Below are 135,411 nucleotides of genomic sequence, written 5' to 3'. Positions count from 1 at the left end.
ACTGGTAAATAGGCCTTTACTTAAAAGCTTTTTCCCCCGAAACGCAGTATGAATGAAAAAATAAACCTACATCGTCGATAAGTCTGTCGTGCTCCATTTAATTAAACTCATTAGGCGCAGGACACAAAAAGAAGCCATGCATTCTGCGCTACGTGCCTCTTAGAAATAGTGCAAACACTCGGTGAGAGCTCCTGCTTGTGGTGGGTACTTAGATACAGAGCTTTTCTTACCAAGACAAATTGATTCAGGAACTCCAGGTTGTAGGAGATGTGTGCCAGGGAGGCTGGCCACTTAAAACAAGGCTTCAGTCACAATAGCTGTCCGTGTTCATGTGAACAAGTGCAGAGAGCAAGGTGCAGAGCTGTTAAGGCTGATGAGCAGCTGCTTACAGAGTGGTCTCACTTACTTCCAAAGGAGCAAGGAAAATGCCAGCCATTTGGGATAGATGACCAAAGAAAACAAGGTGCAAGTGATCTGTTGACCTTGAGCTGCTCCAAGCACACCCTGCTTATCACCCCACTCACAGATGTCCTTCTTGATCTTGAACAAACAGCCTTGCAGCACCTCCTTGTCCAGGATCCTGATGGCCCTTTGTAGGTGTTCAGATGGCAGAGGATTCAGGGTATCTCTTCCAGCTCACACACCATGCCAGGACAAAGGCTCTCTTCTTCCATCACTTAACCATGCTGTCTCCCAGTACAGCCAGCCTCCACCAAAGGTCTCTAATGAGAGCGTTTCTCTTCTTCCAGTCGAGGAAGACATAGCTCAGAAGAGGCAAAAGGAAAAACCCCAGTGGGTTTTCAACCACTCTTATTCTCACATCATTCCCATTTGTCCACAGCCACTTCTTTTCTGCCAAGACAGCTTCTCAGTATCAGCTACAATCAATGCTGAATGCAGAAGGATGGAGAGGACACTGGCAAGCAAGCTTTACCATAGTTTCCATCAGACACCATAAGAAGTGCATAATAAATACAATGTAATGTAGAGGCTCATAACTGCCTTCAAGAAAAGGCCCAGCACTCAGAAGAAACAAATGCCCTGGGGGGCTGCTCCATATATTTCCCCCCAACTCTCTCAGTCACAGCTTTGGCAAGGATAAATTCAGCTGAATAATTCACCTCAGCAGAGCAGGGACAACAGCTGGTAAGGGAGGTACAGCTGTAAGCAAAAGTCACCTGGATTAACTGCAAAGAGGCACTGAAACTGGGAAGACCTGCAGGAATGGATGCAGTGTGTGTACCTCCAAGCTACCAAGAGGAAGGTGCACACATGGATTCACACTGCAGAGCACTGTACAGATTCATGGATCCCATGCTCTGTTTAAATATCCATTGAAGAAGTGTGCTGGTTCAAGATATAATGGTGCCAGAATCTTCTGGCTGAAAAGCAGAGGGATCTCATGAACAAAGCCCAGCATGGGAGCACACTCACCACTGAGATGTCAGCAGGTTCCCAAGGACCAGCAGCCAATGTCAGTGAAGAACACAGAAACCTTTCTGGTCTGACAGTTGAAAGGCAGCTGTGCTCAGCCCTTCCTAAAACAGGCAGCAACACTGCTAAGCTTACTTACTCATGGACAGCTTCTGCCATATTGCACTTCATAGGAAAAGCACACTAAGAGAGGGAGCTGTTATGCACAACGAGATGCCAGGGATGATTGCAGAGAACATGAGCTCACACCACCCACCTCCAACAAAAAGCACATGTGGGAAAGGAAACTAATAGCACCGTCTGGCCAACATCTCATGGCACTGCAAAGGAAATATTACAACCCAGTGCTCTGAGCTGGTTCTTCAACCCACACCTCCAGCCTGCACTTCCTACAGCGTGTCACTGAAAGAGCAGCTCGTTCTGAATTACACCTCATTTAGCCTCACGCTCCAGTTAAAGCAATAAAACATTCTTCTTCCCTCTATCTCCCTCACTACAACCCTCCCACCCACCCTATGCCTTAGCCACAACCTGGGCACTTACAGCTCCACTTGCGCTGCAAATAGCTTATTCTTTTAGAGAAAGGAAGATCAACTGTAACGTGGTTAGTCATCGTGAGCACTACTTCAGCTAAAAAGAATAAAGAACTTGGCAAATGCATGTTGTAAACAACGTGGTTACACTGAATGGCCACAGATAAGGAGATCATTTACCCTGCGCCTTATCCCGCAGATTGAGTTTCTTTATCACAACCTGCAACAGGGCCTATTCTCATTTAACAACAGAAGATCAGTAGGATTTTGGTAAGGATATTCAACCCATTGCAGGCACCCTACACACTCCTGAAACATGTTTGGTCAACACAAGTTGCTTTTCAGTGCAGCCGTACCTGAACAACTCAGTAAAACTGCTTTTAGATACAAGTATGTGTTTGGGGGGTGAGGGGGAATTCACAGTATTCAGAAGTGCTGCAGAGTGCCACAATGCACACTGCCAAAGCCCAAGCTCCTTAAAAAGGAGAAACTATCTGGAAATGGAAGCAACTACCAGGCAGGAACTCCTGTGGTTCGAGGGGGTAACACGCTGCTGAGCTTAGCATGACTAAAGTGCATCACCTGCATTGAAAAGCCCTTCGGTTAGGGGAGCAAGAAGTACATTTTTCTCCATGTGGGCTGACTCCCATATACTCACAGATAGTGCAGCAAATGTCAGACAGTTATCCTCTCATACAACACAGCTGTAAATAACAGCCAACAATAATAGGCTAAGTAAGAACCAACATAGAAATAATCACGATACTCTGTAAAATATAATATGATCCGTCTTTTGGCAGTGACTGCATATAGCACCTACTCCAATATTGTTACAAACAAACAGCTTTGACATAAGAGACTGCTGGGAGCTTCAGCCAGGCAGGTGTTGGGACCTTCCATTGCACACCTGACCTGCTAGCTAGGACTGGACCAGCACAAGGAGCATGGAAAACAACTGGGAAACAGCCTAGAGAAGCTCTGAGGTCCAAACACTACCTTCTTTTTCTTCTATCTGCAGAATACCTTCTAGATTGGAGAGGGAATCATGCAGAAGATGACAAAACAGGGTATATCCTACACACTGGACTGAATTCAAATGCCTGTATACTGAAAGCTAGAGGGAAAGGCACTACTGCTACAGGATGCAGGCCTTCAAAGCACTGAAGAACAGGCTGAGAGCTGCCTTCCTCACCTCTTGGATCACAATAGAGAACCCAGAAGAGACAGATGGCAAGACTACTTGCTAACATTACATCTGAAATGGATTTGAAGCATTAAAATCACTGGATAAGAAAAAAAATCAGCACAGAAAACTAGAAAGAACAAACACTAAACACAGCCCGTAGACTAACTAGCTGCAATCAGGGCTTTGCAGGACTGTTTTTATCCCCCAAAAGATCTGTATCTTGATTGCAAAGCCACATAACACAAAGCGATGCATCTTCTAGACTGACCTGATGGAACGAAGCAATGGTGAAAGTTGCACTGGTGCTACGAGCAGAGTTGCTATGATTTAATCCAGTTGGCACACCAGATTCTGACCTAACACTGGACAGGCTTCAACAAAGCTATAACAGCTGACATAGAAGTGTACTTAAATGAAAAAAAAGGATTGATACAAGTGAGATCTAATAATAAAGCACAGTTTAAGACCCTATTCTTCTGCCAACTGGTGTATGACCTGAGATAGCTACAAATTAGAAGTCTGAAAGGACTTATTTCAAGTCGGGGTGCAAAAGGACTTTCATTTTATCTAACGCGCATTAGAAAGGAAAAAAGGGATTATTGGAAACCTGCATATTTACTTCTCACTGCCTTTATGAGAACTGATCCTTGGAGAAATGGCTTATGTAAATCACAACCCTCTTCACCTACCCCTCCCTCCCATCCTTCCCACCCACCCACCACACTCTTCCCTTAGAAGGCATTGCACAGTGTCTGACTTATTGGAGAACACTCCAACAGTCCATAACTCCCTCCAAAACTTGCTTTCTGCAAGGACCAGTTATCAGAACAGAGAATCATTCTGAAACTACTGAACTCTAATGTAGATAATTTCAAAGCTAGGGCATCAATACCAACACACTGGTGCCTCCGCAGTCCCAACAGGCTTTCATTTAAGTAGACAGCAGAAATGGATGCTGCTTCATATACAGGGTTGATTTCTGTGCTCTTGGTCAGTTTGGAATCTTAATTGTCTTTGGTATTCATGCTCTGAGCTCTGAAGTTAGGGTCTGTGTAGAGTGCAAGAAAATGTGTGCTATCCTTCAGCAGAGAAGGAGGCACAGCTACCCCATAAAGATTCTAATCACCATCTCAATGTCTTTCCTGCACACCGGGCAGGGTGATCTCTTTTTCTTCAGCATCTTTGCACACTTGAAACAGGCCACAAGGTGAGCAGTCCTCCCATGGACAATATTCCCATCTCGTGGTCTGTGATGGCAGAGGAAGCAAGGATTCAGTAACTTCTTTATGCTCTCTAAAGACTGTATTTCTTCCTCCTTTTTATGCTCAGTGAAACGCAACAGAGAGTCCCTGCTTTCACATTCTCGTGCCAAATCCAAGGACTCAATAGAGCCGCAGGGATCTACGTGTGATTTCTTTTCCACCACATACATGTCTTTAGGTGGGCCTACTGGAGCAGAAATTGTCCTTCGGCAGTCCGGGACATCTATCCCTTCATCACTGTTTTCATTTTGCATAGCATCAATGTTGGACAGAGAAAGAGAATGAGTGAGTTTGGGACAATCTGAGTACCAGTCCTTCCGTAAGGCCCAGCAGCGGTAACAGTACCGTTTGCCTGGAGAGTTAAACTTCTTGCATTTGGTGCATTGCCAGCAGTCCTGAAGAACGATTAGGGCAGACAAAAACAGCAGCAAGTTAGTGCACTCTTGCTAACAATTTCTTTTCCTCAGCAAAGGAAAAGCAGCAAAGAAACTTCATCAAGAGAGGACACTGTTACTGAGGCTTGCAGATGCGTGACTGCAACTTCAATTATCAGCACCTCAGAAAGCCTAAGGAGTTTAGTACTCTGTGCATTCTAAAAATGCAGGTTTCTCCTTAAGCATTAAACTTTGTCCTTCCTTCCTCCCAGCCTGTGAAAGAATACAGTGTTCTCACGCTGTGCAGTTTATTGATTTCAAGGGTAGAGCTCCTGGAAACAGTTAAGAATACGTTTTCCAGCCTCCATAATCATTTGGCATCTGCTGAATGTGCACAACTGACGGTGGCTTACTTGGGTACCCCAGAAAGCAAGGGCAAGAGCTATGATTCAGCTGCCCTATGCCAGGGACATCCTAATGCTTCTCTTACTGCAAGAATGAGTTGTAGGAGAAGCTGGGAGAGCAGTTTTCCTAAATACAGCTAGGGTTGCAGCATACTACCAAGCAAGGAACGCTGACCCAAGGGATGCCTACCTCAGAAGCAGCTTCTGTATCTGTGTCGTCGCTTAAACACTGAGAATCCTCAAAGTCATGCAAGCATGCATCCTCAGTCACCTGGGAAAAGTAGATATGCTGTCAGAAGAGCTGCAACAATCCGTACTTACGACGTGCCTAGCTCTGTACAGCAAAACCGAAATGATGATATAATCACCATGAGAATTAATTCACAGAAGTGAATGAAAAGTCATTTTGTGTACTTAATCTATTCCAAGCTGTTGTTGATAACTTGCGCTGAGCTGGTTTACAGTCAGATTTTCTTGTGATGAATTCATATCTCTCTCTAATGCATGCAAAAAAAATATCACACCAAGGAAAACACAAATACCTGAGTGTTCCTATTAAATTTCATGAATCATGAACTGAATTACTTTAACACAAATCTGATTAATTCCTCTTGTGATTAACCTAATTAAAACCTCAGACTGGCCAGTAATTTTAAATTGATTTGGTGCCTTGAAAATACACACATTTAAACCAAAACCCAGACTGACTAGAAGGAAAGCTATCACTCTGTGTATGGAATGGTGACAGCCTTTTCTAACACAAACTCTGGGTGGTTACAGATTTAGCTCCTCGCCTGTTAACAAAGCACTGAAAGACTGGGGGAAAACAAAGGATTCTGCACTTCACTGGGATCACTTAGACAAGGCCAACTGGTGGCACACACGTGTGGTGTCTGTTTGAAAAGGTACCTTTTTGTCACCTTCTTTCACTTCCTCACAGTCAGCTGTTTCCATTTTGACTGCTGTGTTGGTCTGATCCAAGGGACTTTCGTTGAGGAACCACAAATCATCAGTAGTATCTGAAACAATGGCAGTGTCTATGTCCTAATGGAGAAGAAAGAGAAGATACCACTTAGAGCTCAGGGTATCAACAGCAGGAGGGCCAGCACTGCAGCCATGGCTGCAGGAAATACCTCTCCCTTTTTCCTTCCAGGCCCTGGGCTGCTTCTCCATTCACGCCTAGAAGAAAAAGGGGCAGTGCACTACTCTTATAAAGACACCCCTGGTGGCAAACAGCATGATGCTCATTCCCCTTGCAAGCTGGCCACACAGCAGCTGGCCACTACAGTACCACCGTTTGCACTGAGCAACAACTTTCAACACAGGGAAGGGGCACCTACTGCAATAACATTAAAGCTCTGGAGTGCAGAAGGGCCTCCAACAGATGACAGAGTGCCTAGTTTATTTAAGAACACTATAAAGGTAACCAACCACCTGACGTGAAAGGCTGGGACTGGAACACAGAAGGGAGAGAGGCTGAAAATCCTGAAGTGGGAAGGGAAGAGAAAGGACAATAACATATTATTTACTTGGAAAACAAAAGAGGAGAGGAAGAGAATACAGCGCACCTCTTTAAAATGTCTACACACCTGGTTAGTCTGAATATCTGTTGATCCATTACTTCTGGACTTGTAATTGCTTCTGAGGTTGCCTAAAAACCACCATGGAAGACCAGCTACATCCCATTCCTCAAACACTAGGTCCAGTTTAGGCTTCTTGCTTTTAGAGAGGTTTTCTATTAAGTCTTTGTCTGTAAGAGCCAAGTAGAATCTAAGTCATGCCACACCTACATCATTAAAGAGACTAGCAGAGACAAATTTGGCCCCATCTGATTAGAGATGATACCTTTCTTCCACTGTCTTACAGCCAGAGTTACTGCTAGGAGCTTTGAAGTTCGTGTGAGTGTACTGAGATGTCAGATCTGACACACAGCTGCACTGATGTATCTACCCAAGTGAATCTGGCAAAACAGCCAGAGGTCAAAGAAGCATTCCAGTGCTCCCAGCATCTCTATAACTGCACGTGTTCCATTTCGCATTACCACCTTTTTAAGAAGGAATACACAAACATGAGTTCTCCCTTCAGAACTCCATCCAAATCAACACTGAGTAGATTTCTTGGGAATGCTTAAAATGTAGAAAGAACTGGTTTGAATTTTGTTCAAATTTCAAATGATGGGAGCTCCTGAATTCCCAAAGGTCAAATCAGGACATGGAAAGGTAAAAATCTACCCTCTCTAACTCCCTGCTGCAGCCTCCTTTTTAACACATGCAGTTTAGCCTCCAATCCTCAACTCAGAGGTCTAAATTGCAAGATAACCTTGAAACAAACCCTCCTCGCTGCTGAGAGCTTCAAAGGCACCAACAAGGATTGTTTCTATCTCCTCTGCAGCCAAGAAAATATTTACTGCTCTCATTTTATCCAGAAATACCCACACATTGCTAAGATGATCTGGTTTTATAAATTAAGTTCCTTGATGTCAGAACAATCTGTGAGCAGAAGGTGGAAAAAAAACAGGAAAATTGTTTCCATAACATCAGAAATCCGTGACTGAAGCAGCAAGAAAATTCCAGCCACTAAAACAAAGGAAACGTCTAAATATGAAGGAGCTGTGTGATACTTAAGCTGGATAGAAAAAATATATATATCCATTGTAACTCCTATTCCTGATTGGTTTGCAGGTAACGACTGCAGACAGCTCAGGCTGTGTTCTGTGTAATCAGAGGAGAGGGTCCCATGGGAAGATAAACAGATACGAGTCTAATTTCAGCATTTACAACACCCTTCAGCAAGGTCTGTAAGATTTTTGATGGCACTGGTTAGTGATAGATGTGCTTTTGGGGCTTAACCTGCCAATTTACTCAGTGTTTATTTATGAGACGAAGTATCTAAGCTAGAAAACATGCCTATCATAAAGTACGTTTGGCAGACATTTGCACTTCTCTCAATCTTTGCCATAAAATGATGAGTTTTAAAGATTATATTCCACAACAGGTTTTTATTAGTCTCCCAGCACCCTCCTCCAGCTGTTTCCTGATACAAAGCTCAACGTGTCATACTGGAGAAGGAGCAGAGGTACTCATACAGCCCGTTACCATGGAAAAGCTGGCACTCACCTTCATAATTCTCGCATTTGTGCTCTGAGGTAGACACGGCAGATGCATTGCTTTCATCCTCCATGATGACAGTGTCAGAACCTTCCTTTGGGCTAAACTGCATGAAGGAAAAAGCAGATGTTAGCCCACCAGAGCTTATAGAGACAAGGGGATGTAGCACTTCCATTCTGAGTCACCAGCTGCATTACAACGCCAAAAAGATAAGAAGATAAAAAGAAGTTTCTGAACAAAAGCTACACGCTGTTAACCCTCTAGGAACACTAATGCATCTGTAATCAGCACAAACAACATACTTGCAACCCAGGAAAAATCTTAAGACTGGCAAGAAGTCCAAAAGTTGCCATTTAGAATGCAGTAAAACTGCTCTCTTCGTGGCTCCCTGGTCCCCCAGTGTGAACAGACACCTCCCAGATCAGTTTACCTTAATCCCAAAACACACCTAAGATAAGTTAGAACGTGCAAAGATTTTTCCTAGGTTTCAGATTCCGCCTGAAAGCTTCTGAAAACAATCCTACTCAACACAAAACTCGTTCACGCTTTTTAGAAACTTTAATGATTTGGCAGTTCCTACTTAGAGAGGAAATGTGGGGGAAAAAGGGGAAAGACGTGAAAAGACAGAGCAGGCTGGAGGAACTGAGGACTAGAAGTGCTACACCCCAGAGAAACGCGCTCAGAGACTGGTACTCTGTTATGATGAGAACAGAGAAGGGTCACTCTGTCCCTGTTGTGTGGACTCCAAGAACTTTTCAGGAAGGTGAGAACCCGGCAGCCAAGCAGCACAAAGTTCTGGTAGTCCACCATGCACAGGTACAGAGAAGGGGCACTCTGTACAACAAAAGAAACCACCACGCAGTGGGTTTACCTTCAGCTGGTCTTGGCTTGGCTTATCGACGCTCTGTTCCTTTGGGAGATTCTGTGCAGCATCTAGATAGCAGGTAAAACAAAAGAAAAAACCTTCCCTGGTAATAACCATTCTCACAACACAGAGGGTCTTCAGCAAGCAACCAGCGACCCAGGCTTGGCAGAGCACTAAGCAATCCTTTAGGAAAGCAGAGCTCTTTAGACCTTAGCAAGCTGGCCAATTCCTAGAGAAGCATCACTCTAGTAATGCTCCCCAGGCTTTCCTAGGCACATATGGAGGCAATTTAAAAGGCCAGCCTAATTAAATAGCAATAACAGCCTACAGAGTCTTTCTACATAACTGAAGAGCTGTATTTAGGAAGTCTGCTCCCTGAAAAGGTGAGAGGATGGCTCCTGCTTTCTCCCATTTCAGTTTAGCAGAGAGACTCCCTGCAGAATACCAGGGAGGCATGAGCAATCTGATTTGCATTGAGTCACGGCACTGAAAACTGCATCTTGTAGGCAGAAAAGTGGACCGTGAAGTGATAACACACAGGACCACAAAATGATACGGCTCTATGTATTAATTTGTTGGGGGTCTTTTGTTCGCTTTCATCACCATACAACTTCCTAGTGGCCACTAAGGATTTCATACCTGTAGGAAAACAGAAGCCAGTTGGCTCATCCATCATTGCTTTGTCTTCGCTGTGTCATTAGAAGAGAAGAACTGCCCTTCTAACACTGTGTGACACACACTAGTCCTAAACACTGTGTGAAAATGCACTCCACGTACTGGAAGGCTTCCTTATTCAAAGCTAACAACTATTAGGAACTGAACACAAAACACCCTTAAAGTGAGGTAGGAGTTCCTAAGTACTCCTCATGTGATTCATCTTAAAAGCGACAGCTAGCCAAGTAAGGATAGCATCTGATAAAGAGCATTATGTCAGAGCTTAATCTTTATTAACAAGATGTACTGCAGTCACTGCTTTTCCTACAAGTGTGCTTGGAAGAAGTGGGCAGGATAATCTGCAAAAGTGATGTTCTGATGAGTACTGGTTTGGCAAACGAATACAAGCTGCTAATATAAAATACGATGGCCTTCTTAAGCCCTACAGCACTTTTAGCTACTTCTGTGTTGCAAGGAAGGGAAAAACAATACCAAGAGTCATCCTTCCCACATAGTTGGCCTGGTCTGCCAAGCTTGTTTCGCATCATAGTCACACAGATACACACGCACTCGTGGTGGTTAAACCCAGTGATCATCACACCAAAGGAACAGTACTTCCTTTGGCAGGTTTGGCAATATTTACAGCATGACTGGACAACACATGCACACCCAGCCACACGCACACAACCACATGCACACACCAAGTGGAAGGGAACAGGGCAGCAGAGGAGAGTGTTTCGTTGGGATCCTTTGCTCTTCACACACTGTCTACAGGTAAAAGGGCAGGGCACTAACAGCAAGGGAAACTGCATTCACACAGTTATTCTGAAGCTAAGTGTTTACATGAGTCTACTTAGGAAGGTTCTAAATCGAAAGAAAAGGAGGTGGACCACACAGGCACCAATATGTGTCTCAAAACAGGCATAAATAATTGAGAGGACGTGGCCGTGAACTTCTACATTTGCTTGAACATGTGTACAAAACCAGAATGAGCACTTATGAAGAACTAAGCCCATCTAATCTGCTTAGAGGTCCCAGGAAGCGAGATCCACGACTTCACAACCTTCCTGGTACAGTTAACTCCTGATTTGCATATTTGTGGCTTCAATAAGTTCATTATCACATGAAGATGATGAGCTGGGTCATGGCAGCCATCACCCGAGATTAACTTAAGAATAAACTGATGTAAATAGATTGCATCTCTCACAAGCCAATCAATTGTAGCCTTTAAACATTCAAGGGTTTGAATACAGCCCAGACCTCTTCGGATTGCAGAACTAGGTTAGGTTTCCAGCATTCCTTACACTTGTTCTCCAGACAATTAAAGTACAAAATGAGGCCAGACAGAGAAGTCACAGACTGTTACAAAAGTGACAAAAGACCGAGCAATCAATAAGAATTTGGATGAGATGCTTCAGCTATGTTGATTTGGGCGCCCACAATGTTTTATCTGCTGCTTTGAGGTTTGGCCATTGGTTAAAGGCAGCTGTATTACTCAACCAGCTAATTGATTTCATACCAAAGCTACTGATGGTGGACACACACAAACGGAACATACTCAAAGAGACTCTTGTCAAAGCCTTCACAAGCAGTTTGTTCCAACTTCAGAAACATTTCTCATCTCTGAATAATCATTACTTACCCAAGTTACATCAATACTTTATTGAATATACTTGCCCGTACTGTAAAAAACCTACCTGTCATGGCAGCAGAAGTAAGGTTCCGTTTCAACATGTCATAGACTGGGCTGTGGAAAAGAAGGAGATGGTAAATATAATCACAGTAGCAAACAGCATTATCCTGTCAAATCAGAGACAGAAATTCTCATTTATTAACCCCATAGAGATGCTGGAGTCTGCAGTGCATTTTTGCCACTCCTAAATCTAGCTCAGAACCTACCTGAAGGATGCAGATTTTAGCATGAGTCTGAGACCAGAAGTTGGAGAAGATGCAGCAATACAAGGGAGGCAAAGATGTCACCTCAAGCAGCTTGCTGTCTGGACCATTTAGAACCAGCTCTTCAAAGCAAGAGCTAAGCTCAAACTTGTCAAAATGCATTAACAAAAAGCCACAGAGCTGGACATTTCGTACTCATGGAGATTTTTGTTACTGCAAATAGGAACAGTGTCAACCAAGGGTCTCTCACTCAGCAATCTCCATAATACAGCATATGTTAAAGGTTACTTTTTCTTACCTTGGATCTTTTACAGAGAAGCTCTCCAGCCCCAGCAATTCTCCCAGCTGATCTCCTCCACAATACACCATGTGTTGCTGCCTTTTGTCATACAGCTGCCTCACCATTATATACTGTCCTAGGTAATGCATAACCTGTGGAATCATAACATATCATCAGCCACATCTGCAGCTGAAACCAAAGACTCTATTTGTGTTAATTTATGGTATTTGCCTCCTGATACCTTCAGCAGTGTCAGCTGAATCGTTCTACATTTCTGCCATCCATAAGTGTCTCAAACAAGGAAGCTTTACCACATTGCCATAAGATTTGCAACTAAGAGTACAGAAAACTAAGACAAGTTCCCTCTGCTATTCCACTTTGAAAAGAAATACCAGCTAAAGTGAGAAGTACAAGAGGAGAAAGAAAAGCGTGTTAAGCCCAACACAGGCCAAGTTCCCCCAGTACCAACCAAAGCGACCCTCCTGAATGATAGCAAATGCCACCAAAATGATGCTGAAACCAATAGCTGCAGAAGAACTGACTGAGCCAAGTTAAAACCATACAAGCAAGCTGCATTTAATACTGAACTGCCCCCCATTTAAAGCATTCAATTTGTTTTTGACAAAACTTTGTAGAAGCTAAACAAGTTATTTAAATGCATAAGTGTTTAAAATAAGTCACAGAGCTCTGCGGGAATATCTGACACATTCATAATGAAAAACCACTGCATTTAATTCTTTCCAGACAGGCTACCCTTGTAAATCACAGTCAGTGTCATTTTTTTAATCTCGTACACATATTGCATTTTAAACTGAAAAGAAATGAATTTGCAGGGTCTCTCAGGTTTAGCTGACAAGCAAGTTCAAAAAGAACTTAAAAGTATCAACTAACATCCAATTTTTAAGGTTCTCATGCACTAAGGAAGACAATGGAACAGCATCTTCGACACTCTCTCAGGCATTAGAGATATTTATTATATCTTTTCTTTCTCTAAAGCAGTTTCTGATTATATTTCTTTCTCCTTTCTCAATTCCTTCAAAGGCTCCTGACAATTAACCACCAATTAAATCCCAACAGCCCTATGGGTACAGAATCCCTGTTCTGCAGGTAGGGCTTCCAAATACAGAAGAATCAAGAGCCAGTCCCAAATTGTTCCCAAAAAGGACCATCCATTAAGCAACCCAGGACAGGCACGCTTTCAGTGCATAGAAACTGAACCCACCTCCTTCAGGGTGAAGGTTTCGCCTTGGGCACCTGCAGCCTGCAGAATCCTCAGAAGAGGGAGTTTGGGTCGCACCTGAAACATAAAGCACAGATGTTTTGTTTGAATGATAAGAAGCAATGAGAGAAAGAATGTGAGCCCAGCACGTATGCCTGCAGATCTCAGCTAACGAGCCCAAGTTGCTCAAGCTGCCTGAGATTGCCACACTGAGCAGAGATAACTGTGCTATGAGATGGAGGCCATGGAAAGATGCTTGCCTTAGGCTAACCTGCTGAGGGCTGGTACCCTATAACAATTATCTGCGTGGTCAAATGCTTGAAGAGAAGTTAAAAGGATCAAAAATCAGCACCGTCACTCTGACTCAGGCGATGACAAAAGAAAAGGAACTTGGGCAGACAGATCCAAAGGCTTCAATCAGTCACACTGCTTCATTTACTTTGATGTCACCCATCATGTGAGGAAGTATAAGAAACTCAGGCCCTTGGTATGGAGGCCTGGGCAGTGACTAACCAAATGTTCTGAATCACGTACACAGGAGCAACCATGGGGCACTCACAGTGGGACTTCAAGCAAGGCTGATTTTCCTCAGGTAGTGCAGAGAACAGATTGAACCTGCTCTGTACAGACCTCGGGAAGGATGTATTTATTAGGATCCATGAAGAAGCACTTAATAATAAGACTACACCAAAGACAACGTGTGGTTAATTAACACCAAGGATCAGAATCTGTATTTTCTGTAGATCTCAGCCAATAAACAAAATCCTTACTAAGAAATACGTAAAGCACCCTGGGAACAATTGAACTGCACCGCAACCCCTTTAGGTTTCACCCACACTCCCAAGCAGCTTTGAGTAGTACACAAGACAGATGCTATATAAAACTACAGCGAGTTTTAAATAGCTGCTTCCCCCACCACTCTGTGTGTTCCACAGGAATCTTAATAATTCTTAGGAGAGCCTCGTGCTCCTAAAAGATGTCACAAAGCCCACGCTGCTCTGCCAGGAAGCTGAATGCAACATCATTGTGCATAATATTGTATGCTAATGTATACATTTCCCACTCTGAATCGCTTCCACTGCTCTCCTTTGTCTCTCAGGTGCTAATGCAAGATATTTCAATCTGTCACTGGAAAAAACCACACAATGTTTATTGGTGGCTCCCTTATACTTTGACAAGGCTCTCAAGGCATGTAATTTGTGCAGGCGAAGGCCTTCACCTATTAGTCAAGTGGGTTCACCTGGGTCTCATACAAACCTTTCTGCCTACATAAATGCAACTGCAATACTTATTTCCTTCCCTTGCAGCCCTTAAAAGCCAGATTTAGTTGCAGCACTGTTTTCACAAGTTTTAGTTGCTTGTCACAAGTCTAATCTGTCACTTGGCTATTGGGCAGCATATTGGCAAGGCTTTAGTACCATAAAAAATTACTTCCTACTGCAAGCGTATCTGGTCTGCCTATTTTGCCATTATTATGACTGTTAGATATATTTTCAGGCTCAGATAGAGGCTTGTGGCTGGACATGAGTTGTTCTTCCTCAAAAACAGCATCTTTACTTGGAAAAAGCTGAGCACAACACAAGTAATTGCTTGTATCAGCATATGATTTTCAATAAGATAAATTACGTATTTGCACTCATTCATTTCTCTAATGACCACTCTCAAATAGATTTGGAAATGACTGTTCATGCATCTCCTTTTGATTAAAGAATCACAGAATCACAGAATCACAGAATTATAGGGGTTGGAAGGGACCTCTAGAGATCATTGAGTCCAACCCCCCTGCCAAAGCAGGCTCCCTACACCACGTCGCACAGGTAGGCGTCCAGGCGGGTCTTGAATATCTCCAGAGAAGGAGACTCCACCACCTCCCTGGGCAGCCTGTTCCAGTGCTCCGTCACCCTCACTGTAAAGAAGTTCTTGCGCACATTCGTGCGGAACTTCCTATGCTGGAGTTTCAGCCCGTTGCCCCTAGTCCTGTCCCCACGCACTACTGAAAAGAGACCAGCCTCGCCACTATGGCTCCCACACTTCAGGTATTTATAAACCTGGATCAAGTCCCCTCTCAGCCTTCTTTTCTCAAGGCTAAACAGACCCAGTTCCCTAAGTCTCTCCTCGTAGGGGAGATGGTCCAGGCCCTTCACCATCTTTGTGGCCCTCCGCTGGACTCTTTCCAAGAGATCCCTGTCTTTTTTGTACTGGGGAGCCCAGAACTGGACACAGTATTCCAGATGAGGCCTCACCAGGGCAGAGAAGAGGGGGAGGATCACCTCCCTCGACCTGCTGGCCATGCTCTTTTTAATGCACCCCAGTATGCCATTGGCCTTTTTGGCTACAAGGGCACACTGCTGGCTCATGGCCAACCTGTCGTCCACCAGGACGCCCAGGTCCCTCTCAGCAGAGCTCCTCTCCAGCAGGTCTTCCCCCAACCTGTACTGGTGTATGCAATTATTTCTACCGAGATGCAAGACTCTACACTTGCTTATGTTAAACCTCATCCGGTTTCTTACTGCCCAGCTCTCCAGCCTGTCCAGGTCTCTCTGAATGGCCGCACAGCCTTCAGGCGTGTCAGCCAATCCTCCCAGCTTCGTGTCATCAGCAAACTTGCTGAGGGTGGCCACTATCCCCTCATCAAGGTCGTTGATGAAGATGTTGAACAAGACTGGACCCAGCACAGACCCCTGGGGGACACCACTAGTCACAGGCCTCCAGCCAGACACCGCACCGCCAACGACAACCCTCTGCACTCTGCCAGTCAGCCAATTCTCGATCCACTTCACCGTCCACTCATCTATCCCATACTTCCTCAGCTTTGTTATAAGGATGTCATGGGGGACCGTATCAAAAGCCTTACTGAAATCAAGGTAGACTACATCTACCGCTCTCCCCCTGTCCACCCAGCTAGTGACATCTTCATAAAAGGCCACCAGGTTGGTCGAGCACGACCTCCCCTTGGTGAACCCATGCTGAGTACTCCTGATAACCTCCTTTTCTCCCAGTTGTCTGGAGATGGCATCCAGCACAAGCTGTTCCATCACCTTCCCTGGGGAAGAAGCAACCTAGTTAGCTTGATTCCATGCAAAATGAGCCCTCAGCTATTACAGTACAGCCCAAACAGAACTGTTAGTTTGGAAACTGCTGGCCATCAATATTTTCATAACAATACCAGAGCCTATTGATGTGCTTTTTTCAAGCAAAGCGATTTGAATAAATAAGCATATACATCAACTGCACAGGACTTGGCTATATTTCAAAGCTTCTGAAATTGCCTCAAATGGGGGGGGATCTTCTAACACACCACCAGTTTACTTTCACTCCTGCCTATTCCGTTCATATTTTGGAGATGCCCTGCACAAGTGAAGTGGATCTGGAAGAGAAATAGTTGATTTTAGATCAGATTTCTCTAGCCACTCTTTGCAGCGTGTTTCCTCTTTGGCTGTCAGCATGCTGTGTCACAGCCAAACCACACGCCTGCCACGTTGCCCTTGGCTTGCAGCTGCTTCTTCCAGAGACACCCTAAGAAGAGGCAATAACACGAGTGCTGCATGTTCAATACTGACCTCAAAATGAGCTGTGGGGATGCATCATTGACTGAACTAAGTTCAACATTCAAAGCTATAATGCTTCAATACAACTGTCACAAGTAGTCTATAGCATTAGGAGCAACGCTGCATATGGAATTCTTCAAGTATAACTCCAACACAAAAACATGCATTATGCATTTTCTTCTATGACCCAATTTATCTGCTTTCTCCCCCTCTATTCCTTTTAAAATACCCATAAATCTCTGATCTGCTGAAAGCTAACAGAAATCTTCAGGATAAAAGACCTATTCCATCATGCTAAATTCTTCTTACCTAAATGTCATTAGAAAGTTTTGATTTAATGGAAGAAGTGCAAGCTTTAGTGAGGAGAAAGCAATGAAGATAAGTGGGGGAGATAATTACCTGGTTAGCTTGTCCAAGAGTGATTCTGCAGGCATTCTCAGCTGCTGGACGTTGGGCAGAGCTTGAAGATGTCATTGTGGCAGTGATGAGCTGTTTATGGAACAAACCTGTACATGAGAAGTTTAATGTACTGGTTATAAGCCAAGAAACCTGCTCTTGAGTTTAACCACTTCCACTTCTTAGAAGTTTCAGGAAGTCAGTGTTTAAAAATAGCCCTGCATACATATCCAAAATGATGATCATGTTGCTGTACCCCCACAGCTGCTCTTTTAAAACAGATCTGCCTCAGTGCCCAACAAACAGCTGGGACACTGGGACTGCTGTGGCACATGCTGAGGATGCAGCATGGCTGGGTGAGGAACCTGGACCTGTCAGCTGGGGGCAAACTGCAGCTCCCCACCACCCCATCAGCACATTCTTTACATGCTGAGGCCCTGGAGTCACAGGGGGAGAAAGCAGAAGCTGAGTCACAATAACCCCAAGGGAAATCGTTACAGGAGAGCAACCCCCGCCCCGAGCAGCCAGCACTGATGGCAATGATTACATGTTCCCCACCTGCTTTTTCAAGAGAAGAAAATCTGCTAAAGCTGCTGCAGCCTTCACCCCAAATGACCAGATGTAGGCTATAAATGAACGAATTTAACAGCATTACTGGCAGAGCAGGTGAAGTGATCCCTTCTTGGAAAGGAACGAAAGGGGAAGTCCTGCAGCTATTTGAATGTGTCAGGCCCTATCAGTTTCAGTATCCACCCAGAGAGCCCAGCTTCATAAGCACAATGATTGGTAATGACTCACGCTCTCAGCACAGCCCAGCACAATCAGCCCCATGCAAAGCAGGTTCAAAACCTTCTCTATATTTAAAGAGAAAGGACAGTGTAAATTAACCACCCACTGAAAAAGAAAAGGTAATTAAACCTGCCAGAGAAAGAGCTTGAATCCTGCCCTCTTATTCTCACACAGCATCACCTCAGCTCTAGAGCATGCACCAATCCAGCACTAATGCTGTTCTTACAATGAAGTCTCCATTTCAACGTTAATCTGGTTGCTTTCTTCTTAAGGCATTAATAAAACAAATCCTATAACTGACTCTTACTGACATTCTGGCAGAGCACGAGATGACCTAAATAGTAAAGCCTGGCTCCTGAACTTGCCTACACAGATTGAAATGTTGGCTTTTAGGATGGTGGATGACACACTCTAGACAAAACAGAGTGAACGTTTATCTAGCAGGCAGAGCTAACACTTCAATAAGCAAAACGTTTGAAAGCACGCTCAGCATCCAGAGTCACACACTCAGCCCCCATCCCTCCCATGGCCCATCTACTAAGAGATGCTGTGACTTTGCAAGAGGCTGCTCGTATTCCTCATACCATTGCATTGCTCAGAAATAAAGCACTGCCAGGAACAAAATCATCCCAAAAGATCAAGCATCTCTAAATAAAGCGTGATTAATGCATCTCCAATTCAAACTGGGTACATAACACTGGGAGACACCACATGTAGGTAGAACTTAAGTGACTTCATAGCCACAACCACTGCCAGCCTTACAGCTCTCCCCACGTTTGTACTTTGCAGTGCCACTCATGCTTCAACACAAGCCACCCACAGAACCCATTACACTGCACGATCCGTGCTGTACTTTGAACCGCAGCTTAACTTACCAGCCTTGAACTTCCCTGCTCCAAGTCCTCCCTGTGCCTCTGCTCCTGGTTAAGAGCTCTGCAAGAGCCTGGCTGAGCTCCCTGCCAGCTGCAGCTAAATGCATCAGCTTTGGGTGGCAGCTGCAGGAGGTGTGAAAAGCAGGCAAAAGAGGAGAGAACAGCGGGTTTCCCCTCCGCCCTGCATTCCTGGAAAGAGATTCTGCTCCTCCAGGTTACATCTCAGTCACTGTCTCCAAGTTTTAACTGTTTCAGTACTGCCTTTATGAGGAGGGCAGACAAGTCACCATCTTGCCTCCAGACTTCAAAAGCAAAACACACTTTTTTAGTAAGCTTGATTCTCAGCACTGACTTGCATTAGCAGCTTTCTTTTAATTAGGCTAAATGAACATGCGAGCTCTAAGACGTGCCCAGGCTGCAGATACCCACAAGAATGATGGAAGCAGCCATCAGTTGTTCTGCCCAGCACTGTCGGGACAGAAAACCTCACTGCCCGCCCTGCTGGGGCTGGCCAAAAAGAAACAGTGCCAATTCCTCCCATTCCAACTGTATCCTTCCACTTATTACATGCCACATATTTACCCTGCAATGCTGAAGGCATCCAGACTAGTTTGCAGACAACAAAGTAGCAGTGAAGTTAATACTGTGCTCCTCTACAGCTTCAGAGCCACATGTGTAACAGAGGCCGGTCCCCACAGACCAATGCCTTGGAACAAACCATGAATCACAAAGTAGTCATTGAGTAAAGGGTTTTTTCTTTTCCCATTTGAATGCTTTATATGGTCATGCACACTAAAGGAACAAGCAGCCTGCCCATTTTGTGAGTAAAAGTTCCTGAAAGAGATCAGGACCAGAGCAGTAAGGAGAACAAAGTAGACATGATGCTGTCTGGTGAATCTATATTGTCAGTAATAGCTCATTTCAACAGTGGGCCAATGCCTGACTTTGAATTCTTGTTCCCAGTTACCATCCTTCTTCACATATAGAGAATGCTACATAGAGAAACACATAGATAAACCCCAGGGAGGAGGGTCCAAGCTAACACTTATCTGACAACGGAGTCACAGTTAATTAGGTTTGGCCCATCAATGGGAGGTTCCCGTGCAAGTTTGCCTGCCCACCTATCAGCCAGCTTGCTAGAAAGGGCTTTACTGCTCCTTGTAAAGCACACCCTGACTGCATCTTTAGCCCATCACTGCATCTTTAGCCCATCACTGCTCTGCTGCTGCCTTTCTTTGCACCACCCATTCACCTGATTGCATCCCATCAAGTCCCATCAACTCTCCTCTGGGAGAGGTGCAAGATATCAGCCAAGGAAACATCAAAAGGCACCTTTGTACCCCCCCAGCAAGTGCCTTTTTGCAGGTATTTGTCTTCCCGAGTGCAACACCGACTGCTGCTGGGGGGCTCTGACTCAATGCTTTACTTGCATTCAATTAAGAAAAGCATTTCTGAGGAAGAAAAACAAAACTTGACTGTTTCAATTCAAAATGAATGCTGGCAAATGGCTCTGCAAATCTCCCTAAACCAGCTGCTGTTGACAGCTTTGTCTCTGGGTGATGCATGGAACCCAGCAGCAACTCCACCCCACTGCACTGTTGTTTCCATTTACCTTTATTTTAACAGATTACGTTGTGTTGGTTCTCCTTCCTAAGCTCCTTTTCTCAGACATTGCTTTAAGGGGCCGTCAAATCAATATCACTATTTTAACACAAAGATGAAGCAAGTCAGATAATGAAAAAAGCTTCTCCTGCAGCAGATAATGGCTATATAATACCCTGACATGACTGTGCTAAGCGTCCCTGTCACAGCACAGATACAGTGTTAAGCACTTTAGAATATAAGCAAAACCGAAGCTAATCATCTAAACCTATTTTTTCTTGCAGCAGTGAAAAGCCCTTAATTTAATCCTATCTTCTAGCTGCATATGTTTGCTTGAGGAGCCTGCACGGAGCTGAACATCTAGGGGCATTTGCAACACTCCTATTAAAGAGTTACTAAACACAAAAGCATTCACTCAAGGTCCCATTGCGAGCCTGGTAGCCACACACAGCCCACAACACATTCCTGAACATATGAGCCTTCAGTACATAAACTGCAACCCCTTTCCATCAGCGTTTACCACACAGTCTCCCAGTGCTATGTGCAATACATTGACCCTCCAGACCCAGCTGGAAGCAGCAGCAGCCCCAGCAGCCTGCTTGGAGCATTGCTGTAACACAGAGCTGTCAGGGAGCATGGCATGAATACCAAAGCAGATGTAAGTGCAACCTGTAACAGCACTGTTTCAGTGTCCATTTCAATCTTGTCACCTGTATCTATTAAACTCTGCTGCCATCAAACCCGAGACTCAGTTTTTCACCTGTACTTTTAACCCTGCAGCTGATGTGAAGGCCAGTACAAGCAATCCCAGCCTCCTCCCCTTATAACCTATCTCCCCTCCGGGCACCACATGGGGAGGCAGCACTGCCCCTAGCGGCCACGGCCCGCCGTGCGGCTCCCCCCCCCACACAGAGGCCTACTCCACCCCCCCCCCATCCCCCACAAGGCCGCCCACCCACCCCAGGCCCCGCTCTCCGTTTCCCAGCACCCTGTTGGTCTCCTCCGGTGCTGGAAGCGGCGAAACTCACCCTACAGCTGCTCCATGGGCCCCAGTTGGCCCGGGCTGGGGGGGTGAAACCCCCCTATACCCCCCGCGGGCTGCGCTCCTCCATCTTCGCGGGGCCTCGGCCGCTACTTCCCTTCGGAGCCAACATGGCTGCGGAGCCGCTTCCGTTCGGCGCCCGGCACGGCGCGACCGTATCATAGAGCACACCGGAAGTGTTCTCCTAGAAAGAACAGAATCCGGGTCTGCTCCCTGCAGTGGAGGACCCGCCCTGGAGGACCACGTTGTTGGTCGGACCTCGCGTCCCGCTGCGCCCCGTGTAACCCCGCAGTGTTTCTTCCTACCCCGCTCCCTGCACTGATGCGCAGCCCGGAGCCTCTCCGAGCTCTGCATGGTCTCCTCTGCGAGCCCCCCGCCCCTTGTATAGCCCAGCACAGCGCTGTGTTGACTCACTACCGCGGTGATATAAGTGGCGTCAATAGGCGGCGAACAGAGCCCGGATAGCTCAGTCGGTAGAGCATCAGACTTTTAATCTGAGGGTCCAGGGTTCAAGTCCCTGTTCGGGCGCTGCGACTTTTGTGTTTTCTCTGTGGGATTTGGCTGCTTTTTCTTTCTGTTTTTCTTCTTTGCTTTTTTTTTCCTTCTCTAAGGGCTGCGGCTGAGACTCCAGGAGAGGAAGTTGCTTCTCCTACCCTATATTAAATGTTTTCGAAGGGCAGAAATGGCCAGGAGAGCTTCTGCTGGGGTTGTGGAATAAAAAAGAAACGAATTGAAAAAGGAAACGAAAATAAAAAGGAACTCACCCGCCCGAACAGGGACTTGAACCCTGGACCCTCAGATTAAAAGTCTGATGCTCTACCGACTGAGCTATCCGGGCTCTTAGCAAAGCTCCCTCCGTGCATCCATAAGGCTCCGCTGTGTCCGTGCTTTAAACCCGCTGTGTTCCAACCCCCCCCCGCAGCCCCTTCGCCTCTATGCAGCGTAACCCAAAGGCGGCGGCGGCACAGAGCAGCGCTGCACAACCTCCCTTATCCTTGGGATTTCCTACTCTAAGGAACCTGAGCTGGAAGAGGGGAATTGATCTGGCTGATCTTCAACCCCTTATGACTCTTTGACTGCGATTGACCAGGAAACAAGAGCCTGGAATCAACCTCAATCCACACTCGGTGGCAGCCGGCTGCACAGTGAGTGTCAATTACCGGCAAACCCAAACCGCAGCTCCAGCCGCGATGTTTCTCACACCAACCCACAGCGTGCAGATGGTTCTGAGCTCTCCTCTCCCCCCCCCCACCTCCAGCCCCATCCACCGTGGGTTATGGGGTGCTCTCACCCTCTTTACAGCTCCCTGCTGACGTGCACTCAACGTGCTTTTGGATTGGGAAGGGGGCGAGGAAAAAGGGGGTGGGGGGGAGGAGGTAGGGGGAAGGGGGGCAGAGCATCCCCTCCATCCCTCGGGCTGAACGCAGCACGGGGGCCGGCCCCGCTCCGTGCAATGCCGCGGACCGCCGCGAGATGGCGCCACTCAGCGCCGCGCTGCGCCCCCCCCATTGTCCACCACCGCCGCCGCCGCCGCCGCGTTCCGTCCGCCCGCAGCCGCCGCCGCCGCGGCGCGGCTCCGCGCTGCCCGCCGGGCCCGCTCGGATGCAGGTAGGGTTACGATGCAGCTTTGGAAGCGGAGGAGCATAACAGAGAGCGGGAGGGTTTGGGGGGCGGTGGGAGGAGGCCGGTCCCGCGATGTTTAGCAGCTCGCTCCGGGGTTTATTCGCTTCGCGGCGTTGATCCGCGCTGGTCGGTGTGCAGCGCTGCGGGGAGGTGCTTCGGGTCCTGGAGGTGTTTCGGGTCCTGGCTGCCCTGCGGGGTGTAGAGCACGAAGGACCGCCGAGGTAAGGGAGGGTGAGGGGGGGGGTGTAACGGAGATGGGGTCCCGTCCTTAAAGTGTGTAATTGGGTGGGGGGGGAGTTGTGTGTGTGGGGTGCGTTGCGGAACAATGGAGCGGTGCCCATCGGATCGCGAAGTCGCCAGGTGTGAGTGGTGGCGAGAGGCAGCGCTGGGCTCCGTGTGCTCGGCCGTGATGTCAAAGTGCAACACCCCCCCCCTACTCCAGGATGGGGATGGGGGCAGCCAGGGCTCAGCCCTTCCCACGGTGCAGCCATAGGCAGCGCGCTGTGCTGGAGGTACTTCTCACGATGCTGGGCTGGATGCTCTTTGCTCCTGGATATTGAACTTGCAAAGACGTTCATGCGTGTATTTAACAGTAAACTCCAGAGAAATGTGAGCTATTGCCCCTAAGCAAAGGAGACGTATTGACTTAACCGCAGCTATTCATGTGTATATGCCAAGCACGGATGCGATTGTTCGCAGGATCTGGGGCTGGGGTGAACTAGCAGAAAAAAAATCAATCTTTTCCTCCTAAATCGAGAAAGCAAACATCGCATGGATCGCAATGGGGTGAGGGAGATGGGATGCTCCGGTCTCAGAGCCCTCAGGCAGGTGCAGCCCCACCTCATTTCAGCAGCACCACCCGAAATACGGAGCTTGAAATAGGAAAGCTGGGGCCGAGGGAGCGAGGAGCCGCCTCTCCATCCTCGGCACGCTGCAGTTTGAGTGCACGCTGTGCGTTGCCTGGATGCACACAGCGATGTACGACCGCTGCCAGCACCCTGGGGGTGAGGCTGCAACCACCGCCCCATCCCGAGCCAGGCGTTTCCGTGTGCTTTGGTGCTGGGGAGGAGCGGGGCACGCCTGGCCGGCATTGCAAGGCTGTGTTTTAATCCCATGAGATGTAAATCCGAGCGGTGAACGGAAACCGGTTCCCATCGCAGGGCTGGATCTGGTTGACACCCCGATGGGAGAGAGCTGGGAGGTGGCACAACCCGAGTGCTGTGTGTCCTCTGGATGCTGGGGAACCCAGTGGCTGCAGGAGCTGAACATGCAGCTCGTGATCCTACAGTGATCCCTCTGCAGAGCTGGGGCAGCTGCAGCTTCCAGCACCTCCCAGTGAGATGCTGGGCTGGCAGTGTGAGAGCAGTGGGGGTCACTGAGACTGGGACTGCTGTGCTTTACACTGTGGGCTGCACAGGGTGTATATATGTATAAACATGTGTCTAACAGCCCCTGCTGGAGGGAACTGAGGAAGCTGAGATTTGCATAGGAAACGTGAACCTGCACTGCAGGCATCCCCTGGGGATGCTGAGCACAGACAGAACCCGGCCCTGGGTTTGGGTGCTGAGCATTGGAGGAGGCAAGGCTGAGTAATTCAGAAACCCCAACCCTGGGTGTGAGACAGGTACACCTGGGGATGGAGAGCAGAGGGCAGAAGTGGTGGGTGGCTGTGCAGAAACGTCCCTCCCATGTCCCTTCCCGTGTCCCCATCGCTTTTACTACCAGATGCTGGGCAAAGTTCGACGTCCCTGTGTGGGTGTGTGGCTGTCACACCTCACTGCAAGGCTGTGTGACATCCCATTGATGTCTCTGGGCATGGGCTGGATCCTGGACAGAGCTCCCTTCTTTAGCTGCTTCAGGTCAGGGGTTTTCCCATCCTGAGCCTGACCCATCATCCCCAGGCAGGATTTCCTCCCGAGGGTGGAAATGCGTAGCAAAAATGCTTGAAGAGCATTTGGCATCAGACCATTTCACATCCTGCCTCCACCAGAGAGCTTGCACTGCACCGGGCTCTGCTCTGCTATTAATAGGAGGACACGCATAGGCCTAAAGAGGAAGAAACTCCTCGTGCTGTAAGGCAACAGGTTGGGAGGCAAACGGCATTGTTTGTTTTCAGGGCGTTTGCTGGGCTTGGCGTGTGCAGGACAGTGTGCAGAGCTGCATGGGGAGCCCCATTTAGGAGCTGTGAGGGGCTGGTTCTGGACATGGGAGCATCCCAGACATCCTAGAAGCTTTGTCAGCTTGTAACACGCTGGGAACGTGGCCCTGTTCAGTGGGAGCAGCAGCAGGATGGATGGACCTGCAGCCCCAGAGGTGAAGCTCGATGCTTTATCCTCCTCACTGCTGCTCCTCCCTCTGCCGGATTATAAATGGGCAGGGATTGTCTCCCCTTGATAGGCATAACCTCCATCCCTCGGCTCCCACACCCAATGAGGTGCCCCTCCAGGGCTCACTTTGCCTCCTGGTTCTCAGCTGTTTGATGTCTTCCCAAATGCTTCAGCTGTTTCAATCTGCTTCCCATGCAGCTGCCTGCGAGGGGGAAGGGAGGGAGGGATGGAAGAGCATGGGTCCCCCCCCCCCCCCCTGCACCTCCATCTCCTTCCCCTCCTCCCACCCTGATGCTTTGTATGAGGGCTTGGATTGTCCCTGGGGTAAAAGGGGAGCATTGCAGAGAGCTCCAGAGATGTACCAAAAGCATCACACGGTGCTTGGGATGGGGGATGCAGGTATAGGAGGTGGGATGAAGGCAGATAGATGGAGGCAGCGCTTGTGTTTGTCAGATCCGGAGGGAAGGTGGGTTCGGGGTGTTTGGATGGGGAAACATCCTTCTGCTTTGCTGCTTCTATTTGCTGCTCTGATAGAGCAAAGAGCCACAGCTCCTGGCAGGAGCACGAGGGATGTGGTGTCTGCGTGTGGTTCCCCACAAGGCTGCAATCTCCCAGATTGCTGTAAAAATATGTAGAAAATCCAGTTAAACCAGCAGACACTGCTCTGGGGCTGCGGGTATCCCCAGGACAAGTGCTTTCCCCTCCATGGTTGCTCCACGTGCTGGAAGAACTCAGCACAGCAAAGCTGAAAGGTGGGAAGCAACCGAATGCTCTCCTGAGGCTGATGGTGACTAAGGCAAAGGAAAATGATCCCTATATGACGAGTAATGGTATTTTAAAGAGGGAGGGGGGGGGGAAAAAACAAACCCAACTGCTCGTTTGCATCTCTGGAATTCAGTTCTGCCTCTGGAGTCCCCTGGCTGAGTCCTCATCCGCAGCTCTCAGCCCTGTCTAGTTTCTTTCTCTAATAACTATAGGGTGGAGGAGGCGTCCAGTGGGAACGGCCCCATAGCAAACCCCAGTGTAGAGCCTGGGGCTCCTTCATGTGGGTTTGCATTGCTTGCTGCCCTAGGATGGGGATCGCTGTCTCCCCACAGTGTGGACACCTCCATAAAGCTGCTTGCAGCGAGGTGTGCAGCCAGCTCCATGCTGAGGGTTGAGTCCCTGCTGTCTTAGGGAACAAATGTGTTTGCAGCAGGCAAAGCCTGGGCTGGGCTCATTAGCAGCCATCTGGTCCATTTAAGGCCGAGTAGCTCAGGGCTCTGGGGGCAGTTTGGATGTCCTGGGCTGCCATGCTTAGTGCAGACCCCATGTCTGTCCCTCACTGAGCCTCATGAGCCCTGGATGGAGCAAGAAAACACCCAGCTGGCTCTCAGCTCTGGAGTCAACAAGTGCTGAACATCCAGCTCCAGGGACTTTGGGCTCACTCCACTTCTGTGTTTAACATCCACTTCACCATTTATTTTGCTGGGCAGGGAAGAGGAGGTAATCCTTCCTTGAAGGGCCATTCCTTGCCAGGAGGAGCAGCCATCTCTGTGTTCTCTGCTCTGCGGTCGTTGCGGTTTTGATATCGTGGTCAGGGCCGGAAAGGTGGTTTCAAGTCAGGCTTTTCCATCTCTCTGCATACAGCTGAGTTCTGCAAAGTCTCTGGGTTTGGAGGCTGTGCAGTGCTGGGGGCCCTGGGGATGTATCAGCATCCCTGCTAATGCACAGCAGATGGCTCTGAACGCCTCCCTTGGGCTGGTGGGCTTCGATGGGGATGTGGGGGGGGCTCAGATGGATCCGCTGGGTTTGCTTGGGAGGGTTGGGCTGTGTTTCTTGTTCCCTGAAGCCCCTTGGGTTGGTGGGCACAGGGGACGTAGCAATGGGAGCTTGCAGCTGTTTGGGGCTGCACGTGGGTCCCTGGGGGCTTGGGGTGGGCAGAAAGCAGCGTGTGCTGGGCAAAGCCCTCAGGGCAGGATGGGGGGGGGGGTTCTGCCTCACTGCCCATGTGTGATACCAACTAAATAAGTATCCCGTGGGAGGCAAGGCAGGAGGGGCTGCAGACACCCCTTCCTTTCTCCTTTGCTCTTCTCTCTGCTCTTCCCTTCTGTTCCCAAAGTTTTTTGCTGGTGGAGGCTGTGTTTTCCCCAACACAGCGATGCTCCCATAGCTACCAGGGAGCTTGAAGCCACGCGGTGAGCTTGTAGGGCCCCACGCAGCTGTGAAGCCCATGTGGGCAGCGGGGTTACGTGTTGAGTCAACCCCAAACGTTGGCCCCGCTGCCTTCCCCACTCAGTGTCTTATTTTGTCCTTGGGGAGATCCAGCAATAGCCCCACAGCTGTGGGGCCGAGCAGCCCTTCCCCACCTGCCTGGGGGCTGCCAAATCTTCACTTAAGCCACCACACTTCCGAGCTCCTGACACTTCCTTTCTGTGCTCATAGGGAGGAAGGGCTGTACCTCCAGCCCTCTGTGTCCATCTGTGATGGGCTCCTCTGTTCCAAACTGACCCCTGGGTGCACGCCCATGGCCTTTGGCTCTCTCTCCTCTCTCATTAGGTCCTTAACGAGCTCTCCAAGCCCTTTTCCCTTGCCTTTCCCCTTCACCCAGGTGGCCGGCGGTGCAGCATGCCTTTCTCCTGAGCCCTGAGCACGGTTAGGAAGCGATCCCGGAGCGATGTCCGCCACGCGTGGCAATGGAGAGCATTGGAAATCCCTGGAGTCGGTGGGCATCAGCCGCAAGGAGCTGGCGTTGGCCGAGGCCCTGCAGATGGAGTACGATGCTCTGTCACGTCTGCGGCAGGACAAGGAGGAGAGCCGGGCCAAGCAACGTGCTGAGCCACCCCTCATCTCTTGGGATGAGCCCGAAAACACCCATGGGTGCAGTGGGATCAAAGCGACACGTGGCCTGTCTGGTTCCGACCCTGCGCTCTGCAATAATGCATTGCCCGAGGGGCTGACGCCGGGCCTCCCCATGCCCCCACCACGGCCCAATGCTGCACCCACCGGCACAGAGGGTCCAGCCTGGCTGAAGACCCCGCTGGCCGGGGACTACCTCTACATCTTTGATGGCTCTGAAGGGGACTTCCTCGGGGAGCCCCTCAATGGCACTTCACCTCTTGACAGCAATGGGGGATCCCCCAAAAAGCTCTCCCCGCCACCTCTACCCCCCCGGCACTCCATGAGGAGCCACCCCGAAGGCAGCCGGCACCTGGGGAAGGGATCCCCACCGTCCTCCAAAGGACCCCAGCACAGGGATGTCAACATGTTCTCAGCCCATGAGCAGCCCCGTGGCAAGCTGCTCGCCCGCCGCATCTCCGAGGAGGATCCCTACGGCCTGGCTGACTACGAGGGCATCAACGATGCCATCACCTGCCTCAACCTGAAGTCCACCTATGAGTCCCAGGTGCTGCGGGAAGCTGCCCGCGGCTGGAAGGAAGGCAGGAGCATCTTTGAGAAGGAGTCGAGCGGTAAACCGGTGGCACGGAGCAAAACCATGCCCCCCCAGGTCCCCCCAAGGACCTACATCTCCCGCTTTGGCAACAGGAAGAATGTGGCACCCAACAAGAACCGCAGGATCTCTGCCGACCCGGTAAGGGGTTGTTCTCTCCCCATAGATGGCAAAAGGGTGAAGGATGGTTGTGTCTCATCTCCTCGCCTTGCTCCCAGCCCTGCTGTGCCCCCAGGAGCCTGGGGAGTGAATGCTGGGGGGCTGCAGTGGGCTCGTGCCCCCAAGCTCAGCTCCCTCTGGGTCCCTGCTCTGTGGTGGGTGAGCAATGCAGCTGGTGGGGACCATGTAAGTCACTCTCAGCTTCCTCGCTGCCAGAAACCAATTATAAAAGGGCATTAAAATGGTCTTTAGTGGCTGCTGTGTTCTCTGTCTTTCTCTGCCTCCCGTTAGCTGCTGGCTGGGTTAATTGCTCTGACAGCAGGGCCATTGTTTGCTGCAGGAGAGCTGTGGAGGCTTGGGGACCCCCATGAGTGGGGGGAGCTTGGCTCTGCCGCAGCCCCCAGTGTCCCATGGTTGGTCCCTTGGCATCCTGGTGTCCATCTGCATGGCTGGGCAGGATGAGGCTCCCAAGCTGTGCTGAAACAAGGTGGGATGATGGAGGCACGAAGCACCCAAGTGTTGCTGATGGGCACATGCTGTACCCGCAGGTCCCCCCCAGACCACGCTCCTTAGCCAATGGCTATGAGCTCTTTGAGGTGTCGGAGGAGAGGGATGAGGAGGTGGCTGCTTTCTGCCATATGCTGGATGTGTGAGTACCATGGGCTTGTATGAGCCATCCCTTGCTGCACTCCAAGCCCTTGCTTGGGGCTGCTGGGCTCTGTGAGATGTCCCCAAATGGAGGCATTTGGAGGGGGAAATATAAAGCCACCCTTCAGCCTGCCCCTTGCCTTCAGGCTACGGTCCAGCTCCAGCCCCCAGGACTATTCCCTGACCGGCTTTGTATGGAGTGCTGTCAGCCTCAGCCCTGAGCACCTGGGACATGGCATCAGCCTGAAGGTGACAGTGCTATGTGACAGCCTGCGGGAGCCCCTCACCTTCACCTGTGACTGTAAGTGGGCTGCAAAGTGGGGACAGCCCCCCAGCAATGCCAGGGGGGGAGTTGTGGGAGGCTTTGGGGGCAGTGGCAGCCTGGAGATGCTCACTGCAGCTCCCTGTCCCCATAGGCTCCTCCACTGTGGATCTGCTCATCTACCAGACTCTGTGCTACACGCACGACGAGCTGCACGCTGTCGACGTCGAGGATTTTGTGCTCAAGCTCTGTGGCTTGGAGGAATTCTTGCAAAAGTGAGTGTTGGAGAGGGACTGTGTGCTCATGGGGACGGATAGCCAGGGTCAATCCCTGCCTCCTGAGCCGCTGCGGTGCTCTTGCCAAAACCAGCATGCTGGGAGCATCCTTCCCCAGGCAGGATACAAGTCAGATGTGCCTCATGCGCCTGCAGCCTGGGGAAGGGCCTGAAGACCGAGGAGCTGCCAAAAAAGCTTTTTGGGAGAGCATTAATAACGGCCATGTCACTCCTTTATTGCTCCCCCCAGCACTGCTTTTGCTGCAGGAAAGCTGCAGTTCTGGATCTGATGGCTGGGGAAAGCTCCATCCAGAGCGAGGTGCAGCATGGAGGCAGCAGCAGCCATGCACTCATGGGCACACGCAGTGCTTCCCAGGACTGCCTGCAGCAAATCAGCTCCAGCTCTTCTTGGATAGCAGCCCCACAGCCTGGCTTTGCTGCTTCAAATCATGGGAGCTTTGCCATGAGGTCCAGGAGCTGCACTTTTAGGCCCTAAGGGGGCAGCTGGGAATTGTTCAGCAAAGAATAGCTTGCACAGCACTGGCACAGAGGGTGCAGAGCATGCATATGTTCTTTTGTGCATGAGTGTGCATACACACATGTGTATGTGTGCATGGATGCAGCAGGGTTGCTCGCACACAGCAGTTTCATTGCCCCTCAGTACCTTATAGCATTGCAGTGCTGGAAATGCTGTCGTTGTCAGCAAGATGTTCTCTGTTTTCTCTAATGAGGCTTAACTAGAAGCAGCCCTAGCTGGAAAAAAAAATGGGATTTGCACCAAACAAAAGGATGGTGCTTTGCCATCTTTTTTTTTACAGCCTGCACTTTAAAGAGGAAGGCAGGGCTTTTGAGGGTGGATGCTGCTCAGGCAGACAGGTGGGGCTGTGGGTCCATCCTGGGCTCTGCTGGAGGATTCCTGGGTGATTTAAAGCGAATCCCCTCATTTCTATTTAACTTCTCCATTTGGAAAGTGGTCGCAGCTGTGTTGTCCTCCCTGGTATCCCAGCTGGAGGCATCCTGAGCTGTACAGCCCATCCCCAGAGGGCAGCTCCTGTATCTCCCACAGCCCTCAAAGGAGCTTTGAGAAAGCCCTGGGAAATAAAGCCCTTTTGTTGTCGGCCTTTTCTTTCCACATCTTCCCCCAGCAGAGGAGGTGCTGGAAGTGCCAAGACCCTCCATGCGGAGCCAGTTGGGCACTCAAGCTCTCCAAACCAGCCCGAGCTGCTGGTGCTTTTTGCCAACTTACATTTGCAAGGTGCAGGAGAAAGGCAGGGCCGGGCTGAGCATCCCAGGGTGGGGTGCTCAGGATGCTGGCCCTATGCGATAAGGGCACATTGCTGCCTCAGCCAGGCTTCCTGCAGTGCCTCCTCCCCATCCTCCTGCAGCAGGGCAGGGCCCAGTGCTGATGGCCACACAGTGACTGGGGCTCCATGTCCCCATCCCCTGCAGCCCTACCACCCCCTCCCCCCCTTGCATCCTGCCATTGCAACTCCATCCTGCCATTGAGCCTGCAGATGTGCTGCCCGCCCTGAGGCACTGTGCCCAGTGGTGACAGCAAGGGCTGAATTGGTTCATTCTACTCCGAAGCTGGCAAAGAAAGCAAGGCTGTACAGCAAGCTCCTAATGTGGGCCTTTCCCATTCTGCAGTAGCCCATGGTGCCAGGCTTCTAGCCAGCCTCCTCCATGCCTGCTCCCAGCAGGACTAGCCACAGCTTTATGGAGGGTACAGAGGAAGGAGGAAAAACAATAGTATATTCTTAGGGATTTCCTAGCACGGCAACCCTGTGAAATGTTTTGCAGGCAAAGGAAGCACAGCCAAACCTTGACCATGCTCAGCCACAGGGTGTTAGCATAGGGTTGGAGTTGGGGGGGGATTCTCCTCCCAGGTGGAGAGGGGCTGTGCAATGAGCCTGTTGTTTGTGTCCCCACAGCAAGCACGCATTGGGGAGCCATGAGTACATCCAGCACTGCAGGAAGTTTGACATCGATATCCGCCTGCAGCTGATGAGGAGGAAGGCGGTGCGCAGCGACCTGGCCCGGACGGTGGGTTCCAGCACAGGGATCCTGCCCTGAACCCTGCACTCCTGCTGCCCTCAGGGATGCTTTGCTGGGTTAGGGGTTAGCTAATGGCCAAGTGCAAGTTCCAATGTTGGAGCTCCCAGCCAACCTGGTGAAGGGGGGGAGGGTTCCATGGTGAGAAGAGGGGCAGGAGGGATGGCACAGCACATGGCACAGCTTCTCTCCTTCTCCAGGCCAGCGATGACCAAAGCCCCTCCACCCTGAACCACTACATCCACCTACAGGAGAGGCCTATCAAGCAGACCATCAGCAGGTAGGGTGGGACATGGTGAGCACAGCCCCCATGCTGTCCACATTCTGCACAGGGCTGAGCTCTGCTCTCTGTCCCCCAGGCAGGCCCTGAGTCTCCTCTTCGACACCTTCCACAATGAGGTGGATACATTCCTGGCAGCTGAGGTGAGTGCTTTTGGGGGTGCAGCATCTTCTCCTTGTGGATCCAATCCTCTGAGCATTGCTCAGTGCTCATGCACAGATCCATCCCATCCCACCCTCAATCCCTGTGCCCAGGGGGCTGCCACACACCCAAGAGGGCAGCACAGCCACAAAAGAGTGGGTTCCCATTTTCCTCTGGATCCCAGCAGCATTGTGATGGGGCTCTAAGGGTGCTTCTCCGAAGGCTAGAAAACGAGGGGAAACTGAGGCACAGGCTGATGCACTCACTGTATATGGTGTTTAGCAAGCTGGGGAGCTGCTATGAAGACTGAGGGCAGCATTTATTCCTCTTCTTGGTATTTACCTATGCACAGGAGGGTGCAGATGTTGCTCCCTGCCCCGTGCCCTGTTGCTGCAGCCTCCCCAAAGGACCTAGGCTCCACTTTGCCTTGGCTCTGAGCCCTGCTCAGCCTCCCTCTGCCCCACAGGGAGACTTCCCACTGAAGGCAGAGCGGGTGATCCAGTCGGTCATGGCCATCTGCAATGCCCTGGCTGCCGTTGAGTCGCAGGAAATCACAACAGCCCTCAACCAGATGCCCCCTTGCCCGTCCCGCATGCAACCCAAAATCCAGAAGGTAAGAGCCGAGTAGACCAAAGGGGTGGGAGATGCAGAGAGAAAGCCCAATTACAGGCTGATCCCATTCACTCCTTTCCTTTACACCACGTGGAAAATTCCTCAATAGCTGGGAGCAGGCAGCAGCTGAAGGGCCAGGACCTTGGTGCTCACCCCGGCTGCTTACGTAAAGCTGCTGGCTTGGAGAGCCTCTCCTGGCCACAGCGACTCGCAGGGCTCATGCTGATATTGCTCTTGTGGTTTTCTTTTCTTTCTTTTTTTTTTCCTCTGCAGGATCCAAATGTTCTGGCCAAGAGGGAAAATCGAGGTATTTCAATTCTCCTCCTTCCCCTTTTGGATTGAACTTCTCGGTGCTTTTAAGCTTCAAACCCCTCCTCCTCCTCCTCAATTATTAAGGCCGAAAATGGGTTTGAAACCCTTCTTAAGAAAAGAGGCCATGCCTATTGTTCCTCCCCATCAGCTCAGCCTGCAATTCCTGCACTTCCACCTCATGCCCCAGAGCAGAGCACTGCTCAGGGTTCCCCCCCAGCATCCCAGCCCCATTTTAGGGCCCTATAAGACACAACAGGGCTGCAGGTCTGGGACAGCTCTGTATCACCCCTCTCCTTTTTCCCCTGCAGAGAGGATCGTGGAGAGCCTGACAGCTGCCATCCTGGACCTGGTGGGGCTTTACTGCAGCACCTTCAATGCTGACTTCCAGACAGCTGTGCAATGGAGCCGGGAGCACGGCGTGGTGCAGGAGGCTCGCCTGCTTTCTTGCCCACTCTCCTTCACTGTTTACGCCACGCACCGCATCCCCATCACCTGGGCTGCCAGGTAGGGCGGCCACGTGGACCTTGCTCAGCCTCAACATGCATAACCTGAGGCTCAGATCCATTTAGTTCCATCTCTAGCATGCTCAATATTCAGCATAAAAGCTAAACCACCCCAAGGCACCCCAAGGACAGGATTATGAGCCACGTTCGGCGTGCAGTGAGCAGTGCTTGCATGGTGCAGGCGGATGGCACGGGCTCTGTGCTGCTCTCCTTCTCCAACTAAAGCTGCAGCGTCACTCCTGGGCTCACAGCCTCCCTGGCGATGTGACAGATGGCCCCAATGCCCGTGCCCACTCTCAGCCTCATGCAGGGGAGACGGTGGCAGTCCAGGAGCCCACCATGGGGAGGGTGTGTGAGGCAGCAGCATCGGCTGCAGCCGCCCCGCCGGGGACCCCTCGCCTTTGTCCTGTCTTTAATGTATTCCCCCTGGTGACTGGCTCTGAACAAAGCCTGTAGCCTGGGAAATGCCGACATCCCCTGACCTCCAGCACCCCGCAGCCCTCCCCGGATTGTCGCTCGGCACCTGCCACATGGCAGGACCCCCCAACCCCCCCCGGCAGCCCCCCTTGTGATGGTATGCACGATGCCATATGGTGATGGGGCTGGGAAGGAGAGGGGCTGCTGGCTCCATATCCACCCCCCCACCCCTTGTGCAAAGCTGGGGAGGGCGAGCCACTTGTGGAGGGGCTTCATTAGAGTGTGGCCAGCCATGGGAACATATCCAAGCCTCCTCCTTGCACCCCCCCTTCCTCCCAACCCCACTGCTGTGAGGTTTCCCCTTTGGTTAAGTGAACCCCAAGCACCCTCAGAGCTGTGGCTGCTCCCCCCGCTCACATTTCTTTTGCTCCCCTTGCAGCTATGAAGATTTCTACCTCTCTTGCTCCATCACGCACGGTGGTAAGGAGCTGTGCAGCCCCCTGCACACCAGAAAGGCCCACGTCTACAAGTACCTTTTCCACCTCATCATATGGGACCAGCAGTAAGGCAGCGCCCTGGCTGTGGGGTGGGCATGGGTACCCGGTGCCGTCCCCATCCGTACTACCTCCTCCAGCAGCTCCTCTCTGTGCCTCTCCCCAGTTTTTGGGTTATGGAAGCTCTTATGTCATCCCCAGGAATAGCACCTGCCCCTGGCGCCAGTCCTCCACCTCCTGTTTGCACCCGGGAAAGGGGATCTGCTCCCAAAATAGCCCTGGGAGCAGGCAGGGAGGCTGTGCTGAGCCCTCGCCATGTCTGGCATTTGCAAAGAGGTGGGGATGGGAACGGGGTAATTTTAGAAGGCGCCTGTGCTCCTGAAGGACGTGTGTCCAGTGGTAGCCATCCCCTCTGCCCGTCCCACCCATCCCTTTGCCCACCCTGTGGGCAGGATGCCCTGAGCTCCTTGAGGACCCTCACACTGACAGGGAGAGAAGCTGGGACGAGGTCAGTGTGCAGTGTCCCCCATATCACCTACCTTGGACAAAGCAGAGGCATGGGAACAGCCGGCTCTGTCCAACGTGGGGGGGTTATGCCCATGACGTATGTGTGCACGTGGCACCCCCAGTGCCAGCAGCAAAGGCGTTTGCTGAGCTCTGTTGGCATTCCGAGGTAGGGGGCCAGGGCTGATCCGTGCCGTGGGGCTCTGACTGCTCTCTTGTAGGATCTGCTTCCCCGTCCAGGTGAACCGACTGCCGCGGGAGACGCTGCTCAGCGTCACACTCTTCGCCGTGCCCGTCCCTCCCCCGGGGAGCTCCTCTGACACCAACAAGCAGCGGCGGGTCCCTGAGGCTCTGGGCTGGGTCACCACTCCGCTCTTCAACTTCAGGCAGTGCGTAGGGTGTCCAACCACCACGGGCACCCCAGGGTGGGCTGTGAGGGTCCCCAAGGGCTTAGTGTGGGGATGCAGCATCGCCGCAGCGGTGTCACCCCAACCCCAGGGGAGCAACCCCCCAAATAGCTTCCCCTTTCTCCTCCAGGGTCCTGACCTGCGGGAGAAAACTTTTGGGCTTGTGGCCGGCGACCCAGGACAACTCCAGAGCCAGATCAAGTGCCCCCAACTTCAACCAGCCTGACAGCGTCATCCTGCAGGTGGGTGTCAGCAGTGGGGGCACCGGAGGGGGTGCCAAAGCCTCGCTCACTCACCCACCCATCCTTTGTCCCAGATTGATTTCCCCACCTCTGCCTTCGACGTGAAGTTTGTGAGCCCGCTGGCGGCCGAGGTGAGCCCCAAGTACGAATTTGGCAGCCTGGGTGAGGAGGATCAGCGCAGGCTGCGGGAGGCGATGCAGAAGAAATCGCTCTATTGGTGAGCAATGGGGGTTGATCGGCACCGTCCTTCCTTGGGGGGGGGTCTCAGCTGAGCTCTTGCCAGCATTGGCTTGCATGCACAGGGGGCATCTGGGGGCCTGATCCTGCCTCCAGCAGCTGGTCTGGGGAAGCAGCTGGGGCTGGAGGATGAGTTTGGGGTTTGGTGGAGCTGCGCTGCTCAGTGCTGCTGAGCCGGCCGGCGTCTGCTGCTGCTATAAACAGGGAGGACTGGGTGTCAGCAGCAGTGCCTGGATCCACACAGCACGACAGCAGTGGTGGATGTGTCCCCACTGACAGACACCCCTCCAGTACCCACTGACAGCACTAATTCTGCCTGCCAAACATCTTGGTGCAAGGCCAGGCAAGCTGGTGTGAGGTTCCTGCAGCAGCTCAGTCACCCTCATGATGGGTTACCCTGGGACCAGGGGAGCACCCAGCATCATGCAACATGGCACAGCCCCATCCAACAGCTCTCTTAAGGCTATAGAGGGTTTTATCCATGCATGGTGGTGTTGGAGCTGTGTGCTACGCCCAGGCTTTGCCATCCCCCCTTGCTTGCTGCTGCAGGTTGACAGATGCAGACCGCAAACGGCTGTGGGAGAAGCGCTACTACTGCCACGCAGCACCCGGCTCACTGCCCATGCTGCTGGCCAGTGCACCCAGCTGGGAGTGGGCCTGCCTGCCTGACATCTATGCCCTGCTGAGCCAGTGGACCTACATGAGCCACCAGGATGCCCTGGGGCTCCTTCATGCCACGTAAGTCTCTGTTGCATGGACACGGGGCAATGTGTGCTGCAGGTTGTGGGCTTCGGTACCCGCTTGGTGGAGCATCCAACCCCATTGGTGTCATGTCCTTGTTGGGGGGTGTGTGGCCATCTCATGGGGTTATGCTGTCTATGTGACAACTACCCTATGTAGGTTCCCAGACCAGGAGGTGAGGAGGACAGCCGTGCAGTGGATCGACTCCATCTCTGACACAGAGCTGCTGGACTACCTGCCCCAGTTGGTCCAGGTGTGTTCCGGGATGAGGGTGCTGCATGGGATACACACTGGGGTTGGGATGCAGAAGTGGATGTGTGCTGGGTTGGCGATGTGTAATGCCAGGATAGATATGCAGCATTGGGTGCATGCTTGGACCAGAACACAGCTTGGGGCATGTGCTGGTTCTGCTGCACCCCAGAACTATTTTCTCTTCCCCTAATCCAGGCCTTGAAGTATGAGTGCTACCTGGACAGCCCACTGGTGCGCTTCCTTATGAAGCGAGCAATCTGTGACCTGAAAATCACCCACTATTTCTTCTGGTGAGTCTGAGGGGACCAAGAGAGGGCTGGGGGGGGGGGTTCCAGGATGGGCCTGACCCCACAATGCTTGTGCCGTGGGCAGGCTGCTGAAGGATGGCCTGAAAGACTCCCAGTTCAGCATCCGCTACCAGTACCTGTTGGCAGCTCTGCTGTGCTGCTGTGGGAAGGGGCTGCGGGAGGAGTTTGACCGGCAGTGCCTGCTGGTCAATACATTGGCCAGGTTGGCCCAACAAGTTCGGGATGCTGCGCCATCAGCACGCCAGGTGGGTGTTGGGGTCTGTGGGGTCTTACAGGGTCCAACCAGGTCTCAGTCTCTCAATATCCCTCCCCATAGGGCATCTTGCGTGAGGGGCTGGAGGAAGTGAAGCAGTTCTTCAAGGCTAATGGGTCGTGCCGGCTGCCGCTCAGCCCCAGCTTGCTGGTGAAGGGGATTGTGCCCCGGGTGAGTGCTGGGCTTGGGGTATCATCACCTGCTTGGAGCCACCTATCCCTGATGAGCTGCCTTCTCTTTCCCCTGCGGCAGGATTGCTCCTATTTCAACTCCAACGCCGTCCCCCTGAAGCTCTCCTTCCAGAACGTTGATCCCCTTGGAGAAAATATCCGGGTCATCTTCAAGGTGAGTTCATCCTCCCCGTACTGCTCAAACCACAACACAGCATCTCTCCATTCCCAGAGGGATGCTCTTCCCTTGGCACCCTTGGTCTGATGGCTCCCTATGGGCTTGCAGTGTGGCGATGATCTGCGGCAGGACATGCTGACATTGCAGATGATCCGGATCATGAACAAAATCTGGGTGCAGGAGGGGCTGGACATGCGCATGGTCATCTTCCGTTGCTTCTCCACGGGCCGTGGACGAGGTAAGCCAGCATCAGGGCATCGGTCACCAAGTTGTGATGCTCTCAGATTGGCAATGGCATGGGAAGCCATAGGGCTTTGTAGACGGAAGCCACCATGGGTTGCTTTGAGCCACTGTTGGGTTTGATCCCTCCAGCTGGTCTGTAGGAATGTGACTTTCTAGACAGTCACCTCAGGGTTGGTGATAGAAGGGTGCTGGGCTCTTGGTGCTCCCTTTGTGTGGGAAGGACAGGTCTCACCTTGCTTTCTTGGCTGCCAGGCATGGTGGAGATGATCCCCAACGCCGAGACCCTACGTAAAATCCAGGTGGAGCACGGTGTGACGGGCTCCTTTAAGGACAGGCCGCTGGCTGACTGGCTGCAGAAACACAACCCCGAGGAGGATGAATATGAGAAGGTGAGGAGCAGCCTGGCAGGGTCCCTGCTTTGCATCTCCACCTCTCCAGGGATGATATACATCTCATGGGGGGAGCGGTGAAGATGAGCTGCCCCACATTTCCCTATCTCTCCATCCTTTCCAGGCTGTGGAGAACTTCATCTACTCCTGTGCTGGCTGCTGCGTGGCCACCTACGTGCTGGGGATCTGTGACCGGCACAATGACAACATCATGCTCAAGACCACTGGCCACATGTTTCACATTGACTTTGGCAGGTTCCTGGGCCACGCTCAGATGTTTGGCAACATCAAGAGGTGAGGAATGCCTCTCATCTCACCTTCCTTCTCACTGCAATTATCCACACGGGGTTGTGATTCCTTAACACTGGGGCTCCTCCTGATTTTATGGGTGAAGTTCCTTGTGCCTCTGTGCTCACTCTGTACCCCCAATGCAGGGACCGGGCTCCATTTGTCTTCACCTCAGACATGGCATACGTTATCAATGGTGGAGACAAGCCCTCTAGCCGCTTCCATGACTTCGTCGATCTGTGCTGCCAGGCTTACAACCTGATCCGCAAGCACACCCATCTCTTCCTCAACCTTCTGGGGCTGGTGAGAACCTGGGACCACTCAGAAGGGCCATGGGGTGGGTGGGGGATGCATCCTCATCTCACCACCTACCCTCACCCTCACTTCCCTGCCCAGATGCTGTCCTGTGGCATCCCTGAACTTTCCGACCTGGAGGACCTCAAATATGTCTACGATGCACTAAGGCCTCAGGACACTGATGCTGATGCCACCACCTACTTCACCAGGTATAGGATGCGGGTTGGTGACCCTCAGGAGAGAAGCATGGCCACCAACTGCTTCTTGGCCAAGTGCCTCCATGCTAACACATGGCCTTGTTGCAGGTTGATTGAGTCCAGCCTGGGCAGTGTGGCCACCAAGCTCAACTTCTTCATTCACAACCTGGCACAGATGAAGTTCACAGGCTCTGATGCCCGCCCAACCCTCTCCTTTGCCCCTCGCACACACACCATCAAGACATCCGGCCGGATCTGTGATGTCTTCCTCTGCCGCCATGAGAGGGTCTTCAACCCCAGCAAGGGCTATGTGAGTGGGGATGGCTGGGGACAGCCTGAAGAGATGGGCAGAGGAACAACTCTCTCTGTCCTGGAGTGTTCTTTGCCCCTGACTCCCTGACACGGCTGGGTATGGGGCATCCTTTTGCCTCCATCCCACATCACAGCCCCAACTCCCCGCAGACCTACGTGGTGAAGGTGAAGCGGGAGAGCCCAAGCGAGGTGACCTTCGTGCAACGCACCTTTGAGGAGTTCCAGGAGTTGCACAACAAACTGCGCCTGCTCTTCCCCTCCTCACTGCTGCCCAGGTACACCCAGCCCTGGCAATGGGGGCTTCCAATACCCTGCAGGGTCACTGAGTGTCTGTGTCCTTTGACAGCTTCCCCAGCAGGTTCATTATTGGCCGGTCACGAGGAGAGGCAGTGGCTGAGAGGAGGAAAGAAGAACTCAATGGCTACATCTGGCACCTCATCCATGCTGCCCCGGAGGTGGCTGAGGTACGGGGCTGGGGGACCACGGGAGGGTGGGCTGGGGGTGTTGGTGAAGATAACTTGAATAGAAACGGGGGGCAAATGTGGCATGTAAAGCACTGGTAACAACCCCCTCCTTGCTCTGCAGTGTGACCTCATCTACACCTTTTTCCACCCGCTGCCCAGGGATGAGAAGGCAGCCGGCACCAACCCAGCCCCAAAGCCAGCAGGTAGGTGGGCTGGAGTGAGCCCCATATCCCCTCCATGGCCCTTCCGTGTCCCTCCTGCTCCCCTCCTCTGTTCCTCCTCCTCTCCAGACACCACATGGGCTCGTCCCCTGGGGAAGGTTGGCGGGGAGGTGAAGCTCTCCATCTCCTACAAGAACAACAAGCTCTTCATCATGGTGATGCACATCCGGGGGCTGGTAGGTGCGCAGTGTCCTGGTGGTGATGGGACAGGATCTGACCCCATTGCCAGGCTGACAGAGTGCCCCATGCTGTGTCCTGCAGCAGCCCCTCCAGGATGGCAATGACCCTGACCCCTACGTCAAGACCTACCTGCTGCCTGACCCTCAGAAAACCACTAAGAGGAAAACCAAAGTGGCCCGGAAAACCTGCAACCCTACCTATAATGAAATGGTATGGGGATGGCAATGGGGATTAGAATGGGAATGGCAACGGGGGTGACGATATTTGGGGATGGCAATGGGGATTAGAATGGGAATGGCAACGGGGGTGATGATATTTGGGGATGGTGATGGGGATGGAGATGATGGGGGGAACAACTGGAGTCTGTGATTGAGGTTCTGCCCCGCTCTGTTCCCATAGCTGGTCTATGATGGGGTGCCTCGGGGTGACCTGCAGCAACGGGAGCTGCGGCTGAGCGTGCTGAGCGAGGAAGGCTTTTGGGAGAACATCCTCCTTGGGGAGGTCGGCATCCGCCTGCGGGACCTCGACCTGGCACAGGAGAAGATGGGGTGGTTTGCCCTTGGATCCCGTGGCCACGGCACACTCTGAGGTCCAGGAATGGGCACCGGTGCCAAAAGGTGCCCAAAGGGACCGAGAGCTGCCGTTAGACATCTTCTTTTTTTAAGTTTACCTTGTGTCAAGGGAGCAATGCTGAGGGTTGGGGTGGGTGTGGGGGAGGGGTGGAGTGTCAGGGAGCTTCAGGGGGGGGGGTTTATTTCTTCCTTTGGGATAATCTGTATTTTAATGTTTTTTAATGACAACGCGTAGCGCGCGGCCGGGCGCCGGGGCGATGGCATCACCAAGGTTGGTTTGGGGGGACATCCATTCCCTTACTTTGATGCCATCGGGGCCGTTCCCAGCGCAGGGGATTTGCTTCCAAAGGAGAGCAGCACGGTGGGAACCCATCCTGAAATGGGGGACCCCCACCAAACACCCCTTGGGGAGCACGGCCATCTTTCTTTCCCCCCCCCCCCACCCCCCCTACCTGGTCCCTTGCGCTGGGATGCAGGCTTGGTGCCTGTGGTGCTTTTGTTTACAGCGAGAGCTCCGTAAACGGACGAAATGTTTCTCAGGATCGAGAATAATGAACTTAAACTTTATATTAAAAGTTGTAAAGACTTGTATGGAAAGGGAGAGGGCCTGAAGGGGGGGGAGGTGGCACGGGGCAACACCCCCCCTCACCCCCCTCCCCAGCCTGTGGGACCCTCCTGGCTGTAGCACGGCTGAGTGAAAATAAAGAGATCAAGTGCAAGGGGGCAGCGTGGGACCTCGTGTGACCCTGCAGTGTGAAGGGTTGGGACGGGAATAAGGATGCAAATGGGAGCACGGGACTCAGGGAGGAGCATTGGGTAGGTCTGTGTAATAGGACAAGGGGGAATGGCGTTCAGTTAAATAGGGGACGGTGTGCATGGTTTAGTGGTTGGCAGTTCTGCGACAGGAGGTTGGAACGAGGTGATCTTTCAGGTCCCAGCCGTGCTGTGACTCAATGTTACCCTGCTCTCTCCCAGCCGGAACGGCGCTATTCCCCTCCACGCCGCCAGGGGGCGCCATACCGCGCCGCACAGCGGCTGATGCAATACCAACGCTAAGAGCTGGGCGGTGCCCTTCCACTCCCCTCCGTGTGGGCGTGGCCTTAACTCCGCCCAATGAACGGCAGCGTAGCGGCGTGACGTCTCACGCATGCGCAGTCTCTCTCGCCCCGCCCCTCGGGGCTCGCGCCGGCCGGAGGCGGATGTAACCGCTGCGCTCGCTCCCGAGCCGCCATTTTGTCGCTCCCGCCGCCGCCCGCCCCGACCCCTCAGGATGGCGCCCAGACCCCGCGGCCCAACGCTCATCCCCGCCGCCCCTCAGCCCCGGCAGCGCCGCCGATATCGCTGAGGACTCTCTCGAACCTCTCATGGAACCGAGCGGCCGGCAGCGGCCCGGCCCAGCCGTGGCTCCGGCTCAGCCCGGCTCGCTGCTCGGCTTCCCCGTAGCTTGGCCTAAGCTGCCCGGCGCGGCCCAACCCTCCGCTTCCCCCTCGGCCCCGCCGCAGCCCAGCCCGCCGTTCTCCTGGCTGCGGCTGCTCTCTCAGCTCCTCTCCCCGCTGCCCGCGCTGTTACAGCGGCTGCGGCCCGGCCCGGCTCTGAGCACCGCGTTGTGCCCCGCGGGGCCTTCAGCTCCGCCGCCCCCTTTGCTGCTGCTACCCGAACCGTCCGCTGCGCTGCAATGGGCCGAGGAGAAGAAGGGACCGGAGAGCCCGGAGCTCACGCGTGGGTTGTGGGGAGCGGGGCTGGCCGTGCCTCACGCCGGGTTCCTCTCCTTCGTTCTGGGAGCCAACGGCCCGGCTTGCCGCTCCGCCAACAGCCATCTGCCGCAGCCGCTGAGCGCCGAGGCGTGGGGAGCGCCCGGCCGGCTGCCTGAGCTGGAAATGCTCCGTAGCAAAAGGCTGGACTTTCTCCAGCTTCGAGGCCTGGCCGTGCCCGAGCCGGATCACGGCTATCACAGCTTGGAGGAGGAGCAGCAGCAGCACAGGGGAACCTTGCAGGGGGACTGCGGGAAGAATGGGGAGCTGCACGGAGCCTGGAGGCAACCCAGCGAGCTGGAGGGATCCCGGGGTTTGGCTGAGAAGGGAGAGCTGCAGGAGGAACCTTGTGCTGTGGAGGACGATGAGGGCTCTGAAATAGAGCGAAGTCTGTTTGTGTCAGCTAGGCCTGCTTGTGCTAATAAGTTAATTGACTACATCCTGGGGGGGACCTCGAGTGGGGAGGAGAGTGTGGATGATGAGGAAGACTGGGATGATGATGATGATGATGATGGGTTTGACAGCGAAGGGCTGATCTCAGATTCAGATGACAGCAGCCAGGACGGAGAGAGGTTGCATCTGTGGAATTCCTTCTTCAGCTTGGATCCTTACAACCTTCAGAACTTTACAGCAACCATACAGACATCTTCCAGCAAACCGGGGAAGGGTATGACCTGTACAGCCAGTGTGGGAGAGGAAGAGGAGGAGGAGGATGAGGAGGATTCTTCATGGGCAGAGTCGTCTTCAGGCTCTCCTCACCCCAGTTCGGAAGATGAGGACGAATGGGATTGTAGCAGCGTGGACGAGGCAGAAAGCTTGAAACTCTGGAACTCATTCTGTACCTCAGATGATCCTTATAACCCTTTAAATTTCAAGGCGCCCTTTCAAACAGCGGAGAAAAGAGGGAAGCCCGTCTTCAGAGGAGCAGAAGGGCTGAGTTTGGTCACTTCTGAGCATAGTCACTTAACTGTCTGTCGGGTACAGCTGGAAAAGCATAACTGTGGGGTCACAGATTTGGTGCAGCATGGCATTCCTTCTGGTGAAAAATGTAGAAGTGCCAAGAGGAAAAAGGTATATTCTGTTTCTGGCTTTGTGTTTTTGATCGTGGTATGTGGGTGAGGTCATTTGCACCAGGATTCCAGTGGCAGTGATGCCAAATCATGCTTCATGTGCTTATGGTCTAATTATGTGGCTGAAAGAAACATGTCTCACGTTGTGTCAGATCTTATAATTCAGAGACACAGAGCATGGAATTTCTTTTAAGTTTCATTTCCAGCCTCAAAGGGAAGTTTTATTTCTAAGACCTAACTTTCATTCTGTATTTGTGTTCTATTTGTCTTCTAATTTCCATCATCAGAGAAGCAGATGAGAATCACTGATCAACGTTTTTTCCTCTGGAAAGTACCTTTTTCTCTTATGAATCATGTTAATTATTTCAGGACCTTTGTGTATAGATAGTAACCAGGACTTTGTGCTGTAAGCTTTGTGTTTTTGAGCCTGTGTGAGTTACAGACACCACATATCTTTTGGAGGAGGATAAGAATACTGTATTGAGTTGGCACGTGCTGCAGGAAGCCATTAAGGTTTCACTGTAAAGTGCATTGATGCTTCTTGGGGTATTAACCATTTTAGTGCACGTGCTTGGATTCAAGTGAAATGTCACTTAGCAAAGAATCATTGAGGTTTGGAAGGAACCATGAGTGATGATTCCAACTGCTGATGGTTCCAACTGCTGACCCATCAGCACGCTGCCATCTGATAGGGCCTGTGATGCTGCAGATGTGCACAGCTGCTTTTCAGGTGTGCTGTGCTCCTCTTGAGTCTCTGGTGATACCTCCAGCCTTTGTGTGAGTAATAGTAATGCTGAGTCCCAGGAGAATTGGACCAGCATAACAAGATGGCAAAGAAGAAAAGGAACATTCTTGCCAGTAAGAGATCTGTTAACCTGTTTGATAGCCTGGCTTGGGTGTAACTTCATACCTGTTCTCACTGGGGCAGGTGATGGTGACAAGCTTAAGGGTTAGCACAGGTTAAATATTGGGTTTGATATAGGTGGTTGATACTGGTGGCCTAAAATCCTGTTGTGTGGCTGGGAACTGCACGTTAACAGTAACCAGTGTCTGTAATAGTTTTGTATTTGAACTAGTTTACTGTTTGTATCTGTAAAAGACATCTAAGTATATGGCACAATGTTACAAAATCCAGTAATTGTGCCCAAGGGTATCTCAGACTGATGTAAAAAGGATGAAAGGTGGTAACTCACAAAGGGATAGGCTGATGTAACAGCTCCGTGTGCCTGCAGGCAGATGTTTAATTAGACCTCTCTGCAAAACGAAGCAGAGGTTTCTGAACACTATGACCTATGAAATGTTTGAGTCACTTCTACCACTCATGGCCTTTTCCTGTGTGGCATCTTGCAATCATACAGCAATATCTGTTTGTGGAGTCATAAAGCCCAGGAGCCTTTTGTTTTGCTTTACACGATAGCAAATGCATTCACTCTGCTGATGGATGTGTGGGGGTTTGGTTCCCACGCTTGTACTGGGAAGTAACCTGGGATCACTGCAGTGGAATAGGATTTCAGCAGGTTGCTTTCAGCACAGTCCCTGGCAGCTCTGTATTCTCTGCTGGTTTTTATTTCTCCCATAACTGTTACCTTCATGTTTTCTTGCAGTTTGGTGCTGGTGTGAAACTGTGGCTTCTCTTATTAATAATCACAAGAATGGAACAGCAAATGTTTGGTGCATCCCTGGATTCCTTCCAGGACTTCCTGCAGCAAATACAGTGTATATCAATCTTAGAACCATCTGTAGCCACATTGGTTTCCTTATCTTCAAGGTAGATGCTCCAGTCGTACATTAAACCAGTCCTTATTTGTGGCATAGTAGGACTTGTTATCAGTGCTGGAGTTGACTCACGTGGTTACTCACTGTACAGAACTACGATTGTTGCTATTTTTATGGTGTATGTAATCAGAAACACAGGTCTGCAATGTGTTCATGAGCAGCGTGCTCTCTTGTGACACGTGGATCATTCCAGGTAACCTGGAGCTGTGTGTGAGGTCAAAACCCAATGCTGGTGTGGTGATGTGTGTTATTTCAGGGGGGTGCTGTGTAATCTGCCCTCAGCCCAATGGAGCCTTCAGCCACCATTTAGAAACCATGTGGTGGTTGAAGCAATGCTCTGGGAAGAGAGAGGTTGAAAGTGAAGCTGAGGTTGGTTTTAAACCCAGGAGGTGAAATACAATCCTGCCTGGCTGGTGCAAAGCTCTACCATGAGCTGATGGTGTAACAGAGGGTATTTTTTTGATCTTTTAGACATAGAGAATTGCTTTGAAGGTATTTAATGATAGATACAGATAAGGTGTAAGCTCCTTTTGCATGATTGTATGACTAATGCTTTAATCAATGATGTCTTTTCCAGGTGACCTTCCTTGAAAAGGTTACAGAGTATTATGTGAGCAGTGAGGAGGATCGTAAAGGACCCTGGGAAGAGCTGGCACGAGATGGCTGCAGGTTCCAGAAACGCATCCAAGAAACAGAAGAAGCCATAGGATACTGCTTCACCACAGAGCATAGACAGAGAGTTTTCCATAGACTCCAAGAAAGCAACCACAAGGAGGAGGATCTCTTCTAGCACCTTAACACATGCGGTGGTTGTATGACCCTGAGCACTCACAAACATCTTCCAAACAAGAATTGGCAGCTGTGTGTGCTGTTTTGAAATGGGGAGAAAAGTGGGATTTGAACACTTTTTTTTCCCCTAGTTTAATATTCAGCCAACAAATACACCCGTGTGCGCGTCCCATTTTGATATCCAGACCAAACCTCTTGAGTATCCTTGAGGCTGAGGGTGGTATCATTGTGTTCCCCTTAAGTAAAGCCTGAGAAACAGACCACTTTAGGTTAAATCCATTCCGAAAAATGCCTTGTCTGCCATATGTTGAGAAGTGATGGCTGTTAAGTTGGAATTTTGCACTTTGAAAAAAGCAAAGCATATTTTGAAGGAAATATTTATGGGGGGGGGGTTCAGAACCTCGTTATTGCAGTTTTGATTTAAAGTTTGTGTTGGCACGTGCTGGTTTTGTGGTTCTTTGTGTTTTCTTCTATGTTTCCAGTTCTGTTAGCTGATAATGTTAACCTGACTGTGCAAAGCAAGGAACGTTCTCCTTCCTTCTAAGGTCCCAGCTTTGCGTGTGGCTGTTGGATTGTGTGGCACTTTGATGTCTTAATATGTCTGTCTATGACACTGAGGGATTCAGGGGAGCTCTGGTGCACTGCACACCCTTTGGGTTGTGTCTCTATTTAAGTCATACCTTTACCCAGTCCTGTTCCAAAGGGTGTTGTCCTTGTGAACCACCTCTTTGCTTTCAGGTTCATTGTGATCAATAACTGAAGCTTCAGTGCGTAGCAAAGCTGTGGCTGATGCTTTGAGTTGATGTCTTTGTGCACGGGAAGCTGCACCACCATTCTTCACATCATCTTAAAACAACTTTGCCGTGATGGATTCTGCTTGTTGAAGATGGATTGAAGTGTTGTTCATTATTTCTTTTATATGGCCCTTGCAAGGGGAATTATCTTCAGCTTCTGGACATCTAACACTAGGCATGCTGTGTCCTTTACCAAAAGCAGTATTAATACATCTAGGCATCTTTACCTTTGTTCACCTGGTATCCAAACAGCATTTCATGTCTGGGATCTCACCCTTGAGGTCCTCGGTGGAAGGAAAGCCCTCATTATTGGTGCTCCTACCTTTATGTGTTTCACTGCTGTTCAGTCAAAGTAAAACAGGGCAGCTTGGATGTGCTTTTGGAGCTGAAAGATGTTGGATCTCGCTTGGCCAGGCCATGAGGTTGTGCTGTGGAGTAAATACCAAACATTAAACCCAGTCAGTTTGCACAGCTTTGCTGTGGTTAGGAGTTGGTTTTCCTGTGTTGTTTGCTAACTGCTCTGCTTTTCTGTCTAGGAAAAAGCATGCAGGATGATTGATGTGTTAGAATGAGAGGAAACGTGTTGCTGTGTGACCCTCGCATGGCTGATAAATCAAAACGCTGTTCCTTGCTCTTGGTAAAACACACAGTAATGATTTTTCCATGGCATTCCCACATCTATTTGCTCTAGGAGAGCTTGCTGTGCTGCAGCTGCTCTGGCTGACACACCTGATTGTTGGCATGAAGCTCTGGAATGATGTGAATTAACACCTGCAGACACTTGGGAAAGGCTGCAGCTGAAAGGAGCAGCGTTGACAAATGGTCCCTAAAACTCCATTGGCAAACTGCTGCTTCCAACAGCACCTTCTGATCATCTGAAATGATTCGACACCGAGTGCTCAGTCCTAAAACTGGTGGCTCTCAGTGTGAAATTGCTGCTTGGGGAAGTCCTTTCTCTCTCAGTCCCATTCAAAGTGCCCAATGTGAAACACTAAATTAACGAGCAAGCTGAGCTGATTGCTCACCATTTTCCCCTATGATGGACCTTAAGGGGGGTCTTGCAGGACTTGTACGTGTGTGGTTTGAGGTGTGAAAACCAACGCTTGTCGAACTTTAAATCAAAACTGTGACGACCAGATTTTATTTTTATATGATTTAGAGGAAGCCAGGAGCCCTTCAGCATCGGCTTTATTACAGATTTCAATTGATTTCTGTCGAGTTGGTTGGGTTTTTATAGATCAAAAAAAGTTCTATTTCTGTACATAACGAAACTAATCTGTAAATTGTAATAAAGGTATTTGCAGGATAAGGCCGAGCTGGTTTCCTTTAAGGGGAGGGGATGGTAATTGGGGGCTTTCTATGCTGGGATGAATGGGAGGTGTCATACAGTCAGTGGGAGGTGCCAAACAGCTGAGCTCTTTAATTAGAGCCAGCTCACCCCTATGTTTTGCACTGTGGAATTGGCCTTTAATCAAGCAAATGATTTCTTCTCCTTTACGCTGTAATGATGCACGAACAGGAAAGCAAAGGGTTTGTTTCTGAGGCCTCTCTGGAAGCACCTAACGTTGTATTTGTTTCTGTAACAGCACTGAGCTGGATGAGGAGGAGCGTTTGGAGCTGCCTGGAGTGCCATCCCACTCTGAGTACTTGAAAGCAGAGAACAAACCTACGCAGTTAATGTGAGTTGCAGCAGCTTTTTGATGCCGTGCTCACCTGTTCTGCTGGCTCCGAAAACCTGCCTTAAGAATGAAGAGTTGTGATTGCTTTTTTTTAATTCAGCTTAAGGAAATACGGTTAGTGTTGTTATAATGGGAGCTCCTCCGTATCTGGCAGCACATCAAGGTGCCATCTGGAATGGAGAAATCCTGCTGGGTTGTGTGTTTCTTTTTGTTATTCTATCAGCACCGAAGGCTGCAGTTGGAGCAGAATTTGTTCTGGGGTTGAATCTTCTCCAGGGGACTTCAGAACTTGTTTGTCAGCAAAGCACATGGGGAGTAAATAAGCTGCTATTTCTGTACTCATTGCTGACTGCATCCCCTAAAGTGCTGCTTGCAAATGAAGCCAGCTGCAGAGCTGGTTCAGTCCCGCAAAGAAAAGAGCTCCTTCTGCAAGTGAAGGCAGTGGCAACTGCAGGAGGGGGGTGAGAATCACACTGTGCAATGCCAGGGAGAGACCAGTGCTTCTCTGCTGCTTCTAAGGCTGCACCTCAGATGTAACCCCAAGGTCCCATTCTGTACCAGGGGAGGTGGCAGTGAAGTGCATTCTGAAAGCTGTCCATTAATCTTAAAGGTGTGGAGTATTAGAGCCCGATAGCAGCAGGCATCCATCTGTCCTGACTGCTAATGCTGCAGATAAAGGTGGCTGGCAATAAAAGCACGTGCTGCGGCTGCTGCCTTGTAGCAGCTGTACAAGCACATCACGTGTGCGTTGCTTTCATCCCCTGTTCTCAGTGCTTTGTTCAACAACTGACACCTTCCATGTTCTTCTTCTTTCAAGCAGTAGGCAAAACAAATGCAAAAGCAAAGCCAAACAAACCCAACCTCCCATCTGCTCCCCCTATGCAGCCCAGCTCTGGCAGCCAGACTTGAAGCTTCAAACCTTCACCAGGGTGCTTCAAACACTGCAAAGGCCGTTTCCTTGGCATCCTCTGGAGGAGCAAAGCTCATAGAGAAGATGATTGGGATCAGCCACAGCTTCAGTGCAATGAGAAGGAAAAGACAGAGATGGAGCTGAGAGCTGAAGGTCAGTGTAGGAGCAAGAGCTGGCACAGAGAGTGGCTGCACAGCAAGGCCAGGAGCTGCTGGGGAGGCAGAGGGAAAGCAGAGCTGTTCTGCACCTGGCTTTCAATGGAGCAGCAGCCCCAGGTGCTCCGGTTGTTATGGGGCTCAGGTGGGAGCTGCTGGGTGCTCAACAGCAGTAGGGGCCGAGTGCTGTATGTAGACTCCATCCCTCCCTCTCTCTATTTGGATGGTTGGTCTATCCATCCAACCAGGCCTGGTTAGGGTTTAATTTCCTAACGCAAGGAAAGCAAAAAAAGGCTAAAATAAAAGAACGGGAGAGCGGATAGCAGCGGGAAGGAACGGAGAGGAGGAGGGACCGCGAGCGGCGGAGGAGCCGTTCGTTCCCCGGGAGGTGGTGCCAGAGCCGCGTTGCTGCAGAGCTACGGGCGGTGCGATGTCCTCGGGATGCTCCCGTGCTCACCATCCCTTCTATAGGCTGCACAGAGAGATCCCTCTCTGGGATCATCCTTGGAAGCACGAAGTACAAGAGTTGTTCCAATGGGAGCCTTCGGTGTGAGCCTGCCTGCCTCTAACCTGTGCTGGAATGAACTGAGAGCTTTTAAAAGGGTTTGATACCATAAGAAAATAACAAGCCCTGCTGGTATTTCCCCTTTGAATTTCCATTGGCTTAAGCTATAAAGAAATAAGGAGGGGGGTGAAAAAAAATAAGTAAATCTCTTGTGGAAAGCAATAAAAGCTGATTTATTTACCTGGCAGAACAGAGCTCAGCATTCTTGGCTGGAGGTCCAGCACAGCCCTCCAACAGCTCTGCCTCCCTTACCCAGGCCTGGAGCAGCTAAACTGCTTCTGCTGTTGGCATCTGATTCCCTGCTGCAGCTCAGAGCAGCTGAACCCTATCATTGCCACACATGACCCCGAAATGAATGAGGGGATCTCGGTGATACCCACAGTCAGGGAAAGGCGTCCCTCCCCAGGGGATGGAGAGAGGGAAGGAAACCTTGTAGGATGATCTGAGCTTATCTCACACAGACTCCGATCCCACACACCCCTGGGGTAAGGCGTAGGGATGATGCTGCAGTAATCAGAGAGGTTTGGCCCTGGGCTAGAAGTGAAGGGCTGCACACAACGAGCTCTCAGTGCAATGGCTGCACGCAACCCTCTGCAGTTCTGCTGCTTGGAAGGCTTTGGTGTCACACCTGTACAAACGTAACATGTAAGAAATGGTTAAAAGAAAGAAACGACTCGTCAGACACCGACTTTGTGAACTCCTGCTCCTCTGAGATCTGAGATGGGGACATCTCTGGTTCCATCTGGGCTGCTCTGTGCCCAGAGCATTGGATTCTTTTGGTTGCCTGGTGGCTTTGGGGTCACTGAAGTGTTTGTGCTGAGCACTGATTCAGTCCGAGCTGTGACTCAGATTCGAGGTGGATCTGAGCAAACGAAACTGTGGTGAATGAAGCTGGGCTGGGCAGGCAGGGAGGGAGCTGTGCCTTTGGGGTGACCTCGTTGTCCCCGGTGCCTCCCAGGGAGATGATGTTGTGATGGAGCAGCACTGCACTGAGCTGCTGGGGTCTGGTCAAGGAGACAAAGGGCAGGGATTTCCCAGCTGTGCTTTGGCTGTGGGGGGGGGGTCCCACCTTCCTGACTATAGGATGCATCATGGCACCAAACCTTGGAGTGTGTGGGTTTGTGGCAGAGCTGTGATGTTGGATGGGGATGTAACCCAGACAAGAGGCCCAATCTTGCACCAAGCCTATGTGTAACATGATGCTTTGCACCCCGGCACTTCACCCACAAAGCAGAGCCTTCCCAGCCAAGCAGTGCTGGGGCTGTGGCATCATCCCCTGCTGCACTGCGATCCCATTGCTCTGGTGCTTTTGCACACAGAGCTGTAGGAAGATCCTTTGGGTGAACTGATGTCCCACATCCCATCAGAGAATCTCTCTGATGTGAGCATTGCTCAGCAGAGCATCCCCTTCTTCCTGCTTTAGGGACCAGAATTCACCTCTCTCCTCTCCCATCCCCTTCACCCCAGACCAGCTCATTTCCCTGTGCCATGAGAAACTCCCCAAAGGCACCACAGAGACATGAGGGCAATTGCTTCCCTCACAGTCACCCAGCCCGGCTGCCTCCCAGACCCCACCTTTCTCACCTTGAAAGACGTTTAATTGATGGCTAAGAGTGAGCAGAGAGAAAATACCCATCGGGCAGCACCGAGAGAGCAGCAGATAGTCATCAGGGTGCCCTACATACTGCCTCTGCTTGGCTGCGAGATCAGACGGAGAGAAGAATTTGACATTGTTTAAAACGAACAGGAGAGGGAAGGAACAACTCCATCATTACTCACCCCGAGTTAATTGACGGTAATTACATCGAGTAGGCAGTGGAGGAAGCAGAGATGGGCTTAGCCCTGCAGAGTCACTCTGAGCCGTGCCCTCTGAACCCTGCAGCCCGGCTCTGAGAGGGTTAAAGTTGTTGGGTTTGGTTTTTCCTTTTGCTTTTTCCCTCCCTCCTTGGTTATTTGCAGCAGCAAACGCAGCAGCCCGGGTTGGAAGGTCTGAGCCAAGCAAGTGTTTGTTCGAGGTGGGGGCAGGAGTTGTTCTGCGCTTGCCAAGCAGTACAAGGAGAGCAGGACGGGGCTGCCGGGTGCTGTCCCCATGGCAGATGACATCGACTGGCTGGACCTGCCGGGCAGGTGGACCTACGGTGTCTGCGGGGATGGCCGCATCTTCTTCATCAAGTAAGGTCCCACCACAAGGCCAGGGAGGGGATGGGACATGGGGTCCTGGGGGAGTCTGGCTCCTGGGTTGGTGGATGGCTGGGGGGGTTGCAGGGGATGGGGGCTCAGTCTGGGGCAGAAGCAAGTGTCCTCCCTGCCTGCTTTCCTATTGCATGTGATCCGCTCTCCTTGCTCCCTGTTTCTCCCTCCTAGGGGCTTTGTCCCAGGCACTTCCTGATAGATGCTGCTTTTTACCCCCCCAAATCTGCTCCTTTCCTTTCCTTTGGCTGCCAGAGTTATCCCTATCATCAAAGAGGGTGCAGGGATGTCCTCAGCACTCACTGCCTCCTCCTTGTCTTTCACAGCGACGAGACCAAATCCACAAGCTGGGTGCACCCCGGTACAGGTTACTCCATCCAGAGTGGGCACTTCTCCTGTGCTGGTAAGGAATGAGCCCTGATCCCCAAATGTGCTCCTTTGGGATGAGTGGAGGTGTGTGATGAAACACTCCAGAAATGCATTGGAGATGCTGAGAAGCTGCTTTGCAGCTCAAAGGTTTGAGGGGCTTTGAATGATGGATGAAGAAGAGATGCTGCATCCTTTGGGGAATACACCAACCTTTGTGACCTGTGGGGTGGGATTGTAGCTAAAGCAGTTTGGCTGGGGCGATGGGGAGGGGACCAAGGTGATGGGGAGGGGACCAAGTTTGCCCCTCTGGTACAATGCCCAAAGGCAAGAACAAAGATGGATGATCCCCACTTCTGCTGTGTGCTTCCAGGTCTGCCCCGAGGCTGGGAGGTGGACACCACTCTGCACGGGGGCTTCTATTTTATCAAGTAAGTGATGAGGGCTGGGGGGAGCAGCTCTGTCTGCTGCTCTGGTTCAGTTTACAGCCTCAACCGATGCTGCACCCTGTGCCTGCTTCTTCCCAGGGCACTGTTATGGGGTTTGCCCCCATCCTTTGGGGTGCTGTTGTCTCTGGTCTTACTTTGTTCCCCCCCCCAAAAATGCCTTCTCATGCAGTGCAATGCCAGGGCACATAGTCTGGGAGGCTTTTGACCACCACCACTTGCTGGTGGATGGGGCTGGAGTTCATGCTGAGTGACAAAGTGTGAGATGCAAAGTGGGCAGGGGGCTCCTGTGGGTCATCCGTGTTGCTGCAGATGCAGTTGTGACAGTGCTGTGGGTACCAGCAGCCAAATGACAGCAGAGCTCAGGCTGGTGCAAGCCTTTGCTTTCCTTGACCCTGCTGAGGACACGGGCAGTACCTGCACTCCTGCATTCCTGCACATGAAGGTTTCCTCCCTGCACAGCTCCCTTTGTGCTCCCCTCACCACAAAAGCCACTGAGGACACCCAACAGAGGCAGCAGGACCTGCTCTGTGCCCGCCCCACACTGCAGGCAGCTCCTGCACCAACTTCCCATTGCAGATGCAAACAGCTCTGGGGATCCCTATGGTGTGTGAGCAGCCCTCATCCCCCTGGCCCACATCTGGCACTATCACTGCCCTCGTGAAGGGGTCTCTGGAGCCATCCTGACCCTGCATGAGGAGCTCAGTTCCAGGCTGGAACACTCACTAGGGACGAAAGCAATGGGATTATAGCTCCATTAGGATATGGGCAACAGTGCTGTTTGTATGCACTGAGGATGTCTCGCTTCCTGGAGCCTCATGCAGAGCTCTAGGTGAGGTAAGGGCATCACAGATGGGATCTCTGAGCCTTATCTGCCTCACACAGAGGCTTTGCCGTGTGCTCAGCCCACGCTGAATCCTCGGGGAGCAAAGATCCTGAGGCGAGTGAAGGGCTGCAGTGAATCACTGTGATTATTGGGGTTGATCTGCTGAGCAAAGATGGGTGTCCTTGAGTCAGCCCAACCTTATGTGGAGCAGCATAACACTGCTGGGAGCGGGGCTGGCTGGGTGAGAGCTGCAATGGTTTGAGTGCCTGCAATGCCTCTCCACACCAGGGATCCCACCACTGTTGTTGTGTGCTGAATGCGTTGGTTTCCCCATGCATGTGCATGCTGTGCACATCGCTGCACGTGAGCCATTGGCTGCAGGGATGGGGCTCCTTGCTGAGGAGCAATGCTGGATGCCATCCCATCTTCACCAGCCTGTGGGATGAGGTGGCAGCATCCAGCCCCTGCTGAGTGCAGCTACAAAGGGCCCTTTTCCACCCTACTCCTGCCTCCGGCTCACTGCCCAGTTGGTGCCAGTAGAAGAAAATGCTGTGTCTGTGCCTTGGGGCTGAGACGTGATTGGGATCAATGTATGGCTCTTGTCCCTTTGTAGGGGGGTAGGAAACAACTGGCCCTCAGCCTGGATGGAGTTGCTGCACCCTTCCTGCTGGTGAAGTTGGGGGGGTCCCCTTAAGAGCCCCCACTGCTCACAGCGCAGCACAGTGAGGGAGGGAGGGGAAGGAGGAGGAAATGCAGGCTGCAAAGCCTTCAGTGAAAGCCATCCTCCTGCAGCCCCTAATACCTTGCAGCTAAGGGAGTGATTATAGGATCAAGGGCAGCCGTGGTGTTTTCCCTCCTGGAGATACCCATTCCTCTCCATGCCAGCACATATGTGTTAAACATGGAGGGTCCCTGTGCAGTGGGGTGTCCAAGGGGTGTATAGGCAGGATCCCAGCCATGGTGCCTGGTGGCTGTGATAGGCAGAAGTAGGGCAGTGCCATAGATTGGGGCACGGTGCCATCACCGTAGGGCTGGAGTTTGCAGTTCTGCAGCTCAGGAATTGGGGGGTGGGTGCTGAGCAGGGCTGGGGAAGGATCTCTGTGCTCCAATCTGTGCTTGGCAAACTGTCCTGCTGCCCGACCTCTGGGCACCATCTCCCTTCTGGCTGCTCTCCCTGGGTTGTAGAGCCTGGAGGTACTTCCTGACCCCCTCCCATGCTCCCATGGGGTAATAGATGTGCCCCACACTCAGTATATGGGATGCAGGGGATGAATGTTCCTGGTTAGCTTCCAGTGCTGGGATGCAGGGTTAGGGCTCACGTCTGTCCCCCAGTCATGGGATGCAGAAGAGCTGCACCCCCCCCTCGCTTCCCCCTTTCCGTGCTGCAGAGCGGCAGAACGATTCGTCCGCCCCCCCCCGGGGATGCAGAGTTATGGGGGGCACACAGCGCCGTCCCCCCTTCCCGCAATGACGCAAAGAGCTCCGGGCTCCTCTGAGCGGCGCCGGGGAGGGGGGGGGGGGCACAGTGTAGCGGGGCGGGGGTGGCTGCTCGGTCCCCCCCCCCCCCCCCCACCGCTCGGTGCCAGCCCGGCATCACGTGCCGCTCACGGTCCCCGAGCATGCCCAGCTCCCGCTCCGGCTCCCGCTCCGGCTCGGGCTCGGGCTGCGGCTCCGGCTCGGGCTGGGGCTGTCCCGGGAGGATGCTGAGCCCCTGAGCAGCTGGGGGGGAGCCCGACCGCTGCCCGCCCTGCACGGTGAGTGCCCCTCAGGGCTGACCCCCCCCTTCCTCTTCATCCTCTTCCTCCTCGGGTTTGCGGGGGGATCGTGAAGCGGCGGAGCATCCCCAGATCGGGACGTGCGCTATAGAGCCGGCGGGGGGAGTCTTTTCTTGGGGTACCTGTGCCCCAACGGGGGGGCCCAGCACCCCTGGGGTGCCCTGAGTGTGCCCCGTGCTGCTGCAGGGGGTGGCAGCTTCAGGCTGTCCCTGGGGAACCCCTTCCTGCAGTGACGTCGGTCAGACGTGGGAGCCCCCCCAGCTGTCCCCAAGGTGTGTTTGTGTGCCGAGTCCTCCCCCCTGTTTCTCCAGCTGCACGGCTGTAGGAGAGATCTGTGCTTTGGGAGGGGAGGGGGAGGGACCCTCTGTATCCCTAACCCCCCCCATGCTCATGGCTGAGGTGGCTCAGGTTGTTGGGTTCCCCCAGATATGCATGCTTTGGGCTTGATCTTATGTCTTTATCAGGATGGGCTGCAAGCAATGCAGCCCGGGATGCTGTCTGGCACTTCCCTGGGCTCCATCTCACTGCCCACTTGTTAGCAGAGCTGAGCCCCCCCCCCCCCCCCTTCCTCCCGCGGGGCTGTGTGTCAGCAGCGAGGTGCTGTGTTTTCTCACCCCCTGCCGGAGCATTGAGGTGTCTGACTGAGCTGGAGATGGTCCCTGAGCAGTCAATGGCAGCTTTGTGACGCTGCTGCTATATCTGAAGGCACACGCTCTGCTCCGTCATATGATGGTGCGTGCTAAATTAACCACGAGCCTGTAAAAGCCGTGTGGAAGGGCTCAGACTGATCACCCCATGGCCGTGGGGAGGGTGGCACGTGGCCATCCCTAGGGTGTACAGTGGGCAGCTCCACTGGGGGCCATGCAGCAAGGGGACCAGGGTGGCATTTGCTGGGGACGATGTTCCTCCAGGCAGACGAGGCTGTTGGTAAGCAGTGCATGCTGCTCTGCAGCTGAGAATTAGCAGCATCAGTTGGTTTCTCCCATTTCTACACGCTGAAGGTTTGCAGCCCGCTGTGCATCATAGTGCAGAACCTGGGCACTCTGCTCTCCAGGAGGAATCGCTCCTGGCCTGCTCTGATCCGCACCTCTTGACCCCTTTATGCTGCCAGGGGAAAAAACTGGTGCAAGGTTCTGGTATAGCATGCAAGCACAGCTCTCTGCAAGGCTTTGGGCAGCCAGACCAGCGTCTGCCTCACTGGGAGCCGTGTTTTCCTGCTGAGTTCCCATAGAAACCAGCAGGAGCAGCAGCAAGGCTTGCAGGACTGAGGGAGAGGAGGGACAAGCGGGCATGGATGGAAGGGCGAGCTGCATGCCTGGCACTGCAGGAGGAAGCTGCTGTGCCTGCTGCACCCCCTGGCTGTTCCCTACTGCAGGAAGATGCATCAGCATCACCCCATCTGCAATGCTTCTGTGTGCATGCATGTGTGGATGTACATGTGTGTGTCCATGTGCATGTGCGGATGTGCATGTGCACCCGTTGCACGCTACTGCCTGCTGGCTGAACCCCATGCTCTGCTGCTCTGCAGCCAGGCCTGGCATTGCCTGAATGCTGCAAACAACACCCAGATGGGCAGCACTGGGCTTAATCCCCCGTCAGGCTGCCGAGCTCGGCTTAACCCTTTGCAGCCGGGCTGGGGCTCAGGGTTCTTTACATCTCCATCTGTGCCCTTAGGAATCAGCAGGGCTGGGATTTCTCCTGCCTGTCGTTGCTCACTGGAGGGGAAAGCACTGCTCCTCCGCCTGCCCTCCTCCCTCTCTCTTCTCTCTCAGGCATTTGTAGTAGCATCCCCCCTTCTGTTTTCCATAGCTTGAAACACGATAATCCGCAGCAGGCAGAAAAGAGTGCAGTGAGGAATGCGGCGTCTCCTCTTTAGCCTCATTTTCCTCCAGCTGCAGGGGGGGGACACCCAGCTCTGCAGTGCTGCCCCATCCCAATGGTACGTGGGGGTGTTCTGTGCCCCCCCCCCTCCAACCTCAGATCTGTGTATTGGGGGCAGCTGGATGCTGAAATGTGCTGCTGTCGGGTTGGCTGTGCTGAGGCTCAGGTTGTGCAGGAAGGCTGTTGTTGGCTTTTTAGTGGTGGTTTGGGTTTGTTTGTTTGTTTTCTTCCTGGATTTTTGGTGCAGTTTTTGCTCTTGGTTCCGTTTCCACTCCATGCAAAGTAGTGTGAGCAGCTGCCGGGTGAGGTGGCAGGGAGTCAGTTTGGGTGATGGCAGAGGCCGGTGGTGGCCTTAATCTGTGAATTTACCAAAGCTCTTTAATAAAGATTCAAAGTCACCAACTTCTCAATTAAGGGATGAGACAGCGCTTGATCCACGTTTCTGGGTCAGCCGGAGAAAGGCCGTGTCAGCCCCGGCTGGTGGCTTCTCTTTGATGTTTCTGAAGGAGACATCCTTTGCATAAGGACCGTGCTGTGATGCTGCAGCAGAGCTGCGCTGCTCCCTCACCCCCTGGAGCTCCGAGACCCGGGGGAAGCCTCTCCCGTCCCCTGTGTGCGCTGCGGGGACATGAGCCGGCCAGTGCCACCACCCTGGGGGTGACATCGCTCTGCTTTGGGGCTGGGTGGGCTGCGTCCTGTTTGGAGCCCCCAGCGACTCCAGCGTGCTCGTAACCCTCTGTTTACTCAAACAGCAGCCTCTTGCATGGGTGTTAATTGCAGAAGCTGGCAAAGCACTAATTAGGGGATAATGAGACGGCTTTGTGTGCGCCTGGCGTCCCGTCGACAGACAAACGCCCTGTTTTAAACAAGCTGCTCCGTGTCCGCGCTCCCTGCTTCGGTGATCCTTATGGGTCCCTTCCAGCTCGGGATATTCTATGAGTCTATGGCGATTCTGCGATCCCCGCTCCGTGTTACGATCCCTATTCAGCCTCCCGCCGGCTCATCTCCCCCCGAACACGTACAGTGCTGCTCCCCATCTGCCCCCATTGCTCCATCCCAGCATAGCAGGGCAGCTCAGGGTTTCCTTCCACCCCCCATAGCACCGGCTCCCCGTGAAGCCGTGCGATGCCCCTCTGTTAAGGGTTCCCCTCGCTGCAGCAGAGCAGCTCGGGTGCAGCTGTGCTGCCCTCAGCCCCTGTGCCGGTAATTAAACAGCCGGAGCTTTCACTGTGCAGCCCTTTGTTCTCAGCAGGGCTCAGGCTGCCCCCATCCTTGCACTGTCCCCTTGGTAAGGGGCACGGGATCGGAGCTGGGTGCAGTGGCAGAGCAGAGCATCCCCTGCACCCCACGTACTCGTGTTGTGCACAGCTCTGGCACCCATCTCCCGCCGAGCAGCAGAGGCTGCTGTTCCTCTCCTGCTGCCTGCAGTTGCCGGGGACTCACAGCAGAGCTCTCCTCCTCGCCTCCCTTACGTAAGCAGCAGCAGCTCCGACAGCTCAGCACCATCGGGGCCTGGAGCCTCACACCACAGGTAAGGGCCACCTCCACGCCGTGTCTGGAATAGGTGAAGGTGCTGCTGCTGTGCTCAGCATTGGGGTCTCATGCTGGGGGCGAGCTGGGAGAAATGTGCTGTGCTTGGATCTGTCACCATCCAGGCTGACAGCTGGAGGAACAGCCAGGACCAGTCTGGCAGCACTGGGAGCACTGAGCTCCCCATCCAGCTTGACCTGTTCTCACCCAGCCCCATGCTCCCCATTCCCGGGGCACCATTTGGGCAATGCTGTGCTGCTCAGCACCTTCCTGGGTTCTGTGCCCCCAGGGGGTAGTGCTCGGCGCCTGGTGAGGATGGGGTGTGTGCACCCATGGCACTGCGCCCCATACACAGCCATGCTGGTGCACAGCATCCCAAAGCTGTGTTGCACCTGTGCTCCAGGCTGGGCATCTGAAGGCCTTTGGGGGAACTCTGTGTGGTGAGTGCTGAGCTGTGATCATGCAGGTGAGGGCTAATTGTGGCTTCCAATGAGCTGATGCAAAGTGCTCACCTGGTGCAGGTGGTGTCGGTGGGTATGAGCCTGGCTGCTGCTCTGCATGGCTGCTCACCCTGCTGTGTTCCGGAAGCTCATCCCGACCTCTCCACAAGCACTGCAATCCCTGCTTCTCTTTGAGCACACAGGAGGTCAACCCCTGTGTTGTGCAGGGATTCCCTTCATTTAAATCCACTGCTAATTTAAAGGTTAAGGTTTGAGCATCCCTTGGGTGCCGGATGGGGTTGGGCAGGGAGACAACACCCGTCCTCTTAGAGGACCCTTGGAAGCATTGATTCTGCAGGGCTGGGGGGGGGCATACATTTGGCTGCAGCGTGGGGGGACATGGCTGTCTGTGCTGTTCTCCAACCCCCCCTTGGTCCCACAGCCTCAGTAGGGCTCAGCTCTGTCCCTGCTGCTGTTTGGGGCACGGTGATTCCCCGGAGCCATCTGCTCGATGCGCCGAAACTAATTTTCAAGCTTTTTATTCTTCCGGAGAATTTGAAAAGGAGATGGAAACCCTCAGGGCCTGGGAAACAAATAGAGAGATGGAAATCTGCGAGTTTCATGTGTGGCTGATTGCTTTAATTGCAGAAGTGCCGGGCAGTCAGGCTGACAGTGTTGGAGCAGAGCTCCGAACCCTGCACCGCTCCTTTGCGACGCATCCTCAGTGCGTGCGATGGGATTTCTTTTCCTCCTCCTTGATTCCTTTTTGTTCTTAAACGCATGTTTTGTGAATGTGCAAACGCAGTGACCTTTTGCAGGGGCCGCCTGCAGCTCCGTTGCTGCCTGCCGGCTGCTCTCCCTGCCTGTCAGGGAGATGAGGGATTCAAGAGCTACGTGCGAACTCTGCAGCCCCTGGGCTCCAACTCTCAGCTGCAATCACAGTGATGAGCCTCCTGGAGGGGAGCGCAGAGCTCCTCGTCTCTCCCTATGTGCCACAAGATGTAGGGCCCTTCAGCAGCCATCAGCACTGCTGCTTCATGCCCTGTCCCTCATCTCCTCCCTGCCAGCTGTGAGCTGCTCTTGGGGTGACCTTGTCCCTGCTGTCATCATTGCAGGAGGAGTGGGTGCTGGTGCATCCATTAGGGTGGGCAAGCAGGAATGGGGCCAGCGGGTCCAACTCCTGCCCAGGACAACTTCACTCTGTCCCGTCTCCTGGTGTCCTTGGGCACAAGATTGGACCATGACCTCCTATGGGTTGCAGACAGATCTGTGTGAGCCCACTGGAGATAAGGGCTGTGCCGGAGGGGAGCCAGCAGGAATGTGATTTATGCGGTTAAAGTTCACCTGCTGTTAGGGGCCGTCCCCACTGATGGAGGGTTTGGGGTGGCTGAGGGCAGCTCAGACCTCCATGTGTCTGTCCCTGGTTTGAAGCCCTGGGATGAGGTTTTGGGGGCTCCTGGGGATGCACATGAGATTTCAGCATGCTGTTGAGATGGGGAGGTGATGCAAACAAAGCTCTCGTGCAAAAGCTGAGATCTCTGAGGACGGTATGGATGCAGAGAGAGGGAACAGCTGCTGTGCTGCTGCTCAAGTGGGGAAACTGAGGCATATACCCTCACTGGGGATCCAGGAGTCCTCTCTCTGTTGCCCTGAGGTTTCCTGGGGGGGGGCAGCTCATGCACACGTGTGCAGAATCCTGGCATCCAGCAGTTCCATTTCCTGATCAGGGTTTGGGTGTTACCATAGGATAATTATTCTGTAATTGCTCTGTAATGAGGTAGCAATTCTGTGGCAGGGCTGCAATTAGGGTTTACCCCCACTGGGCTTTGTCCTGAGCCCCAGCCTCATCCACAGGGTCCCTACAGGTGGGTGCCCCTCACCCCAAAGCTGGGACAGGGAGATCTAGGCTGGGATGGGCTTTCCTCTGTGCCCATCCCCCTCTCCCAGCCAGCAGCAATGGGGGCACTGGAGGGGGCTGGGGTCTGTCTGTGTGTTCCCATAGTGTTAGCACAGTGCTGGCGCACAGCCCTGGCACTGACCTGCAATGCTTTTCATTCCCTCCTGGCACCGGCTCTGCTGCCTACCAGGCCCTGTGGGGTTTTCCTCTGACTCGCCGTCTCTTGCCCCTGCTGGCACAGCTGCTCCACTCCTGATTGTGGCATCCCATCCCTACTCCATCCTCAAACCCCCTCGGGTGCCAATGGTCATCAGCTCAGGATCCATCCTGCAATATCACTGTGGCCAAGGGGACAGCGTCCATTGTCCCTGAGGCTCAGCCTGGCCCTGGCCAAGCACTGTGCCTTCTCCCTTCCTCTCATGCTGCAGGGCTGTTCCCTTCAGTCCCTTCCTAAATCCGAGTGCTGTTCAGTGCCAGGGATAGCGGAGCTCCCGCATCCGGTGCTGGTATTTATAGCTTGGCATGATGCTCATAGGCAGGCATTGAGGGGGGTTGTTTTGGTGTTATTTCTCCCCCAATCCTCCTATTTTCAAGGCCAGGCTGGTTCTGCTGGAGATAAAGGCATGCAGTGGGGCTGCCCCATGTCACCCCATGAGGGATGCTCATACCCGGGGACCCCGGATGGGATTGTAGCATCAAGGAGAAGCAGCCAAGATGGGGTCAGGTGAAGCCTGCATGCCCTGCTCTCACCCTTTGGGTTTGTTTTCCCAGGCAGCATCTCCTTTCAGCTCAGCTGAGCAGCAATGATTAGCAATTCCTGCTTTCATTGCAAACCCAATGCACGCTGCTTGCCTTCCCCCATCCCCCTCCACCACTGCCATTCCCCGTTGGGGGGACCTGCTCCACATCTTCTGAAGCAAACTGTTTGTTTCAGTGTGCCTTGTATTATTTGGTTCTTTCTCCTCCTTGTCCCAGAATCAAATAGCTTCTCTAATTTAGAAACAATGAGCAGCTGTTGGAGTGGGAACGTAATGAATCTTTTAAAGCTCATCAGTGTGAGAGGTTGCATCGCACTGTGGGGGGCTGTGAGCGTTTCCTATGGGGTGGCCAAGGGGCCCTCGTGGTGAGGGGTCAGCGGGGGTCCTGTGGGACAATGCATGCTATAGGGTGTGGGAATTGGTCCTGCTTTTTTGGGATCTTGGGTCAGGACCTGAGCCTGGAAAGGGGCCGGGATCAGCTCCAGCACTGGTGCAGCATTTGGGGTGTGGATGCTGAGACCTTGCATAGATCCCATAGCCTTGGGGGGGACAGTGCAGTGGGACAGCAGCCACTCGGTGCTGCAGACTGGAGGAAGGGCTGCTGATAGCAAAGAGGCTGCTCAGAGCCTTATCTTATCCCTCATGCGCCGGGCTTATCAGCAGACATGCTGGTGCTGGAGATAAGGAGGACCTTGGGTTCAGGCTGGGGCTGATGGGGGGACCAATGCTCCTTGTGCTGGTACTGGGTGGGCTGTGGGGATGCACAGACATGGGGGGTGCACCCTCTGTGGTTGAGGACTGGGGAGGAATCCCCCCAAGGCTGAAGTATGGAGCAGCCCCTCCAGCTGTGCTCCCACCCCCAAAGGGGATTAAGGTTATGGGGATGGTGGGTCAGGTTCGACCCCATCTCTTCTTCTCTGTAAGCAAGTGAAAAATAGAAGGAAAAAAAGCCTTTCAGACAGCTCAAAGTCCTGAGGGGTGGTGGCCATAGGGAGGGAATCCCTGCCTGAAGCCTCTCATTGCTCCAAAGGCAAATTTGCTCTTCTGAAGAAGCATCAGGGGTCAGGGTGCTGTGCAGGGTGGACCCACTGGGATGGATTGGTCATGGTGCTCTGCATGCTGCCAGCACTGCCTTGGGAACAACTGGAGCCGAGGGGACAGGCAGTGAGTGGCCCTGCCCTGGGAGGGACAGCAGAGGGTGCAGGGAGCTGTGCACGGAACAGGGCTTGGCAGGTCTCCTTGCAATCAGGTGGAGAGATGGGAGAGGAGGAGGCAGATGCTGGGCCTTGTCAACAAGCTGTGATTGTTTGTGCCACAGCAGCGCCCACGGCTGCTTGTGCAAGAAGGGCAGGGAGTTGGCTCAGAGCTGCGCTGGGGCTCGTTTCACCTGGGACAGAAGATCTTCAGGTGGATCCAGCCCTAGAAGCTTGAGGAGAGCAGGAAAACCCTGAGCTGTGCTCGTGCTCTCTGCTCTCCAGCACAGGGATGACACGTGCTGAAGGGTCCTCACTGATGTACCCTCAAAGAGCCTCTCTGTGCCAAGGATCAGCAGACCTGGGGCTCCCATTTCCCAAGGGCAATGCCCCAGCCCTGTGTTTCCTGAGCAGGGGGCACAGCTCCTGCAGCTGCAGGATGAAGCAAGCAGTCGAGCGTGCAGCCCAGCCCCGCCAATGGTATGTGGCTGCCCCGGTTCTGGGCTGCAGGTGAGCCTGGAGAATTGGGAAAAACAGGGCAGGGTTTTGTCTTCTCAAATGTTTCCTCCCACTGCAAGAAGCACAGCCACGGTGGCACAAGGAAATCCTACAGTGGCATTGGCACTGAGGAGCCCCACGGTGGCACTGGCACGCTCTGGTTGTTAGGAGATGGCAAGCAGAGGGGCTCTGCTGTGGGGATGGCAACAGGTACCGACCCAGGGGTGAACCATTTGGCACCATAGTGGTCATGACCTCATCACGGGTTGCACATACAGTGTCACTGCCCATCACTGCTGGGTGAGGGATGCAAATGTGCTCGTGAGCACGGGCATCTGCTTGGCTGAACCCCCTCCAGCTGACAGTGTGAGGTTCCCATGCTGCTGCTCTTAGCACTCATGTGGCACTCAGCCAGTGCCCACCACAGCCTGGTGCTGGGGTATGGTGTGCTGCAGGTGGGCATTTGTTCCCCCCAGGCTGTGCTTGGAGTCCAAACCAGCGTGCTTAAGGCCAGCGCTGCTGATGGGGGTCTCAATGGCATGGCTGTGCCCGGCAGAGTGCTGGCGTGGCTGTGAGCAGGCGGGAGTGGCGTGCAAGCTGGGGGTGTGCGTGTGTGCGAGAGCCTGTTTATATAGCAGAGAGCCAACCTGCAGTCTCAGATTTCAGACCTTGCTTATCAGCCCCCGGCAGCGCTCACTTGGACGTGGCGGCTCTCGGCGGCTGCTTCCCCCTTCCCTGCAGCCCACGGCAGCTCCCAGCAAGCAGGTCAGGCTGAGCCTGGGTCTGGGTGGTTGGTGGAGCTGGGGGTGGAGGGGAGGGGTCTTGGAGGTTTGGGTTAGTGGAGGGGAAGCAGCAGGCTGGGCTTTGCTGGATGTTGGCTGCAGAGCTGCTCGTTCAGCTCTGAGGGGTTTGGTGCTTGCAATGGTGGACATGGATGGGGTGAGGGTGTGCAGGGATAGGGACAGAGAAAGGGTGAGGATTTGCAGGAATGCCTGTCCCCGTTTGCTGGCAAACACAGTGAACAGCTGAGGCTCTGTGCCCACGAGTGCAGCACAGTGCCCTTGTGCACCCTGAGGTTAAATACCCCACAGGGAGCTCAGTGGCACCTGAGTGCAGGCAGGGCTAGGAGTGGGGCAGGGTCAGCCCAGAGGGCCAAGCACACAGCTGGGCTTGCAGCAGGATGCGGGCTGGGGTCCTGCAAGCTGTGCCCATGCTCTGTGCCATTGGCTGGCTTTGAACCCAGGGAGAGCCCTAACCCTGCTGACTGGGGACTAGTGCAGCAAGTTGCTTGGGATGCTGCTTCAAGCCACCTCTGCAGCTGGAAGCAGGACATGGCTGCATGCTTCTGGCACCAGGCACATCCCCACTGCAGTTCCCACAGTTCCCCTGCATCCCTTCCCTGCATGGATGGGGACATGATGCTCTGCACTGGAACCCACGCTGCTTTTCCATGTCTGTGGTCACCAAGCAATTTAGTGTAGCAGCAAATCTGTTGTCAGGGCAGTGGTGGCATCTTGTGTGTCTGAGTCAGTAACCAAGCCATTCCCACATCTCTTATCTCCTGCACTGCTGAGATAAGGCAGGAAGCACCCATGCATGCGGTGCAGCTGAGATTCTGGATGGATGTGCAGAGCTGGATGTCACCTCTGCTGTCCCTGCATGGCGCCTGCACCATCCTGCTGAGCAGGAATAGCACCCAGGGAGGGAGAATAGGCCTGTGAGTCCAAGGTATGGCTGGCTTCCTTCCATTCAGTGGTCTCCTGAGGAGTTAAGGTTGGTGATCACGCCACCAGGTGCAATCCTAAGGACTTCCTAACATCCTGGTCCAGAAATTTCAGTCAAATGTGGGCTGAGATCTGCGATCTTCATGCATGGTCCTACAGTTCTGAGTGGGCAGCTGTGAGTGAGCAAAGCTATGGCACTGGATGGATGATTGTGCTCTTCTGTACCTGCCCATGGAGCAGCAGAGGATCCAGCTCTGACACAAACCCATCCAGAGCTGCTGAGCAGCCCCAGCACCTGCTGAAGGCAAGCACCCACGTGGACCTGCCCGTCTCTGCCCTCCAGAAACTCAGCACCAGCCTCTGGCTCTTCCCAGTGCCGCCTTCCTGGAGCAAACCAGTTCTTTATAGAGGGCAATAACCAGCTTTGCTCACCTCAACTGGGACAAAGAGGAAGCCTGATGCAATTCCCCAGCCCCTGCTGCTGGGAGCCTCCTCCAGGGGATGCTGAAGGCAGGTGCAGTGGCAAAGGGACTCATCCAGGCTCCAGCACCAGCTTGGCGGCTCCCACCCCACCTTGCATCCCTCCCCAGGCATAGCTGTGGGCACTGAGCTCCCATCAGGCTGTCACCCCCTGCCCGGAGCTGGGAGCAACACTGCAACCTCTGCAGGATGAGGATGGAGTCAGGGCTGGGCTGCAGACAGAGCCTGAAGTGCTGCATCTCCCCGCCTCGCTTGGAGCTGGATTTATTTACTGGATACTGGGGGAGAAAGGGGAACTGGCAACAGGCTTGCTTGCAAATGGGATTTCTGGGAAGTGGAAAGCTGGCTTGTTTTCAGCCTGAACTGTCCTGATTTCCAATTGGAAACATCCCACGGTGACTAAACTTCATTCAGGGGAAGATCTCGTTCTGCAGAGCTGAGGCTGCGCTGCACAACGTGGCCGTGCGGAGGTGGTGACAGCAAAGGGCCTTTTGGTGGCAGAGAGACACAGCTCCGGGTTTGCACTGACCTGAAAAGCTCTGCTCCGTGGGGGTGCAAAGCATTGCAGCTCTCTTTGCTTTTCTCACAGCGAATTTCTTGCTTTTCTCCTTGCAAATTCCTTGCTTTCCCCACTGCAGCTGTCCCTGGGACCTCACTGAGTGCGCTGCTGAGGACATGGCCTCAGTGATTCACCACAGAGCTGTGTCCTCCTGCCCCAGTTCAGCCCTGCAACACGAGGCGTGATGGGCTGGAGGCAGCCATAAACCCAGGGCACGGCTGTCCCATCACTGCTGAGCCGGTCCTGGTAACAACAGCCAGGCTGAACCCCAGGCACTTTAATGGCTTATGGAGGAGGCTGATGGCTGGGCGTGCAGTGAGCCCAGCCCTATCTCCTGCAGGCTGCACCACAGCGGGGCCGTCCCTGGTTGCATTGCTGCAGCACCCATAGGAACCGGTCAGAGCTGTGCCAGGAGCTGCTCTGAGAATGGATGGAGGACGGCGAGGCAACCCCTTTAGCACCAGGTCCTTGCCCCATCCTGGGGGTCTGATGTCTGTGCTGGGGAGCAGAGCCCCTCTGTGCTTGGTTTGTGGGCCTCTGGGATTTGCTCTGAGTGCTCTCAAACACTGATCTGTGTCTGCCTCAAGCCCTGCTCTGGATGTGCAGCCCCTCTGAGCCCAGTGGTGCTGACATCCCCCACCTGCCCAATGATGGCACTGCCTCCGTGCGCTGCTGAGGACAGCCATTATGGCAGTGAGCTCAGCCTGCCCAGCCCATCCCTCAGCCTGGGCTCTGTGTGTTTGGTTTGGTCTGAAATTTGTTTGCTTACAAACAAAGCTCCGGCTGTGGGGAACCTTTGGTTCCTGCTCTGTTTGTACATGGAGTCTGCGGCGTGGACGCATGCACAGGCAGTGCTGTGCTGGGAGCTGCTGGAGACTGGGTCAGGGCATGCAGCTTGTTGCTGTCACATTGGAGGTGCCACTCCTGGATGATGGGGAGCCTTTTTGGCTGCTCCTCAATTGCACACCCATGCTATGCTTGCAGGGCTGTGGGTGCTTGCAGGGACTGAGAGCCCCATTCACCCCTCATGGTTTGGAACTGCTGCCCTCGCTGTCCTTGGGAGCTACCTGGCACCACTCACTTACACAACCAAGATGTATGTGCTCTTGCATCACAGCGTGGTTGCAAGCTGTTCCGAGCCACTGAAGGCACAGGATCAGATCTAAAAACATCAAGTTTTCCCACTGCCACCATCACACCCATGCACTGGTACAGAAAGCACGATGCTGCGTGAGAAAAGCCCTCGGGATGGCAGGGACTGTGAACTGCAACACACGAGCCTCTTTGCAGAGATCCAAGCTAATTGCTTGTTCCCACCCCTCCTCACCACTGTAACAGGTGTGGGGCTGCGCACCGTGCTGGCACGGCACAGCAGGCAATGCCAGGAATGTGCCGAATGCGTCGGGGCTTGACTGCGGGAGGTCTGGGCACAGAGCAACCAGTGAGTCACTTGGAGGGCTGGCAGCAGCCCATGAACTTGGGACAAGTGAACCCAAAGTCTCCCCCAAACCCAAATCCGTGTGAGAAGCAGCCGCTCTCCAACTCACAACCAGCTGGATGCTCCGAGCCCACGCTGTGCTGTGGTGGTGGCAGTGGGGCTGAGGGTTTGGCACTGGGGATAGAAGCAATACGAGGTGCTGTGTTGTGCTCCCCAGCATCCTGAGCTGCTGCCCCAGGAATGGGAAATCCAAAGGCTGCACCTATATGCAAAGGGGCTGAGCTCTGCCGCAGGCAGATCTTATCGGCCGCCGCATCTGTGCTTATTTACAGCTCACTCCTGTCTGTGTGGGTTGTTTTTTCTTTGGCTGTTCGATGGTCTTCTATGTTGATTAAAACCATCCCTACAGCAGCTCTCTGCTTTCCAGCCTGTGCGGGGTGGTGCCGTGCAGATGTTTGTCCAAAGCTATTTATGAGCACTCACAGCCCGGACACCCCCGGGGCCGCAGCCAGGGCTGAGCTGCTGGAGAAGGCAAAATCCACTGCATGGCGGTGTCTGAAATCCCAATCTGCATCAGGCAGTGAGTACCTCCACCCCATGGCTGCAGCAATGGGGCCATGCTGGAGAAGGGGAGCATGGGCTGAGCATTATTGGCAGGACAAGGGGAAGCATGGGGCTGGGGTTGGTGATGCTGCAGCTTTCCTCACCCTCGGGGTCTCCTTTGGTGGCTGAGCTTTTTCTTGTCCCCTCTGTGGCTTCAGGCACTGATGTGCTCTGGCATGGGATGGTGGGAGCTGGTGGCAGCTGCAGCCCAAGGTTAATCATCAGCTGCCCCACGGGTTGGCTAACAGCAGTGGGAAGGGGAGGGGATGTGTCCAGTCCCTACAGCACTGGGGGGGGTCTGTGCCTGGGGAGCTGGGAGATGTCCCTGCTGAAGGGATTAACCCTCCACTGACAGCATGCCTGGCTGCAGGTGGTGATGTTTGTTAGAGGGATCATGCACCCCTCCCAGAGACACAAGGATGGTGCTAGCTGTGTGCTGCACACCGAGGTTACCCCCTCTCTGCTATTCCCCACTGCTCATCAGGCTGCAGAAGGCTGACGGTCCAGCCCTACAGCACAAAGGCAGGATGAGGCCCTCGGGGTTTGCACTGTGCGGCTACATGGAGCAGCATGGGGTGTTCATAATGAGGGCTTGGCAACCCCCACCAGGTGCAGCTGCTCAGTGCTGTGGGGACAGCCACAAATCCCCCGGGGGTGCGGAGCCCTTCGGGATCCCCTTTGCATTGGGAGAGGGTGGATGGATGAGCAGCACCGTGGTGACATGCAAGGGGGCTTTGGGACAGGAGGAAGGAATCCTACCGCTGCGGTGCGGTGCCGAGGGGGTTAAGGCAGCCGGGCTGCGGTGGCTGTTAATGATTGATACTGACCGCGGTCCTGAGGGCTCTGCAGGAAATCATCCGGCAGCAGAACGCAGCCGCCTGCCGGGCGGACGGAGGGGACGAGCGGTGACAGCGGTGAGTGCCGTGCGATGCGGTGACACACGTGGGGCCATTGTCTGCCGCCGGGGACCACGGGGTGAGGAGAATAGGGCCGCCGAGGTGTCACAGCGGTGGTGCCCGTTGCCGGAGGGATGCTGTCGCGATTATCGTGTGCCGGTGGCTTAAGCAGGTGTTGAGGATTTGGCCCGAAAGGATTTCCCCACACACTGCTGCCCTAATCCCCCAGCCCTGACCTGAGCTGCCCGAGGACAGCTCGGCTCTTGGTTTGCTTTCTGCCTCGCACCCACGATTGCTTCAGACAGGTATTTCTGCTGCTGGAGGTGGTTTGGTAAAGAGCTTAGGGAGAGCTTTATATCCTCCAGACCTGGGGTTGGTGTGCAGTTCTGTGGCCGTATCCGTGCAGCACCTGGTTTGGAGGCTTTGCCCACAGCACCGCGCTGGACCCCGAGCTCACATCCCCACCGTGACCCCAGTGCTGGGGGGGGGATGGTCTGCAGATCCAGAACGGTTCCAGGTGGGTGGGGGCTGTGGTGTGTGGGGGGAGGCTGATGGCTGTATCCTGAGCTGGGATGTGCTCTTCATATCTCGTGTCTGCTCGCCCACTCTGTGCCATGTACATCTCAGGGTCTGCACAGTTCTGCATGGGCACAGTGGGATGTGGGCGCATTTGTCCGTGGCTGAAGTGGGGCACGGAGCTGGGGTCTGCTCTGCCCCCATCCTCCGGTCACTGCTGTCACACAGATGTGACATTCCCCAAATGTCAGCCTGTGGATAGGAGCTGCCTCAAGCTCTACATCACGTTTCAGCCAGGCTGTCCCTTTGAGGGATTCCTTCTCCCCCAGCCAGTGCCAGAGCTGTGATGGAGCTGGAGTTACCAGGGAGATCAAACATAAACTCTCTGCTTCCCCCGGACTCCTCTCCTTGGCTGGAGCAGGAGGGAAGCATCGGGCCCCCCCTCTACTGCAGGCAATGCTGGCTGCCAGCAGCTGCTTTGTTCTCTGGAAATCCCCTGAGGTTCCTGGGCTCCATCCCGCCCCACAGTGCTGAGCACAGAGTGGGCTTTGTCATCCTATCTCCCATCTATCAGGGCTGGGACCCCGGCCCCATTAAGGACCCCAGCCCCATAGGGTCCCACAGATATCCCTCTCACTGTCACCACCACCCAGCTGTAAGGTGGTGACGTTACGTTGTGCTCAGTGATGCAGAGTCACCCTGTGGGATGTGGGTGCACAGGCTGCTGCTGTGTTCCCTCCCTTCCGAGGACTTTGCCCAGCAGCTGCCAGCCCCAGCGCTGTGTGCAGGATCCAGCTCAGGCTTTGTGACTTTCCCTCCTTGTGCATCTCCCATGAGTTTATTACCAGGGTGTGTTTGCAGCCCAGAAAGCCCAGCCTGGCTGCAGTGCTGGTGGGCTTGGTGGCCCACCCCACAGGGTGCCCAGGAAGCCATGGGTGCAGGCTGACATCAGTGATGGATGGTGAGGTGCGGTGCTTGGTCGCTGCTGTGGCAGCTGACGTGTGTGGTTTGTCACCAGGGTGGGGTGGCAGAGGAGACAGGTGCTCATGGCACTCTCCCTCCTGGGGCTGCTCAGTGTTCCTTCCCTGTATGCCCAAGCTTGGAGGTGCCAAACGACACGTGATGGCCAAAGTGGCCCAATGGTGTCCCAGCACCAGACCCAGAACAGAGCAGGAGGTCAAATGAATGCCTTGCATCCCCAGCAGCTGAATGGGGAGCACAGCAGCACATGGACCTATAGGAGCAGGGAGTGCAGACGCTGCTCAGATGCATCTTTGTGCCGTGCCTGGAGCAGCAGGAGCCGGGAGCTCCTTGTTGTTATTGTGGGGGCTGTGCTGGCTGCTGGCCCCCATCCCTTCCTCGGTGGTGAATGTGGCTCCGGAAATGCTCTCTGAGCTCAGCTGGCGGCGTGGCTGGGGTTAGGGCATGGATTGGGTTATGGAGGAAAAGCAGCAGTGAGAGGGAAACCTCCGTGCCTGGCTGCACACCCAGCGAGGTTGTGTGGGTGCCCGCAAAGCACTTTCATCCCAGGGCTGAGCTCACCGCATTTCCAGGCTGTGCTGAGCCCATGTCAGTGCCTGGTTAGGACGTGGGGCAAGCCAGGGGGTTGCGTAGAGCTCTGCCCTCCTCTCTTTGCCTCCATCTCCTTCTCTTTCCACAGCCTTTTCCCTTTCAGCCCTCCCCAAGCAAGCCAAGCCTCACACAAAACTCTTGTAAATAGAAGGGAATTTGGAAACGCTGAGAGAAGCAATTCCCAAACTTCTCCTCCATCAGCTCTGCTCCTGGCCGCCGATTCCCCTCTCTTCCCTTTGTTCAACTGGATTCCTGTCCTCTTGCTCTGCCCGTCCTCCCACAGTGCTGCGACCCACACTGGGGCTGTCAGTGTGCACTGCAGGACAGGGAGAGCACACACCCCTTGTTATCCCACTAATGGCTGCAAGGGGAGCAGCCCGACCCCCTCCTGCTGCCTTTGCCACGGCCCCTCACTCTGCGTGGGGATGGCGGAGTGCTGGCTCTCATCCTCTGGCTGTTGGGTCAATGCTGCGCCTGCAGAATTCCTTCTATTTCTTTTTTTTTCCCCTCTCATCCAACACGCAGATCTGAGCCTCGTGCTCGGAGCTGCGCACAGAGGGTCCGGTTTATTATTGCTAGGGGGGATATAAATCTTCCCAGAGCGTCACCGATTCCTTACAGACAAAGCTGCTCCTTTGTGCTCCCAGCTGCTCAATGGGGCCACGGCATGGATGGAAGAGAAAGGCTCCATCTCCTGGTGCTTTGCTCCCCAGATTTTTGCCCTGTTATCCCCCAGCAGGTCAGAGCTCAGCAGTTTGCACGGGGCAGCTTGGAGGTGGGTTTTTCTTCTGTCTCCTCATTGAGTGCCCATGGGTGGTGCCGTGGGTGCTGCCGTTCCCTTCATCATGGGAAAACAACAGGGCTTGGTCTGAGGACAGGGATGTGGCTGAGGAGGAGGGAGAGAGGTGAAGAAAGGGCTGGAAAAACAGAGGAAGGAGGCCAAGATGCAGGGCGGGTTTGGCTTACAACCACTTGAGCCCCTCGCTCAGGAGCTGCCTGGATGCTCACCCCTGAAACTGCTGTCGGAATGTGTGTAAATGATCCAGATTTACACCTCCAGATTTACACCAGGCCCCTCAAAGGGGCTGTGGCCAGCAGCTGGGATATGGGAGGATAAGGTGCTTCATTCCTAGTGGCGTGCGGCCAACATGGGAGCTGGGGGATGCTGTTAGCAGGCTGGGAGCACTCAGAGGGGTTGGTTCAGATTGAGTCTGACCAAAGAGGGGAGGGAAGTCAGGATCCCCTTCCTCATAGGTCTGCTCTGGGTTCGGTGCTTGGCAGGTTCCCAGGAATGGGAGGAGAGGCTGCACTCCCCTCCTCCCCTCCTGCTCCCAGCTCTTGACAGCCTGCAACCCCAGCACCACAGGGATGGCCACAGTGTTTTGGGTGCAGCTCAGAGACAGCTTGCTCTGTGCTTGGCTGCTTGGCTCCAGCTCTCAGCGTGCTTTTTGCATCCTGGTGTATCCAGCTCACCGTGCACGCTGCGAGGAGCTCTGCCAATGCACGTGAGCAGCGTGAGATGGGGTTACTGATGCAAAAGGTGCAGCCCAGGCACCTGCATGGATGTGGAGTCCTATGTACATGAAAAGCACTGATGGAGAGGGGCTGTGCACCATGCCCTGGGGACCAGGAGGGGTCCTGACCTCATAGGCAGGCAACTGAGGAGGAAGGAAATGGGATGCAGAGAAACTCCAGGCAAAAAACTGAGCTGCTGTGAACAGCTCCTAAGCAGAGGCAGCCAGCTGTGAATCCTGCCAGGTGTGCACATGCCTCTGATGGGCATTGGTGATGCGCTTGTGGCACACTGCTGCTGCTTCTGCTTGCACCAAGGGGGAATGCAGGCGAGGGATGCACCCATGCAGCACTTTGGCCACTGCAGGGTCCTTGGGTTGTGCTCCTGGCTGTGTCCCAAGCTTTTGTTTGCAAACGCTGGGCAGCAGTGACCTTCACAGTGCAGGAAGGGCATTGGGTGAGCGAGGAGGGTTTTCCCCATGGGGAAAGGGTGGGGTTGTCGTCCCTGTGCTCAGCAAACTTTAACTTTGGGGAGGGGGAAGGAAAGCAGCACCCAGAGAAAGTTGGTTCTTCACTTCCTGTGTTTATTCCCTTCCCTTTCTCTCTACCTTTAAGAAAAAGCAAAGGGAGATTGAAAACATGCTTTTTTGGTGTGTGTTTTCCCTAAAGAAAAGCCTCAGCTTTTTTCTCATGAGAGATCCAGGGCAGCTCCCACCCTCAGCTGCTGCTCCCCAGTGTATGGCTGCTCCCTCTGGCATAGATGTGCCTATAGCCATGGCCACCCTGGGCAGCTGATGGCTGTGACATGGCCCAGCTGTCACAGGGAGAACAGCAGTGCTCTGAGATCACACAGCCAAAGCTGGACTCCACTTCATAGCTCCTGAAGCCACCACTAAGAGCAGCTCTATGCCAGCCTTGGGTGAGACCAGAGGAAGGGCAGGAGGTGAAGTATTGGGGTGTTTGCTGGCTCTGGATTTGGTGCTGGCACTGGGTGCACGGTAGCAGGTTGGCACGTGCCCATGGGCCGTTGGGGGACCTTGACCTCTAGTAGCAGACGGTGGCAGTGATTGGGGAGCTGCAGAGGTGCAGATGTGTGCATTCGTCCCACCCCACAACCAGCAGTGTGCCAGCTAGGGGAGCAGTGCATTGCTCCTGGCTGCCTCCAGAGCAGTGTCAGCCCACGGTGCTCTAAAGGGATGCACAGGGTTGACTGGGAGCTGCCATCTCAGCCTTGCTGAAGCATCCTCTGGTCATGCTGTTGACGTGGTTTCCATCCCCAGCTTCTCTCCGCTGCCCTGCTAGTACTGACAAGGACTGTTTGTGCTAGCCAAGGTGAGCATTGGGGTGGGCACCAGCATTGGAGTGGGCGCCTGCACTGGCCCTGCTCACTGTAGTGGAGGCTGTGCCTCCAGGTCCTGATTTTGGGAGGAGCAGGTGAATGATGCAATGCTGCTGATGCTGTGCTGAGCAGCACTGCATGCTGGCGGTGTCCCGAGGTGGTCCCAGGGCACTGGCAGAGCAGGGATGTGTTGTGATGGAGGCCAGCTGCTTGCTGCGCTCCGCTTCCTTCTTTGGAGGTTTCCTTAGAGGGGAGGGAAGGCAGCGCTGACATCTCAGTGCATTATCATAACAGTCCTGGTGCATTCGCATTGGTTTTTCAAAGCGCCGTGCCCAGGGGGAGGGCTGGGTAACCCCAACTCTGCCTCCCCCCTTCTCCCTTTGCTGGGTTGCAACGGGCTCTCCAGACCCCATCCCCGAGTATCGGAGCCCCACGCGGTCCCCATCCCCTGTGTTGCACAGCGGTGGTTGGTGCTGGTGGGGGTCCCTCTGCTCTCCTGATGTGACCTGGGAAGGGACGGAAGCGCAGCAGGGAGGGACCGGGGAGGGTTTGGGGACAGAAGCAGGGGGAAGGGAGGCAGGCAGCGAATGCAGGGCAGCAGCAGCGCCGGCACCGCGCGGCTCCCTTCCTCATCGCCGCACCGTCCCCTCCCTGAGCACACTGCTCTGTGCTGGGGAGGGGGGGGATCCTGCAGCCCCCATCCTGCCCCGCTCGCCCTTCGCTCGCAGGATCGTTGCACCTGTGTTGGGGGGGGGGCTGGAGGAGGCGAGCGCTGCGCTGCCTTTCTCTTCTCCTCTGCGTGGGGACGCGAGCGGGAGCCGCAAGCTTGTCCCCGCTTTGCTGCCTCGCCAAGCCGCACCGCATCGGGGCTGCCAGCGCCCAAAGGGAGCCGATCTCTGAGCTCCGCCGCTGCCACCGTGGGAAACACCGATGCCACCGGCCCGGATTGGCGCAGCTGGGAAAGGACACCGAGCCCCACCGAGCGCTGCCGGTGTCCCCCTGCCCGTGCTGCAGCGCCGTGCCCGTGGCACGTGTGGCATAAGCGGTCGTTGGGTGGCACGGGATCTGCCTTGCCCGCTGCTGCCATGGTGGGAGCCGGCAGCCGGCTTTGAGCTCGGAGGGCCCCGGCATCATGCTGAAGTTTCGGGCGGATCGGAGGGTGAGGTAGGAACCCCCGGGGTGGGCAGGGGGAGGTCGGCTGGTGTGGAGGTGGTGGTGGTGGTTGGGGACCCTCAGCCCGGGCAGGGACTGCTGCATTGCAGTGCTTGGGAGGTGGTGTGAACTCGGAGTTTCTGGAGCAGGGTCAGCCGAGGCAGATGGCTTTTGGGGGGGTAAGGAGCTTGTCTCGTGTTCCTGAGGCCTGGGGGTGGGAACAGCACTGGGAGGGACCGTGAGTGCCTGGGTTGGTGCCAGGAGGAGGCACAGGGGCTTTGATGCTGGGTGGGCAGCTTGGCCTGGGGCAGAGCTCAGCCTTTGGGCAGGGAAACCCACAGCAATGTGTGAGTGGTGGGCAGAGCTGGGGGGTTGGGGGTTGTGCTCAGCAGGGGTTTGGTGGTACCGATGGCTCAGGGCAGGCCCCACTATGTAAGGATCAGGGTGCTGCTGCACCCTCCCTGTGTGTCAGCATCACGAGCTGCCCTGTCACTGCCGAGCTGTGGCTCCTCAAAGTGGGGACAAAGAGTGGCAGAAAACCCCTTTGGTGCCTTCAGAGCTGAGAGGTATGGGGGGTGCTGCCCTTGCTGCAGGTTGCAGAGGTGTTTAGGGTGACCACCAGTGAAGGCGAGAGCAGAATGGGGTTCAGGGCCAGGGTGGGATCTGCGTGGGGGCAGCTCCCAGCAGGGCTTTTTTTGGCAGAAAGCAGTGACCATCCCTGAGCCTGGCTGCAGCCCAACCTCGGGGTGAAGTGCGCATGGATGAGATGGGATGGTCTTGGCAGATGTTTTCTTGCTCAAACTTCCCCTGTTTTGCTGACACTCAGCTCTTCAGCAGCATGACAGGCTGTTAGCATGCTACCTTCATGGGTAGCCATGGGCAGCTGTATCCCCATGCCCGGCAGTTTTGGGGTACTGTCACCACAAGGGGGTCTTTTGCACCCCCCCCCCATTGCAAAGCAAACTTCCCAGGATGGAGGTGGCAGCCCCCACCCAACATGAGGCAGCTGTGCTGCATTTTGGGCTCAGCTGGCTGCCAAAACCCCATGTGGGGGTCTGCTGAGAGCCCCCCCCAACCAGCAGTGTGGCCAGGTGCCTTGTGACCTCAGCATTGTGGCAAAGGGCTCTGAAACCAGCAAACCCAAGCAGAGGATGTGACGTCGGCGTTGTTGCTTTCAGCTCAGCCCAGACTGAGCCGCGGCTGCTGCTCCTGCAGCGATTTATTCTGACAGTTGGGGGGGGGGGGGGGTTATGGAAATGTCTCACCACGCGACAGCCGGTGCTGTGTGGTGTGTCCAGCAGAAGTAATGAGGTCTCAGCTGGCAGAGAACTCATTCCGGCTCTCGGCAAGGTGCAGGTGAAAGGCAATGCAAATGATGCAAGAAGCACAACAAAGTGCTGGTGCCAGAGCAGCAGAACGGTGCTAAAAGCAAAGGGATCTGAGGGGTGAGCAAGGATGGATGGAGCTCTTTACTTTGCACAGGCGTGTGGGCAGCACCTTGCTGGGTTTCTGTGCACCCTCGGACCTCATCCTCCTCCTTCCTGGGTGCTAACGGAGCCCACTGTTGTGTCTTGCAGCCACAATGAAAGGCGGAACACCTTCCTGCACCCAGTGACAGGACAGCTTCCAGAAGAGAACTCAAAATTAGACGTGCAAAAGTAGGTTGGCTCCCACCTCCCTTTGGTTTCTGGACCAGGGTGGGTTGCGGGATAGAGAAACATCACCTGGGGGAACTCAGCTATACTGACAACCCCTTCTGTGCCACAGGCAGACCTTGGACATGTCAAGCAAAGCAGGCAGCAAGCGCCTGGCAAACAGCAGCAGCAGCAGCAGCGAGCCCTCCAACCACACCATGGTGACAGAGGTGGCCCCGGAGCGGCCTGGAGGCCGGGTGCGTGCCCGGGTCCATGTGGCACAGAGGGCAACAACAGAGCAGATGACGGGAAGTGGGGGTCCCCCCCGGGCACTGAGCTCATCCTCTCCCCCTCTGCAGGCGTCGCGCTCCTCCCGTAAGGGTATTGCCTTCGGGAAGCGCTCCAACTCCATGAAGAGAAACCCCAACGCCGCCGTCACCAAAAGCGGTTGGCTCTACAAGCAGGTGCCCCAACCCCACCGTGCTCCATCCCAAGGGAGTGCACCTCCCAGTGGGTGTTTGCAGCCAGCATCTCACTGCTGCTCTCTTGCAGGCCAGCTCGGGGGTGAAGCAGTGGAACAAGCGCTGGTTTGTGCTGGTGGATCGCTGCCTCTTCTACTACAAAGGTACGATGCCTGCGGGTGTTCTTGTTTTTGCAGGTGCTTGCTATTTGTGGGTGCTTGCTCCTGTGGGTGCTCGCCATGCTGGGGCACTGAGGGGTTAATGCCCTTCACCCGCCTCCTGGCAGCTCACTCAACTCAGCTCTCCCTGGCAGCCGAGGGCGAGCATGAATTATTGAGGAGGTTGGCGTGCTGAGCAGCGGCACTGCTTGCAGGGGAGGGCGAAGCAACAGGAAGGCAGCACATTGCCACAGGTGGGCTGCTGGGGTTCCACTGTGCCTCTAACCGCCCCTGTTTGCCCACCAGATGAGAAGGAGGAGAGCATCCTGGGCAGCATCCCCCTGCTCAGCTTTCGCGTGGCAGCCGTGCAGCCCTCTGACAACATCAGCAGGAAGCACACCTTTAAGGTGAGTGCAGGGCTGTGCAGTGCTGGGGGGGAGGAGGGCTGATGCTGATGGGGTCCCTGCTGTGCCCTCCTCTCGCTTTCTTGGTGGTGGGGCATGGAGCAGAGCCCAGCTGTGGAGAACTGCCAGAATCCCCTGGGATGTGCTGGGGAAACTGAGGCATGAGGGGGGGCAAAGCAGCATCACCTCCTACTGTGTGGGCTGGGATTGCTTTCCCCTCCAAGCCCTGCTCCCATCCTGCCCACTCCAGTGGCATTTTTCAGCAGAGCTCTCTCTACCAGGCACAAAGCATCCCCACCTCCATTTTTTTCTGCTTGCTTTGACCGGTGCATTAGTTGCTGCTCATCAGCCCTCCCTGCAGTGGATGTAGGAGGGGAGAGCTGGAAGGCAGAGAGTGCCTGTCCCACATCTGTCCCTGAGCAGACCCCATCTGTCCCCCCTACAGTGATGCTAAGTGGCACTCACACAGAACTGGTGGGCACTAGTGTGCACCTTGCAGCGCTGCCACCCCTTGCTACCTTCGGCGCACAGCCTGACTTGTGCAAAGCCGAGCTCACACCTCCCTGATCATGAGCTCCACAGACCCACCCCTGCACCTCTGCACTCCCTCAGTGCATGTGCACCCCGACAGACCCAGCCAGCAATAGAAGTACTGAGCCAGCCCCCAGTGCTGGAGCTGAGATTAGGGCACTGCAGCCCTCACCTCTGCAAATGTGGTTTCCCATCCATGGGCATTGCACACTGCCAGCTGTGGGCTCCAGCACCTCAAGCATTGCTCTGAGTTCACTGCGGGGATGCTTTTGCAATCTGAAGGGCACATTTTTGTAGCTGCAACCCTGAAACCCACAGTGAACATGGCTTAGGGTGAGTGCTTGCAAGCAGTGATTACTATGTGCCCATGCCCAGAAAGCTGTCTGTGCTGGGAGCAGAGCAGTGACCCAGAGGTGGCTTGTGATGCTGGCTGAGGAGGAGCTCTGGAGGGCTGATATTCACCGGCTGAGCTCTAATAACAAGGGGTTGTGTTTTTGTGTGCACCTGAGGGTACCGATGGATGGCTTTGTCCCATCCCTGAAGGTGCCCAAGGTCATGGATGGGACCACGGGCAGCCTGAACTGGAGATGGCAACCTGCCCATAGCAGGAGTGGGACTGGATGATCTTTAAGTCCCCTCCAACCCAACCATGTTATGGATTCCTGGAGCCCCTCCCGCCATGCTCAACAGACACCCAAATGTCCCAAAGCTGTGGTGTCACAGTGATCCCCATCCACCTCCAGGGCTGAGCGGTTCCCAAAGCAAAGCGAGGGCTGCGCCCGCGCTCCCCCTGCTGAGCTTTGACCCCATCTCTGTGTTTCCTCCTCTCTCCGCGGGCGAGGATCCCCCCAGGCAGGAGGTCTCCGAGCGCCCGTCGGCCACGCCAGCACCCAGCATAGGTACATCTGCTTGCGTTATGGGTGCATGCTGAGGGTGAGGGGCTGCATGCTTTGCTCGCCCCGCTCCCACTAACCCGGGGGAGAAATTGGTTTGAGCTCTTGCTCAAAGCTCTCAATGTAAGAGGGCTGGAGGGGCCAAGCAGGAGGCATCTCTGTCCTAAATGGAAACCCTAAATGGAAACCAAAGGGAAGATTCTGCTGTTTGTTTTTTTTTCCATTCCTTCCTCCTTGTTGCCTCCTGTTCCTCTCCAGAGAGGGGGAAGGTGGTTGCTTCAAAAAGGCCCAGGGCAACCAACCCTGCCTACAGCACAGGGTGGGGTGTGGGCATGGAAAGTAAACCCAAAGTGAACTTTTCCCCCCTAAAGCATTGTCTGAACCAAGAAGCCACCTTCCCCCTCGTCCTGCATGAAGGTTAACACTTGGACCAGCACTGGGGGTGAGGGCATCACAGTGAGCCTTCATCCCACACGGTGCTGTTAGGATGCTCCTGGGGAGGAAAGGACGGAGCACCGCAGCACCAGGAGCTCTTGCCAAGCAGGAGATGGAGCTCTCACACCTCCTGTCTGTCTCTCCCTCCCACTTCTCTGCCTCCCTGCAGGTGACCGTGTGCTGGGTGGAGGAGATGCCGGCGAGTAACGAGCAGTCCCTGTCTCCCCAGGCTGAGCACGCCGGCATCCGGACGTACTTCTTCAGTGCTGAGAACACAGAGGAGCAGGAATCCTGGATCCAAGCCATGGGCGAAGCTGCCCGGGTGCAGATACCCCCAACCCAGAGGTCAGAGCATTGTCTGTGTCGCATTGGGCTGGAGACGTTCCTCTGCCTCTTGGGAATGGGGGGGGGAGCATGGGAGCAGAATGGAACTGGGGAGCATCAGCATCCTGTGGGAGGAGGGATGGGATGTTGACAGCCATCCTGAGGGTGTTATGAAAGAAAGGTAACGCTCTGCTTGCATCTCCGTGCCTTGCAGACACGAGAAGACGGACTCTGAAAACATCCCCCCCAGCAAACACCACCACCACCATCGTAACACCGTGCACCACGAGCACCCCAAAGCTGACCCCGACCCCAAGACCAGGGGTGAAGGAGATGGCCGTGGCTCAGAGAAACTTGAGAGAAAACCAGAGAGGATGGAGAGCAAGAAGGAAAACTTGGTCAAAGCCAACGGCATCGCGGGGCAAGAGATTCCCTCTGAGCCCAGCAGCCCTTACACCGAAGCACCGCGGGTGCCGACGAGCACAGAGCGGCCGCCCCAACCCAATGGCTGGCCCTACACGTCCCCCAGCCGCCCGGGCAGCACTGCCTACCCCCCACCTGATGGGGACAGCGCTGCCCACCGCCGCAGCTTCGCCCCCCGCACCAACCCCGAGAAGATCGCGCAGCGTAAGAGCTCCATGACGCAGCTGCAGCAGTGGGTGAACCTGCGCCGGGGCAACGTGCCCCCCGAGGAGCTGCGCAGGTGAGGGGCTGTGAGGTCCGGTGGGGACTCTGGCTGTCCTTCTCCTTTTCTCCACTGTGTGTGTTATGGGAATATGTTGCCTCTTTCCACCTATTATATCCCCTCTTGGGGTCAGCAAATCAGGTTAGCTCCAAGCTGTACACACACCACAAAAGCCAAGTAGGGTCGGTTTTGGAGTGGATCACCTTGTGGTCCCCAAGATGAGGGACACAAGCCAGCTTTCCCAATGCTGCTTGCTCTAAAGATGTCCTGACCTATTGTGACCACTCAGTTCTGACTCCTCTCTTCCCTTCCAGCCCCACCAGGTTTTACCCCGTGTCTCGCCGGGTGCCCGACTACTACCCCCCCTACTCACCCCAGTACCCTGAGGACTACCAGTACTACCCACCCGGCGTGCGCCCCGACAGCATCTGCTCCATGCCTGCCTATGAGCGGGTCAGCCCTCCCTGGGCATTGGAGGACAAGCGACATTCCTTCCGCAATGGGGCCCCCTACCAGCTCCGGGAATGGAAGGAGCACCCTGGTTTTGGCAGGCAGGATGTCCCAGTCTGGCTCCCTGGTAGGCAGCCAAGTTATTTTGATGAGGTGGATGCTGCTTCGGGATCATTGAGGAGGATGTCACTGCAGCCCCGCTCCCGCTCCGTGCCCCGCTCACCCAGCCAGGGATCCTACAGCCACACTCGGGTGTACTCCCCGGTGCGCTCTCCCAGCGCCCGCTTTGAGCGGCTGCCGCCGCGTGGAGAGGAGATTTATGTCGACCCTGGCACCTTCATGATGAGGAGATCCATCAGTTCTCCCAAGGTAAGCAGATGGAGGGGACCCTGCTTGAGGGCTGTAGGGTGGGGATGCTACAGCGCAGCTTGTGTCCTCTGTGTGCATGTGTTGGCCTCGAGGTGCTACCAAGTCCTTGATGTGCAGCAGCGGGTGGCTTTAGGTCCTCCTTTAGGACCTCCATGAGCAAGTCAATCCCAAATGGGGCATGCTGGTGGCTCCTGCATGGCTGCTGCAGCCCTGACCCTGCTGAGTGGCTGAGCTCTGCACCAAGGGGATCAATCTTCCCCCATTTACAGCAGTGCAGCATAGAAAAGAGGGGGATACAACGAGATTCCATGTACCCCTCACCTGTCCATGGGGTTTGATAGGGGTCTCCTCTTTCCTCAGTATGACTACCTGGGTGACAGGAGGCCCATGCCTGCAGGAATGTACCCCTACCACTACCCAGCATCCCCCACAGTCCACGACAAGATGGTAAGTATGCTGCTGGTGCCAATGGGCTGAGCTGGGGGGCTCACAGCTCCTCACTGCCCTCAGCCCCATGGGACAGGGTGCAGGGTCTGCTGTGGGGCACAGCTTGCCCTGCCTCGGATGAGAAGGAAACAGCTGCTCCAGGAGGGTTGGAGATGGGCTGCAATGGGGCAATTTGGGATTATGGAGCATGGACTGATGTCTGGTCAATCCTGGCCATGCTTTATGAAAAGCTCCTGGCCCTATGCTGGAGTTGAGGATGCGCTGAAGCACCCTTGCACCCCCCTATGCTCTGCGATGCCCATCTTATCACTGCTCCCCTGGGGTTGGGGTGAGGTTGGGGTGCACCCTGTACCTCCCACCTCCTTATACTTCACTTTGGGCTGCTGCTGCTGCTGCTTGTCCCTGGATGGTGGTGTCTTTTCAATTGTGGAGCGTGACCTGCAGGTCCACATGGTGCAGCACAGCCCTGAAACTTCACGGCAGGAGCAGCCACTGCAAGAGGGAGAAGCATAAACTTTCATCAGCTGTCCATGCTGCCATTCATCCTCACCAGCAAGAGATGCAGGGACAGTGAGCAGAGCCCAGACATAGGGAGAGGGACCTGCACCATCCACAGCCATCCTCTCTTTGGGCAGAGGAGGTGGCACTTTGCTTCCCCAGCTGAGAGGTCTTTGCATTTCTGCAGCCTTCACCTAACTGCTTTGCTTCTTCTTTTATATGTTTTGTGTGTTCGTTTCTTGCCGCATGCCTGCTGGCTCCGGGTAGGATGAACTTTTAGACCTTCAGTTGCAAAGAAACCTAGAGTATTTGGACCAGCAGGTAGGCAGAGCTGGCTGCAAGCCTCACGCTGCTTACGTCCCCATGTGCCCCATCCCAGCAGCGTCCCTCTCCCTCCCAGCGCAGCATCTCGTCCCCTAACATCCATCCTCACCCTTCTGGGCACTAAAGCAGCACGTGTCATCTTTGGTTTGCTTCCTCCATCCTCCTCCTCTATAGGGTTGTTCATTGCTTGGCAGAAAACCACCCCTGACAGTGTCTTCTGTGTGGTGTGCTGGAGCTGGGGGGCAACGGGGGGACATCCTTGGGTCTGGGGTGCCTACAGCATCGGTGCTGCAGAAATGGTGGCCCAGGGCTGGGCACAGCAGATGGCACCCATTGGCACAGAGGTGCTGGGGGCATTCACACTGTGCTGCAGGGGGAGGAGGGCAAGCACAGTGCTTTGGTGATACACCCACCATGTGCATCCTCCAAGGCAAGAGGTGGGATGCAGAGCTGGGATAGGATGACCGGACCTGAAATGACAGCTCTGGGGTTTGGCATGTTGTGGGGTGCTTGGAGGAAAGCCATGAGCTGACCTCATTCTGGGAGCAGAGTGAGGGAGAGCCTTGGGAAGAGCTATAGGAGTGGTGGGATGGGAACCACCAGCACCGACATGGGATCCGGAGCCATCGGCTGTTGCTGCCGCCTGGTGCTCGCTGCAGGAGCCAGGTTTGCAGTGAGGGAGCTGCTCCAGTACAATCTCATTAGTCTGTGAATCCCCATCGGTGCAGCAATCACCGAGATCTGTGTCTGCCTTGGAGCAGAGCCAGCGACACACAGGAGCACTCGGTGCAATAAAAGCTCTCTGGATTATTTCAACGCCGTCGGCAGCAACGCTCCCTCACCGAAGCACTTTAAAACGCTCCCTAAAAAGGCTTTCCATCTCCTCCTCCTCTCCTGCTGACCTCTAATTCAGGGCAGTGCTGCCAAGTAGCTCTTTTAAAACAATTCACTGCTTTATTTTCACTCTCTGCACTGATGTTTCACCAGTCCGCTCCCTTGGCTGCACCCCAACCGGTGCTGCTCCCCAATGGGGTCTGCTCCTGGATCTGTGCTGCGAGGGCATCTCACATGTAACATATCCCCATGGGAGCACCCAGCTCCGCTGCTTGAAGCCCCCAAGCTGGAATGGGGGACACTGCTGTCCCCATCCCCTCCTGAGCAGGACCGTCCCTCTGCTACAAGGGCAGGACACAGAGCTGTTTGTTGGCCCGACCTGTCTGTCTGTCTGCTGGGGCCATGCAGTGTGTTGCAGCAGCGGGTATCATGCAAGTTTGTGTCTGTATGTACAATTTGCTGCCCAGTCCAGGCTGGGTTCAGTTTCTCATCCCCAACAATCAGCCCCTGGGATGCTCTCAGCCTGGGGCAGCTGCCTCCTTGTGGCTCGAGCCCTTGGGATGTCTCTTGGAGGTGGCACCTTGCAGCACAGTGCCCTGAGGGTTCCTGACCAGCACTGCGCCCGCGTCTCTCCGCTGACCTCTGACATTTCCTTCCCTGTCTGTCGCAGATGAGTGAGAGCGAAACCCTGATCAGTATGGTGAACAGGATGGTGGAGAGCTCGTCCCCTAGGGCTCAGCTCTACATGCAAGTAAGCCTTGCTAATGCCCGTGCATGGCAGGCCATGCCAGCCTCCCCATGCCATCCCTGAGGTCATCTCTTGCCATTCTGCTCATGCAAACTCCAGCAATCATGCAGTGCAGGCACATCACGCTCTGGGGGTCCCGCTCGTTCATCCCAGGCTTTGCTAAATCCATCCATGAGCCATTCCAGCCCTGTAAACCCTTGTGATCCTGAGAGCACAAGGTGGGGAAGCAGCGATCCTGAGCTCTCATCTGCGTTCGGGTGCTTTTGTGTGTCAATGTGACCAGAAGGTCGATCTGGAGGAACCCAGCCCATGGATCTGCAATCAAAGCAACATCAGGGAGAGGAAGCATCCCTGCCTGGAGTTTGGAGTGGATGCAAAAGCCTGGGGACATGGGTGCAGCTCAGAGTGCTGATGCTCTATAGGGAGGGGAGGGTGTTTGGTCCCATCCCTGTGCAGCAGGGATGTGCTTCAGGGTGAGGATGGAGCTGTTGTGTTGCCTTTATTGGCTGAACTCTATGCAGGATCTGCATCCACCAGACTCTGGCATTTCCCATGTTCGGGTCTGTTAGGACTGTCCTGTGGTTTTAAATCACTCTGAAGGAGCATCTTGCTTTCTAGCAATAATGATCCCCTTCTTCCTATCTTATGCCTTTCATCTCGAGGTCTTGGAGGCATTTAATTGGTGAGGTCCTATTAGTAATTTAGATTTCCAGGAAAGGCAAATGACTCACGGAGAAGCTGGATGGTAAACAGGTCCTGATGCAGCAGCTGATTTATAGGCTCTCTGACTCCACTCAGTGGGATTACAGCTTAATCTTGTTGCCTTCATTTCCCTGGCCTTGTAATGGTGGTGGTTGTACACCAGGCAGTTAATGAGTCACAAGGCATCTCTTGGCATCAGGCAGAGAGCTTGGCTCAGTGCTGTTCACCCAGCCCATGGCACTGGGGCTCCCCAAGACTGGGGCAGAGGGATGCTCTTCCTCACAGGGCTGCTGGCAGCCCCTGGGACCCCAGAGCCAGGCTGACCCCGTGCTCTGCTTTCAGGTGACAACGCCCTTCCCAGAAGCCTACAGAGAGACCCTGCATGCCTACAAGATAAGCGAGCAAGACACCGATGTAAGAGCAAATGTCTGTGCTGCATGTTCTCAGTCTGTCCCCTGCTATTACCCCTGTCCCCGTGTGCCCTGTTTGCTGTAGGCTAAAACCCACACATTGTCCCATCCAACCAAAGTCATGTTCTATGCCCTGGCTGCATCCTATCTCTCCTGAGAGAGAGATCAGCCCTCTCTCAGCCCTCCTCTTGGCTCTGCTTGAGAACAGATCTGTTTGCATGGATGCCTGGAGCATCCCACACCCCATTTCTGGGCTTTCACTCTTCCCTTTCTCTTTTTCTTGCCTGGAACAGAAGCTGCTGGGGAAGCTCTGTGAGCAGAACAAAGTGCTGCGGGAGCAGGAGAGGCTGGTGCAGCAGCTCCGAGCAGAGAAGGTTTGTGGTGCACATGGTTCTACGTGGTGCTGCTGCAACACCAACAGCCCCAGGGCTGAGTGCATCTGGGGATAAACCCCACTGCAAGGCAATGGGGATGGCGAGGAAGTGGCATGTCCTGATTTCCTGGGGTTCATCTGTGGGCTGGGGGAGTTGTTGTGCTCATGTCATGCATTCATGGCCCATTGAGAAGGGAGAAAGCTACTTCTGCACCAAGATGCTCACAGCTGCAGCGCTTCTTGTTCCCCTCAGGAGAGTCTGGAGAGTGCCCTGATGGGGACACACCAGGAGCTGGAGATGTTTGGGAGCCAGCCTGCCTACCCTGAGAAGCTGCTGCACAAGAAGGAGTCTCTGCAGAACCAGCTCATCAACATCCGTGTGGAGCTGTCACAGGCCAGCACGGTAATGGTGCTGCTCTGCACTTCCTCCCCCCATCCATCCGTCCCTAATGCATGGAGCACCTAGCAGAGCTTGCACCAGGTGACTGCTGCAAAACAAGGGGGCAAATCCACCAACCCAATCCTCTCAACTCCTTCCACAGGCCTTGGCCAACAGCACAGCTGAGTATGAGACCCTGGAGAGCGAGGTGTCTGCCCTGCACGATGACCTCTGGGAGCAGCTGAACCTGGACATCCAAGTGAGCATCCCCCATTGTTTCCAGTCCCATGCAGATGGAAGCCAGCTGGTTCCTCTGCTGAGAGTGAATTTGCAAGCAGCTGCTGGTGCTCAACGCCCTGCTTTGACCTTGCCTAACAGCACGTAGGTGCTGATGAAGGCATTTTGCCTCAGGTGCTAATGAGGGGCTGGAAAGGGCTGGGGGGTTCCACCAGCACCACTCCAGCCTGCAGCTCCCTGTGGGATTTGAGCTGTGGGTGTGATGGCACAGCACCCTCAGGGCCATATCTGCCCCTGCTGAACACCCCCTGAGCCTGCCCCATTGCTGGGATGCACAGGTTGGGATGCACAGGGCTGGGTGGCAGCAGGGGCTGCTCTGACTGCTGCCTTTCTCCCCCTTCACAGAATGAAATGCTCAACCGGCAGATCCAGAAGGAGATCTGGAGGATCCAGGATGTGATGGAGGGACTGAGGAAGAACAACCCATCCCGTGGCACCGACACGGCTAAGCACAGAGGTAAGAGGGCTCTGTCCTTGCACAGCACGAAGCCCAGCATGGCACATCCCTGATGACAGCACTTTTGGAGGCACCGTGCCATGATGCATGCACTTATTTATGCTTTTCTCTGCAGTGGCCATTGGCCCCTCGGGCACCTACAGCTCCAACAGCCCTGCCAGCCCACTGAGCTCCGCCAGCCTCACCAGCCCCCTGAGCCCTTTCTCCCTCATCTCTGGCTCCCAGGGCTCACCCACCAAGCCAGGGCCCAGCGAGGTGAGTGAGCTGGGTTGTGCCTGTGGATCCCTTTGTCACCATCAGGTCCTTCCTTGTCACTTTGCTCACGGGCTTGCTCAAGGTCCAGCGGTGTTCAGCTCACCCACATCCTTGTGAGTTTGAGGTGTAACGTGGGGACTCCCCACAGCCGTGCCAAGCAATGTTGATATCTCCTTGGGGGCTGACAGCTCCAGCCCTGCCTGACCCTACTGGGAGGTGGGAAACACCCCCCTGTGTATGGGGACACCTGGTGGGCAGCAGCCGCTGCGCTCCCTCCTCCTGCCCTGGTCTTTCACTGTGTTTTGTCTCGGTCTCTTTCTAACTCTCTTTTCCTTCCCATCTCTTAGTTTCTCTGCTCTCACGCCTAATGCTCCTCTCCACCCCAGGAACCCGGCCCGCCTCGACCTCCCCTCCCCAAGTCGTACATCCCCCTGGAGCCTCCTCCGACTGTACCTCCACTCCCTAGCGAGAGCCGCCCCTGGCCGTACCCCACCTCCCCTTCCTGGCAGCGAGGCGGCGAGTCACAGAGGGGACAGGTACCAGAACCTCACCAGAGCAGCCCCAAGAAGCGTCTCTTCCCTCCATTCCTCCCTCCCTTCCCAGAGGTTGGGACCAGAGGATGGAGCTGCCCACAAAGGCGATGCTCAGGGGACAGCAGCATGTGGCACTGCCTCTCCAAGGGGCACAATGGGCAGGGTCCCCAAGGCAGCTTCACCATGTCCTCTCCAGGTCCCCTGTGCTGGTGCACATGCTCAGGACAGAGACAGGCTCCCCTGGACAGCTGGAGGAGATGCAAACCTGCTGCAGCCTCTCTGCTTTCCTCTGCCCTCTCCTCTCTTGCTGTCTTTTCACTCCCCTCTGTGCCAAGGGCTCAGCTGGCCTGGGGTGACCACATGAGTACACCTGATCCTAAGGATCTCTGGTGGCATCTCTGCCTGGGAATGGAACCATGTTTGTACTTTGGAAGACAGAACTGTCCCTGCAACCTGATAGTCCTGAGAGGGGCTCAGGATGTTGTGTGCATGTGGGGCTGTGAAAACAGGGAATGTTTGTGCAAGTGGCACACCCAGCATCCATGCAACCACGGGGTACCACAGTCACAGCTGTGCTGATCTGCCTGGTGTAAGGTGTGTTGGGATGTATCATCTTCATGGAGCTCAGCACTGGGCACCTCCATCCTGTAGCTCTTGGGTAACTGCATTACCAAGACAGTGATGGGTGCCTGGCCCCAATGGGTTGGGGTAAGAACTGTGGAGCCCTCCCAGCCTACATCCCCACTGGTGGAGCACGTTTTGGAGCACAGATACTGCCTAGACAAGTGTCTGTATGCCCACCTGCTCCTGGGGCTGTGTGCCACCCCATGGCACTGTGCTGTGCCCAGGCACCCTGTGACTACCCAGCAGAGTGATGGCTCACTGCAAACCCACTTTGTCCCCACAGCCCAAACCAAACTTGGAGCAAAGCAAGAAGGAGACACAGCGAACAGCTGCCTCCGGCCCCACTGCTGAGGGGCTGCAGAGCAGGCAGGAGCAGGAGGCAGAGAAGCAAGCTGCCCTCAACAAAGGTAGGTGCCACCCAGCAGGTCCCCTCCAACAGGCTCACTGAACTGCCCTGGCCAAGAGGAGGAGCATTTGTACAATATGCTGCAGCTCTCTGTCAGCTCTGTGCATGGTCAGGATGCTGCTCTATGTTCCCAGAGGGCTTCAGCTCCATGTTTTGCTTTGTCCTGCAGTGGGCATTGTGCCGCCAAGAACCAAATCCCCAACAGAGGAGGAGGTGGTGCCCACAACCGGGATGCTGAGGAGGAGTACCAGTGGCATGGCCAACGGGCTGGGCTCTCGGGTAGGGGCTGCAGCAAGGTGGGCAGTGCCAAGGGCTGGGCTGGCAGCTGGGGGCTCAGCAGTGCCATCTGGAGTTGGGGGGGGAACGCATTGTTGTGTCTCAGCATCTGGTTGGGAGACACCCAACAGCTTGGGTGTCCCAGGAGAAGGCTGAGCGCAGCAGCCCTTTGCAGAGCGATGCAGCACAGGTAGATAGGGCTGGATCCTGTTGCATTTTGGGGGGGGGGGTGTAACAATGGGCCTGAATTCTCCCCAGGAAAGGCCAAAGAGCGCTGTGTTTGCCAATGAGACAAAGGTGAAGATGAGTGTGGAGGAGCAGATTGACCGCATGAAACGCCACCAGAGCGGCTCCATGAAGGAGAAGAGGCGCAGCCTGCAGCTGCCTGGCAGCCAGCAGCCTGACACCCCCGGCACGAAGGCACCCGCATCCTACAAAGTGGTGAGTCCCTGCACCCACACTGCTGGGCACAAAGCAGGATTGGCTTTGTGGGGTGGGCTGAGGTCCTCGAAGGAGCAGAAGGGACACTTGGGACTGTGGCAGGGAACTGTTTGCTGGGTATGGGGGCTCATCAGAGCTGGGGTCCCCACAGGTGCGTCGGCACCGCAGCATCCATGAGGTGGACATCTCTGACCTGGAGGCAGCACTGCGCTCTGATGAACCAGGCAAAGTGCACGAGACACCCCGAGAGGAGATCGCCCGGCTACGCAAAATGGAGCTGGAGCCACAGCACTACGATGTGGATATCAACAAAGAGGTGAGGACAGGAGCTCCATGGGGATGTGGGCATGGGGTATCCCCCACTGCCCCTGCATTATGTGGGGCCCTCGAGCTGGAGTGAGTGCTGCATCCATGCCAATGCCTGGTGTATTGGGAGCTGGGGGTGGTTGTGTGGGGAATGTGTGTGCTGGGGAGGGGATGAGTCCCAGGTGCTCAGCTCAGCCCTGCACCCAGCTATCCACACCGGACAAAGTCCTCATCCCCGAGAGATACATCGAGCTGGAGCCCGACACACCACTCAGCCCTGAAGAGATGAAGGAGAAGCAAAAGAAAGTGGAAAGGATAAAAACCCTCATTGCCAAGTCCAGGTGAGGTGCAGCACCCGCGGCGTGCGCCCCATCCCCAGCACCCCTTTGCATCCTGCTGAGCCAGCACTGCCCCCACAGCCTGCAGAATGTCATCCCACTGGGTGAGGGTGAAGTGGATGCTCCCCAGGACCCTGAAACACAGCTGCAGGAGCAGGAGAAGAGGATAGAGATCTCGTGTGCTCTGGCTGCCGAAGCATCCCGCCGGGGCCGCATGCTATCAGGTAAGGCATGGAGGAACACGGAGGGTCCAGGGTGTGCACCCGCTGCCTGCCAGCCCTGCAGGAGAGGGACTGCAGGTACCAGATGGGCAGGAGGAATTGCTGCAATGTGGAACAAGCAGATTCAGTGAGTGGGTGACGGACCGGACAGGCAGCAAAGGAACAGGGGCTGTGTACACAGAGAGCATCCTGCATTGCTGTAAGGCACTCAAACCCAAACCAAGTGATGCCAGCAGCTGCCAGGGCAGCAGCGCAGAGCGATGCAGGATGGAGTGCTCACCATCAAAAGCTGCCTACACCACATCCAAAGGAAGAAACCCAACGTGGAGTGCTCAGGGATGGGCAAGCACTGACCATGCCCAGTGATGGCACACAGTGCCCACAGCCTTGTCCAGGAGGAGCCCTGGGGGAGCTCACGTGTGCATGCTGCAGCCGGGCTGTGGCTGCTTGCCCTGCTTCCTCCCTTCCTTCCTCTTGGTTTCCTCCCCCCTCTAACCTGCCCGCTGTGCCTCCACCTCCCCCCTCGCTGCCCTCAGCTTGTGTTCTTCATGCCCTTTTCCCATTTCTTGTTTCCAGCTCAATGCGCTACCCCAAGCCCTCCCACCTCCCCAGCCTCCCCGACTCCACCGACCAACCCCCTCTCGTCTGAACCATCCCGGGTCGCCGACTGCAGCCATTTTATGCGTGTCTGAGCCATGAAGTAAGAACCTTTTCTCTTGTACTTCATCCCATCTTCTCCACCCAGGGATGGGCGGGGGGTGTCACTCCCCCCTGGTGTCTTTTCCACCCGGCCTCCGTCCATCACTGCTTGCTCCAGCTAACACCTCCGAGCCACGTCAGCCCCATCTCCTCCTATGGAACAAGTGCAGTGTCCTCTGTGGTGTGGGGATGCAGCCAGGGACCCCAGTGTGGGCATGGGGCTGAGCAGGCTGCTGCCCCCCAGGAGGTGTTGTCCCCCAGGAGGTGCTGGGCATGGGGTTGAGTCTATGGAGTTTTAATCCAGGTTGCTCAAGGAGCATCTGTAGCACACAGCTCTGCTCCTCTCCCTCCAGCTCAAGCCCTGGCAGCCGCCAGTGCCATCAAGTTCCATGGGGCCACGTTCTAGTGCAGAACTACATGAGCCCTGGCTCAACACCAACCCACTCTGCGCCATCGTTTTTGGTTCTCCTGGACCCTCTTCCCTCCTTCCCATCGATGGCATCACCCCGGGATGGATGAGCAGGAAGGTGAAACCCCGACGCTCTGCCCCATCCTGGAGGAGCCGTGCAGGTGCCGCAAGCGCCATCCCCAAGGACTGGGGACACTGAGCTTCCACCTGGCAGTGGGACACAGCTGTGTTGTCCTGGGTGCATGGAGGGACATGTGCAGCTGGAACAGCCCTGGAGGAGTGCGGCATCCCTCAGCTCTCCGTGCACTGGTCACACAAAGGGGACCGTCTCCACCATGGATGGTGCATTCTCCATGTGCATCTTTGCTCCTGGCTGTGCCCTGAGTGCTTTCAGCACCTTGCTGGAGGGAGGTGCCAGCCCCATCGTAGCTGTATTGGGAACAGGGTGCACTGAGAGGGGACAAATTGGGACACAGATGTCCCAGAGGCTGGGATGGTGAGGGCTGCCCTGCGCAGAGCTATGGGCATGGAGCAGCAGGTGCAGACAGGGACAGGGGATGTGGGGAAGGAGCAGAGAAGCGAAGCAGAGCCAATGGGCCGAGCGGCGAACTGCAGGATGGATGGGGATGGTGACAAGGAGGGGACCGGGCTGGAGCCGTGAATGCTTCCAGGTGGTAGCAATGCTTTTCTCATGGCAACCTCTGTCACAGCCCTGGTGGCCCAGCAGGAATTCCATGGGGCTGCCCACATCCAGCACTCTCCGGGCAGCCCTCTGTGCTGGAGGAGGGGTTCCTTCTCCAGCAGCAACGGGGATGGATGTGGAAACAGGAGGGGGCACCTCAGCTGCGCAGCATGGACTGGATCCCTCTGGTCTCATCACACAGCCTCTCCATTGCACTCCAACCACATCAGCTTGGTCGTTTCTCCTATCTCAAGCCCTACCCTTTATTTCATTTTATTTTCGCTTTCCAAACAGAGGGAAAAACGCTGTTGCTGCCTGAAAACACAGCACTGTATGTGTGTGTGTGTGGGGGGGGAGATGGGCAGTGTCCCCATGGCCGGATCCTGATGTGTGCCCCCTCTGCATCCCCATCCCCTCCCCTGACTCTTAGCAATACTCATAGGATCCCAAACCCCTCCCGCAACCCCCTTAGCTCATAAAGCTGGTCCTTTATTTTGCTATTACATGCCTTAATATATGTTTTATGGAGAATTATACATTTATTATATATATATATATATATGGGATGGGTTTTTTTCCTCTTTGTTTCTGGGAGGTGGTTTAGTGCTGATCTCTCTGCAGGGCTGTCGGCACAAAAGGAAGCAGATTCTTTGCCAATTTATCAGAAAACTGATAAAAAAAATGTCAAAAAAAGACCCTATTTAAAAATAAAAACCCCAATATATATATATACACACATCTATTTTTTTCTGCTTTTATGAAAAGCAAATTTATTTAAAAATAAAATATATATATATATATATATATGGATGCGTGTGTGTAAAGAGATTGTTAAGGTAGGAGATGCCTTTATTTCCCCAGCTGGGGGGGGGTGAGCAGGGCAGAGCCCTTAGTGTTGGGGTGGGGGGTTTGGCTGGGGGGCAATGGATCTCTTTTATGGCTGTAGGAGATGAGCCTTCAGTGTCCTCATCCCATAGCAGCAGTGCAATGGGATGGGTCATTGGGGGCTTTTTTGGTTTACTTTTGTTGGTTTTTCTTTTTTTTCCTTAAAGGAAACGACAAAATATAACAACAGCAACGAGAAAAAGGGACAAAAAAATAACCCCAAATGTTTTGATGCTGGGTTTTGATTTTGGTTATTGCTTTTCATACCACTTCATACAGCAGCATATCGTAACAGAGAGAAGAGTTGGCAATGGGAGGAAATCTATTAACGCACCGTTGGGGGGCAGGAAGGGGTTATTTTGTTTTTTGGGGTGGGTTTTTTGCTAGTGTTAGAGAAATAAAAGTATCTCTGAAACGAGGTGACGGTGGTGGTGCTTGTGCAGAGCTAATGGTTCTGATGTTGGATTGAAGAGGTGTGGGGCAGATAGCCCCATGCTCAAGCTATGTGTGCTCTCCTCTCCTCCTCTTTTGGGCTTCATTTTTCCCCTTGGTGTCTCTATTCCCAGCAGGGATTATTTTGGATGGAGCTGCACAGCCTTCAGCCGGAGCAAAAAATCATGTTTGTAGCTGGCAAACGTGCCAAAAAAACCTCAATGGATTCAAGCATCTGCTTTGCAAACGTAGCTGTGGGATGAAAAGGGGGTGGCATGAACCCCCATAGGGAGATCTCCACCCTGAGCAGCTGTGGGGCCGTTAATGATTTGCAGGATGACGTGGGGACTAAAGGGCTTTCCAAGGGTCACTGCTGGGAAGTGCCCGACACGTGGAGCTGTGGGGCAAAATGGTGACTCTGAGCGACTTCCAGAGTGAGTGGGAGCTGGGGTGGGATGCTCATGGGGTGTGCTGGGGGTGCCGACCCTACAGCAGGGCTGGGGGCGCTGGGGAATGGAGAGGGGGTGAGGGCAAACCGTGTTGGAGCATGAATTGGATGTGATCCATAGGGGGATTGGCACTGTGGGGTGGGGGGTGTGTAAGGAAGGCAAGCAGGGAGGTGTCCGGCCCCTTGTCCCTTCCAGAGCATCTCCTCCACCCTTTGTGTAACCACCTGGGATAGCATCAGGGGTGACTTTCCTGTTTAGTTTACCAGTGTTTGATTCTGCATCTCTCAGCCTCTCTGAGACTGTAGGGTTTACAGCTTCCCCAGGGCTTCAGCGGGGGGAGAGAAATCACAGGGACATTTCTGGGAGGGAATGGGATGGGATGGCACTGCCTGGGAGGTGGGGAGGGGGGGGGAAGAGCAGTGCACCCAAACCCTCATTTCAGCCCATCCTGTGCAGGGATTGGTGTGGGGCTGGTTGGTTTTGGCATCTTCTTCATCCTCTTTGGGATGCTCCTGTACTTTGACTCAGTGCTCCTGGCCTTTGGGAATGTGAGTATGGCCCCAGCCAGTGGGGAACCCTGAAGCAAAAGAGCCATAGGGCAGGGCTGCTCTCACCCCTCCCTGCTGCCTCCTCCCAGATCCTCTTTCTCTCTGGTTTGGTCTTCATCATCGGCTTCAGGAGGACCTTCACCTTCTTCTTCCAAAGGCAGAAGATGAAGGGCAGCAGCTTCTTCTTTGGGGGGGTCCTCATCGTCCTCATGCGGTGGCCGCTCCTGGGCATGCTGCTGGAGGCTTATGGCTTCATCACACTCTTCAGGTCTGCATGGCCCCACACAGCCCAATCCGTGCCACCAGCATCTACCATGGAAGGCTTAACAAGAGCCTTTTGTTTTGGTGCAGGAGTTTTTTCCCCGTGGCTTTTGGCTTTTTGGGCTCGCTGGTGAATATCCCTATTCTGAACAAGGTGAGCAGGGCGCTGAGCATCCCACCTTGTGGGGATGCAGTCCTTGGGGGATAGAAATTGCTGGCATTGCTGTATTAAAGCAGCACTGCGGGCATGCAGGAGGTCAGCATGGTCTCCCTGCTGTTCGTGGAGTATCGTGCTGCTAATCAGGAATGGTTCCTCTTGTAGCTGTTGGAGAAACTGGGTGACAGCAGCTCCATAGTGTGACCATGGGATGGATAATGTCCCAGATGGGACAGCACGAGTGGTCCCTCGTTCCTGCTGGGGGTTGGAGATGGTTGTGCTGCAGGGATGGTGCCTCACAGGCTGCACCAGGCAGGCTTTGTAATTATTATTATTATTGTTATTATTATTGTTGCTGTTGTTGTTGTCATTCCCTCATGTGAGCTGGATTTAATTGTAAAAATTGCGTCTAAGACCATAGTGAGACTGTGATCCTTTTCTGGAGCCTACACCTAAGCCACTAAGAAGCATCATGGCCATGGCTGGAAGTGACATGGAGACCTTCCCATGGCCATGGCTGGAGGTGGCACAGAGACCTTCCCATGGCCATGGCTGGGGGTGACATGGAGACCTTCCCATGGCCGTGGTGGTGGCTCAGAGACCTTCCCATGGCCATGGTTGGAGGTGACATGGAGACCTTCCCATGGCCATGGTTGGAGGTGACATGGAGACCTTCCCATGGCCATGGTTGGAGGTGACATGGAGACCTTCCCATGGCCATGGTTGGAGGTGACATGGAGACATTCCCATGGCCATGGATGGAGGTTGCATGGTGACATCCCCAGTGGCTGCAGCTGCCTTCCCACGCACCCAGCAGGACCGTGGGCTTCGGCAAGCAGAGCCCAGGGAGCAGAGGGAGAGGGCAGGGGAGGTTAGGAAAACACCCATTAAACCACATTAACGTTTCATGACCTGATTGGAGGAGAGTAAATCACCCCTTTGAAACCCGGTGACCACGAAAAAGCAAACGACATCCAAGGTTATGAATTAATTGAGGTATTGGGGTGGGAGGGGGAGCTGATGCACTTGTAGGGCAGCACATGGACACGGGGCCCCGCTGTCTGAACACTCACTTTTCCCACAGCCCTATTTCCCATGGGATGCACCCAGCTGGGAGCAGGGCTTGGTGTAGTGATGGCAGCACAAGTGGGGCTGGTGTGGGGACAGCTCTGTGGGCAGGGGACAGGAACTGCTCTGCTGGGATGCAGAACAGCGTCTCTCCATGAGAGAACAGGTTGGGTAACCCCGCAGCTCTGCAGTCAGAAGAACAAACTCAATGGATACGAGCCAGGATTCTATGAGCACTTGGGAAGCTGGGTGCAAGCAATGAGTTTAATTAAACCAGGGCAATCACATCAAAGCTGGTCCCTGTGCAGATACCTTTCTTAAATGGCAGGAATTAATTAACGGGCTTGAGTTAAACATGTTCCCTCCTGATTGGAGCGCAGCCTGAGCGTGCTGGAGGTGCTGACAGGATCTGCAGCAGGTGGGAGCAGGTTTGGGAACAGCTCAGTTAATGTGGGGTGGTGCTTCCTCTACCACACTTGGGTTCCCAGAGCCCTTTAGCAGGGATGAAGCATGGCAGCCTCCTGAGGTTGGGGTTCTTCTGCTGCTCATGGGATGCTGCTGCCTGGAAGGGGATGTCTGTAGTGTGAGCGCAGGTTGCCCTTCTCCCATTGAATCCTCCTCTGTGGTTTGTTGGTGTGAGCTTGGAGGAAGGCAGAAGGGACTGATCCTGCAGGCATCGTTTCCTGTGGCAAAGCACTCTGGTTTGGAGCTGGGCAGCTGCTTGGTGGGCTTGGCCACTGTGCAGGTGAGTGGGACCCACAGCATCCCTGGTGTGTGGCTGTGATGCTGTGTCTGCTTGCTGGCATCCATCACAGAAGCAAGGGAATCAAATAGGGGGGGAGTCTCAACTCTGCCTGACATCCTCCCATCCCCAGACTGCAATATCAGGTTGGGATGATGTGAGCAAAGCTCCTCCGTGCTGTAAGGCTGCGTGAGAAGAGCTCAGCATTGCCCCTGCAGCTCTGCTCTCCCAGGTGTGAAGGGATAACACCAATGAGTCTCAAAGCAGCCGATGTCCTTGGGGCTGTTTCCCCTGTGCTGCCCTCCAGTAAGCTTAGCAGTGCTCCTTCCTCTGCAGCTCTGTGCACAAATGCTCCCTTTGCTGGTTAGCTGATGCCCTGTGCCAGGTCTTTCTATCACTGCTCCCATGCACCAGCTGCTTGTCCTACTCATGGTGGAAAATGCCTTGTGGGGTTTTTCCTTGCTTAGAGGGAGGTTCCATGCACTGAGGAGCATCCTTGGGGTCCTGTGGACGTGCTCTTCCTGATTACAGCAGAGATGGAAACCCCAGAGCCCCATACCCTGGGTTCACCTTCCCCTGGATGACTCGACCCCATTGGAAGTGACGCTGTACCTCGAAGTTCCTCCTCTGGGGACTTATGAGCACTTGGGATGCCTGGAAAGGGGATTTATGCCTGGTGGCTCCTTGCCAGGGGCCAGGCTGCTGCCTCCTGACCCCACAAGGCTGCCCCTGGTGACGCAGCCCTGGAGCCTGGCATGGGAAAAGACGTCAGGGCTGGGAGAAATGGGGCCATGGCTGATGAGGTGCCTATGGGGTTCAGCCCTCCCCGGCTCCAAACACCAAGACCCAAAGCCCTGAGGGGTTTGGGGTGGAGGAGGCTGTGAAGACCCAGGTTTGGAGGTGAGGTGGGGGGGGGGGAGGCCCTCCTTGTGCCCCCCACATCTGTGTCCCCAGGTGCCAGCAGTGCCCTGAGCAAATCTTGGCAGCAGCTGGAGCACACCAGTGTGTTTGTGTAGCTGAGGGCTCCAAGGAAGGGGCAAATGTGTCATCAGGTTTCTTTTGAGAACGTTTTTATTGCTGCTGCAGTCATTTCCCACTGTGAGGTTCCCTGGATCCTGAGGTCAAATGCTGGGCTTAGAGCCATGGGGCTCAATCCAGCAGCCATGCACCAGAGCTGGATGCTGAGCAAGGAATGGCAGCATCGAGAGCTGGGATCCAGCAGCCCACCTTGTGTGAAAGAGTCATACAACTCCTATAACTCCAATGAGTTCAGCACAAGTCTCTGCTCCCTCACTGGTGTCAGAAAACAAGGGGGAGGGGGGCTTTTCCCCTTTGCAATGCTCAGTGCCTCCATGGGGGCAGCAGCATTGGTAGGTTCATGGCCAGTGTCTGCATGGCCAAGGGGATGCTGTGGTTGTCATTCCCAGCCCCATAGGAAATCCCTATTCCTCCATTTCCCCCTTTCTCTGCTCTTTAGCAGCATAGCTGGACCAGACCTAAGCCTCCAACCCATGTGTCCCCACCACTGTCCATTTCTCCTGCCTGATGGCAACATTTGGCCCATGCTTTGCATGCATCATACTGTCGGTGCTCAGGGCTGACACATAGCAATGCTATCAACTGCAAAGAATGGAGGTCATCAGCTCCCAGCTATTCAGAGCTGCCCTTGCTAGCCCTGATATCTGGTTGTGCCCACCTACAATCATGCTGCCCTCCATCGTGGGCAGCCCAGCACTCCCTCAGCCAACTGGGAGGAGAAACCCATGGGAAGGCAGAAACCCAGCCTATAAAGCATCCTCCCCTTTGGCATGTGGAGAAGTGGCTGGTGAAGGAGGAGACCACGTTGGGAGCACGAGATGCTGACAGGAGGCAGCAGGAGGGTGCAGCAGTGTCTGCTCATCGTGGCTGTTGCATGGAGTGCCGACTTCTTCCACTCACCAGCCCTGGCTTTGCAGAGGTAGAGTTGTTGCTAAAGGAGCACCATGTGCTGGGTTTTGCCATCTCCTTGTTTGTTTGGGGGCTTTGTTTGTTTGTTTGTTTTTTGGCATTAAGGACCACAGAGCTCTCCTCTCTGCTCCTCCAGACCTGCTGAGAAACACCTTCCTTCCTCTCTCTGCCTCTAAGCACACCTCACCCTCCTTGCTTCTCCCTCTGAGCACTGCATGGCATAGCAGCACCTCTCTCTCCATTCCAACCTCCGAAGCCAGCACGACGCCTTCCACTTGCAAAAGCAAAGAGCTTAGCCTCAGGCTGATGAATTCAGCACAGCATGAACCTCCCGGTGTGTGTTGGGTACCCCCGCTGCAGGGTGTCCCCTCCTGTATCCGCGCATCCCTCTACAGGGCTGGGACCCAGCGGGCAGCTGCTGCCACCTAGAGCCCGGATCTCCCAGAGCAGGGAGTCGTGGTCTCTTGGGGGTGCCCCCCACCCTTGCAGCCCCCTCCTCTTCCCCACAGGATCTCGCTGCGGAGGATGCCCTCCATCCGGCAGACGCTGAAGGAGATGGGCATGAAGGTGTCCGACGTGTACCCAGAGCTGCGGCAGAGGAGCGGCGGGGCGGGCGGCCCCCGAAACGGAACGGCTCCCACCCTCCTCACCAACTACCTGGATGTGAGCCCCTCCCCACGCACGGGGGGGTTTATTGCCCCCCCCCCATTCTCTCCCACCTCTCAGGTCCTGTCAGCCTCAGGAGGACCCACCCCGAGTCATTCTGCTGGTTCTATGCTCCTTCCAGACGCAGTATTATGGCGAGATCAGCATCGGCAACCCCCCACAGACCTTCAAGGTGGTCTTTGACACGGGCTCAGCCAACCTGTGGGTGCCGTCCTGCAAGTGCTCCCCACTCTACAGCGCCTGCAGTGAGTGCTGGGGGTGGGAGGGGGGATGCTCTCCATCCTCACCTTTTGGTTTTCCATTGGATGCAGGGAAATCCCTTCATCTCAAGGGATGCTTGGGGATCTTGCTGGCCCTGTTACCCCTTCCCTTGCTGTTTCTGATGCCTTTCTGCCTCTTGCCCAGTTTCCCACAGCCGCTACGACTCCTCCAAGTCACGGACATACATAGCCAATGGCACAGGCTTTGCCATTCGTTATGGGACAGGCAGCGTCAAAGGCTTCCTCAGCCAGGATGTGGTCATGGTGAGGGCACACTCTGAATTCTGGAGCAGTTGGCTCTGCATCCCTTATAAGCACAACCATTAACCCAAAAGTATGGGAGCTCTGCTGGGTTTTACCCCCCCCATCTCCATGCAGAGACCCTTGTGCCCTCCCCAGGTATCGGACATCCCCATCATCCAGGTCTTTGCTGAAGCCACGGTGCTGCCTGCATTTCCCTTCATCTTTGCCAGGTTTGATGGGGTCCTGGGCATGGGTTACCCCAGCCAGGCCATTGATGGCATCACCCCCGTCTTCGACCGAATCCTCTCCCAGCAGATCCTCAAGGAGGACGTCTTCTCTGTCTACTACAGCCGGTGGGTCTCGGGATGGAGAGGGGGTTGATTTGCAGGGCTGTGGGATTGCATCCTCAGAGTGTTGGAGCTACAGCTTGAGGCTTTGAAGAAGCCATGGCTGGGGCTGTGGGACTCAGGCTGGGCCAAGGGTGACTGCAGGAGCTGGGCTGGAATGAAGCAGCACAGTGCATGCCTAAGTAGAGATTGTGGCTCTTTATCCCATCTAAAGATGGATTCTTTAATAATGAATGAGTCCCAAGGATGCTAGCTGCCATCACAGCCTGGTCAGGTTGCTGCTTGAGTGCCCTTGGCACTCTGGGATGCAGCCACCCACAGACCACAGGCTCACAGAGCATCTCTCTCTCTCTTTACAGAGCTTCAAAGTAAGAAGATGAAAAACATGAGCCCTCTGGAGGCAGCACCCACTGACAGCATCACAGACCCCAGTGCTGGTTCCTATAAGCTCCAGCCCTGCACTGAGCTCTGTCCTCACCTGTCCTCAGCACCCACCTGCCCTGCTCCTCACCCCTGTATTCTCACATCCCCTACACTAACCCAGGGTTACTCCTGCTTTGCTACTGCTCACCAGGCTGACAGCACTGCATGCTCCCTGCCCCAGAAACCCCAAGCAAAGGAAGATTGCCCCATTGTGCTTTGCACCCTAGGAATGCTTCTCTGAAGCCTGGTGGGGAAATCATTCTGGGGGGCACCGACCCAACCTACTACACCGGGGACTTCCACTACCTGAGCATCAGCAGGAATGGGTACTGGCAGATCAACATGAAGGGGTGAGGATATGGGGCACATCACCCAAATACTGCCCTGAGCACGCAAAGGTGGGCTTGGGAGGATGGGGCTGTGGACAGTGGGCTGCTTTCTGCCCTCAGAGGGAGAGGGAAGAGAGGGAATGGAGTTGGTTCCTCCAGCACAGAGCTGCACCACGATGATGCTCATCTCACAGTGCTGGGGAATGCAGAGGGGGAGGAATTGTGGGCTGATTCCACTTGGAAGCCGAGGTGGAAGAATTTAACCCCTGTCAGCCTGCAGGAGCAGCGTGAGATGCTGAAACAATTCTGCTTTGTTTAGCTTAAAAAAAATAACAATAATACCACCAACAGCAATAAAAGATACATGATGAAGCCTTGCTTTCACATTTGAGGAACTTGAAGGGAGTGATCCCAAAGGATTTTGTGTGCTGGAGGCACTGGGATCAGCACATGTTCTGCCCAACTGCTGCTTCTGAGCTGTGATCATTATGAGAGCTCAGGGTTCCCCTCTCCCCTCTATCCCAGGGTGTCTGTAGGGGCTGAAACCTTGTTCTGCAAGGAGGGCTGCTCAGTGGCCATTGATACTGGAGCATCCTACATCACTGGCCCAGCTGGCCCCGTGTCTGTGCTGATGAAAGCCATTGGAGCAGCAGAGATGACTGAAGGAGAGGTGAGCAAAGCCTGGCTGCATCCCCACACTCTCCCAAGCCCATCCCCAGGGCTCAGTGCTGCCTCCTCCTCCTCCTCCTGCAGTACGTGGTTGACTGTGAGAAGGTCCCTCAGCTGCCCAACATCTCCTTCCACCTGGGTGGGAAGGTGTACACACTTGGTGGCTCAGCCTACATCCTCCGGGTAAGTTGTGTCTCTGTGTGAGGCTGGGGATGGGGATGCAGGATCCTGGAGTCACAGAGTGATGCTGCTCGTTGTTTCCCCACACCCTCATATGCAGCAGAGATGTCCAGGTGAGCCAGAGCATCAACCTACTGCTGCTTCCTTAGGTTGGGGATATACGGGGCCAGCAGAGTCAGGCTCTTCGTGTATCCCTTTGTGGTAGAAGGGAAATAGGTGTCAAACACTGAGCTGGACATCTCCCTCCTGCCATATCTGCCATGGAGTCTGCTTCTCTCTGCAGCAAACCCAGTACGGGGAGGACATCTGCGTGGTGGCTTTCACAGGGCTGGACATCCCACCCCCAGCTGGACCCCTCTGGATCCTGGGTGCCAGTTTCATCGGGCACTACTACACTAAATTCGACCGTCGTAACAACCGCATCGGCTTCGCCACCGCCCGCTGACCGCCGGGGGGTGCTGGGAGCCAGCTGGGAGGCAGAGAGCATCGCTGGGTTGGGGGGGGGGGGTGAACGATTCAACGCTCAAACGAGAGCAGCGCTTCCTTAAAGCACAACCACCTCCTCTCTGCACTGAAGCAACTGCAAAGCCTCGTGTTCTCCCACTCCAAAACCCCCGCTCTGCTTCCCGAGAGCCTCTATTACCGGGGGGGGGGGGGAGGGAGAGCAGAGCCTGGGAGCATCGCACGGAGGAATCAAAGTGGGATCCTGCAGCTGGAGCTGCACCTCAGGGGGGGGAGGTTTGCAGAGTGATGTGAATTGCTGCTGGCTGGGGCAAGGGAGCTTGCAGGTTGCAGACCCTGCCGAGTGATGTTTGGTCGCTGTTCTTGTTCTTAGATGGGAGGAGGATTAATCAGTATCATCAGGCTGCTTCCAGGGATGGTTCTTACAGCTGGTGTTAACCCTGCCCCTCTCTGTAATTTAATATTAAACAAGCCCAGAGCAGCAGGAAGTTGAGTGTTGTGAGAGGAGGGAGAAAAGAGGAAAAGTTCTGTTCTGGGAACTGGGGGATGAGTGTTCTCAGCTGGGATCCACCATAGCAGCTGCTATGGGGTGGGCAGCACTGCAGGCTGATCTTCTTCGTGTTGAAGAGCTGAGAACCACCAGCTGCAAATCTGAGCCCTTCCCAAAGCCGAGCAGTTGGCAGTGCTCTCATTCAACCTTGGTTGTGGGCTCAGCTGAGCACTGGCAACACCCCTGTGATGAGCATAGTGCTGTGCTGCAGGAGCTTCTCCTCCTCACCCTGCCACCAGCAATGGCTGCTGCTTTCCCAGAGCGGACCCTGGGGATGGCTGGGAGCAATTCTCCTTCCAGCACAGTATGGGATGCTGCCAGCCAGGCTGCAGCCTTGCCAGCCTCCTTTCCCGCAAGGCCCAGGCTCTGAGCGGTGGCCAAGCTGTCAGTTTGTGCCCTTGGCGGGGTGTTGGGCAGCATGTAGCCAAGCCTGAGTGTTTAAACCTCTTACCATCAAGCTGCACATCCCTGGGATGGGAAAGGCACCCTTGCTGCTTTCCATCCCCTTCTTCAGCACTGTGAGGCAGGGAGGGCAGTGGGGGGGGGGGGGGAGGGGGCAGAGGGAAGTGACCCCCCCCCCCCCACCTGCTCTCACCCGCTGCTTCCTGAGCACTGACACAGCGTTCAGCTGCTCTACAGCACAGGAAACCCAGGGAACCGGGAGAGGCAGCCGCTGGGTATGGGGGGGGGAAAGGGAGGGGGGTGGTTCTACACGGGTCAACTCTGGAGCCGCAGCCCTACAGCCATAGGGAGATGCTTGAAAGCGGTGGGGCTCATCCCAGACAGGATGCATCTTTGGGTCTGGTTCTGCTCCTGTTCAGCACAGTCACACGGAGCAGCAGGAGAGAAAAACGTTGGGTCTGCTGCTGGCCCTTCGGCCTGCCCATTAGCACCTCTAATAGCCTGTGCCAGGGCCATTTCCTGGTGCCTGCTGTGCAGAGCTGGCTGCAAGGCACTGCTAACCCGCAACTGCCCCGTATTAACACTTGTGATCGTTACAGGCGAGCAATTAGGCCACGCTCGGCCCAGCAAAGAGGCCGGAGCAATTACGGCCATCCTATTAAATCTGACAGCACTCGCTCTATATATAGCAACGCAGGGAACTGGTTTATTTTCTTCCCCTTCCTTGAACGATTTTCCCCAAGTCTCCATGGTCCATTTAGTCTGTTGCAGCCGCAGCCAGCTGTAAACTTTGGAGGGGGCATTCTGTGCTCGGAGCTGTTATTTCCTTTGATAATGAGCTGAGGCTGCAGTGGTGTCAGTGGGGCTGGCGGGTGGGTGCTGCTCTGTCTTTACCCGCCCAACCTCTCTGCAGCCCACCTGTAAATGCCAGCTGATGTGAGTGTTTAGTCTGAGGCAGCACAGGGAGAACTGGTGGAGATCATAGAATAGGGGTTTTTTGAGTCAGAGGGGACCCAGAAGGATCGGCTTTTGGATTGGATGGGACCCCACTGGGTGCAGCACCTGGTGGAGATCACAGAATTACAGAATACATTGATTTGAAAAGGGCACAAATAAATCACCGAGCACAACTTTTGAGCTGCATGAGACCGACTTGAGTCTGACTCACGGCTGCACGTCACCCAACCCCCAAAGCACAGGATGCCACCCGGTTACCTCGAGGCACAACCAGCACCTCGGCGTGCTGCATCCCCTCCCAACCCCATCCTCACCCCATAACCTCGCTGCAGCAGCCCTGCGCTAGCCTCCTTCTACCCACATTTGAGCCCCGATCCCACAGCTCAGCCCCGATCCCAAAGCCCAGCCGCACGGCGCTGAGCTGCCCGTATCCCCCCGAGACGTCAGCGTTGCCGAGGGGCTCCGGGACGCAGCCCGCAGGTGCGCGGAGCGTTGATACCCGGAGACGGTGAGCACCGCGTTCGGAGCGCTCCCCGGTGCGGGGCCGGTGCGGGTCCCGCTGACCTCACAATGCGGGCGGGCGCTGGTGCGGGAGGCGGGCGGCGGGAGGCGGGCCGGTGACTCATGGCTTCCCAACGGCGGGCGGCTCCTCCCCGCGGCCGCCGGCCCCGCGGCAGCCCCCGGCACATGGGCCGCGGGTCGGGGCTCTCGGAGCCGGGGATGGCCGTACCGCCCGGCCGCTGTCCGGATTGCTGGGAAACGGAACGAGGAGGAGGTGGAAGTCGTGGGGTTCCCGGCGTGCCCCAGCTCGGTGTGTTGGTGGATGAAGGGGACGTGTTGCCCGGAGCGTTGCGGCTGATGCGGGAGCTGAGACCCAGCTGGGAGCCGGCCAGGGTGAAGACCAAGGTACGGAGGGTGCATGGAGGGGGTCCCGTGAGGGTGACTGTAGGATGCACTGCGGGGGCTGTAGGGCCTGACGTAGAGGGTATGTCATGCCGATGCCCCGTTCTCTCAGGGGCTGAGCAGGTGTGCAAAGCTCTCACACAACGAACCCCCCCCCTCCTCCGCAGGCTTTGGGTACACCAAGAGGAGCCACAGAATGGATGCATAAGGTCCCTCAGGGCTGGAGGTTGGGGGTCGTGTTGTCAACCCCCAGCATTACCCCACAGGTGCCATCAGACACCACACATCACAGCTGCAGAGTTGATGTGGGTTAGCAGCAGGTTTGCACTTCTGCCAGGTCGGTTCCTTTGCATACAGTGAGTTGGGATGGGTGCTGACATCCTGCATAGAGCAGGGCTCTCTTGTCCCAAGCTGGCACAGCATTGCTGGGGCTCTGCAGCCCCTGTCCTCCTCCATACCTCTGCCCAGGTGTGCAAGGTGTGGGGGGCAGAAAGGAAGCTGTTGGGGGCTTCGTTGCCATGGGATGACTTGGGATGGGCATGGAGCAGAGCTGGATGCACTCAACCATGCGTACGTGTGCATGCATGTCCTCTGAAGGCACACGCTTCCTGTGTGCCTGGAGTGCCATTAAAAATGTATTAATAGCCAAGTGTAATTAAATACAAGAAGCTGCAGGAAAATACATACGAAAGGGCAGATGGTAAGGGACAGGAAGCTTGGAGTTGGAGTTCCTCAGGCTGCATAGTTGGGAGGGCAGGAAATGTCCCGGGCACTGCTTAGCACCTCATACAGCTCTATGGTGCTTATGGGGGGAGCCCGGAGGAAGCAGGACCAGATCCTGCCCAGGAATGGAGAGGAGTTTGCATTCAGCAGCAGCTCGTATGTGCTGGGTATGTTTTTAATTAGGAAAAGACCAAAAAAAAAACAGAATAAAAGAAAACTTAGGAGACATCAAGGGGAAATCCTCTGGTTACGTTTCTCTCTGCAAGAGGTATTGGGATTGGATTGGAGCGGTGCGTGGTTCTCAGCTGGTTCCTATTAACTTCCCTCTGTAGACTGGAGCAGTGCCCGGTTCACACCGCCTCGGTGTGCAGTGTTGGGGCACAGCTGCCTGCAGGGACTGTGCCAGGCTGTGCCTGCAGCATGGAAAACCCTCCCTGCACTTGGGGCAGGGTGCAGAAAATAAGGAGGCCGGGTGCTTGGTCTCATCCCATTGCCAGGCTCCTCATGTGCTGCATGTTGTGCTGCTCCTCATCCTTTTGGTTCTGCTCCCTGGGCAGCTGTATCTCTGTGCTGGAGTGGTTTTTCAGTGACTCAACCAGCATGATTACCTCCAAAGGGAAACAGCAAGACTGCAAGGATTTGGGCACAGCAAAGGGCTCTGCTGTCCCTCCCTCCTAGGATTTGTTTTAGCTTAACTTTGGCAGCGAGGTGCTCTGCTGCAACAAGGGCCAGCGCTGCTGTGATGTGTTTGGTGCTCAAAGAGAGCCAGCGTGGGCATGTGGACACAGGGCTGCAGGAGGGCACAGAGCTGCACCTCTTCAGTATGTTTGGACAAAGCTTAGGGCTGCTACACAGCACTTGCTTTCCCCCAACACACACACACCTCCTATGGAGGAGCTGCCCCCAACATGGGCATGCAGGTTGCTGCAGAGCCGGGTGCGTGCAAGTCTCCAAACTCAATGGCCTGGAATTCAAAGGGGATAAGGCTCCGTAATCCCATTAAATCCACTGAAAAGGGCTGATGGGGCCATGAGGCAGTAAAACAAGGTGCTGTGTGGACCTGGCCTGGAGGCAGCACTGAGTACCTTGAGGAGGAGCTGCTCACCTGTAGATGTGCACGTGCAGCTGGCAGACATCAGCACAGCGCTGCAGCATCTGCTGCGTGCTGGATTTCTGGAGCCTGGCAGGGCGAGGAGAGCTGAAATAGTGGTGGGAAAACAGGTTGGCTGGGTGGGAATTGCAGCTCGGTTACTTGCAGCATCACTTTGCCCAGCTGTGGGTGTGAGGATGATGGACACAGCAACCCGTAATGCCCGGCTGTGTAATTCCAGTGCAGAGTTTCCCTCAGCAGGCTGCATAGGGAAGCCCTATATATAGGCACCCCACATAGGAGCGTGAGTTGCCGAGTGAGCTGTCTAAAATTAGCTGTCCCACCCCCGTGCACCGCTGCTCCCTACCACGCACCCTCCCAGCATCACACCAGGCTCCGTCTCGCCAAACAGCGAAGAGATGAAGGGAGAACACACTGAGGATGGTTCCCCTCCGTGGCTGAGCATCCTGCCCTCATTATAGGGACCCAAACCCCTTGTGATACCCATAGAGATAGTGCTGCAGCCCAGGGCAGGGTGAGGACCCCAGCGCAGGAGGAGCGGGGCCTGCATGTGTGTGGGCAGGCGGCCAAATTGGGGCTCCCAGAGAACAAAACTCTCTTTCCATCTGTGAGGAACCATCAGAGCAATGACAAGAGACGTCCCCAGCAGAGACGTCCCTGCCTATCAGCGACTCGTGGCCCCCGCGGGGGAGGGTCAGGAGGAGGAGATGGGGTGGTGGTGTTTGCTCAGCCTTGTTTGCTGTGCCTTTGGTGGTTTGTGCCAAAAGGGTTGGTTGTTTTTTGGGACCGGTTCCCAGGGTTGCTGAGATGCTGGCTGTGCTTGCAGCACATCTCACTGCCCCTGAGCAATGAGGTGAAAAACAGCAACGTGTTTCCCCCCACCCCCCCACCCCCAGAAACACTCACACTTTGATGCAGATGAAGCCTTGTGCCCATGCAGAGCCCCAGGTTGTGTTTGAACCCGTGCAATCTCATGCCACATCCCACAAGAGCTTTTTGTGCTGCTGCGTGTTCCCCTTTCCCCATTGCCTATAACTGCCAGCACTGTGTCTGTGCCATGAGGAAGGGGGATCCCAGTGCCCATCCTGCATGGCAGGGACGTGCGGGCATCGCTCTGCCGCCCCTTCTCCCCTGCAGCTCTTCACCGACGGCATCACCAACAAGTTGGTTGCCTGCTACACGGATGAGGACATGGCAGATGCAGTGCTGGTCCGTGTCTATGGCAGAAAGACGGAGCTCTTTGTGGACCGGGAGACAGAGCTGAGGAATTTCCAGGTGCTGCGTGCCCATGGCTGTGCCCCCGACCTCTACTGCGCCTTCCAGAATGGGCTCTGCTATGAGTTCCTGCCTGGCATCGCCCTGGGACCCGACCATGTGAGAGACCCCCGCATATTCAGGTGTGTGGGACCCCCAGTGCTGGGGTATATGGGGTGAGGGAGGGAGCAGGGTGAAGTGGGACCATGTTTTCAGCTCTCTTCCTCTCTGCCTTTGCTCCAAACTGGCACCCAGGTGCTCCAGTCCTACCCTTCCCTTGCTCAGACCTGGGTGGTGATGGGGTCAGAATCCCCAGTGCTGTGCACTCCAGTGGGGCTGAGTCAGCAGCTGTGATTTTATGGCTTTTTGTGAGACCCACATGAGGATCGTGGCTTCTGTCTGAGCTCACCCTTGGAAAGGTGAATGCTGACTCAGATGGGGGTTTGAGATCCTTCAGAGGCTGGCACAGAGCAGGGAGTGAGCTGGGCTGTGAGTGTGTTTTGGGGCATCTCTGTTGAGCCAGCTCGGACTCTTAACTCACACCTCATTTCCAGGCTGGTGGCCCAGGAGATGGCCCGGATGCATGCCATCCACGCCAATGGGAGCCTCCCCAAACCCATCCTCTGGCAGAAGCTGCACAAATACCTCGCCCTCGTGAAGACACACCTCAGCCCAAAGGTACCCAACCCCAGGTAAAGGCAGAGGGATCCCAAAGAGCCAGGCTTTGGCTTGGGCACCCACTGCCCACCCATCTGTAGGTCTTCTTCCTATGGGACATGGGTCCACAGGTAAAGCCTCTGCTGGAGTCTGGGCTTCCTGAGCAGGGGCTTAGGGAGTGCTGGGGTTGTGGACAAGCCCCTGAGAGCTTGGGGTGTCCATGGGATGGAGGTACCCTCAGCTGCCTGCTGCAAGAGGAGCTCTGTGCTATGGCTGCCCAGCACCTGGGCAGGGTCTGACCTGAGCCATAGACACCCATGTGCTGTGATAACCCTCCTCCTCCCTGTGACTTTTGCCTGTGTTTTATGCCGTCACTAGGATAAAATGGAGCCCAAAGCTCTTCTTACAGTGGGATCTGAGCAGCAGGATTCTGCTAGCACTGCTGGAGGGGATGCTGGCAGCCCAGCCCTATTTCAAAGCACTTTATCCTATTGCTGGGGGGGGCGATGCCATGATGGGAGCCTGGGTTCATGTCAGGTGAGTGAGGGCACATCAGCTCTGTGGAAGGATGCAGGCAGCCCCCTGAGAGGTGGCGGAGGTGAACAAACCCCAAATCAGGCAAATAATTAACCAGGTCCCTGGGATGGGATGCGGGGCAGTTCCCGGTGCTTTACCCAACTCTGCACCTTACATGAAGCCAATTTGGTAATTATTAACGTGCTCCATTCTTGGAACTGCAGCTGCAGAGGTTACAGTGTGTGGGGCCTGGAGGATTCAGAAAATTCCCATCACCTTTGGGTCAGTCTTAAAGATGAAGGGAATGGCTGAGGTTGTGCCAGGTGCCCTGGGGGACCATGTAGGATGCACCAAGTACCTGAGCTGAGCTTCCCTACCAATCCCTGCTCTGTGTCACTAATGAACTCATTTATAACATGCACAAAGGGAAGCTGGGGCAACGCTTCCCCTCTGCCCCTATGGGAGGTGAGTATGAGCAGAAGTGATTCTGCCCCCTCCCCTTCCCCAGCCTCCACCAGGACGTGCCCAGCCTGGAGATGCTGGAACATGAGCTGGCCTGGATGAAGGATACACTCTCACAGCTGGGCTCCCCCGTCGTGCTGTGCCACAATGACCTGCTCTGCAAGAACATCATCTACAACAGAGAGCAAGGTCAGTGACAGCAGCAGAGGGGTCACTTTGTTCCCCCCTCCCTGGTGCTGTTGGCTCCAGCCCATTGCTTTCCTTTGCAGAGCACGTCCGCTTCATCGACTATGAGTACACTGGCTACAACTACCAGGCTTTCGACATTGGGAACCACTTCAATGAGTTTGCAGGTGAGCTGGCTCCTCTCCATGGCTCTGAAGCTCCCCCTGGGTTGGAGCAGCTCCCCACTATCCACCTGTCCTTGAGGAATGAAGGAGGGAGCTGCATCTCCTATGGCCACCACTAGCTTCTCTCCTCTTGCAGGTGTGAAGGAGGTGGACTACCGCCTGTACCCCAGCAAGGAGACCCAGCTGCAGTGGCTGCACTCCTACCTGCAGGCCTACAAGCAGCTCACCCAGGGGGGACAAGGAGGTACCGGGGTCACTGTGTCTGAGAAGGAGCTGGAGGCTCTCTATGTGCAAGTGAACAAGTTTTCTTTGGTGAGTGTTGGAAGGAGCTGACTTGTCCCCACGTTCTCCTTTTCACTCGTGGGGTTCAGGTGCAGTTGGGTGAGGGCTGGGGGCTGCCCCACAGAGCCTGGCTGTGCTCAGAGGTGCTGAGCTTCAGGGCAAAGTCAAAGATAGCCCTCATGCCTTCCAGCAGAGCTTTTTGCTGCAGCAGAGACCTGGCCCAACATGGTCAAATCTCATATTGGTTGTGAGGTCAGGAGGAACTTCCAGCAGCAAAGCCATACTCTGAGCACTCTGTACTGCTGCTCAGCATCCTTCCTCACCTGGGCTGCCATCCACTTTTGGAGCTTATAGAAACCCACACCTGGGCTGTGCTGCTTCTGATCCCTATTCTGTCTGTTGCAGGCATCCCATTTCCTTTGGGCATGCTGGGGCCTGATCCAGGATAAATACTCTACCATAGACTTTAACTTCTTAAGGTGAGTCCATGCTGAGCTCTGCAGAGCTGAGGGGACCAATGTCTGAGCGCTCCATACTGGAGAGATCCCATGACCCCAGCTGGGTCCATGTCTCATATCTGTCCCTCTTTTGGCAGATATGCAAAGCTAAGGTTTAGGCAGTACTTCAAGATGAAGCCAGTGGTCACAGCCCTGCAGATCTCCAAATAGCAGCTCTGGCCCATGGGACCCTGAGTTATTTTGTCCTTGCTGCATCCACAGCCCTGGCACCTCCCTCGCCCCCTCCCCACCCAGGGGTGAGGGCAGGTCCCAATGGTGGGAAGGGGGAAGAGGAGCTTTGCCCCAGCCACCGATTAAAGGAGACCCTGGACATACCCAAGACTGGACCATGAGATGCTCAAGAGGACCACGGAGAGGTCCCTGCCTACACAAGGACACCTCACCATCGCCTTACAGCGAGCCTGGCTCAGCCCCACTGCCTGGCAGCCCTGTGTCTTGCTGGCATTGCTGCTGCTGGGCCTGGCACTGGGAGGAAACGGGATCCCTCATCCATCCATTCAGGAGCACTGAGCACTGCTGGGATGCTTTAGCTGCCCTGTGCTCACGCTGTGCCCGTCGGCTTCACTGTCCCCTCTGCCCTGCCTGCTCAGTGCTCCTGACCCCCAGAACCACCCTCCAGAGGTCTGTATTCACCCCAGAGCTGGGGCTATATCTGAGCACGGGACACTTTTCCAAGCAGGATGGGTGCTGCTGCCATGGCACTGCAAGACAGCGAAGGCAGCATCCTCAGCAGTGCTTCAAGCACTGCTCTATGCTCAGCTTGGAGCTGTACCTCCCCATGGCCCCATCAGCTTCACCTGCAGCATCCCACAGTGCAGCAGGGGGGGCTCCCAGCCCTATAACCTCCTTATGTCCCCCTGTGTTTGGGAGCTCAGTGCAGCCGCATGTGCAGAGAGTGGCTGCCCCATCCCTGCACCCCTATCAGTGCAGCTCTGGAGGCCCATGTGGGGATGCCCTGGCAGGAGGTGGATGGAGCTGACCTGTCCCAACAAGTGGGTACAGCTTTGTCCCCAGCTGGTATTTGGCTGCTGTCCCCTCTGCAAGGATGGGCCCACCCCACTGAGCACTGCCCAGCTCGTGACAGTGGTGGTGCATCAGGTGGGGGCTGGGGGACACGGTCACTTGCCTTGGCTGCTTAGCAGATGCCATGGGAAAAAGCATCTGCCCCCCTCTGCCAGGGCACAGGAACCTAACTCAGCAAAAACCTGCGACTTTTGTTGCATCTGGTGGTTGTTTTGGTGCACAATAAAAGCTGCTGGTAGCTGGAAATCGGGGGCCAATGGATCTGTGGTGCCTGGTGCAGGACTTGGGCTGGTGCAGGAGCTGAGGGGGTCCCTCATCACAGGGTGTGCTGCTGCTGTTGCCCCCCACCTCTCCAGCAGAGCAGTGCCCCCGCTTCAGGCAGGGCAGCATGGAGCAGTTGGCTGCAGGAGGCAACAGGCAGAGGAGGCTGAGCCCCAGAAGTGGGGATGAGACAGATGAGAAGGGGGAAGGGAGGAGAGGGCAGAGGAAAGAGCAATGGAACAGCACAGAGGAAGCATTGTATGGAGCAGGAAGACAGGTGGGAAGGGGGAAGGAAGCTCCCAGATGTCTATGCTGGAAGCCTGGATCCCGAGCCCCCTGGGTTGGCCAGACCCAGCCCTGAGCTCAGCTCCAAAACATCATCTTTATTGTGCCAAGGGGTGGAGAGGGCAGTTTGTAAACAAGTATGTGAAATATACAGGTTAAGTTACTCGTCGTCTTATTAACAAAATAAAGCTCTATCTATATTTACAGTCTTTAAAAAAAAAAAAAGAAAAGAAAAGAAGAGCTGCCCCTTTGATATTCATGGCCACATCCAGCCCCCAGCCTGAGCTGTGCCATGGGGGGAATAAATAATGCGCTGAGAAAAGGGGAAGAGAGAGGGGGGTGGGCAAAGAGAAAGGACCCCCACTGGCTGCTGTGGCCCTGGAGTGCGGGGCAGCAGTGGTGCTGCTGCAGCCCCCTAGCAAGGGTGTGATGCATGCAGCAAGGCTGTGCCTGGCTGCTGCCACACGGCGGTGCATGTGCTCCGCGCTGCGCCGGGTGCTGCATGCACAGCCACTGCTGCACCCGCATGCAAACCCTGTGCTGGGTGCACGGGTGCTGAGCAGAGCCAGGTATTATTTTTTGTTTCCTTTTTTCTTCCTTTTAAATTGCTGCCATTTTTTCCTCTCTTCCCCCCCCCACCCCATGCCACAATGCATGGGGTGAAGCCTGCGCTCACAGAGCTGCGGTGCAAAGGAGGCACCGGGGGATGCATGGACCCAGAGCAATGCTGTGCAATGGGGCTGCCTGAGGGCTGGGGCACAGCCAGGGAACAGCACCCTCTTTATTTACAAAGTGGGACAGAGCATCGGGAGCATAAAGGGCTCCTCAGTGCCCTTGGCTTGCATTCGGGTCAGGCAAGAGCTAAAAAAGGCTCCATAGGAATTCACTGGCAGGCTGTGAGGGGGAATGGCGGTGGGGTGGGGAGGGCTGGGCTGAGCAGAGCTTATGGGTGTCCCCATAGCCGGGGGGTGGCAGGTGGCGTAAGTAGGGAGTAAAGGGCTGGAGGTTCTCCCATGTCCCAATCCCTTCAGGTCCTTACTGGGGGCTGCAGGGTCCCCGAGCCATCAGCTCTTGACCGAGCTGCAGAGCCCCATTCCCTTACAGCAGCAGCGGCACCACCACGTACCCAAATCCCCCCCATCACCCCCCCACCACCGCTCATCTCATCCCTGCAGCTGTTGGGTCATTGCCTGAACCACATCCCATCCCATTGGGGGTCACCAGCGCCTGGTGCCAGCCAGCCCCGCTGCCCCCCACCCTGGCCCCTCAGTCTGTCAGCACCACCAGCTCTCCATCGCTCTTCTCCTCTCCCTCCGAGTCCTCCTCCTCGCTGTAACGATACATCTCACCATCAGCCACCGAGTGCCCATCGTCCCCACCGCCATCACCTTCCTTCAGGCTACGAGCGCTGACGATGACGGGCATGCTGGCGTCCACACCGCGGGGCAGGTAGTGCTCCATCAGCGGGGATGGCAGCTGCATGCCCACCGGCCGTGGGTACAGCACATCCGAGGAGCCGGGGGGCAGCTGGCTGCCCTGGGGACTGCAGGATAAGGGGGGGGGGGGGGGATGCCATCAGCGGGATGGGAGCGGGGTGAGCCCCTCGCTGCCCCCAGGGCATCCCTCTGTTTTACCCTATCAAATAGCCCTGCCGGGCGTCCTGCCGTCGGTTCCTCATCAGTGCTTTGTACTCCCCAACACGCAGCCGTTTCCCCTCCACGATGCACGTGCGTTTGGGTCTGGGTTTATACTTATAATCAGGGTACTTCTCCAGGTGCTGCCGGCTCAGCCGGGCTTGTTCCTCGTAGTAAGGCTGCTTCTCCTGGTTCGACATCGACTTCCAGCGGGAGCCTGGGCACAGAGGAGGCCATGGGGTGTGTTTAGCCCTTGCCGTGCTGCAGCTTTCCCCATGGAGATCCGTGTGCATGACCCCATGGCAAGAGGGGATTCACGCTCACGGGGGCTGGATTTAGATACTCTTTAAGGTTCCTTCTAACCCAAGTCATTCTGGGGTTCTAGGAATGCTCACATGCTGCCCTATGCACGCTACACTGCAATGTGCAGTAGTTGGATGCATCCCTGGACCATGGGGCCTTCAAGTGAGATAGGAGCTGGGGCTGGGCTGGTGTCACCCCTGGGATCCCTGCCATGCATGGTCCCCAGCCCTGACCTTCTGGGGCACCTCTCCCAGTGGGTGCTGTGGCTGCAATAGTGTGACTCGGATTCCCCCATTGGCTGACCTGCACTCTCACCTCCACCTGCACCCGAGGCAGGAGGGGAAAGCAGAGCACAGCACAAGGCTGGGGAGACCCGTGTCTGGGTCTGGGGAGTGATGGTCACACTGGAGGGATCGCATGATTGCACCATGGAGTGGGTGTGGGATGGCTCAGCCCAAACTGCAGCTTCCACTGCTTAAAGGGCATATGGGGAAGAGCAAGCCCAGCTCTCCACACAGGTGCACCTTGAAGGACAAAAGGCAGCAGCTGAAAGGCAAATTACAGCTGGGCACCAGGAAACAATTCATCCTGCTGGGAGTGGGGAAGCCCTGGGAGAAGGTCCATGAGGGGTGTGGGATCTTCACCCTTGGAGATGCTCAGAACCAACATACAGCCTTGAGCATCCCCATTCCCTAAAGCCTCCCTTGGGTCTCCATCCCCTAGAGCACATCTCCCTCCCCTGCACCACCAGTTGGGTATTCTGGGTAAACCAAGGCACGGAGCCATGCACATCCCACATCCTCCGTCTGGCTCAGCCCTTCATGCTGCCTGAGCCCCACGTTCTCAGCAACAGCCACACAGGGAAGCACACAGCAACCAAAACCCCCAGCCTCAAGTGAGCACCGGTCCCAGCCTGCTCAGCTGCAGCTTAAATTTGCCCCAATGAGCAGCGAGCGGCTCCGGCTCCCCAGGCAGAACTGAGTCAGTTATTTAAAGCCACGGACATCAAGTATGACAGCAACCAGAACACCACACACGTCCGGCTCCTGGACCCCTCTCCGACCCCCAGCGGTTATGAGCAGATCCTGCCTGCGTGCTCTTTTCAAAGGGAAAAGCCCAGCAGTTGTTTCGGTTCTTTTTTAAACGAGCGGAGCTGCTATAAAGAGGTGGAGGTGGAGCAAAGTGCGTGAGCCTTCGGATGGGCTACTGGGAGACCGCACCGATTGCTTTTAATAGCTGGGGTGAAACAGGCTGCCCCAGGGCTGGGGTAACAGCAAGATGCTGGTGGGGGGGTTGGGAGATAAGGCTGGAGGATGCTGCCAGGCAATTGGGGATGGTGCAAAATCATCTTGCTGGGATACAGCAGCATGGGGCACAGAGAGGGCTCAGGGGTGGCAAGTAAAGAGTTGCACTTGGTGGAGGATAGCAATGAAACAGTGCTCTGAAGCCTGGCATAGAGGGGAAATTTGCCCCAAAGGTCCCTGCCCAAAAGGATGTCCGTGGCCACTCAGCAGTGGGTCCATGTCCACCCTCACCCTGAGCATGCAGTGTGTCCCTGCTGCTGCCTCAGCCTCTGGTTCCTCTTTGCACACCTTTGTCAATCTAATATCATGGCCCCGTTGCTGCGCCCCCCAGTGCTGTGGGGTGTGCAAAGGATTTCCTTCTCCATCCCATCCCGCACCACAGCTGGGATCTCCCACCCAAACACAACGAGGCAGGGGTGGACGCGGAGCACTCACCCAGGATCTTGCTGATACTGGAGTTGTGCATATCTGGGAACGCCTGCAAAATCTTCCTCCTCTCATCCTTTGCCCACACCATGAAGGCATTCATGGGCCGTTTGATGTGGTTGTTGTTCCTGGACTCGGGGAAATGCCGCGTTCCTATGAAGGGAACCCGAAAGGCTGGGTCAGAGCAGGAGGAAGGAGCGGTGTGGCACTGCCCTATGGCACCCACTGCCCCCATACCGTCCATCTCACAGCTCAGCAGAGCCTCATCCAGGCGGTGTGTGGGTGTCTCCTCCATCCGCTCCTTCACAGGGGAAGCATCGATGCCAACGTGGTCCTGCAGGAAGCGTGGATGGAGTCATTGTGGGGTGCAGTGATGGAGGGGGATGGGGATGGTGTGGGTTGGGCTCACCTTGCGGTAGGGATGGCTCAGTGCTCCCTCCATGGCACCGCTGTGGCCGTGCAGCAGCTGCCGTGCATCCTGGATGGCTTTGGTGATGGCATCGCCCTCACCTAAGAATCCTGGTGGGAAACCAGCCCGGGGCACCCATCAGTATCCCAAAACTATATAGTGCCTATCCCCAACCCAGCAAGAAATGGGGCACCCAGAGAACCCCAACAAGGTGGGACTCCATGGAGCAGAGCTGTCTGCTGCCTCTGGGTGGTGTTGTGGGGAGGTTTTAGGACCCTTCATGGGTGGAGGTGATGGGAACCCACCCAAGGGCAGGTTGGACGGGCTGCTCTGCAGGTCTCGCACGGCCCCGTGGCTTGGTGTGAGGGACTGGCAGCTGCTCATCTTCAGACTGGGTGAGCTGGAGGCACTGGGGAGCTCGGAGCCTTTGGGTTTGGCTGTCAAGTTCAGCGGCTGTGAGGTCTCCTATGGTGGAAGGAAGGCAGAGTGTGATGTGCAGCCACTGGCACATCCCCAGGTGCAGGGGTACAGTGAGTGCTTTGGGGCTGTAGAGGCACTATGGAACCATACCTGCATCTGGAGGTGGCCGGAGCCACTGGGTCTCTTTAGCGTGGGAGGAGGAGGGCTGTGCAGCAGCTGCACGGGGTAATCCACTGCAGGGAACAGAGGAAGTATTGGGGGATGAGGGCACCCCACAGGCATCCCTGAGCCCAGGGGACTCGGCTCACCTGGCTTACAGGGGATGGGCTGGATGGGCAGCGCTATCTGGGGGTCCTGTGTCACAGGAAGGGGCTGATGGCTGGGGGTGAAGGCAGGGATCATGACGTAGGGCATGTTGACCTGCTGGAGGAAAGAGCACCACAGATAATGGTTGTGGGATGGCGGAGCTGGGTGGTGTCCCCACTGTCCGGCTCTGTGAGTGGGTACAGGGGTGTCCCACACCTTTACCTGGATCTGTTGCTGCAGCAGGTTGATTTTGTGCTGCTGCTGGATGAGCTGCTGCTGCTGCTTCGCAATCTGGAAGAAAGGAGACAGAGGGCACGTTAAAGACTTCCTATGATTCATCCTCAACATGGAGATAAGGGATGGAGAGCTTTGACCCTGAGCCACCCCATAGCAAGCAACAGGATGGGAAGTCTTGGGATGGGCACAGAAACAGGGGAGGTTTCTGGACAGATACCAAAGAGTTTCCTCCTCACCACTTCTAGAGGGATTCTGTCCCCTGGACCCTTCCCTCCTGGTCCTGCCTCTGTAGTCAGAGGGTACCAAAGTGACCCCCAAAGGGACACAGGTCCCCCTGGAGCCCACCTGCTCCTGCTGCTGCCGCGCCAGCTCCATCTGCTGCTGCTGCTTCTCAAAGAGCATTGCAGCCATGTTCTTCTGCTCCGAATGGGCTGTCAGGAGCTGATCCCGCAGCGTGGACAGCTGGTTGATCATGACGAGCAGCTGGAGTTCTTTCTCTGCCAGGCTCTCCTGAGTTCCTGAATAAGGAAGAAGCAAAGTTGGGGGCTGGAGAAGCAGCATCACCACCACAGGTGGGGGCTGCAGTCAGAGAGGTGTTGAAAAATCCCTCTGTGCCATCAGAGCAAGGTTTTATCAGGAAGGACCAGTTCTGGGTAATGAGCATTTTGGGTAAAGAACTACAAAGCTCCCCAAAACAAGACACTGCAGACACCTCCCCTCCTATTGATGGGGGAACACAAAGCCATGTGGGCACCTGAGGGGGGCACAGAGCACTGAGGTGGCACAGAAGACACCTCACCCTTCACTTCTTTGGTCTCAGCAGCATTTCGGCCCAGCAGCCTCTCCTTCCAGTCGCTGGAGAGTAATTTCTCAATGGTTGGCATCACTGTCATCATCAGCAGGCACCGCAGTCAGCAGAGCAGGTTGGGGAGAGGAGAGCCATGTGAGCACAGCTTGAAGCTCCTCACCGTGGCTCTTGCAATCCCAAATCTTTCCAAACATAAGAGGTCCCAGAAACCTTTCTTACCCTCTTTTAAGTTCCTGTTGAAGTCCAGCTTCTCCTGGCTGCCAACAGCAGGCTCGAAGGCTGAGCACCGCGGTTCCAGTGCATCACCAGCAGGTGAGCAGGACTCCTGCATACACAGAGCATCACTTGGTGGAGAACCCAATGACAAGGACATGTCTCCAAGCAGGAGACACCAAGCTGATGGGGTGCTCAGAGCTGATGGGATGTTGTTTCTTTGGAGTGCCCTGCTTCTCCAAGCCCAGGGACTGAGAATATTGGTCAGAGAGAGAGGAAGCTCGAGAGCAATTAAAACAGGAACATAAGAGAGTGGCCGTTGTCTTGCACGTGGGGACAGTGGAGGACATCTGCAGGTGGCCTTGAGGGCTGCACGCCAAAGGCAAATCCCAGGGCTGACCCGAGAGCACTGACAGCAGCCAAAAAGCCTGGGGGGAACCTCAGGTTTCAGCTTCATTTCCTCAGGATGAGGAATAAAAGCTCAGGGAAACGACAGCCTCCGTCTGCCCTGGGGTGGGATGTAGTGCACTGCCAACCCAAAGAGACCAGGGCTCGGTCAAGGCCAGGAGCAGGAGTGGTCACAGTGATAGGACCCACCTGTGGTAATACCTGGGGGTCTGTGCCCTCTCTTGGTGGTGGTCCTGGGGGGTCGTTGGGATGGGGCTCAGTGCTGGGAGCAGCCCCTGGTGGGCTCTCGTAGCCACTCTCCTTCTTCTCCTCCGTCTTGATGCTGCAGTTCACCATGCTGCCTGCCCCATCGAGCTCCAGGTGGGGAGAAACGGGGCTCCTCATGGACATCCTGCAGAACAGCAGGGTTGTTAGCAGAGAGATGGGGGTCTCCCTTCCCCCTCATACACCAGGGGCACCCCTTTGCCCAGCCCTGCCCCATGCTGGTGGTGAAACTGAGCCCAGGGTGCCCTATGGGCTCTCCATGTCCAGCCCCCAGCAGGGCACCATGGGGCTCAGAAATGTCCTAAGGGGACACCAAGCATGGCCAGAACTAGGGCTTTTTTTTTCCATGGGATGTGCCCAAAGTGATGTGCCACCTCCAAATCCCCTGCACAGCCCCAGCTCAGCACAGGTTGTGGTTCCCAAATGGAACAAGTTGGGATCCCACTGCATCCACTTCATACTCCCAGCAGGGATTTCCCCCTCCAGGGACCACCAGCCCTCACACTGCACAGCAACAACGGCACCAAATGTCCCCTCTCCACCCTTCACCTTTGAAGGAGGAATAACGGGGGAAGGAAACCATCAGGGATGGGATTTACACCAGGATGAGGGGCACGGGATCATGGGGACCATAGTGTGCACCCTCCAGCAGGGACCCTACAGCCCTGCACCCATCAGGGTGTCCTACTTGCACCCCACCATCCGGGGGCCCCCAGGACAGGACCGGGCTGCACCATTTGGGGCAGCGGTGACACAACAAACAAAGCCAGGCTCAAGCTGCGAATTAATCAAACTGCTGAAAATAAAACCTTCCTCTCAGGAACTTCAAACAAAAGAAACGAAAACAACAAGGCCGGCTGGGTAATGAAAAGCCAGGGCTCTGAATAGGGGACAAAAGGAAGTGGAACAATAGGGTGTTGGACAAAAGCAATAAAGTAAAGGGAAGTGTGACAGCTCAACAATGGGGCACTGTGCGAGCCAGAGTTTCTGATCTTAGCAGGGCTTTTTTTAATCTCAGTTCCCTGCCCTTCTCTGAACAAACCCACGGTGCTCTCCGGGCTCTGGCCTTCCTCCCAGCTCCAGCCCTGCACGGTATCTGCCCGCATCCTGCAGCACCACCCGCTCCCCCTTCCTGCCCCCCAGCCCACCTCGGGAGGCAGCCCGGTAATGTCTCCATCTCCTCTCCAGCCCCCTCCGGGATGGATGCTCATAAAAACACCCCGAGGGATGGGGAGGAAATGGGCCCTGCTGGCTGCAGAACGGGGCCAGCATGAAGCCAGCGGGATGCTGCGCTCAATGTGCTCTGTGCATCCAGGTGCCCCCAGAGCCTGAAGTGCTGCAGGTGGGGAAACTGAGGCAGCAGTGGCTCCTTTTGTGGCTCAGGGGTTGATGAAGGGATAGTGAGGAGTTTGGGTGGGCGCTGGGTGCTGCTCCACGTGCATGGGGCTGCAACAGCAACAAGCAGAGCTCAGTAGGGTAGAGAAGCAAGATTGGTGCTCCTAAGCTCCGCTCCATGCACTCCTGTCATCATTTCCTCTCCCTCCCTCCAGCAGGGATGCAGTCAGCCCAGGGATGCCCACACAGTGCACAGCACTGAGCAGTGCCCAAGGCTGGAGGAGTACAAAAGCAAAGTGCCAGCACTCGGTCAGGTCACATTCCCATTGTGCTTCACCTCCCCGGTGCCACTGTAAGTTTACTCTTAAAATACGGCCGGTGCTTTAATAGGGGTCTGTGTGAAAGGGGCCTCGTTGTGGGATTATTATATGGTTTGCTGAACAAAAAAAGAAAATAGGGAGAAGAAAAAGAAGAAAAGTGAGTGGTGATCTTGTTACAGGGCTTGTTCCCATAGCGAGGCTGTGTTAGCTGTCTCAGGTGTGCTCAGCTCAAGGGCTCCTCTGTTGCACAGACAATAGGGACGGGAACAATTGCCTTGGCACAGGGAATACATCTTCATGTAAGAGATCTTCGCCTTTAATGTTTGCTATTTAATGAAGGGCGGAGGGGAATGGAGCGAACAGAGCACAGATGAGCAGTGCCAGCCTGGAGAGCCACAGCAAACAGTGCAAGCACGAGGACAAGGTGTACCCAAAGAACATCACGAGTGGGGCTCCTTTCCAAAGCCCTACAGCTGCCACCCCAGTGTGCATCGCTTTGCTCACTTTACCTGCAATCAGGCTGCCCCAGCTAGAGCTCAGAGCCGAGGGCTGAGGTTTGGGGATGGCGACAGCCAGCTTTTCCTTCTCCATTCGTACCCCTCAATGGCACATCCTGCAATTCTCCCCTTGTGCCGTGCCACCCTTCCTGGCTACGAGCTGATCCTATCTGACCCGTTTGTATTGCAGCTGAACAGCTCGTTAGGGCAGAGGCAGAGCCAGCAGCAGCCTAGCACCATGGGTGATGCCAATGTGCCTCTTGCTGAGCTTCCTGGACCCCTAGAGCATCCCCTCACTTGCTCACCAGTCTCCAGCACCGTGGAACACAGCACATACCTCTGCAAAGCAGCAAGAAGCCAGCAGAGATGTGCTGCAGGGCTGCACCAGGCTCAGGGCTGAGGGTTCTTGCCCCTCAGCCCAAAGTAATTCCACCCCATGGGACGGCATGAGAGATCCCACATCACAGAGTGGGACATGGCAGCATGAGGGAGTGGGGACATGGGAGAGCATCCCAACGGCTGACGGGGTGAGTTGGGTAGCCTGGATTTTATGACCTGCCCCATCTGCCCATCATCACATGCACCGACAGAGCCAAGAGGCTGGTGGCTTTTTTTCTTCTCCTCTTTCTACACATAAAAAATATCAGCTCTTAGATTCCCTTCCACCTCCCCACATACACAGCAAGCCAGGAGGAAAGCACCAAGCGTAGCCAAGCACAAAATCCAACAGGGCAGAACAGCACACAGCACAGAGCAGCAGGAAGGCACTGCAGGCACGAGCTGCGAGCACCCCCAGGAGAAAGAGCAGGGGGAAAAAGAAACCACACACAGGTTCTCTCCTTCCAACCAGGGCTCAAGGAATCCCTCCAGCCACCGGCACAGACAATAGCCCGTCTCCTGCCAGACGAGAGGACTGCTTTCCTGCCAGACTTGGAATGTCCTTTCGGGGCCCTTTCCAAGCGTTTCCGCCCAGCGTGCCTTCGCACATAAAAGGAGGGATGGCTTCCTCCTGCCACAGCCACTGTGTGCCTGGGGGGGACAGGGGGGGTGAGGGGGGTGGCTGAGGTGAGGGACACAGCTGGGAACTTCATGGGGTTGCCATCCCATGGGGACGCAGGGACAGCGGGGTGAATGGCAGAGAGAGGGCAGCGCTTCCTACACTGGGATCGGGGCTCTGGTGTGTGTAAAAATAGAGGGTCATGGGGTCAAGTCTCACCTTTTTGAGCTTGCAAGGGATTGCAGCCAACCTCTGGCACTCTACACTACGGCATATCTGCTGTCCCCAGCGCCGTGCTGTCACTAGTGGGAGGAAATGGTGACCTTTGGGGATGCAGCAGAGCTGGAAGCACAGCCCATGTGGCTCCTGGCCAAGCAGGAATCATCAGCGGGGCTCCTGCTCAGAGCCATTCACAAACTGCCAGCAGCCCAGAAACACCCAGTGTAGGACCATGAAAAAGCAGGTTTTAAGCCCAGGAGACACCTGGATGTCTGGATGCTGAAGTCACCCAGAAGACATGGACAGCTGAAGGCATCCCATTGCAGAGCCGCCATCACCTCGTGGCAGCCACAGCTCCACGTGTCCCCACCAAACCAGGCGGTGCCGCAGCGGAAACGTTCTGTGCTGGGGCCAGCCGACTCTTTGCACATCCTCTGCAACAACTCACCTGCAGAAAAGCCCCAACCTCTGCCTTCCCAGCAGGCTGCCCAGAGCTGGCGTTACCGAAAAGCTGCAACATCAGCACCAAGAAGGAAGAGATTTGGAAAGCATCGCTCCCAGTTCACCTCGGCAAAGCAAGAGCTGGGATTTCCCAGTGTCCATGCAGAACAGAGCTCTCTTTGTCTGCTCCTCGAAGACAGCATGGCTTTGCATGGGGGCTTGATGGCATCTGGAAACATCCCTGAGGGCTCAGAGCATGGCGGTGACATTGAGGTGACGGAATTGGCATCATGGAAACTTCCAGCAATGGGCGCGCAGGAAGGAGTGGGGGGTCACACCTCTGTGTGCACCCATTGCCACCCACCTCCCCTCTGTCCCCAGTCCAGTCAAGCCTGGGCCTCATATCCCACAGGGAGGAGGATTCCCCCTTTGCTTCTAGAAGCCGTGCGTGGCTCTCCAGCACTGCCACATTGGGGCTCTCAGTGGGGTGGAGCACCAATTCTGCATCGCTCAATGGAGCGTAGAAATGCACAGCTCCTGTTGCTGCACAACCCATGGAAGCTTTAACCTTAAAGCAAGAGGAGGATCCTGGAGGAGCAGTGAGCACTGCTATGGGATGCTCAGTGTGGGCTTGGGAGAGCAAAGCCCCCTATGATGACAGTGAGAGGTGAACACCGCGTGCTGCCATCCCTGGCACATGGGTCCCTTTGGCACAGCCTGCAGAGCTCTCAACCTCACCACATCCCTGGGCTCTTGGTGGCCCTTTTTTACTCACAATTTCCAGCTGACTGTAAATTCTGCTCTCACAGATCTTCCCAAGCTCTCCTTACCACGCTGCTCTGCTTGCATACAAGATGGCAGAGGGACACATCACCGCCACACGGCACCTTCCTGTCACCCCCCCCAGCACAAGGGTTCAGCTGGGACCTCCCCCCTGCCCATGGGATTTATTAGGTAGGGAACGATCTCATCAGCACATTGGAATTATTGAATTACAGCCCAGGTTGCAGTTGGAAACATCCTTAGAGAAAGGTCTGACAGCACCCGAATGGGAACCAGGACACGGCTGGGACACGGGCAGCATGGAGACAAGGAGGTTGGGTGACTCCCTATTACCATGTGCTGGGCAAAGAGCAAACAGCACTGAGCATCTCCCCAAGCCCTCACCCGCTCTGCAGAGCACGGCAGGAAGCCGTGCAGCCATGCACAGCATTGCTTTGCACGCTGGACACTCAAAGCGTTCTCATTTGCACGTCTTCAAGAGTTTTTTTTCTCCCCTGCAGGTCTCTAAATACCACAGCAAAAAGAACAAGCCCCAAAGCTGTAATATTTTCCAAGTCCCCCCTTCAAATTGCGCCTCTTTTCCTCTTTTAAATACTTTTTAAACCCAAATCTTATCATTGGTGGAAGCCTTTGCATGGGTGGTTAGAGAGGAATGGCCACAAGACCCAGAGGGGTCGGTCAGGACGACAGGGCCCCTCCACCAACCCCCCCAGCCATCCATATTGCTCTCAGCTGCCCACCCTCCGCCCCTCAAAGCACGATCGATTTGCAAAGAAAGAGCAAATAAAGGAAACCTTTCCCCTAATGGAGGAGGTGAGGACGGGGACGACTCACCCTGCACGGCGATGCCGGAGCGCACAGAGCTCCGTCTCCCTCCTCTTTGTAGCAGTTTCTGCCTTCTCCTCACCCCAAAGCAGCCCTCGGGTTTATCGCAGAGGCCGATCTCGGTGCAGGTTTTGTGCTATTTCACTCACTCAGCGTTTCCAGGCAGAGTTTGTTCACAAACAATACTTTCCAATCGCATGACGGAGGGGCGAAGACATTTGACCCTTTTCCTCTCCCGCTCACCACCTCAACAAGAAGGAGCTCAGCTCAGCCAGGCTCAGCCCCAAGCACTTGGGGACTAAGGGATGGGATGGAGCACGATGCTCCCCAAGGCACTAATCCCCCTCCTCACCCCTTGCTGACCACCTCGTGCCATTTTACACCTTCCACCAGTGTCACTTTTTTCCCCAGTTGCCCCCCAGGCTGTGAGATTTTTGGGGAGCTCCTCTATGGGGGACTCAACTTTGGGAGTTCTTCTTTGGGGTTTCCTCTCTGAGGGCTCTTCTTTGGGGTCTCCTCTTTGGAGGGCTCCTTTTTGGAGGGTACCTCCTTTGAGGGACTCAACTCTTGGGGGTTCTTCTTTGGGGTCTCCTCGTTGGGGTTTCTTCTTTAGGAGCTCCTCTTTGGGATCCCTGGTTTAGAGGACATAACTTTGGAGGCTCCTATCCGGGGGGGGCTTCTCTTTGGGGTCTCCTCTTCAGGGCTCCCATCTGATGGCATCCTGGTGTTTCCAGGCTCAAACACGTGTACCCAAAGCAGCTCAGGGGCCCCTTGAAGACAGCACCAAACCCCAAACCCCGCGGCTGCACGTTTCCGCCCGTGCCAGCACCGCTCCCTGAAACCCACACTGCCCCAGAAACTGTCAGCTTCACCTTGTATGGGTTTGTAACAGCAGCAAACAGCCTCATGCGCCCAAGCAGCTGCTTGGCTACAGGGGGACAAAGGCTCTATCAAGGAGACTAGGGGGGGATCTTGCCCTCTCCAGCTGCCAGAGGGGCTTGGGGCAGGGGTGACGGCCACCTCCCAGCTGCTGGGGCCATTTGACATTGCAACAACAGGTTTTGTTGGTGTGACAGGAGCTGATGGCACCATCAGCAGCTTCCTTCGGAAAGCAGAGGGAACCTGGAGCTCAGCACTCATGGCCAGGTGGGTCGGGATGGAGATCCCCAAGGAGAATGCTCTCAGCTGGACTTCTCTCCCTTATTACTGCGAGCTCCAGTCACTGTGATGGTGCTGCCCCTTATCTATGGGGCAGATCTGAGATCCCATGCTAAGGGCTCAGTGGGGAGCTCGTTCCCCATTGCCCTACACCCCTCCAGCAGAGTTCCTCCCAACCCAAGGAGTTCACCCCAAGCCCATTGCTGGGAAAGGGACCGTTTGTGGGACAGAGCCCACTGAGCAACACTGCATCGCACTCACACACCCCACATCGTTGGGTTCACCTCTTCCCCTCCCCTGCTCATTTCAGAGGAGATCGAGACCATGAAAGCCATGCAGAGAGATGTGTGGACAAGCTCCTACTGGCCCGCCAGGATTATTTTCATTGCACAAGGGCTCAGACTCTCTAGCAAGCTGCAGACAGCCCTCCCTGCTGCAATGGGGTGTCCGATTGCCCCTGACCACCCCCATGTCCTGCAGCACACAAGGGGTTCTTTGTACCCATGCAGCCAAAATGGCACCTGTCCCGCTCTGTGTCCCCACATCCCCTTGGGTCCCCAATCCCCCCCTGCAGCAAAAGGCTTTGGCTCCACGTGCCCGGTTGGCTCCTGCATGGCTGAGCAGGGCTGTGGGGAAGCACAGTTGTTCTGTGCACATGCATCTGCACTCCCTGCTGCTTTGCACGCCACTTTTGGCCATAGGGGTGCATGAGCCTGTTGTGGGCTTCTCTGGGCTGTGCCCACCTTGTGGCCGCACATGGGAGAGCCACATCCCATAACCAGCACCAAGCAACCCTCCCCTACAAAAGCACGCTTTCCCCAGCTCAGTTCTCAGGATGGACCCACAAACCTGATGCAAAGCAGCAAGATGAGCCGAACATAGGAAGCCCAAGAGCAGGTGCTGCAGGTGAACACACAGCCCACAGCACAAGAGCCCCCAGGAAAGGCAAACACCGTCCTCTTTCTGCCCACACTGCAGCCTGTGGGGCTACAGAGGGATCCCACAACTGCACAGGCACAGAGTGCCCTTGGGACCCCCTTAACACAAACCTTCCCAAAGTCCCCTCCCATGTCACGCACAGCAAGAAAGGTGAGCAGGAAAGCTCCTGAGCCTCATCCATTGGGGAATTCACCTGCAGAGCCCCAGGGGCTGGGGATGTCCATGTCCGGGTTCGTGTCCTCTCTGCCAGCAAAGCCCCACGCAGAGCAGCCCCACAGGCGGCTCCGTGCAGCCCCTGCCCCAGGGGACACGCTTTCCGGCTGGGCGTGCAAGGTAGAACAATGGGGCCGAGCCCTCTATTGTTCCAGACAAAAGATAAGCCGGGCTCTGGCATTCCCCAACCGGAGGGCAGAGGTTGGCCGAGCCCTTCCCTGCCCCGGCTCCATGGGGACAGGTAGAGAGGGGCTGCGGGAGGTCCTGCCCCCAGCTCACACCTCCATATACACTCACACATACTCTCCGGGACTGCTATATGGGAAGGGTGAGGGTTGCTAACTCAGCTGCTCACAGCACCCTGCAACAGCACAGCGAGCACAATGTACCCCACAAGCAATGGGGCACTGCAGCAGGGATGGCGGATGCCCAATGGAACTGATTGGAGCCTCAAACCATCAGATCTCAGCCAGGGCCACCCAAAATGCTGCTGGGAAGGATGAGGCCCATTACCTTGTTCCTCTATGATGAGGCAGTGGGGCTGAGCTCCACTTCCAGCACGTGCTCAGGACTTGCATCAATGCTTTGTGAGAGGCGATTTGGACACTGCATTCCTCCCCCCTTTCTCCTTTTCTTCCCACCCCATCCCAGCAGTCCCAACACCAACCAGCAATGCCCCCTGCATCTCCCCAGTGCCAAAGCAACAGCATCGAGCACACCGAGCACCCTTGTTTGGGACTGGAGCATATCCAGCATTGGACATATGGCCCCGGAGCAGGTGGGGTGGGAGGAGAGGGAGAGCTTCCAAGTGCAAAACCATTTCCAAAAGTCAATGCTTTTGCCATCGCTCCTCCCGTTGGGAGCGGCCGGGCTGGGGGAGCCCCATGCTGAGCACAGGGCACAGCCCGAGGGAGAGGGTTTGGCTCCAAAATACTCTCCCAAAAGGCATTAGATGGGATGGGGAAGAAATGGGGGGGGGGGGGGGAGAGGAAAGGCACCGACCGCTTTCCCAGCAGCACTGTCACAAGCCGCCCTAATTTATTTCCCTTTTGTCTGTTTTGCTCTGTGCAAAAAAACTGGGTGGAAACGGGGTGATGCATCACGGCAAACTTTTGAAGCAGCCCCAATCTTTCCCCATTACCCTCCCCCCCACCAGCACAATGAGACCCAAACCTCCAAAGCTGGTAAGAAACCAACAGCAGAATCGGGGACAGCCCAGAGCTATAGGGACACCACAGGGCTGCAGACCCCCCACCCACCCATCCAGGCTGAGTCTCCATCAGAGCACAGCCAGACCCAGCTGCTGTTGGATGCCCAGAAAGAGGCAGCTCACGTTGCTATTTTCTAGCAGAGAACGAATGCGTTTCACCAACAGTTTGCAGTGATGCTCCGCTCAGCGCACAGCCAAACCAAAGCAGAACAAAAGAGTCCAATGGGTTTCCCCCCATGCTGTTGTCCAGAGCTGTAAGGAGCGACTGCCCTGCCCAGGAATGGGGGTTTGTTTTCATTTCAATACACAGTTTGTAGGAGAATAAACATGATGCCTTTTACCAGCACGGCGGAGCACTTTGGGGTGTAAAAGCAGAGCGGAGCTGTAGTGATGCGCCTTGAAGGCTGTCCATCTGGTGAGAAAAGCTTTTCTGCTCTGCAGTCACACACACACATACAAAAGAAGCTCCGACCCAAAGTGTTCACAATGGGATGGGGCTGAGCAAGCAGGAGGGCAGCATCGTGTTGGACAGACAAAGCTGGGCGCACATGGGGTGGCAGTGGGACATCAGCCAGCGTGCCGCCCTGGGTCTGTGGGGAGGGATAGCCAAGAGCAGAGCCAAAATGCACCAAAATCCTCCCGAGTTTGTTTGGTTTTTGTTGCAAGGGATCACCGACCTGCCTGGCTCCGTGGCCTTCCAAGCATCCCATGTCCTGCACCCCACAGACCACCCTCATGCACGTGGATGCTCTGAGCCACCATGTTCTCAGCAGCAAACTCCAGACCCCAAAGCCCCAATGGATCTGCATCCCTGCTCCACAGCACCGAGCCCCCATCATCCCCATGCACTCACCTCAGTGTAACCCACACTGCCGGCCCTCAATGCCCCCATCCCCAACCTCTGTGACAGCAGCCCAGCCCCAGTGAGTGTCAGTTCCAGGAAGGCAACGGGCAGCAAACCCCTCCAGCAAGTAGCAAATGTAAAAATAAATGTGCTGAAAGGAGAGATTTACTGTGCTGCTGCTGCTGGAAGGAAAAGCCCATCCTCAGCATCCCACAGATGGGGTTAAATCCCCTCCAGCAAATAGCAAAGTTTACGAGCTGCTCCATCTCACTGCCAGGGTGCAGCTCCCTATGAGAAATGGGGAGCATCCCCGGGGCACTTCAGCCCTCTGGAACAAACTCTGCTCTCAGGACTGTGCAGGGTGCTGCGATTTAGGAGTCAAAAGCAGCAGCAGGGCAGGCACGCCGGCTATTGCGCTTTGCTTTGTGCACCCAACAGCTCCTACCAAACAGCCCCCAGAGCAACAAATGCACTTAGAGGAGAAGGAAGAGGGATATACTTTTAAAGCTCAGGTTCTCTGCTCCTACCTAACGGTGCTGCTGGGTGGGTGCTGAGCTCCTGCAGGGTGATGGGCTGCCAGTTGCAATGAGAGCTGCTAAAAACGTGGCACCCACAAAACCAACCTGCCCACCTCCAACCAAAGGACTGAGGCTGTTTTTCATGCGACGCCCCCGAAATCGCAGCCTTTCCAAGAAGAAAAAAAATGGAAACCGGTGCTGTATCAGTGTCAACAGGATGGATTCTGTGCGAAATCAAATTGAACTAAAAGGAAACTGCACGAATTACAAACGCGGGTTATTGGCCCGAGAGGGGAGTAACTGAGCGATATGATCTGGTCTGCGCTAAGGAGAAAATAACATTAGCTGAGCTAATGGTCCTTTTTCACTCCTAAAACCTATTACTCCAGATCTGCTTTGGAAGCAAAGTGTTGTCTATGGAAGTACCTCGTGAGACGGAGCAGCTTTGAGTGATGTGCAGCCACAGTCTGTCATTATTCCTGGGTAGCATCAGCAGAGTAGCCCCATGTCCAGCACTGGCAATCAGGTTGAGGTGGAAAGGAGCAAAGCTTTGCATCTGTTTGTGTATTTCATGTGAAAACTGCTCAGCTGCAGCTCGGGGTAACACAGCTCTGGGTTCATCTCTCCCACCACTAACTTCGTGTCAGCTCCCCTCCAGGTCCCACCACACGCACTGCCTGAGCCGAGGGGTCACGCCAGATGGAAAGCCCCCATATCACAGCCCCACAGCAGCATAGGAGCCCCAGCGTATGGCGGATCCCACGCAGTGACCCAAATCTGCCCTGAATCGCCCCAAAAAGCAGCTCCGGGGACGCAGTGACACGGATTGGCTGTAAGTCGGGCTCAAGCAGCAACAGCCGTGCCGACCCCAGCCCTCCCCCGGCTCTGCCCGGTGACAGCGCTGCTGTTGCATTGATGGAGCACTTTGTTGGATGGGCAAACAGCCGCGCGGTGCTGCCAGCAAGTTTTCCTGCTCTCACGCTCTGTGCCGGTAACCCGACGGAGCTGCGGGGATGGAGGCGGGTTGGAGCGATGCTAAACACGGGTAAATTGCCTCTGCCATCCAACAAGGCAGCAACATCACATCCATCTCCTGGGGGAGAAGGGACGGGGTCCCAAAGGATGGGGATCCAAAGGATGGGGACCCGAGCCCTGCACCCCTCCGAGCTGTTCAGTCCCACATGGCTGCACGCAGCCCCGCACAGCCCGTGTGTGGCCGAGCCTGGCTGTGCGCGGTGTGTGCCAGCACATGGTGTCTGTCTGGCTGTGCGCTGCGTCTGCCTGTGTCTGCGGGGCTGCCAGCCTACAACCCGCTGCCCCCATGCCCCCACAGCCCTAAAACAGAGCGCACAACACGGACAGGAGCTGTGCGCTTGGGGACGCGTCCCACCGGGAATCCTGGGGAGTGGGCTGCAATGGGATCACACTGAACAAGAAGCGGATGGGGGGGGGAGGAGGGTACCGCGGATTAACCCCTTCCCTGCCGCTTTCTCGCTCTCCCCGGCGTTGCTTTCGGAGTTTGCAGCCCCACAACTTTATAACAGGACTGGGGCCGTGCGGAGAAGGACGCGGCGTTCCGCTTTCCACCTTTCCCATTCTGTTTAAGCAAAGGGATGGAGGAGTGGTGTGGTCCCGCGATGCGGGTTAGGGGGCAACATGACCCGGGACGGCGCTCAGAGTCCCAGTGCTGTGTCCGTGCACTCCCCTCCCCCCCCCCCCCCCATCTCCCCCCGTAGTGCCCCACATGGCCGTGCTACTGCCCCGCTCCCTGCTCCGCCCGCACTCACGGCTCCGCCGCGCTGCAGCGCTGCGCCCGGGTCCCGCTCCGGTCCCACTCCCGGTGCGGGCTCCGTCACCGCTCGCCCGGCTCAAGTCTGCTCCATGTCCCCGGCGCCTCCGCTGGGAGCTGCCCCGGCGCCGGGCGGAGAGAGGGAGCGGGGAAGAGGAGGGAGGGGGGAGAAGGAGGAGGAGGAGGAGGAGGAGGAGGGCCCAGCAAACCAGCAGCCGGCTGAGGGGCGGCCCCTTTGCCCCGTCTCCTCCCCTCGGGACCCCCTGCTTTGCCCCGACGGGGGACCCACGCGGGACGCCGCTTCTAGTCCGTCCCGGACTCGTGGCGGTGGGAGACGGAGGAACCCCATAAGGACTTGGGTAGAGTTTGGGAGACCCCCTCCCCGTACCCCGCATCCCACAGCCAGGAATGAAAGGCGGCGGCTTCGCTGGGGGCGCAGGGATGGTTGAGGCACACACGTGTTGACAAACACTCTGCTTTGCAGAATGAGATCTTGTAAATGTTATGTCAACATTGAAGGAGGACTGTTTACGTTTTGCCAACAGGGTAAATTCCCATTGACTCGAAGCCATTTCCTTCCCCCCCCCCACACCATCGTTTTCATCCATGGGAATTGCTTGCAAGCTTTGTTTTCCTCCAGCCCCAAGAGTGTGACACAGCAGCTCCGGGGACTTCCTCCCACTCCGTGCAATTGGAAAATGGGCTTCCCTGGGGTGGGGGGGGGGTTGGGCTCCCTACACCCCATGTCCACCCTTCACCGTGGGAAACCTCTCCATCACCATCGCAGGGAAAGGAGCAAAGAAATGTGCTGAGCTGCAGCCACAGCACGGGCACAACAAGGAGGGAAGTGAGAGACCAGGAGTGACCTGGGAGAGCTCCTGGCATCACTGCCCGAACATTGAACACAAACGACGGGAGGGTTTGGAAGGAAAAGTAGAACCCCACGTGTCAAAGAGCTTCTGTATCCTCATCCGTTCCCGATTTACAGGTGGAGAAACTGAGCCCTGCAACGCACGTGGAGCCGTGCAGTGAGCTGCAGACCTGCAGCAGGGTGGGATGCAGAGGCAGCTCCCCCATCCACTGCCCCCACCCCCCCGACCCTCCCGAAGCCCCCACCCCATCCCATGGCAAAAACAGCCCCCGGCCACCCCACAGATCTTACAGCCTCTCTGAGGGCAGAAGCGCATCCCCTGAACCAGACAGAGAAACAATTAACAAAGGGGCTGAAGACCCACACAATTAAACCCAAAAGAGGGAGAAGAGGCTTTGTTCGGGTCGCCATGGCAACAACCAGCCCGGACTAGCGGCCACTGACTTTCACTTTCCGTTCCTTCCTGGCAGTGGTCGTGGTGGCCCCGGTGGCCTCTCTGCTGGGTGCCGGTGCCCATTGCAGTCCCCTGGCTCCAGCATCACCCCCAGATGGGTGGCTGGGATGAGGTGGCCCAACGGGGGCTGTCAGCACACGTGGACCCCCTCCTCAGCCCATCTCCACTCCTTCTCACATCCTCCATCAATTAACACCAGGTGCACCTGCACCTCCTCTCCACCTTCTGCAGGGCACTGCCAGGACCCACAGAACATCACTAACAGCCACAGAGCATCAGTGGGACCCACAAGATCCACAGACCATCCCTAGGACACATGGAACATCACTGGGATCCCAGGACCCACATGGCATCCTCAGGACCACGGGCACGAGGTGGATGTGATGGTGCAGAGATGGTTCCCACTCCTCTAGAGGGGATGTGGTGCCTCCGTGGCTCCATCTCTCCCCACCTGGCCACATCCAGGCTCACACCCAGGGCAAGCTCCATGCCTGTGGTTCCCCTTGCAGCATTCTGCTTTCCTCAGCAGAAGGAAGTTGGGACAATGGGTGGAGGGACCAGGAGAGCTGGTGGGGGGCAAAGATCTCACTGCCTCCAGCACAGGGGGCATGGAGGGGAAAGGCACAGCCAGCACTGGCCTTCCTTTTCCCAAGCCCCCCCACCCCCAACCCCTCCATGCAGCCTGCAGGGCCTCCAGCCACAGGAGCAATGCCTCCTGCTTTGTGCTGGCTGCAAGTCCCAGCCTCCAGATCGCAGGATGCTGTTGCCTGAGTCATGGAAATGGTTCAGACAATGGCTTGGCCCCTTTATAACTGGCCAGAGGGGGCAAAGCAGGGAGAACAAATCCGACCTTACTTCCTGCACGGAAGTGGGCCCATTGTTTGGGATTGGGCATGTGCTTTGCTCCTCACCAGCCTGGGAAAGCTGCAAAGTGATTGTGGGCAGGGAGTGAGCCATGCAGCTCCCCCATCCATATAGGAATCTAGCAAACATCGCTGCCACTGCCCTCAGCAGGACCCAAACCACTGCCCACAGGCAGACAGACACACACCTGCAGCCCATTAGAGCCCAGCTGATACGACGCTGCTAATGGAGAAGCTCAAACTCTCTTGAAAACTGAGTGGTAGCTTTGGGGATGTCCTCACTTCACCCCTTTGCATTTGCATCTTGTGGGCTGTTGGGTTGGGGTGCACCAATGGTCCCCTGTAGCCGGGGGTTTGGGGTGGATCTGGGTCTGAGAGTAGGAACAAAGAGTGACAGAAACATCCAGTATCCCAACTTGGATCCATCAGGATCATCAAGTTCAATGTAGGCACTGGGGGAAGACTGCTGTAACAGAGTGCTAACGGAACTCCAGCTCCAAACTGGGATTCAATGGGGACAGCAAACCATGCAGCAACTCATCTCTG

At 55.0% G+C, this 135,411-nt stretch overlaps 8 protein-coding genes and 2 non-coding genes across 30 annotated transcripts; 7 read left to right on the top strand and 3 right to left on the bottom strand.

Annotated features, from left to right (window-relative positions):
* Positions 1-3,594: 3,594 nt before the first annotated feature.
* Positions 3,595-21,815, bottom strand: MDM4 (MDM4 regulator of p53). Of its 2 annotated transcripts, XM_072355892.1 has the most exons (12): positions 21,769-21,815; positions 21,450-21,647; positions 17,162-17,268; positions 13,218-13,292; positions 12,014-12,147; positions 11,517-11,566; positions 9,172-9,233; positions 8,310-8,406; positions 6,783-6,943; positions 6,103-6,237; positions 5,384-5,464; positions 3,595-4,810 (listed from the first exon to the last, which is right to left on the bottom strand). In XM_072355892.1, the coding sequence occupies exons 3-12, from the start codon at positions 17,234-17,236 to the stop codon at positions 4,256-4,258; spliced, it is 1,425 nt and encodes a 474-aa protein (XP_072211993.1). In that variant the 5' UTR covers positions 17,237-17,268; positions 21,450-21,647; positions 21,769-21,815; the 3' UTR covers positions 3,595-4,255. The 2 variants fall into 2 exon arrangements, with proteins under 2 accessions (XP_072211993.1, XP_072211994.1); XM_072355893.1 differs by lacking the exons at positions 21,450-21,647; positions 21,769-21,815 and adding an exon at positions 18,823-18,914 and having other exon boundaries at positions 3,857-4,810.
* A 103-nt stretch (positions 21,816-21,918) lies between these two features.
* On the top strand, positions 21,919-21,991 carry TRNAK-UUU (transfer RNA lysine (anticodon UUU)). The gene has a single exon. It is a non-coding gene; the product is annotated as a tRNA-Lys (tRNA).
* A 237-nt stretch (positions 21,992-22,228) lies between these two features.
* TRNAK-UUU (transfer RNA lysine (anticodon UUU)) lies at positions 22,229-22,301 on the bottom strand. The gene has a single exon. It is a non-coding gene; the product is annotated as a tRNA-Lys (tRNA).
* Positions 22,302-22,442: 141 nt separating this feature from the next.
* PIK3C2B (phosphatidylinositol-4-phosphate 3-kinase catalytic subunit type 2 beta) lies at positions 22,443-41,887 on the top strand. 3 transcript variants are annotated; one of them, XM_072355891.1, is made up of 33 exons: positions 22,443-22,608; positions 28,004-28,984; positions 29,551-29,651; positions 29,797-29,951; positions 30,067-30,187; positions 32,118-32,229; positions 32,439-32,518; positions 32,598-32,661; positions 33,126-33,272; positions 33,545-33,578; positions 33,892-34,087; positions 34,943-35,065; positions 35,723-35,890; positions 36,039-36,150; positions 36,225-36,367; positions 36,937-37,125; positions 37,288-37,381; positions 37,576-37,670; positions 37,753-37,933; positions 38,005-38,112; positions 38,194-38,286; positions 38,398-38,527; positions 38,785-38,921; positions 39,046-39,215; positions 39,356-39,512; positions 39,606-39,715; positions 39,812-40,013; positions 40,166-40,290; positions 40,362-40,479; positions 40,601-40,682; positions 40,770-40,876; positions 40,962-41,090; positions 41,280-41,887. In XM_072355891.1, the coding sequence occupies exons 2-33, from the start codon at positions 28,070-28,072 to the stop codon at positions 41,466-41,468; spliced, it is 4,887 nt and encodes a 1,628-aa protein (XP_072211992.1). In that variant the 5' UTR covers positions 22,443-22,608; positions 28,004-28,069; the 3' UTR covers positions 41,469-41,887. The 3 variants fall into 3 exon arrangements, with proteins under 3 accessions (XP_072211992.1, XP_072211990.1, XP_072211991.1); XM_072355889.1 differs by lacking the exon at positions 22,443-22,608 and adding an exon at positions 22,969-23,071; XM_072355890.1 differs by lacking the exon at positions 22,443-22,608 and adding an exon at positions 23,213-23,307.
* A 790-nt stretch (positions 41,888-42,677) lies between these two features.
* PPP1R15B (protein phosphatase 1 regulatory subunit 15B) lies at positions 42,678-48,941 on the top strand. Its single transcript, XM_072356226.1, has 2 exons — positions 42,678-44,274; positions 46,627-48,941. Exons 1-2 carry the CDS (start codon positions 42,817-42,819, stop codon positions 46,837-46,839), a joined length of 1,671 nt encoding a protein of 556 aa, XP_072212327.1. The 5' UTR covers positions 42,678-42,816; the 3' UTR covers positions 46,840-48,941.
* A 7,422-nt stretch (positions 48,942-56,363) lies between these two features.
* PLEKHA6 (pleckstrin homology domain containing A6) lies at positions 56,364-94,387 on the top strand. Of its 14 annotated transcripts, none has more exons than XM_072356011.1 (27): positions 76,164-76,544; positions 78,110-78,190; positions 78,300-78,423; positions 78,526-78,630; positions 78,719-78,791; positions 79,092-79,192; positions 81,278-81,393; positions 81,587-82,075; positions 82,372-82,876; positions 83,237-83,323; positions 84,089-84,142; positions 85,650-85,730; positions 86,772-86,843; positions 87,133-87,213; positions 87,466-87,615; positions 87,755-87,850; positions 88,234-88,345; positions 88,461-88,600; positions 88,987-89,136; positions 90,041-90,164; positions 90,333-90,442; positions 90,698-90,880; positions 91,032-91,196; positions 91,394-91,527; positions 91,606-91,748; positions 92,322-92,445; positions 92,798-94,387. In XM_072356011.1, the coding sequence occupies exons 1-26, from the start codon at positions 76,513-76,515 to the stop codon at positions 92,435-92,437; spliced, it is 3,624 nt and encodes a 1,207-aa protein (XP_072212112.1). In that variant the 5' UTR covers positions 76,164-76,512; the 3' UTR covers positions 92,438-92,445; positions 92,798-94,387. The 14 variants fall into 14 exon arrangements, with proteins under 14 accessions (XP_072212109.1, XP_072212114.1, XP_072212103.1 ...); XM_072356007.1 differs by having other exon boundaries at positions 81,218-81,393; XM_072356008.1 differs by lacking the exon at positions 76,164-76,544 and adding an exon at positions 56,364-56,523 and having other exon boundaries at positions 78,300-78,630; positions 81,218-81,393.
* Positions 94,388-95,261: 874 nt separating this feature from the next.
* GOLT1A (golgi transport 1A) lies at positions 95,262-96,471 on the top strand. Its single transcript, XM_072356234.1, has 5 exons — positions 95,262-95,286; positions 95,758-95,849; positions 95,939-96,117; positions 96,201-96,264; positions 96,433-96,471. Exons 1-5 carry the CDS (start codon positions 95,262-95,264, stop codon positions 96,469-96,471), a joined length of 399 nt encoding a protein of 132 aa, XP_072212335.1.
* A 3,452-nt stretch (positions 96,472-99,923) lies between these two features.
* On the top strand, positions 99,924-103,586 carry REN (renin). The gene is made up of 9 exons (XM_072356150.1): positions 99,924-100,034; positions 100,534-100,687; positions 100,812-100,935; positions 101,096-101,214; positions 101,350-101,546; positions 102,191-102,313; positions 102,818-102,962; positions 103,046-103,144; positions 103,425-103,586. Exons 1-9 carry the CDS (start codon positions 99,934-99,936, stop codon positions 103,584-103,586), a joined length of 1,224 nt encoding a protein of 407 aa, XP_072212251.1. The 5' UTR covers positions 99,924-99,933.
* A 2,505-nt stretch (positions 103,587-106,091) lies between these two features.
* ETNK2 (ethanolamine kinase 2) lies at positions 106,092-114,068 on the top strand. 3 transcript variants are annotated; one of them, XM_072355970.1, is made up of 8 exons: positions 106,092-106,418; positions 109,387-109,646; positions 110,058-110,195; positions 111,185-111,327; positions 111,408-111,491; positions 111,625-111,800; positions 112,176-112,249; positions 112,366-114,068. In XM_072355970.1, exons 1-8 carry the CDS (start codon positions 106,137-106,139, stop codon positions 112,436-112,438), a joined length of 1,230 nt encoding a protein of 409 aa, XP_072212071.1. In that variant the 5' UTR covers positions 106,092-106,136; the 3' UTR covers positions 112,439-114,068. The 3 variants fall into 3 exon arrangements, with proteins under 3 accessions (XP_072212071.1, XP_072212073.1, XP_072212072.1); XM_072355972.1 differs by having other exon boundaries at positions 106,174-106,418; positions 109,476-109,646; XM_072355971.1 differs by having other exon boundaries at positions 106,177-106,418; positions 109,346-109,646.
* Positions 113,939-132,833, bottom strand: SOX13 (SRY-box transcription factor 13). Of its 3 annotated transcripts, none has more exons than XM_072355967.1 (14): positions 132,676-132,833; positions 120,515-120,716; positions 119,924-120,029; positions 119,696-119,782; positions 119,242-119,414; positions 118,882-118,950; positions 118,662-118,776; positions 118,504-118,586; positions 118,239-118,398; positions 117,934-118,043; positions 117,762-117,858; positions 117,534-117,677; positions 115,492-115,708; positions 113,939-115,400 (listed from the first exon to the last, which is right to left on the bottom strand). In XM_072355967.1, the coding sequence occupies exons 2-14, from the start codon at positions 120,713-120,715 to the stop codon at positions 115,124-115,126; spliced, it is 1,839 nt and encodes a 612-aa protein (XP_072212068.1). In that variant the 5' UTR covers position 120,716; positions 132,676-132,833; the 3' UTR covers positions 113,939-115,123. The 3 variants fall into 3 exon arrangements, with proteins under 3 accessions (XP_072212068.1, XP_072212069.1, XP_072212070.1); XM_072355968.1 differs by having other exon boundaries at positions 114,460-115,400; positions 118,662-118,773; positions 132,676-132,801; XM_072355969.1 differs by having other exon boundaries at positions 114,460-115,400; positions 120,527-120,716; positions 132,676-132,801.
* Positions 132,834-135,411: the final 2,578 nt, after the last annotated feature.

This window comes from Excalfactoria chinensis, chromosome 23, assembly GCF_039878825.1.
Source record: "Excalfactoria chinensis isolate bCotChi1 chromosome 23, bCotChi1.hap2, whole genome shotgun sequence".
NCBI classification, from domain to species: domain Eukaryota; kingdom Metazoa; phylum Chordata; class Aves; order Galliformes; family Phasianidae; genus Excalfactoria; species Excalfactoria chinensis.
Note: the sequence above shows the minus strand (reverse complement) of the source record. Positions and strands in the feature narration are given on the sequence as shown.

Coding starts and splice junctions, on each gene's coding strand:
- SOX13 (XM_072355967.1), bottom strand. CDS start 120,715: ATGTCCATGAGGAGCCCCGTTTCTCCCCACCTGGAGCTCGATGGGGCA. Junction 119,415..119,695: donor TGAGACCAAAGAAGTGAAGG/GTGAGGTGTCTT, acceptor TTCCTTATTCAG/GAACTCAGGAGAGCCTGGCA. Junction 118,951..119,241: donor CGCGGCAGCAGCAGGAGCAG/GTGGGCTCCAGG, acceptor CCTTTCTTCCAG/ATTGCGAAGCAGCAGCAGCA.
- PPP1R15B (XM_072356226.1), top strand. CDS start 42,817: ATGGAACCGAGCGGCCGGCAGCGGCCCGGCCCAGCCGTGGCTCCGGCT. Junction 44,275..46,626: donor GAAGTGCCAAGAGGAAAAAG/GTATATTCTGTT, acceptor TGTCTTTTCCAG/GTGACCTTCCTTGAAAAGGT.
- PLEKHA6 (XM_072356002.1), top strand. CDS start 76,513: ATGCTGAAGTTTCGGGCGGATCGGAGGGTGAG. Junction 79,193..81,217: donor GCAGGAAGCACACCTTTAAG/GTGAGTGCAGGG, acceptor GCCTCCCTGCAG/GTGACCGTGTGCTGGGTGGA. Junction 82,076..82,371: donor CCCCCCGAGGAGCTGCGCAG/GTGAGGGGCTGT, acceptor CTTCCCTTCCAG/CCCCACCAGGTTTTACCCCG.
- GOLT1A (XM_072356234.1), top strand. CDS start 95,262: ATGGTGACTCTGAGCGACTTCCAGA. Junction 95,850..95,938: donor TGCTCCTGGCCTTTGGGAAT/GTGAGTATGGCC, acceptor GCCTCCTCCCAG/ATCCTCTTTCTCTCTGGTTT. Junction 96,118..96,200: donor GGCTTCATCACACTCTTCAG/GTCTGCATGGCC, acceptor GTTTTGGTGCAG/GAGTTTTTTCCCCGTGGCTT.
- PIK3C2B (XM_072355891.1), top strand. CDS start 28,070: ATGTCCGCCACGCGTGGCAATGGAGAGCATTGGAAATCCCTGGAGTCG. Junction 37,382..37,575: donor ACCTGCCCCAGTTGGTCCAG/GTGTGTTCCGGG, acceptor CCCCTAATCCAG/GCCTTGAAGTATGAGTGCTA. Junction 39,513..39,605: donor TCCTCAACCTTCTGGGGCTG/GTGAGAACCTGG, acceptor TTCCCTGCCCAG/ATGCTGTCCTGTGGCATCCC.
- ETNK2 (XM_072355970.1), top strand. CDS start 106,137: ATGGCTTCCCAACGGCGGGCGGCTCCTCCCCGCGGCCGCCGGCCCCGC. Junction 106,419..109,386: donor CGGCCAGGGTGAAGACCAAG/GTACGGAGGGTG, acceptor TCTCCCCTGCAG/CTCTTCACCGACGGCATCAC. Junction 111,328..111,407: donor CATCTACAACAGAGAGCAAG/GTCAGTGACAGC, acceptor TTTCCTTTGCAG/AGCACGTCCGCTTCATCGAC.
- MDM4 (XM_072355892.1), bottom strand. CDS start 17,236: ATGACATCTTCAAGCTCTGCCCAACGTCCAGCAGCTGAGAATGCCTGC. Junction 13,293..17,161: donor CTCTTGGACAAGCTAACCAG/GTAATTATCTCC, acceptor TTTATGTTTCAG/GTGCGACCCAAACTCCCTCT. Junction 12,148..13,217: donor AAACCTTCACCCTGAAGGAG/GTGGGTTCAGTT, acceptor ATGATTCCACAG/GTTATGCATTACCTAGGACA.
- REN (XM_072356150.1), top strand. CDS start 99,934: ATGCTGACAGGAGGCAGCAGGAGGGTGCAGCAGTGTCTGCTCATCGTG. Junction 100,035..100,533: donor CCAGCCCTGGCTTTGCAGAG/GTAGAGTTGTTG, acceptor TCTTCCCCACAG/GATCTCGCTGCGGAGGATGC. Junction 100,936..101,095: donor CCCACTCTACAGCGCCTGCA/GTGAGTGCTGGG, acceptor CCTCTTGCCCAG/TTTCCCACAGCCGCTACGAC.